Source organism: Haliotis rufescens, unplaced genomic scaffold (assembly GCF_023055435.1).
Source record: "Haliotis rufescens isolate VD_foot unplaced genomic scaffold, xgHalRufe1.0.p SCAF_8, whole genome shotgun sequence".
In the NCBI taxonomy this organism is placed as follows: Eukaryota; Metazoa; Mollusca; class Gastropoda; order Lepetellida; family Haliotidae; genus Haliotis; species Haliotis rufescens.
In genome coordinates this window covers 22,770,048-22,885,884 of record NW_025964372.1, presented here as the reverse complement: position 1 = coordinate 22,885,884, position 115,837 = coordinate 22,770,048, and the positions used below count along the sequence as shown (strand labels likewise).

General features: G+C 41.2%; 7 protein-coding genes across 9 annotated transcripts; 1 reads left to right on the top strand and 6 right to left on the bottom strand.

The window, feature by feature from the left end:
* Positions 1-4,717: 4,717 nt before the first annotated feature.
* Positions 4,718-27,120, bottom strand: LOC124139315 (sushi, von Willebrand factor type A, EGF and pentraxin domain-containing protein 1-like). Of its 3 annotated transcripts, XM_046506301.2 has the most exons (25): positions 27,046-27,120; positions 26,353-26,410; positions 25,092-25,163; positions 24,160-24,267; positions 23,382-23,456; positions 22,848-23,021; positions 22,271-22,444; positions 20,896-21,116; positions 20,351-20,505; positions 19,561-19,733; positions 18,971-19,189; positions 17,858-18,031; positions 17,237-17,413; positions 16,210-16,427; positions 15,104-15,264; positions 14,391-14,560; positions 12,783-13,001; positions 12,026-12,202; positions 11,024-11,241; positions 10,183-10,343; positions 9,472-9,641; positions 8,895-9,113; positions 7,758-8,026; positions 6,600-6,758; positions 4,718-4,977 (listed from the first exon to the last, which is right to left on the bottom strand). In XM_046506301.2, the coding sequence occupies exons 1-25, from the start codon at positions 27,058-27,060 to the stop codon at positions 4,801-4,803; spliced, it is 4,113 nt and encodes a 1,370-aa protein (XP_046362257.2). In that variant the 5' UTR covers positions 27,061-27,120; the 3' UTR covers positions 4,718-4,800. The 3 variants fall into 3 exon arrangements, with proteins under 3 accessions (XP_046362257.2, XP_046362259.2, XP_046362258.2); XM_046506302.2 differs by lacking the exons at positions 4,718-4,977; positions 6,600-6,758 and having other exon boundaries at positions 7,993-8,117; XM_046506303.2 differs by lacking the exons at positions 18,971-19,189; positions 19,561-19,733; positions 20,351-20,505; positions 20,896-21,116.
* An 8,420-nt stretch (positions 27,121-35,540) lies between these two features.
* Positions 35,541-39,289, bottom strand: LOC124139359. Its single transcript, XM_046506362.2, has 6 exons — positions 39,204-39,289; positions 38,849-38,918; positions 37,438-37,562; positions 36,743-36,907; positions 36,288-36,334; positions 35,541-35,694 (listed from the first exon to the last, which is right to left on the bottom strand). The coding sequence occupies exons 2-6, from the start codon at positions 38,902-38,904 to the stop codon at positions 35,626-35,628; spliced, it is 462 nt and encodes a 153-aa protein (XP_046362318.2). The 5' UTR covers positions 38,905-38,918; positions 39,204-39,289; the 3' UTR covers positions 35,541-35,625.
* Positions 39,290-41,889: 2,600 nt separating this feature from the next.
* On the bottom strand, positions 41,890-46,018 carry LOC124139318. The gene is made up of 6 exons (XM_046506309.2): positions 45,931-46,018; positions 45,577-45,646; positions 44,223-44,347; positions 43,619-43,783; positions 43,164-43,210; positions 41,890-42,050 (listed from the first exon to the last, which is right to left on the bottom strand). Exons 2-6 carry the CDS (start codon positions 45,630-45,632, stop codon positions 41,982-41,984), a joined length of 462 nt encoding a protein of 153 aa, XP_046362265.1. The 5' UTR covers positions 45,633-45,646; positions 45,931-46,018; the 3' UTR covers positions 41,890-41,981.
* A 937-nt stretch (positions 46,019-46,955) lies between these two features.
* On the bottom strand, positions 46,956-56,857 carry LOC124139317. The gene is made up of 10 exons (XM_046506308.2): positions 56,772-56,857; positions 56,459-56,528; positions 55,065-55,189; positions 54,414-54,578; positions 52,468-52,514; positions 51,818-51,882; positions 50,095-50,219; positions 49,487-49,651; positions 47,699-47,745; positions 46,956-47,116 (listed from the first exon to the last, which is right to left on the bottom strand). Exons 2-10 carry the CDS (start codon positions 56,512-56,514, stop codon positions 47,048-47,050), a joined length of 864 nt encoding a protein of 287 aa, XP_046362264.2. The 5' UTR covers positions 56,515-56,528; positions 56,772-56,857; the 3' UTR covers positions 46,956-47,047.
* Positions 56,858-59,274: 2,417 nt separating this feature from the next.
* On the bottom strand, positions 59,275-66,160 carry LOC124139360. Its single transcript, XM_046506363.2, has 6 exons — positions 66,073-66,160; positions 65,695-65,764; positions 61,699-61,823; positions 61,084-61,248; positions 60,554-60,600; positions 59,275-59,435 (listed from the first exon to the last, which is right to left on the bottom strand). Exons 2-6 carry the CDS (start codon positions 65,748-65,750, stop codon positions 59,367-59,369), a joined length of 462 nt encoding a protein of 153 aa, XP_046362319.2. The 5' UTR covers positions 65,751-65,764; positions 66,073-66,160; the 3' UTR covers positions 59,275-59,366.
* Positions 66,161-71,834: 5,674 nt separating this feature from the next.
* Positions 71,835-75,746, bottom strand: LOC124139361. Its single transcript, XM_046506364.2, has 4 exons — positions 75,433-75,746; positions 74,233-74,314; positions 73,507-73,680; positions 71,835-72,347 (listed from the first exon to the last, which is right to left on the bottom strand). The coding sequence occupies exons 1-4, from the start codon at positions 75,718-75,720 to the stop codon at positions 72,127-72,129; spliced, it is 765 nt and encodes a 254-aa protein (XP_046362320.2). The 5' UTR covers positions 75,721-75,746; the 3' UTR covers positions 71,835-72,126.
* A 7,814-nt stretch (positions 75,747-83,560) lies between these two features.
* On the top strand, positions 83,561-109,125 carry LOC124139319 (protein GPR107-like). The gene is made up of 15 exons (XM_046506310.2): positions 83,561-83,690; positions 84,517-84,636; positions 87,753-87,806; positions 88,956-89,053; positions 89,635-89,986; positions 95,929-96,033; positions 96,780-96,907; positions 98,358-98,433; positions 99,329-99,402; positions 100,737-100,854; positions 101,209-101,339; positions 102,011-102,104; positions 102,707-102,754; positions 102,902-103,062; positions 104,461-109,125. The coding sequence occupies exons 1-15, from the start codon at positions 83,586-83,588 to the stop codon at positions 104,576-104,578; spliced, it is 1,782 nt and encodes a 593-aa protein (XP_046362266.1). The 5' UTR covers positions 83,561-83,585; the 3' UTR covers positions 104,579-109,125.
* The last annotated feature ends 6,712 nt before the right edge of the window (positions 109,126-115,837 follow it).

Below are 115,837 nucleotides of genomic sequence, written 5' to 3'. Positions count from 1 at the left end.
TTGTGTATTGTGCCATTCTATGCAATCCGAAATACGTCTTTGACGGAATACTGTTTTAATCTACAACTCTGGGAACAATAAAAACGTTTTTAAAAAAATTGTGCGTCCATGCGTGCGTGCGTGCGTGCGTGCGTTTGTATAAATATCACCAAATACACACTATAAATCTCAGTAAATTGAATTGATCATAACACGACAGCTCTATTTCCAACATGCTGCCATGGATATTAGATGTAATTGATATTAGATTTACAAATCATTGATGTAGACTGTACTCTCGATTAACGTATGATAATCTAAAGCGAATCTTCAACTCTTATTCGATATGTTATCTGAAATGTCAGCAATGAGTAAACGCTTTATATTTTTTCGTTCAATGACGTAACAATCTGCAATTTTATTTGTGTAGGCTAGTAGACGGTCGGTCATTTTCTGCGGCTGTAAATGTCGTCTGGACAGGTGCGCGTGATTTGAATTCGCTTGTTCATTCGTCACCACTCGCCCCTTTCCGTAACCTGCAAGAAGACTTGTCCCCTCATCGATGAATGTCATGTGCGAAAATATGACAAACTAATTAGACTGCACGTCTCTCACAAAGTACTGGGGTCTAAGAATCCCACAGGAACAGTTTTTGACTTTACATATCTCTTGCATAATCCCAGCATACAGTTAAATGTGTTCAAACATGCTGTATAATACTGTACTGGAAATCATATTTACGTGTTTGGGGAAAATATACGTGAATCTTTACGCAACGAGTTCCGTTAGCGCTTAGACGGAGCCCAGTTGCGAAAAATGGCCACGAGAGGGGCACGAGTCGCTATTCGGCTTGTCCCGGAATAACACGGTTTGGTCACGAATGCTCGCTTGTTGTGACGTGTAGACGTCATGTCAAACAGCTGCTCTAATGTTGTGGTTGTCTGATGGATACACGTGTTTTCAGTTTCCAAACAACAATATCCGCTTTGAACAAGAAAGATCTGGTACACCACGATTGGGAAGATTTGCACGGCGACCCAGAGTGAATGAGACGGTTTACCACTTCAACACTTGGTATGTTGACATGTGTTTTTCATATCTCATACATTAGAATCTCGCATGGTTCGGTTTATAACAGTAAGTTACATTTTGATCATCCATTTCTGAATGACAAAATGTTTTCAGTGTAAATGTGATTTTCATATTTTTTTATGTTTTAAATAGATTTCATTGTTTTGTTTTTTAAGTCACTGCATGCATTATCTAAATTATCAAATACTTCGATCAGTGACATACGTATTTAGTTATAATTACTTTGAATTCTCAGTAAGAAATATAATTTGTAAAAAAAACATCTTGCCTGAGAGCAAAATGAATGCATACTTGTGGTTCTTTTCACAATTTTAAATTGTATATGTTCCCTCGAAGCTGTAGTTTAGCTAGGCCGAAAGGAAAGACATAGCTGAAAACCGTCTATATTAAAGATTTTGCTAGTTATGTTTTCGAATTTCAATACCAAGAATATATTTTTCATTTTACCATTGACCTACACTCATTATCTATTTCAAACTTTTCCTTTGAAGAATCGGATGAAATGAGAAACTGTACTGGAAATAAACTATCACGTATGTTCTTGAATGTATACAAGTGCAAACATAGAAATACGACTTTAAGTGTATTTACACCTAACACAATATGAAAGAAAAAGTTGTATGACTGGCCATACAAGTATATTTTGAGCAAATATCTAAAGTGGGTAGCCAAGTGCGAAATACAAGCTGAGGCGAGGATGTATGTTTACTATGGTCATAGTGAAGCAAACTTGTTCAGGGGTTTTAGAACATGAACCGTATATACATTGAAGACTACTTAAATCGAAGTAATTCATATTTTTGTAATTTTCTCATTCACTTAATCTACACAGTACTGACACGTAACATAATAATAATAATAATATTGCCTTCTTTCACCTGTACAAGTTATTTTTTCCCTGTACAGTTATGACGAACTGAAAGGGACCACTATTTTTAGTTCGTCAGTTCAGTTATAAGTAGTTATACAGCAAATGGCCTGGACACAAAACATTTGGTCATATCCGTATTAAAAAAGAGCCCACTCTACGATTCTTGAGCTTTCAAATTCAAGTATTAAAATTGTCTCGTTTCAAGCTTTTTATAAGTTTGATTTAAACCATTAACACCACATAACACAGGAAGCGGTCTGTGATTGCACAACGAAGCAATGCTTGTATGACATAAGGCGGCCGAGTTACGAGTGATCGAAAACAGGTTCGTTGAATAGATTTGCTGCCCATGAAAACGTTTCAACGATTTTGATTGAATGTACGCGTGCTTACTCTTTGTTGGTGGTACGTAAGTATAATCTTGTTAATAAGAAATAATTATGTCGGATATTGAGCGATGTCAATTTGAGTATTGATTAGCCATGTCACACATTGTGACAATTACCCCGAAGTTGTTTTTTTATCACTAACGAAAGAGCACAGACGCTGAAAACTACATAGACGTAACCAGGGTTTCTTCAAGATATACATTCCAGACGTATTCGTATTGTAACAATCTTTGACAGTCTGCGTATGAACTAATCACGACTACTTCCGGCAATTTAGTTTTAACGTCAAAACACCAACAATGTCATCGGAATTTTTTATCGGCAAATATAAATCACGGACAATTTTCAATGAATGTACTTGGACATAAATGTCATGTCTAACACCGTTACGATATGTACTTTGCAATGAATTATTGGGTCATTTAGATTACTTGTCTTGCCACAGTCGGGTGCTTCCATATTGGGATAATGTAGAAAAGTAGGCAACTTACAATACCAGCCGTCTCTTAATATTTATACGCGACCCTGAGGTCAAACTCCAAAACGAGGTTATCTCCGCAAGCTGTTAAAATGACATCGGAGCATCGTTGTGTCCTCGAATGTGTTTCCGATGCGAGCTGCGATAAATCTTGAATTTATTGACTTTAGATGCTGTTGGAAAGACGATCAACTCCAGTTTGCTTGTTATACAAATTTGGTTACACTGAAGAAATAACGCTGTAACACTTATACAATGTATACGTTTTTGAAACCGCGACGTCACAATGCGGCACTGAGCGATCAACGAAGCTGACGGCGAGGCACAATGAGGTTGAGAACACTCCTGACGTGAAATCATTTATGCGTTCGTGTTTTCGAAGTGTGAATTTGAAACAGTTTAACAAAATGAAATGTCAATGTTCGGACGTAAGCAAACTATTTGTTTGGCAAAGTATGCCGCCAACTATGGGGCTATCTTAGATTTACGACAAACTTGATCTTAGGGCTACGATAGTTTCGAAAATCTAGGTCTTGGATACTTCAGTCATCCATTCAAAAACAGGGGGTTTCTATAGCGATAGTTGGTTCCAAAGGGGCAGTCGAACCCTAAGACGCCCTCACAACCCAAACCTACATACTCTTCATTTTATACAAGTTTCCCAAGCTCTTCAAAATCCTTTGATTGTCATGTATTATGGGACAGCCTCGTGGTTAAAGCACTCTGGCATATAGCTGGAATATTGTCAAGTGACGCATGGTTACATAATGGTACGCATGCTATTTACATCCCGTAAAGATCCGGAGTAGAATAGGTCTTCAGCAACCCATGCTTGTCGTAAGAGGCGACTAACGGGGTCGGGTGGTCAGGGTCGCCGACTTAGTTAATGCATGTCATATCCCAATTGCGTGGATCAATGCTCATGATTTCAGTCACTGGATTGTCTGGTCCAGACAAGATCATAGCTGGAATATTGCCGAGTGCGGCGTACAACCAAAACATCCCAGGGCTCCATATACCTTTCATCAAGATGGTTAACTAGGGGCGGGGGCGTTGCCAGTGAGAGATGATATTTGTAGAACACATGGATCAATTAAATTTAGTTGGGCTTGAGGCGATATGGTCAAAATCATATGTGAAAACAGAAACTATGCAAAAGGTTTTTCTTCTATACTGCTGACAAAGCCAAGACGTTTAAGCCATTAATTTATCACTTGTGGCAACGGTATTGATTTGAATATAAGCACCATTACTGTTGGCGATATTGAGAAGAGAGACGACAAAACACCTCGGGAACATGTAGACCTGTTGCATATGCAGGTACAGTGCACAGGATCCGTTTAACAGCGACCATTGTCCATTTTTTGTCAAGTTAATTGAAAGTTTACTTCTGCTCAAAAACAGATTATACCGTTTAACGCCACTCAAATTTTCCAGCTACCCTATGACAGCTGTCTAAAGTTGATATTATGAGCATAGATCCACGCAATTGGGATACGGTGTATTGCATCAACCAAGTCAGCGAGCCCGACCTCCCGAGCCCGTTAGTCGTCTCTTACGACAAGCATAGTCATCTTTCACGGCAAGCATGGGTTGCTTAGGACCTATTCTAACACGGATCTCAGTAATTTGTAATACAATTGTTAATTACATGCGTTGGTCGTTTCATCGTTCTTTCACATGTGGTATTCAGAAGCACGGGTTTTAGGTGAATTTGGATGGATCCGATCCAAACTTGTGTTCATGATTACACTATGGACATACTATTGAGGTTTGGGGGCACTGGATTTATACATTAAAGTCTTGAAACGCTTTAGTTAGTGAAAAATTGCCTGCTATAAATATGAACTTTGTTGCAAGGATATTTCCAAAACACCCCTATAAAGTAGGTAAAGTATTAAACAAAGATTTGTCACGACATTTTATTTTCACATCGTACATGTATTAAGATGCTTGCGTTACAGTACGCTGCGATGACCAAACCCCAATGTTCAACAGTTGACCTTTGTAGCGCTGCTTGCTTTTGGTGAGTAAATTCGTTTCATGCGGATCCTTCCAGGCATATAGCAACCTCCGCAGTAACCGCCACACGAAAGCTTGTAATAATCCTTCGATCCACTGTGAGAGTAGTATCCAGAGCCGTATGGCCCTGTTCCATAGACTTCCGTCTGCAATGTATAATTTATTAATTTATAGCAAGGACATTATGTGAATGTTGGCAATAATTCTACAAGATCACGGTTGTCGGCAAGTAATGTAGGAACTAGATTTGAAGGGGGGGGGGGGGGGGGGGGGAACTCCCCTGTAAACTAGGACAGAACCTTATGTATTGTTAGCTGCAATCTGTCAGAATCATTTGTTTATTTTCGTTTGTGGAGGGAAAAGAAATATACTAGCCACATCAAGAAACTGCACGGAGAAAATATAGATATAAAGGCAACACCGTCAATATATGAAAGATATGTTTAAAAACAGCAATTATTGGAGACATTCAAACGCTCATGCACGTGCCATGCGATATGACGTCATTGATGGGGGCCTATGGACGTGCAATGTGTTACTGCACGTGCATCCTGTGCAGCTGTACACAGCATGTGCAACTCAAAATTCGCTGTCACTTTGGAAAGCATGATCTGTGGTCATTCAAAAAAATTCTCAGGCGCAGACACAAGCATATCACAAGCAAATCATGCCAAGATTGACATCTGCACAGCGTCATGAAGCCATTGGAATGATCCGAGCGGGAATGAGGCAACAGGTGGCAACAAATTTCCAATGCCATCGTAACACGATATCGACATTGGTGAGGCGTTATCAGAACACAAATGATGTTGCCGACCACCCACGTTCAGGACGTCCCCGAGTAACGACGCCAAGACAGATGGATTCGAGCGACACATCTCCGACACAGGTTCCAAACGGCAGTAACGACGTCCCAGACAATTCCTGGCCTGCGCAGTATCCACCCCGACACCGTCAGGAATCGTTTAGGTCAGTACAGGAATCGTTTAGGTCAGTACGGGATTCGACCACGACGCCCTGCCATACGTCCCATCCTGACACACCGTCATCGAGTCAACCGTCTAAGATGGTGTCGAAATCATGTTCGCAAACCTCGAATATGGTGGAGAAATGTTGTCTTTACAGATGAATCGAGGTTCAACATTTCCCACAGTGACGGGCGCCAACGTGTCTACCGGCGTTTGGGAGAACGTTATGCACGCAACTGTATTGTTGAGAGGAATCGTTTTGGAGGTGGCTCCGTGGTGATTTGGGTCGGGATAACAGCACGGCACCGAACCCCTTTGGTGGTCGTTCAGGGCAATCTTACCGGTGTTGGCTACAGAGATCAGATTCTGAGGGATGTGGTCATTCCTTTCCTGCAACGTCATGGCCCGGGATTGACATTTCAACAGGACAACGCTCGTCCTCACACGGCTAGGGTCGCAATGGATTTCCTTCACCATAACAATGTCATGTTACTGCCATGGCCTGCAATTTCTCCAGATCTCTCCCCAATAGAGCATGTGTGGGATGAAATGGAGCACCGTCTGCGTCGTCCACATTCTCCAGAATATGTCCGTGACCTGGCACAGGATTTTGGTGCTTACAGTCTGTGGCTACAGAGTTGCGGGCCGTTTCCGAAATGGATTTTTAAAATACCACAGTAACCCTATTAAGTGCAATCCCACGAAAAGTAAGACGATCGGGTTCCGAAAAAACATGTCTTCAAATATGTGTGGATATGTGTGGTACTTTTTTTAAATTAAGTTAAATGAATGCTACTCACAGATTTTATTCCAAGTCCAGTGCCTCTGAAGTCCACAACAGTAACTCCTTTCTTCTTGCATTTGTTTAGTTTAGAGTGGCAGGCGTACGCTACTCCAAAATGCTGGACGGTGCCGGTTGATCTGGCAAATTTCAAGTCGCTTCTGATGACTTGCATTGTCTGAAAATTATCAATCGAGACATGGTTACAGGTATCAACGGGGCCGTTTTTGGCAGAGAAGCTTGTTGCCTTGCTCGGCAATATTGCAGGCAGTCTGAACCAGAGAATCTAGTGACTGACATCATTCAAGTGCGTGCAGGTAATGTATTCGTACATTTGAAAAATCGAATATTGAAGATGCTGGTGCAGTTATGTTTGTTTAAAGCCGCACTCAGCAATATTCCAGTTAGTAAATAAGCAGGTCTGGACCAGACGATGTGATATCATGAGCATCGATCCATGCAAGTACAGTTGCACTAAATCTAAGGTAGGTCGACAGGGTGGCAATGTACGAGAAATAGAAAGTCGTTTTGAAGTAATCCCGTCATTAATTTGTCCGTGTAAAGCGAACAGCGTGTCAGACAAATTGACAGGAATGCCCTATTGAGAAACGTTGTGGGAAAAAGTTCTGTAAATATATAAACGGTAGAGACTGACTGAGATGTTATATATATATATATATAACAATGTGTTCGCAGCCTTTATGATGGTTGTGGTTTTACGGTATGGGTCTGAACTCGCGAGAGAACATGATTATTTTACGTATTTACCGAAAGTGGCACAAAGTAAACCGCACTAAAACAACGTGCTTGGTAAATTAGAATCTTGTATGCAGTTTTAAAATATACTTATATTTTCGGGATATAGTTAAAGACTGTCAAAAATTGTTATTAGCCTGTCTGGTATATGGAAATTTGTCGCCAAAAACATGGTTTACTTCAAGATGTTGGTTAATCTGTTGTAGCGTTCGTTTGACGGTATTTCAGCCATCTTTCCCGTTGCATTCGACACTGAAAGCCTTTATGACAGAAGTTTTCAAAGAATGAAAGTAGCCACATTTCGTCAAAGTGCAAGGCAATGGAGCAACTATGAGTGACGGGTTTAGGGTCTGTCGGGAGGGGAATGGAAGACATTTTATCTTGCATGCATTTCGGATACCTAAGGCGACAGGGTACTCACCGATACGTAGATCCGAACCTTGGAGAATGTAGTGACTCCGGACTTGTTAGGTTTAGGAAGAGGCACGTCTCTGCCGGTGCATTTTGTGTTTCGCGTGGCAGGATAGTTGGCATAGTTTCTTTTTACTAGCGTAATGTAATGCACGGGACTGCGGGACTTCATATTATAGCAGTAAACCTTCAAACTGGCGCCCTTGAGCAGCGTGGGGTATATCCAGTATTCTCCATCTTTTTTAGCATTGCACTTCTTGACACTGGCGCAAGTGTTGGCTGAAACGAGTGCCAGTCAAGTGGTTCAGGTGAAGGTCGACAAGAAGTCGACACATGGGAGGACAATTTTACGGGAGTTCTATATGCTGGCCTGTAAAATCGATTTTAAAATAAATCAGAAGTATAGTTGGCTGGATGACCATCCAGTCATTGATATGAGCATCCATCCACGCAATTGGGATACGATGACATGCATTAACTAAGTCAGCGAGCCTGACCACCCGATCCCGTTAGTCGCCTCGTACGACAAGTATGGTTGCTGAAGACCCTTTCAAAAAAACGGATCGCCAAGAGTCTAGTCGAGCTCGGCAACTAAGATTAATTCTATCCAATTCTTTCCCGGAGAGACTGTCAACGCAATACATTTTAGCTGGGTGGTATGGTGGCAACGCTCATGGAATAAATGGGACAACTTTATTATCCATAAGAAATCTGCTAAAAGCAGAGTCCACTGTACGATTCTGACCAAACGTGTTTATGATCCATTATCTAATAGTGACGATACCGCAGGTATCTGAAAAGATGGGCGCATTCTGCGCTCCTGATGGTACTGTCACAAAGACATGCAGATGCAAGTGAATTGTTCACCTGAAAAACACGATAGCATGCGGTACAAGGCATATGCAATTGCACCGATGCTTTGTTTTTTATTCGTTCATTGTTTAAAACTGCACTCGGCAGTATTCCAGCTATTTGACGGGCTGAAGAGCTATTCTACCCCTGATTTTCACGGGTCATGAATGCGATTCACGTCATCGGAACGACATGAAGTAAGCTAGCCCGACAAGCTAATCTTACGACAAATGTATTCTTACCTAGCATTCCACAGGGATTAAACTCAAACAGAGCCAGGTATTCAAATACTCACGTTCACAACTAAAGTAGACCTTCGTCCAGGTGCTGTCGGCTAAACAATTTATTGATGGGGTGCGTGTAGCTTGGAATCCTCTGTGGCATGTGTATACAGCCTTAGCGCCAACAGCGAGGGAGGTATATTTGACGGTTGATCTTTTAAGAGTTGGAGGAGGGCCGCATACATCGGTGGCCAGTTTTAGAAGTATCAACATAGTATCCGCTGTTGCGTATTCTGTATAAATAATTGGGAAGAGAAGTTACGATAGTATTTTAAGCATTATAATATTGTCAAATGTTATCAAAAAATATATTTTTAAAAAATTATATACTTAAATCGGATGGCCAAATGGAACTTTTCACCGAGAAAAAAGGCAATAGTTTATCTTTGTAACAACTTACACCTTAAAAGTTAGCCAATGTATATTTAAGAAAAATAACAAATGTCAGGTATGGACTTCAGCAATGTCCAACGAGACATTAATCTCGTGACCACAGTATACGTTGCATTTAGTTGCCTGTAGTTTTTCAAGGCAAGTAGAAAGTTATGCAGCGAGACCAACCATAAGTTTCCAGTTAGATGGACTGCTTACTGATAGACGGGTCACGTGTAGACTTGTGCGAGTACTGAATTCTCGGAAAACTGGACCCCCTGTCATAAGGACATGAGGCTGATGAAGAGTCTTTAACCACAAGCCATCCCCAATCATTGTTGCAACCGCCCCAGGATCGATTGATGTACCACCGCCTATATGTTTGAAACCTGGATGGAAGACATTTAAATTAAAGAAAAGTTTGCAAGATGAAATCTTATACATTACCAGTAATTATTTCACTCGTCAGCATCAAATCAACCAAGACAGATTGTTCTGAGGGGAGGGAGGCACCAAAATGTGTTTCACATATTTTATCCCTTTCGGGAATAAAACCCAGTTCTTTGGCGTGACGAGCGAACGCTTTAAGTGCTTGGCTAACAGACCGCCTAAATGTTACGGCCAGTTGTCCGTCTTAGCGTTTGCTCGAGTTACTTCTGGAGTAACACCCACGACACTGCATTCCCCGTGTTCAAGATCCCACAAAGTAAATACATCAGGATCGAATTGATTGTCAAGCATGCCAGTGTAGATACATTATGCTTTGCAAGTCTGGAGCAGAGAATCCAGTGATTGGCATGCGCATCGATCCACCCCCTTGGGATATAAAGATAAGCATGCGGGGGTCGCCCCACTGAAGCATGGGTTGCTTCAGATCATTTTTAACGCGGTATCGTGAAGGTCAATTCAGTCAGGCAATAAAATTCTTACCCGGATAAGGAAAAGAAGTTCGTACGGCTTTTCTTTCCCAAATCTGTCCACGACGATGCCACGAGTCGTGGTTTTGAAAACCAGTTGGTAGAGGACGAACCAACACCATTGAATACCAATGTCTTCTTCAACCTCCCAGATTTCATGATCAAGACGCGGATCTAAGAATAATCAATATCTTATCCATTTAAAATCGAAATTTATTGCCGAGCGCTTGTAAAAAGTCAACGACAATCTTTAATAAATAGAAGAGTGACAATCTGTACCATAAGCAATCGGTTGTATAAGATCATGCCATCATTAGCTTGTGTTCATTTAGTATGCGAGTCATGCGAACACCGATATGACTACGTTTGTTGATTGTTTAACGCCGCACTCGGCAATATTCCAGCTATATGACGGCTGTCTGTAAATAATCCAGTCGGGACTAGACAATCCAGTGATTTACATCATGAACATCGATCCACGCAATTGGGATACGATGAGATGCATCAAAGTCAGCGATCCCGTAAGTCGCCTCTTAAAAGTATGGGTTGCTCAAGATCCATGCTACCTTGGATCTTCATGGTCTATGTATTTATGGTCATTAAACTTGAGAGTAGTATCTTTTACGAACATATTGGACAGGTTAGCAAAAAAAGGTTTATGAATATAAAGAGGATATGGTTAAGCGATGTAAAATTTAAAGGAGAAAAAAAAAACAAGCGACGATAACTACGATGAAAGATTTTTTTGGTTCAGAACTTGGTATTATGCTCGTTTAGTTGATAGGGACTAAAGGGAAACTGGCAACCGTTTAAGCGTTCCCAACTGGAGGGAATGTTCAGCGGACTGAAATTACCTGCTTGACTCCAATTTTTGACCAGTTGTTGACAAGGACACTTCTGAAGTGTTTTGTGCAGGGTAGAGCTGCATTTCCTGTGAGGCATCCGGCTGGCAACGACTTTGAAATCGGGGCATCGTAGAATATCTTTTTGTTACTCCACGTATATACCGAAGACACTCTGTTTCCAGATACTATCCTCATAGCGAGTATAGAGTTCCCCATGTATACGAAATCTGAAGTAGAAATCCATTGCACATCTTCAATTCTGGGTAGCACAATATTAAGACATTGATGCAATGTCTCACGAAAGCTACTCGTGTATTTACCGTAGAGAATGTAGTGTCAAGGCTTAAACTGTGGCAGTTAATAGAAATGCTGTACTAGAGATTTGGGTTGAAATCTGTTTCAGTGTTTTTCATACACCGACAATGGTAGTTGAATGTACGGTTCGATTTGTTTGTTGTTTAACGCCGCACTCAGCAATATTCCAGCCATATGACGGCTGTCTGTAAATAATCGAGTCTGGTCCAGACAATCCAGTGAATGACATCATGAGCATCGATCCACGCAATTGGATCCGATGACATGCATGAACCACGTCAGCGAGCCTGACCACCCGATCCCGTTAGTCGCCTCTTACAAGCATAGTCGCCTTTTACGGCAGGCATGGGTTGCTGAAGACCTATTCTACCCCGGATCTTGACGGGTCTGTATTGTTCGAAGTGTGGCTTCAACTGTTCTGAGAATGCATAACCAGCATTTTAGAACATTTACACATACGACAGACGCTGTGCATAATGAAAGCATAATGAAAGCGGATATTGCACGTTAGTGATTTCAGTGCATTTAGCAGTAAATATGAACTTCATGTCAATGACATGGTTGCTCCTTAATATAAAAACGTTTGAGGTCCTGTCAAATGTGACCAATTCAAACATGCGGTTTGGAAATGTTTCAGAGTATATATATTTATATCAAAATGACAGTAGAATCATTTTGAACCAACAAAGTACTCACAAGAGCATCTTAATTTGCTTGCAGCCCATTTCCCGTTTGCTTGACAGGCAATAGTGGTAGAGCCAGATCTTTTTCTGTATCCCTGGTTGCATGTGTACGTGGCAATGGATGAGAAAGTCGTCGTCGTAACAGCTACTGTAGCGTAGGTTATTGCTGGTGGTTTCCCGCAATCCTTTTCTTTTAAAAACAAAAACAGCCATAAAAAAGGTGAATAATTAAGGATCCTTTACGTAAGTCAAGGTTGAGTACATTTAAGGACCACGACATCTAAATGACCAAATATGGACCATGTTTATCTCTTGCCTTACATTAAGATACTAGCTTCCGATTTTGTTAAAGTAGGCAATTACTTTCCTTGTAGCGCCTGAGAAATAATCTTAAGACCTTAGGTAAGTTGCTTATCTGGCACAAGTATCGTGGAGCTGAAGTGAACCTAGGTTCATCGGAAAGCATTGGGTAAAGGGAAGTAACTTTTTTGTATGTCGTCTGCTAGGCAATGGCAGAGTCAACGGGTTTTTAATCCCGTAAACTTCCTCGGGTCATGTGACATGTTGTAGCGTCTCGGACTATGCATCTGTGTACACAGATCGGTACACGACACCATATACCTATCTGATATCCATATGTGAAGTGACGAAATCAATGAAAACATAAGCATTAGGGCAACCCTGTCAATGACTTGGCCGACTGCTTGTAAACGGCAGTTCTAGTCGCGCAATCCAGTGCGGAGACTCGATGTCTGGCTTTGTGGACTTACTCTTGCAGGAAAATGCGGGGGCTTCTCTCTTCCCGTCCGAAAGACAGCGGGCGGTGGCTTTTCCGATAAGGTTGTAGCCAGCATTACAGGTGTAGGTGGCAACGGTGTTCACAGCTAGCGAGGGAAAGGCGACCTGAGAGTTGGGTACAGCGGGAGGGGGGCCACAGACGTCAGTAGCCAGCTTTAGGAGGATTAGCATGGTGTCAGCCGTGGCATAGCCTAAAACCAATGTCATTTAATTACATATTCACAAAATAAAGATTTAGTGGATAAAGGGACCCGTGAAGATCCGGGTTAGGATAGTCTTCAGCAAAACATGCTCGCCGTAAATGGCGACTGCTTGTCTTAAGCAGTTGACGAACGACATATCCCGTTTAAGCTCGCCAACTTGGTTGATCGATGCTTAATTATTACACATACATAATATATATATATTATGTAATTGTTTGGTTCAGACTCGACAATTTTGAAACTGCCATCATACAGCTGGAATATTTGCTGAGCGAGGCGTTAAATACTGGATAAACGCTGAAATGCGATAACGTCTTGCATTTATTCTCTACAATCGTTTCGTTTGCAATTTCAAACACCACGACGCCAACATTGACGTCACTTCCGAGACGAATATTTGCGGCCAATACATCCCGTTTTGACTTGATAATCGTGAATGGAAGATTAAGCAAGGCAGGTACATTGTTTTAAAGCGCCGCACTCGGCAATATTCCAGCTGTAAATTTAGTCTGGACCGGACAATCCCGTGATTGACATGTGCATCGATCTACGCTATTGGGATACGATGACGTGCATCAACGAAGTGAGCGAGCCTGACCACCTGATTCTGTTAATCGCCTTGTACGGCAAGCATGTATTGCCGACGGGATCTTCACGGGTAGAGTGCATTACAATGTTTCAACTGACAAGATGGGAGGACTTGCACAGAGGATTGAATTTAATTGGGCAAGTAAATGCGGGAGTAGTTCGATGATTCATAGTGTAGCAAAAGTCCGTCTTAGCACAAACGGGCATACCTAAAACAATTGTCAACACGTTGTGTAATGGTTCACACACACACACATATATATATATATATATATATATATATGATATAATTTAAAGCACATCGGGACATGCGGAATCATAAAATATGATTGAGCACATTTAACCGTCTGGGGGGGTATAGGTTTAGATGCAAGACATGTAAAATCAAATTTCCGAGGGATTCTTTGACGAAGAAATTGAAATCATACGCGCATTCCGATTGATTTGTAGTATTTTCCCACATGATATTCATCAAGGGGGTGGGGTGGGGGGAGCAGTCTTCTTGCAGGTTACGGAAAGGGGCGAGTAGTGACGAATGGCATAACGAGGCGACCCGACCATCTTCATGACCTCAATGCCGATTGACAGGCAGGGTAACAAGTATCTTTTCTTTCGGTATGGAACTACCGACCTCCAGGCAGATGCCTTAACTGAACCAGGGAGGCAATGTGGCACGGCGAGAACGCCTTCCTATATATAATACTTGGAATGGACCGTCATGTAAACTTGACGGTATGTCAAAATATATATATATATATTTCAATTTGTATAAAACGAGTAGGTACGTACCCGTTGCTCTTTCATGGTACTTGTAGTTTGAATAACGTATCCTCGGAAAACTCTTTCCTTTATCGTAGGGGCAACCAGCACCAGCTGAATCTTTTACAACAAGCCATCCGTCGTCTGTACTGCATGTGCGCGATGCTCTGTTGATGTACCAGTTCCTATAGGATGAGGGCCTGCAAGTAATAGTGAAATAGAAAGTGAAAAGCGACATCAAGTCTGCCAACAGTGAGGTTATGTTGGGTTTAACGTCACGTCCAAGATTATTGCACTTACATAGCGGCGTGCGTGTGGCAGCTTGAACTAGACCGGACTGATGCCGATTTATAGTGCTAGCTCACCGAGATACCATATCTCAGTTTAACATGAATATCCCCACTCAGTCAGTATACCGACCGAGCCGACCAGTCCGTGTTTTAACTCATTAATGCCGAGCTCCCAGACAGGGTAACAAGTACCATCTTTTAACGCATGTTCATATGACGCGGCCCGGGATCGAACCCCTTGACCTTCCGCTCTACCACAAGAAAACGGAGGCGGTCTGCCTATCAGTAGGTAGTCTCAATACTAGAAATTGAGTTTTGTCCAACTGAAGCCTAGGGCGAGGCTGCCATGTTCCTATTGTGTTTCATCGTAGCGACAGGTCCGTTAACGTCAATATATTAATCTCAAATTAGGCAGCAATAGTAAAGTACACTACAATTACAAGAGATACTTACCCAAGGATCTTGAAATAGTTCATTGAATATCTGTATGGAAGATTTTTCCAAGTGGATGTCATCAATTTGGATCTGGAGAACCAAGAGAGGTAGTTCGTTCCTTTTGCGTTGAAGTCCAACGTCCTTACTGCCTTTCTATTTTTGAGGAGGACGACGCGCACCTGTAAGAAAAAAAATGAACCACGTCTTGTAAAACTTCCAAGTTCATCCCCTTTCAAAATAAGAGTTGGGGCTAATCCCGTTTCGAACAGCATTTAAGTAAGTCACCATTGTATTCACAAGTCATTTGTCAATACGAGCCGTGAAGCTCCGTGGTAAAACAAGCCAAAGGTCTTCAGCAACCCATGCTTGCAGCAAAAGGCGACTTATGCTTGTCGTAGGAGGCGACTAACGGGATCGGGTGGTCAGGCTCGCAGACTTGGTCGGTGCATGTCATCATATCTCAATTGCATAGATCGATCCTCATGTCAATCACTGGATTGTCTGATCCAGGCTATTGACCGGCGTCATATAGACGAAATATTGCCGATTGCGGCGTTAAACACTTGTTAATATTGTCTTGTCGCTAATTGGCTGAAACAATGCCGATGCAACATTAAATTGTAACTCACTGTTGGTCGGATGGTATAGACTGAAGTGATGGCCTTTCATGTTCAAGATCTGTACATTGGTACGGTTGTAACAAACCTGACGGAACGTCCGGTTACAGGTTTCTGGCGTGCGAAGGGACGCAACTCTGCACGCCCTAGGGTCGTCCACGTGTACCGAGCGACCAATAGCCAGTGAATCGAGACAATTGAGCCAAGACATTCCTGCCCAGATCGGCGTGGGTTGAAACTGGATCGTCTCGACAACTTGTTTGACAATTATCGACCGATCAGGTATCGTTATCTTCTGGCAAGGTTGATAGTTATAACAAGTAATAAGTCATTCGGTTGTAGAGCTACCCAATAGAAAGCGATACCGAAAAATGATAGTTATACTTTGTTGATTAGCGCCTGTAAATAGATTTACACATTACATCCGGGAAATTTGAAATAGTTATGCACCAATGCATCTCACGTTTCAAAGACAAATACTGGGCACAATGCATTCTGTCAGATTACCCTCTGTAAGCCGATCTTTGACCAATAGTTAAGCAGCGTGCTCCTGAAATGCGTCTTACAGGGGAGACGTGTATCGGGCCCTAGGCAACCGGGCTGCAGAGACGCGGGCACAGGGAAGTCCAGCTTGATAGACGGATTTTTCCAAGTGTTGGCAGAGTTGACGCCGTTACCAGGAATAATCCTCATACCCAAAACATACCCGTTTATGTAGGCAAATTCTGTAAAGGAAAAATTGTATATGAAGGTAGCAATTTTAGCTGTAGAGGTATGACAAGTTGACTATTTAGACAAAGTGCAGTAACTTTTGCCGATAAAAAGCATCTGCTTTCAAGGCGAGGGTGAAAGCGAGCGACAGGAATGTTCATGAAGCTTTCGAAATGCATTGTATCGCAAATAGTTGGGCAAATTAAGTTTTTATTTAATCAAAGTTGGATATTTATTCCATTTTAGCTGGTCAAGTAATACCTGTACATTTAATAACCGGGAAAATTAGGGGTGGATCTTCAGCAACCCATGCTTGTCGTAAAATGCGTCGGATGGGATTGGGTAGTCGGGCTCGCCGACTTGACTGAGGCATGTCATATCCCATCGATGACGTCACTGGATTGTTTCAGCCAGACTAATTTACAGACAACTGTCATATTGCCGAGTGAGGCGTTAGACAGATTGGGGTTAGTCTTCAGCAACTATGCTTCTAAGACCAAGGAAAGATTACACTGTTCCAGTGAAATACTATCTTCCCATAAATATGGAAAGTAGATTTATACATTCAGAAATTGAAATTTGAAGCAAAGGGAGATTATGCAGATACATATTAGCAAAACCTAAAGTAGAAAAAGGATCGGAAAGTATCGAGGTGAACACTTGGAAAGAGCTTCAGTGCCTTGTTGTAGGCTAAATACGAGATTGCTAGTCTTAAGGAATTTTAACAATGGGGCAGCCCCAGCAACTGTTTCTAGAAGGCATTGTCGCTCTTATGCCGAGGCAACTGAAACTTCAACATATAAACAGAAATGTGCGGCCTCACTGGAGCACTTTAAGTTGTTAGTAGACCATCTGGTGCTTGACAAGCAGACGACTTTGAGATAACCCGATCTTCTTGTGAATCCTTGGTTGCAGGTGTATGTGGCGGTAGAACCGAAGGTGGTAGTTGGTGCCGACACTGTAGCATCCGTGACGGCAGTGGGTGTACCACAATTTTTGACTGAAAATATTAAATGACTCGAATTATTAAGGTTAGTTTAATATGTAAAGGCAAGACATATCATTAAACAGGTCATTTTATATAGACTTTTGAGGTCGAGATCAAATTTTATTTAGGCGTTTGAGCCTCGTTTTACCTCAATGTTTAAGATGATCCGTGTGGTTATGACTGAAAATGTGCAACGTGTCATAGGCAAGTTTGATGCCAGGACTGTAACGATGCTTTGGAATAGTGAAATATAGTTCATACTTATTACAAATTCTAGTGAGTATTGTTTGACGTCGATTCCAGACAATCCTGTAAGTTATGGTCCCTATGCTCCTCATTTCACTTGTAACATTGCAATGACGTCATTGAAGTAAGCGATACCAACTGTAGTGGCGTCTTAGATTTTCATTTGTACCGTAAGGTGGGAAAGGCTTTGCTGACGTTGGAGATACATACTGGTACATTTGAAGTTTGTTGTAGCCCAAGTACCGCCAGCCTTGCAGAGGATTGTGCGTGTGCCGCTTGCGGTATAGCCAGGTTTGCATGTGTAGGTAGCTATCCGGCCGACGGTGGTTGCAGGTGAAGAAGACACAGCATTGGGCAAGGCTTTAGGTGCACCGCAATCGTGTACTGAAATATTGCATTGTCATGATAGTCCTGGGGTGTAACGTAGTGAGGAGGTAGTGTTCAGTTTTTGCGCAAAAGTTAATGAGAAATGACGAAAATCCCAGACTGAAGGGATCTTGCCAGTAAAAATATTAAAATCGCATTGTAATTTTTTGTCAGTTTTGCTTTAAAGTTCAGAAAGAGCAATGGATTCCGGGTTGAAACTATGCCAAGGGTGATAATGAAATATAAAGTTTTAACCATTTTAAACCAATGTGGACATAATTGTTATCCTCAACCAAATATTATAGACGACCGAGAGCAACAACAGTTGGAGGGAGCAAAGTCCGGACTGATGCAGGTCTTAAAGTTGTCTGGTGCCGACAAACAAATAATCGTGGGGTTTAAGTTATCTAGGTGCCCAAGGTATCCGTGTCCCAATAGTCGATTGGAAATACACGAGGTTGTGAAAAGGTTTAACGCCGCACTCGCCGTTTTCCAGCTTTATAACGGGCCTTGTTCAAGTAATCAAGTCTGTTGCCAATCAAGTGAATGACATGAGCATCGACCCACAGAATTGGGATATGAAGGCATATCAACCAAGCGAGCCTGACCACCCGATCCCGTTAGTCGCCTCTTACGAGAAGCATATGTAGTGTGGTCTGGCAGCAGGGTTAAGAAAAAACTGCCGCCGTGAAGTAGCGACACAGGCAAACTAAGCAAAGTTGCCGACGAGTTGTACGCCTTTGTGGAATCGCGAGATGTACATGTAGCAGTAAAATTGTGAAGATTCACATGAATTGAATACTGATGTTCTAAATCATCGCTCCTTATCCAGCTGATGGAGAGTTGATCAGATTTAAGAGGGAGCAAAAGGAATTGTCTTCGGGTCAGCTCTGGATGGCTCAATCTTAAATTCTGTCAAGCCTGCAAATCATGCGTCAGTGTTAATTGTGAACTTACATGTACAGGTAAACTTGAGCGATGTCCACGTTCCATCTGGTTGGCAGGTTATCACGGGTGAGTTTTTGGGAGCCCAAAATTTGAGGCATGAATAGGTTGCCTTGGCACCAATAGCTATTGAAGAATATGCTACCGTTGCTCCTTTCAGAGTGGGTGGTGAGCCACAGACATCGGAGGCCAGTTTAACGTAGACTGCCATAGCATCAGCAACCCTATAACCTGATAACATTAGAGATCACATTGTTGGAACGAATATGTGCAAGGTTATTAATACAAATAGTTTAACCAAGGGGTTCGATACCCAACATATTTGTCACAAGTATTTTGGACAGGAAAGCCCGAAAATTGGTCGAGTAGGTGGCCTAAAGCAAAGGGCAGCGAATCTGACCACACCCATCTCAGTCGCCTTTTATCACTGTTGTAAAAGGTAGTGAGAACTACTAACGACACTTGCAGTGGGCGGATACTTGAAATTGGCTTCACACATTGTAACTAGAAATGAACTAGAAGGAAACTTTTAACGCCACAGCTACCCTACCGTCAATGTGTACAGATGGGCAAGTATGAGCCGAAATGAGAACAGTACGTACTGGACGTTTTCGAGTAGTATTTGTCCGAGCTGGAGAACCGTATCACTGGGAAGCTCTTGATCTTGTCAAATCTACATGGCCCAAATTTGGCAGTGTCCTTGACGACCAGCCACCCATAATTCCAAGAACAACGACCCCACCTTTTGTTGATGTACCAGTTTCTGTATCCATACCTGCAACATGTTAAATACAACAATGAAACCCGAGGCACGTTGGTCGTTTTGTTCCTTCGGTATTTAAGGGGGCTTGTTGGGCGAGCGATGCTTATCCGAATGGGGACGGAGCAGCTCGGTCGCAACATTGCCATTACAGCAAGAGGAATGTGTCGGAAAGCCCAGACTTACTGCGTTGGAAAATGAGTCGTTTGAACTTTTCACAGGGCAAACTTGGTTTATAACGTATATTTTCCCGTCCGATATAGCAAGCTCTAGCTGACGTAGCATTGATGCAGCAGAAACAGAGGAACAGTCTGTCCATAGACGGGTAACAGCGGCCCGACACTTAAAAAACGCCTTTCAGAAAAGACGGAGGCCGCTTGCAAGTGTGGATACATATGACGTGGCACTGTATCACTATCTAGAAAAGCAGTCAGTTCAAAAACTGAGCCTTAGAAGAGATAGTAACGGTAAATGTTTTAAAACAAAATAAAAACAGCATGGCAAGAGTAAAGGAGGTAAATGACGTTATAAAATGGGGCGACTCGAAATTGGCAGGAATGCACGTTCAAGCCATGAGGTTATCATGTTACGTCGCAGCTCAACCCAACAAAGCGAAGGAAACTTCTACTTACATGCTTATGCCGAAGTTGTTGTATGTTTGTGTTTTCATTCGAGACCATGTAGATGATAAAATTCTGGACTTCTTAAACCAGTTCCAGCGACTTGTGCCCCGGCCATCAAATCTGATATAGCGACTTTTTCCATTCTTGGACAAGATAACAAAAACCTGAAAGGCGACCATTTCATTGTGTATTATCAAAAGTGTGTGTGTGTGTGTGTGTGTGTGTGTGTGGGTGGGTGGGTGGGGGGGGGGGGGTCTTGCCGTCGCCATACAAAAAGACATGTTGATAGTTACAGTAATGACGAAGAATGACGCGATCCCGTTAGTAACGTCTTACAAGCATGTGTTATAAGAAACACCGATCCCCAACCCCCCAAAAAGTCCCTTGAAGTGGTCATTACCCACAAATGACGATGCACTCCGTTTCTAACAAAGCATATACCACACCCACAATAAACCGTGTACGGGGGGGGGGGGGGGAGGAAGAGAGAGAGAGGAATTGTTTTGCAACTGTTTTTAAAGTTCATGCTTGGTGTATACAACGGAAACACATACCTCTTGAATGCCAGCTTTTTCCCAGCTCTTGACGATGCTACTTTTAAAGTGGGTTGAACAGGCCTTGGATTTCTGCATGACGAAGCATCCCGGCTGGATGGAGGTGGACAAAAGTGGGCTATCGTGGGCGATGGCGTCGTCTTTCCATGTGGCGACACTGCTGACGCCGTTTCGGGGAGCAATACGGAGCACCAGCATCAGATTATTCCGGTACACGAAATCTACAAGAAAAGAAACTATACCCATGAAGATTCCGGGGTAGAACAGGTCTTCAGCAACCCATGCTTGTCGTAAGAGGCGACTAACGGGATCGGGTGGTCAGGCTCGGTGACTTGGTGGATGCACGTCATCGATCCCATTGCGTGGATCGATGTTTACGATACGAGTGGATTGTCTGGTGTCAAACAAACACCTTCAGATACTGTTCGTTAAGGAAATGACATTAGGTCACGTTTTGTGTACCCTTCCAGATGTCACCCTTTAGGACATCAGTTTGACGTCATAGCAATAGAGAGGAAATGACAATTGTGCACCGAGGAGTTTCAAAATTCTCTTGACCGGGTTTCATTCCGGTCTAGGTGTAAACCAATTGGAATCATTTATATATGCATTGAAAATATATTATTTTGGCATATTGCCGCAAAAGCCCGTCTTTTCAACTTCCTCAAATATTTACTCTTGCATTTGTTGGGAAAGGCAAGTAGCGGGAAAGATATATGGATATTTGCGCCATTAGAAAAGTTCTAAATGTTTATACCACTACCATGACCTCTTTAGAAGAGTGCAAGTCATCTAAAGCAAAAACTTGTGAATGGTATCTATTTAAACTGCCCCGGGAACGTTAGTTTTCTCTCGTCTTGTCAAGCATTTCCATAATCATGCAAAATTCCATGTAGTTTTGGTTTCCAGTGAAGACCAGATGGAAAACATTTTGAACGCAAATCTAGATAAGTATATTAGATTGCAAAGATTCATTCTTCACAGGAAACTTACATGTCACGCATGCACAAAGCGAGACATCGTGGAACAAAGGCTTTAACTAAACACTGAATTTAAGACGGTATTTTTAGGGATTCATTCCAGACTAGCATGTGTAATATGTCATTTCTCAAACTTATCCCATCGAGAAGTGGATGGGCCAAGACAGTTCCCACATCAAAAGCTCCATTACGTGGCGGGGGATAATGTACCCATTGACAATTTCTGTGCTAAATGTAATAGTGGTCTGACCGACGCCTGCCATTTGTGCCACCATTTTAAATCAAACCTGTAAAATTATCTTCGTTAAATTGGTTTAATGACATTCTAATTTTAAGAATTTCTTGTAAATAATGATAAAGGAGCAGCAGTAGTTATGGCTTGCCGCAGCACTTACGTGTACAAATGCGACCCATGGCCGTCCAGGTACCATCCTTCTTGCATCTGGAGAAGGGCGAGCTGCGAAGTCTGAAGCCAACGTTACATGTGTAGGTTGCTGTTGCGCCGAATGTCGTGACAGGGGCGCTTACAGTTGCACGAGCAACCACTGGAGGCGAGCCACAGTTTTTAACTATGAAACAAAAAACACGTGATTGAAGACAACATGGTTAGACAATCTTGATTGGTTAATAAAATCTTCAACCTATCTAACAATGACGACATCACATGTTTAAATTACAAATACGGATATCTGGCTAATTGTGAATCATAATTTCACGCTGCACAAAGGAATATATCAGCTATTTAATTAGTGAGAGACCTAAGCATCGATGTACACAATTGGGATACGATGGCATGCTTCAACAAAGTCAGCGACCATCGTCCTGTTGGTCGCCTTTTACGACAAGCATGGGTTGCTGAAGGACTGTTCTAGCCTGGATCTTCACAGGTGTAGCAGGTATTGCGGACACTTCCAAACAGGGCACACTGAATGTAAGACCCAGTGGTACAAATGTCTTTCTGCATGTACTTACTGATGCAGGTCGAGGCGTGGGCAGACCATTTCCCATTTTTCTGGCAGTGACTGAGACCATGTCCAGCGAGCTTGTAGCCAGGGATGCAGGCGCAGGTTGCTACGTCAGCAAGTTTACCATGCGTTGCCCTGCAGACGCCATTTGCCAAGCGTGGGGGGGCGCCACAGTTCCCCACTTAAAAAAATGCAAACATTCCATAAACAGACTTGTAATAAACGTCAGCTAATTACAAGTGTCAGCAATATTTTACTATAACGATGGCTCTAAATATACATTTGCCCAGAACCAAAGAGTAATTTGTGTTGTGGCAAAAATATTTTAATATGGCATGACATTACAGTAATCTCATGAATCGGGATATGTTTAATATGTTTAGCTAGATTAATTTACGGAACAGTTTGGCCAACGGGAAACATGGAACGATTGGTATAAACCTCATGCTAAAAAATGTACACTGGCGTGTACCAGACCAGGAGGCAATGCGAACCAATTCCTTGGACAGGTTTAGGCACCACATTTGCATGATATACTTACGGTACAAGTCGAGTGCCGATTTCCCCGAGGGGAAGAAAGCGATTGCCAGTTTGGAGGATGGAACATAGTCCGATTCTGAAAGGAAAATGGTCAGACGTGGAGAAATGTAAAGGGGTAGGGCTGATATGAGGGCGTAATACATGTACAAATATGGAAGTGACAAAATCCCCTTGGACTCAGTTAGGAAAGATGGAATGCCAGAGTACTAATAAACTGGGGTTACGCCTTGATCACGATGCGTTAAGGTTCTCGAATGACAGATTAACTGGGTTACAGTTGAAGTAGAAAGACGTCCTTATGTCTAAGGAACATTTACATCAGGTATCTAAATCCTACGATTTATATTTTGGCCCAATAGGCCAGGTTTCAGTATTTGTACTTTCCCTTGATGTTTATCTATATAGTTAGGGGATTAGGAGTCGAGAAGACGATACTTTTTGGCCCAATGCCTGCAACACATTTCAGTAAACATTTATCAATTGGAATTTGCAATATTCCAGGTTACCTCCCTTCTTTATGGATATCAGTGCACGGTAAAGGCCGTTTCACATTAAGTCATTGCTGTGTCGAGAAATACGAGTCCAGAATGTTAAACACAAAAACCAAAGTGCTATCGATTCCAAGACAAATGGATTTGTGAACAGATTGACGATAGTGGCATTAAAAATGGATAATATCGGATGGATATGATGGAACCGGTGAAGGTTTAGGGGCCGAGATTAAGGGTCGGTGAGACCCGACCTTTCCAATTGAATCTGACCAAGGAAAATACACTTACTACAAAGGCCGCAGCTGTGTGGACACGACACCATGTAGGTCGGAGTGTTGCAAAACTTGGCTTTTGTGACTGCCGGACAATCGGTCTCATCTTGTCTGAAGCATTGTACTGAAAGGGAATATAAATGCCGTAACAATAAGTAAATTCAAGTACGCTATTTCACAAGTCCGCTGTAGATCAGTTATGAATCGAAACATGGACGTAGAGGACAGTTTGTTTAAACGCCGCACACAGCGATATTTCGACTATATGACGGCGGTAAATAATCGAGTCTGTATCAGACAATCCAGTGATTGACATCATGAGCATCGATCGACGCAATTGGGATACCATGACATGCACCGACCAAGTCAGCGAGGCTGACCACCCGATCCCGTTAGTCGCCTTTTACGGCAAGCATGGGTTTCTGAAGACCTGTTCTACCCCGGATCCTAAGAACAAAGACTGGAAGGTTTGTTATTTCGGTTCTATTGAGACGAAGAATTTGCTAATTTGTAATATGTAGAAAGATTTCCGCCAAATGTACCTACTCCATAATATGTCCATCCATCAATGTAGTTGATGTTTAGCTACAATTTTTTTTTAACCATGTTTAAAATATATAAAAATTAAATAAAAAAAAAAGTTGATTATCTGCAAGCTCCAAGTGTTATGTTTAAATGGACCGAACTGAAAACTGTACAAGATAATTAGCATGGGCCGATGGCTTACATCTGCACTGAATAAACTGAAAATTAGAAGTGAATATATTATAATTAAAATCACTCGTCTGGTCCGAGCCGCGGTCAGCAATATTAAACCTATAATGAAGGCGGCCGTTGAATCATCTCGTTTGGACCAGACAATCTACACATTGACATGCCAGTCAGTCCGACCGCTTGATCCACACGTCGCCAGTGAAAGTTCCTTGGGAACCACCACGGAATACTCACCGAATGATGGAACGCAAACGCAGTTGGCCGTGTATAAGACCAGTGGGCTTGGACAGCTCTTCGAGCATGATTCTGCAAGAAATACGATATATTGTAAATGTAAATGGGTGGGCTTTGCTCATTAACTTTGCATTTATATCTCAAAAACATGGATCGTTCACAACAGGGTCTCTTCGGGTAACTTTAGGTGAACGAACAAGTGAGAACATGGTCACTCGAGTGAAATTAGCGGGTCACAATGACATGATCTATCATTTAATTTTTAATACGACATAAGCTTATCCATTTGTACCCGATGTTTCAGATATGACGCGCATTTGCCGTTTGTGAAAACGATGCACTCAGCAATAGCTATAATTAACTGGGTTGTGTGGCGGCAACGCTCATCGTATAAATGGGACAACTTTCTTATCCATAAGAAATCTGCTAAAAGCAGAGTCGATTGTACGATTCTGACCAAACGTGTTTATGATCCATTATCTAAAAGTGACGATACCGCTGGTATCTGAAAAGATGGGCGCATTGTGCCCTCCTGATGGTACTGTCACAAAGACATGCAGAGGCAAGTGAATTGTTCACCTGAAGAACACGGTAGCATGCGGTACAAGGCATATGCAATTGCACTGATGCTTTGTTGTTTGTTCAAATCGCTGTAGCCACCGATGCTACTTTCTGGATTTTGTTTGTTGTTTAACGCCACACTCATCAGTATTCCAGCTATATGACGGCGGTGTGTAAATGGGAAATTCTGGGCAAGACAATCCAGTGATTGACATCATGAGCATCGATCCACGCAATTGGGACACAACGACATGCATCAACCAAGTCAGCGAGCCTGACCACCCAATCCCGTTAGTCGCCTCTTACAAGTATGGTTGCTTAAGACCAAGTCTACCCCGGATCTTCACGGGTCCGTTACATTACGGAGCGTTAGCGTGGAAACAAGGGGAGAGGGCGTTAAGACTTTAAAATCGGTCGTAAAATACTTGAAGCGGAGGCTACATGACCGAGGTAGATACACGCACGTTTTTAAACGTGAAACGGGTACAAGGACGCATTTCACGTGCAAGGCGGGACCGATTTGGTATTTGGAATGCACAATGAGTATGACCTCGCGTTCTTCCGACGTTTCACAAGACCTATTTTCACATGGCGTTTTCATGCTGGCGATTTTGGGCGCCATCAGCAACATTTAATCTATCTCATCTGCCTGTATACAAGTAGACAGTACGAGGTGGCTATTAGTGATTATTGTACTTACTTCCTGCCGTCCATCTGCATAGAACAAGCACTACCAGACAGAACACCAAACTGGTTGACTGAAAATATACCAACAAACAATTTAAGAACCAAGAAAGGAGTTTCAAAGTTGAAGGTCTCGCATACAGTCGATACGAGATCGCTGCCTGTAAATGCAAGCGACAAGACGCTTTCAATAGCTCACATGAGCTAGCATGTATGTTTTACGCCGCTTTAAGCAATATTCCAGCATTATAACGGCAGGGGACACCGGAAATGGGCTTCACACATTGTAACAATGTCAGGATTCGAACCAGGGTCTTTGGCGTGACGAGCGCACGCTTTAACCACTAGGCTACCCGACCGCCCCAATAGCCACTATGCTAAAAGCATAGTCGGTTGTGACCATGACTATGTATTTATGAATCGCCAAATATTATACCAGGTGGGCCCCGTCACAAACACATGCAAATCCAATACAAGACGATTGTTCACATGAAACAAAGTAAACTTGTCACATACACATACAAGTAAACGAACAAATATGGAACGCCGCATCGACTTCGTTTTATCCATATAGCAACGAGGCCATCAAAACATTTCATAAACAACTTTAATATTAACAAAGTGAAGAGGGATAAAGCACAGTCAGTTAATGTTTTCCCACCCAATATAAAGTCCTGCGTTCTCAATCCAACTCTAAGAAGATACTCACACGAACTGAAGACATCGCGAGTGCTCGCCTCAGTATAGCTCATGTCAAACTGGTGGGGAGAGCTTATGCTTTTATACCCTGTCACCATACTTGCGTATTCACTCGAGACCAACCCGTTCTCGACTTCAGTTCCAGCATACCATGTTCTGTGACAGGAGTGCTGTCCGATGTGCACTACGATTTCAGCATATTCTGTTACAGTAATAGGTATTCCATACAGTCATTATTTTTCAGACATGACAACCCTACAGGCAGGCATTCATTGACGCGTGCCACTAGTAGTGACGTAAACGAGTTTGTTTGCACACATATTTCCAAAGTGTTTGTTAATTGTTTATTGTTGATTCATGTCATCGTACGCCGATTGGGTAGATTGATGCTCATGATGTCAATCACTGGATTGTGTCTGGTCCATAATCGAATATTTACAGACCGCAGTCATATAGCTGGAATATACGGCGTACGACGTTAAACAACAAACAAACAAATAATAAAATCGGCGTTGGGAACGTTACTCATATGATCAACCACCCGTGTGAAAAACATCCTCGACTTACGATCTGTTCCCATCGCCCAAACGCAACCAACGCGCACGTGAAGATCGTACCGGTTACGCCACGGACTAATGAATTGCTTCTTGTGATGTAACCGAACACTTTCTTTGTCTATCACTCATATGCGATTGAATATTTCTTTGAAACCCCGTGGATACTGCTTTAGGTCTTGACATTTGACGTAACAGAGTATATGATGAGTATGTATGATTTAAGACGACACAACACTCAATGTTTAACAGCTTGTGAATAAAATATATTTTAAACTATACCTGTAACTTTAAAATTGTCACCCTTTCGGAATAGCAAAAGTAATTTCAAATAACAGGTAATCATGTATCTATTTTCTATTTATTTAGTGTGTTAGGTTCCCTGATGACGGCCCTGTACCTAAAGTCTTTCTGCAGATTGTTCATTAATGGGTGGGAAACAGATGGTCAAGTCGTCTTAGGCGCCGCAATTCTCTGTGCAGAGTTGCGTCCCTTGGGCACGCCAGAAACCTATGATTGTGGGTTCGAATCTCGGTTCGCCCCGATTATGTTCCGCACCATACCCGTGCTCTTGCGTTTCACCTATGTGGTAAACGTCTGAGATCTGCACCACGTCTGGCTTTCCTCCCCCTTCAAGCTCACATTGTGATATAAATGGAATACTGTTCGAAGCGGTGTTAAAACCAACTCGCTCAAATTGTAGTGGTATTAGGTTTGCTAACGAGGGCCCCTACACGGGATTTCTACAGAATGTGTGTTTGTTTGTTTGTTGTTTAACGCCGCACTCAGATATATTCCAGCTATATGACGGCGGTCTGTAAAAAATCGAGTCTGGTCCAGACAATCCAGTGATTGACATCATGAGCATCGATCCTCGCAATGTGGGGTCGACGACATGCATCAACCAAGTCAGCGAGCCTGACCACCCAATCCCGTTAGTCGCTTTTTTACGACAAGTATAGTCACCTTTTACGGAAAGCATGGGTTGCTGAAGATCTATTCTACTCCGGACCTTCACGGGTCCTACAGAATGTTCATTGATTTGAACTATACTTTTAACAAATTCATACAATTCCGAATTAACTATTTTCTTCACACATATCATGGTAAACTCGCTGGTAATTTTCCCTTTTTAAGTGTTGACGTACAACAGTTTTAAATTGAAAGTAAACTGAGAGTGGCATTTATCTTGGACCAAACTACGTAAAAATCTACCTAGTCTTTATTATGTACATACGTAATTGAGTGAATGAGTGTATCGAACCCGGCCCTTCGCTAACGAGCGAACGCTACCCCACCGCCAACTTGGGAGGATAACCGAGAGTTTCCTTGCTAAGCTAAGCAGCCAATGTGACCACTGGGTGTTCATTCGGCCAACGTTATCACCGAATGTATGATCTTTGTTTAAGGCCGATTTGAAAACATTTCATTTATATTACGGGGCGCTTGACTAAATATACTCATTCAATATACTCACTCACTCACTCACTCACTCACTCACTCACTCACTCACTCACTCGTGAAGATCAGGAAAAAGAAAAGATCTTCAGCAACCCATGCTTGCTGTAAAAGGTGACTAATGGGATCGGGTGGTCGACTCGCGGACCAAATTTCGTGGATCGATGCTCATGATATTAATCACTTGATTGTCTGGTCCAGACTCGATTTGTTTACAGACCGCCGTCATATAGCTGGAATATTGCTGAGTGCGGCGTTGAAAATTTGAGAGTTAGCTATTCGACGAAGTAGACACAATTTATGGATAATAACTACTTTAATTACTGTAAAGGCGACGTTTTGGTATAGATCCTTATACCGTTGTCAAGCAAGTCTTGACAACGGTATAAGGATCTATACCGAAACGTCGAGGAGGTAAAGAAATAGATTTGAATCGTTTCATAAAGCTGACATTTGATATTTGACGTTGACATCGCGTATTGGCTCAAATTTCGTCTGTGTTCATTGCACTTATATAGCGATGTACGTGCGTGCGTGCGTGCGTGCGTGCGTGCGTGCGTGCGTGCGTGCGTGCGTGTGGCTGCTTGTACTAGTCCGGACTGAGGCCGATTTATAGTGCTAGCCCACTGAGATACCATGTTGTAGTTTAACATGAATACCCTACTCAGACCAATATGTATGACTCCAAGCCGACCAGACCTTGCTTTAGCCCCTTAATGCCGAGCGCCAGACAGGGTAACAACAAGTATAATCTTTTAACGTCTGTTCATATGACGCGACCGGGGATAGAACCCCGACCCTTCCGCTCTCCGGGTGGACGCTTTCCCATTAGACCATAGAATCGTATAAGGATAAAAGAATTCTTTTCTTTCGCGGTTAAACGGAGAAATATTACAAAACTTAGAATTGGAATCGTATGCCTGAAATGAGAGATGGATTTCTGCCCAGGAGATCACTGGCATCGAATAGAAGTTTTGGTGCGTTGTTATATGATCTGAGGTCAATCCAATAAGAGTTTGTATTTTAACTTTATCATTTATTGTTTCGTCATATTTCCAACACATGCCATTGATGTTTCTATATGGAACTTTTTTTAATAACAACGTTCACATGACAGATGTGACTTTCGTTGGAGAAGGTATTTGTCATTGAATTACAGACTATTTCATTCAGTGAAACGACATTAAGGCGAGAGTCTATCCTCAAAGGTCTGAGCCCAGTCTTTGTCTACACTTTGTAAACTGCCGGGCACATAATACACATAATAATTGGGATTTGACCACAACATACAAACGTTATCCAAACGTTACTAGGTCGCAGATACAGTGTAAGGTCCAAAACTTTGAAATGGGTACCAAAAACATCACCATCAAATAACTTTCTTGTTTGTTTATCTGTAGTTACAATGAAACATGGGTGTATACTTTCTTTTGCGTGACAGTGCATTACGTGCAATGTGTGTGACATTGTCTTTTGGTCTTGACTTTGTATTACGTGCATTTCTGGTGTCCCCCGCCGTGATATTGCTGGAATATTGCTAAAAGCGGCGTAAAACCTCACTCACTCACTTGTATTACGTGCAATGTGTGAGACATTGTTTCTTGTTCTTGACAGTGCATTACGTGCAATGTGTGAGACATTGTCTCTTGGTCTTGACTTTGTATTACGGGCAATGTGTGAGACGCTGTGTGAGACATTGTCTCTTGGTCTTGACAGTGCATAACGTGCAATGTGTAAAATGTTGTGTGAGACATTGTCTCTTGGTCTTGACTTTGTATTACGGGCAATGTGTGAGACGTTGTTTCTTGGTCTTGACTTTGTATTACGTGCAATGTGTGAGACATTGTCTCTTGGTCTTGACTTTGTATTACGTGCAATGTGTGAGACGTTGTTTCTTGGTCTTGACTTTGTATTACGTGCAATGTGTGAGACATTGTCTCTTGGTCTTGACTTTGTATTACGTGCAATGTGTGAGACATTGTCTCTTGGTCTTGACTTTGTATTACGTGCAATGTGTGAGACATTGTCTCTTGGTCTTGACTTTGTATTACGTGCAATGTGTATGACATTGTCTCTTGGTCTTGACTTTGTATTACGTGCAATGCGTGAGACATTGTTTCTCGGTCTTGACTTTGTATTCCGTGCAATGCGTGAGACATTTTCTCTTGGTTGTGTGGGCAATAGTTAATAACTGTCTGTTATTGCGGACTGAACCGTCCCATTCCCAGCCTAGTCCTCAGTAATTGTAGACTGAACCGTCCCATTCCCAGCCCAGTCCTCGGTGACTATGGACTGAACCGTCCCATTCCCTGGCTAGTTCTTCGTTATTGTGGACTGAACCGTTCCATTCCTAGCCTAGTCCCCTTGTTATTGCGGACTGAACCGTACCACACCAAGCCTGGGCCTCAGTTATTGTGGACTGAACCGTCCCATTTCCAGCCTAGTCCCATCGTTATTGTGGACTGAACCGCCCCATTTCTAGCCTGGTCCCCTTGTTATTGCGGACTGCACCGTCCCATACCAAGCCTAGTCCTCAGTGATTGCGCACTGAACCGTCCCATTCCCGGCCTAGTCCTCAGTTATTGTGGACTGAACCGTCCCATTTCCAGCCTAGTCCCATTGTTATTGTGGACTGGACCGTCCCACACCAAGCCTAGTCCTCAGTGATTGCGGATATAACCGTCCCATTCCCAGCCTAGTCTTTAGTGATTGTGGACTGATTCATCCCACGCCAAGCCTAGTTCCTCGTTATTTGTTGCTAGTCCCATTGTTATTGTGGACTGAACCGTCCCACACCAAGCCTAGTCCTCAGTGATTGTGGACTGATTCATCCCACGCCAAGCCTAGTCCTCAGTGATTGTGGATTGAACCGTCCCACACCAAGCCTAGTCATTAGTGATTGCGGACTGAACCGTCCCATTCCCAGCCTATTCCCCTGGATATTGTTGACTGAATCGTCCCACACCAAGTCCAGTCCTCGGTGATTCTGGATTGAACCGTCCCATTCCCAACCTAGTCCCCTTGTTTTTGTGAACTGAACCGTCCCATTCCCTGCCTAGTCCCCCATTATTGCGGACTGAACCATCCCGTCCCATTTCCAGCCTATTCCCCTGGATATTGTTGACTGAACTGTCCCACACCAAGTCCAGTCCTCAGTGATTTTAGATTGAACCGTCCCATTCCCAGCCTTGTCCACTTGTTATTGTTGACTGAACCATCCCAATCCCAGCCTAGTCCTCTTGTTATTGTTGACTGCACCGTCCCAATCCCAGCCTAGTCCCCCGGTATTACCGACTGAACTGTCCCATTCCCAGCTTAGTCCCCCATTATTGCGGACTGAACCATCCCGTCCCATTCCCAGACTATTCTCCTGGATATTGTTGACTGAACCGTCCCACACCAAGTCCAGTCCTCAGTGATTCTAGATTGAACCATCCCATTCCCAGCCTAGTCCCCTTGTTTTTGTTAACTGAACAGTCCCATTCTTAGCCTAGTCCTCTTGTTATTGTTGACTGAACCGTCCCAATCCCAGCCTAGTCCCCCGGTATTACCGACTGAACCGTCCCATTCCCATCCTAGTCCCCCATTATTGTGGACTGAACCATCCCCTTCCCAGCCTAGTCCCCCGGTATTATGGACTGAATCGTCCCATTCCAAGCCTAGTCAACCATTATTGCGGACTGAACCGTCCCCTTCCCAGCCTAGTTCTTCGTTATTGTGGACTGGACCGTCCCATTCCCAGCCTAGTCCCCAATTATTATGGACTGAACTGTCCCATTCCCAGCCTAGTTCTTCGTTATTGTGGACTGAACCATCCCATTCCCAGTCCCCCATTATTGTGGACTGAACCATCCCATTCCCATCCTACATGTAGTTCCCCATTATTGCGGACTGAGCCGTCCCATTCCCAGCCTAGTTCCTCGTTATTTGTTGCTAGTCCCATTGTTATTGTTGACTAAACCGTCCCATTCCAAACCTAGTTCTCCTTTAATGCGGACTGAACCGTCCCATTCCCAGCCTTGTTCTTCGATATTGTGGACTGAACCGTCCCATTCCCAGCCTAGTCCCATTGTTATTGTTGACTGAACCGTCCCATTCCCAGCCTAGTTCTTCGTTATTGTGGACTGAACCGTCCCATTCCCAGCCTAGTCCCATTGTTATTGTTGACTGAACCGTCCCATTCCCAGCCTAGTTCTTCGTTATTGTGGACTGAACTATCTCATTCCAAACCTAGTCCCATTGTTACCGTTGACTGAACCATCCCATTCCAAGCCTAGTGGGGCGGTCGGGTAGCCTAGTGGTTAAAGCGTTCGCTCGTAACGCCGAAGACCCGGGTTCGAACCCCGACATGGGTACAATGTGTGAAGCCCGTGTCGCCGTGATATTGCTGGAATATTGTTAAAAGCGGCGTAAAACCAAACTCACTCACTCACTCACTCACTTCAAGTCTGGTTCTTCGTTATTGTGGACTGAACTGTCCCATTCCCAGCCTTGTCCTCCGTTAATGCGGACTGAACCGTCCCATTCCCAGCCTAGTCCTCCGTTAATACAGACTGAACTGTGCCATTACCAGCCCATCATACGTTAATCTGAACTATTCCAAATAATCATCCCGGGTTAGGCAATTTCCAGAATTATTTAATAGTGTCCCTTTGTAGTAATGTCCGGAATGCGAGGTGTCAGGGATACAGGGGTTTCGCTGTAATTGTATTTTACGTTCTGGGTAAAACATCGAGAAGAACCAAGTAGCACACAAGCGACCGTGAGCCAGATCATTATGACGCTGAATTTAAGCTTATTAACATTGAAATATTAATGAAACTTAAAGAATTGTATGTGTATGAGTGAACAATGAAATTGAGTTAAAATTTTGTAATAATGTCATCATTGCAATGGGTCATTACAATGGGCGACGCTATCTATCCTATTTGATAGGGCGCTCCTTATGTGTGTAATCACACAGATGTTAAACTAACTTTAAAAAAAAAATGCTTTCACGACATGATAAGAAACTCATCAGTAACTGGCTGTGAGTGCCATCGTACCCCAAATGCGTGGGAATATCAATCCTGTCTTTGTCTAGTCCAGAATCGATTTACGGGCCGCCATCATATTGCTGTAAAATTGCTGAGTGCGGTGGTAAACAACAAGCAAACAAACAAGATACTAAACAACACGTACCACAGGCCTTATAGCATTCGCCTTAATTACTGTGTGAATGTCGTGACAAACCTATCACTTTCCAAACTTACCCAGCTGGCTGCACAAGGTCACATGCTTTAAAAAGTCAAGCATTATCATTAGAAGGTTATATTCTGACATTATTTGATAACATCGTCATTGCGTTGTATAATGAAATGTGAGTCAAGTTTCAAATGTGTGTTAAGGCGTGTGCAGCGAAGTGATTACAATGTCGAGTTGTGTGCTGTCAGAGTCCCGTCAATGTCCTGTTGTCTCCGTTAATGTGCTGTCAGAGTCCCGTCAATGTCCTGTTGTCTCAGTTAGTGTGCTGCCAGAGTCCCGTCAATGTCCTATTGTCTCCGTTAGTGTGCTGTCAGAGTCCCGTCAATGTCCTATTGTCTCCGTTAATGTGTTGTCAGAGTCCCGTCAATGTCCTGTTGTCCCCGTTAATGTGCTGTCAGAGTCCCGTCAATGTCCTGTTGTCTCCGTTAATGTGCTTTCAGAGTCCCATCAATGTACTGTTGTCTCCGTTAATGTGCTGTCAAAGTCCCGTCAATGTCCTATTGTCTCCGTTAGTGTGCTGTCAGAGTCCCGTCAATATCCTGTTGCCAATGCGCTGTCAATGCCACGTTGGTACCCCGTCATGCCCTGTCAATGACCCGTCTTTGTCCATTTAATCTACTGTCGGTGTCTTGCTTGTATCCCGCCAATGCCCCTTTAGTGCTCCTCCAGTCTCCCCTGTGTAGCTGAGCTGTGTCAGCGTCCCGGTATAGTCTAGTTAGTGCCCCAGTCTTTGTCCCGTCGGTGGCCAGTTGTGTCTAAGCTGTGTCTCGTCAGTGTCCGTCAATGTTCCGTCAGTGTCCGGTCAGTGTCTCGTCTATGTCCCGTCAATGTGCCGTCAGTGTGCGGTCAGTGTCACCTCTGTGTCCCGTCAATGTTCCGTCAGTGTTCCGTCAGTGTCCGATCAGTGTCCCGTCAGTGTCTTGTCCGTGGTCAGTCAGTGTCCAGTTGTGTCTAAGCTGTTTCTCGTCAGTGTCCGTTAATGTCAAGCGGTTTCGTCAGTTTCTCATCAGTGTCCAGCTGTTTTGTCAGTGTCCCGTCAATGTGCTCTTAGTTTCACGTCAGTGTCCCGTCAGTGTTGCTTCAGTGTCCGGTCAGTGTCTCCTCTGTGTCCCGTTCAGTCAACATTCGGTTTCTTCCGGGATAAAACTATCACGCATGTAAATGCTTGCAACGGATAGGACACAAGAACGACGAATAATGCAGTATGACGCCAGGATATTGCTCATGGATGTCTCAAAGAGTAAACTTCTTTTTTATGTGTTTAATTGTTTTTATTGCAACGATTGTCCTTCCATCACGACAGCGCTGCGTGCTGCCAGCTCTGGTCACGTGACCTACTTGGTGGCCGGGGATGGAGCGAAAGTGGCGTCAGGGTGATGAAGGTGATCAAGTGACGTCAGTGTCTGCTCGGACATACAAAACATAATGGATTACATACAAAAACAGGTAATATAAAAACGAGTTAAAGACATGTGATACTGAGTTTTCAGAAACAAAGTCGTCCATGGCGCCGCAATTCGCCGTGCAGAGTTGCGTCCCTTTGATACGCCAGAAACATATGATGGTGGGTTCGAAATCCATTTCCTCCCGATCTTGGTTCTAGGTTTGTCAGCACCATACCAGTGCTCGTGGGTTTCACCAAAATGGTAAACGTCTAAGACCTGCATCACGTCGGGCTTTCCTCTCACATTAAGCTGACACACCGTGAAATAACTGGAATAAGGTTCAAAGCGGCGGAAACCCTAACTCACTCAGAATCAAAATTGTACAAAATTTATCACTAAAGCTAATGCTAAAAATATCTCTTGGTCGCCTACCTTGAAGCCACATTAACTCTAAAATATTGTTTATGATGTAATTTTATGGCCTTGACACCGCAATCGGAGTTATTATTTTCCCCCGTTTAACTAATTTAAAAGATAACTATATTTTCGAGTGTTCACGGTGTTTGGTTTTATCCACTGAAAATGTTCCAATAGAACGAATCACTACTTACAACTGTCCACCAGTGAACAAACTCCAACTCGCTCACAATTCCATTTTCTGAAACAATAGAACACCAGTGAGGTGATTGGGGTCTAAAGGTTGCGTTACAGATCATATAGCGACGTGAATACCCCACACAGACACAGTATACTGACTCCAGTGCGACCTGTCCTTGTTTTAGCCCCTTAATGACGAGCCCTATGCAGGGAAACAACAAGTGCCGTCTTCTTCACGTCGTTTGGTATGACATGGCCGGGGATCGAACCACCGACCTTCCGCTGTAGAGGTAGACGCTCGACGTCATCATTCAATCAGTTGATGTTACTTCTATAATTTGACAGGAGGGCCCGCTGGACCTAGCAAGGGGCATTATACCGTGGATCATAGCCTTTAACGGTATCAGAATCCCATTATTCAAATCCAAAGATTATAGTTAAATACGATAAAGGAATAAGTTTAACCCACCGTTTGCATCCCACAACTTGAACAGCTGCTCGTAATCATACTCTGTCAGAACTCCGTTCTTGTCACTGTCGTAGATGTCGTACAGCGCATGCGTGAGAACAAACATGGCGGGTAACTGGTGAGTGGTATACGTAGTATATTCCTCACGCGATACTACACCGTCGACTGTAAGTATATAATGGTAAGTTTAGAGACGAGCGAATAACAGCAACAAATGGCAAGTTTACCCTAGGAAGAGGTATTATACAAGCACCCCCTGGGGATTCCGGGTAAGGATACATAGGCCCCGAACAACTTATGCTGGTCGTAAAGGGCGACTAAATGGATCAGGTGGTCAGACGTGGTGACTGGGTTGATTGCGTGGACTGATGTGCATGATGCCAGACACTAGATTGTTAACAGAGTCCCGTCACATAGCTGGATTATTGCTGAGTGCGACAAAAAAAACACAATATTATTCAGGTATTTAGCCACACACACACACACACACACACACACACACACACACACACACACACACTCTCTCTCTCTCTCTCTCTCTCTCTCTCTCACACACACACACACACACACACACACACACACACACCTTGAATTTGTCAATTCTATAAAATAAGGAAACTATCAAAGTCATCAAAACACATACACACACACACACACACACACACACACAATCACGCACACACGAGTACACGTACAGTTAGAGTCGTAGCCATTGAAGGACAGCACGAGTTCAGAATGGGACATTTCCTTGTCCTTATCAATGTCATTGGCAGTGAAGAGATTCTGGGCAGTGATGTCATAGGGCCTCAGGTCGATAGTTCTGGAAAATATTATAACAATTCCAATATGACGCAAATGTTTAGAAACTGTCATGAAAGTTATCAAATTCACATATTATGCACTCAATAAAAACACCCACCCAATAAACTCACCAATTCCTCTCACTAATCCCCTAAATTCACCCATCCCATCCACCCCCAAATAGACTCACCCACCCACCCAATAAACTCAATCAGCCTACACACTATGTCACCAAATAAACTCACCCACCCACCCAATAAACACAACCTACACACTAACTCACCTAATAAACTCACCCTCCCACCCAGTCAAGTCATCCATCCCTCTCACTCTCTCGATAAAGCTCACTAATATCAATAATTTTAGAAATGGGTTAAGGTAAGTAAACTATGTACTAAGGTAACTTCTCTGCCAATCGCAAACTGTTCCAATCTCATTAAAGTCAGATCTTAGTTCTCTCTATCGCTAAACAAATATCTGAGGACATCCAATTACGGGTCACGGCGGAACGACCTTTCATCCAACCAATCAAAGCGTCGCTTACCAGATCATGAAAGTGACAGTCGGAATGTGTTTTCAAATCATGCAACCTCGAAAACGTTAACACGGGGTATTCCGAACGACAGTTACTGTTAGGCGTTACACGGTACTTGGAAAGCACTGTCATACAATCTCAACCATATATTAGACATTCCGGAATGTTCGTTTCTTCAGCTTTCAACATTTTAATGGAGAACTGTGTCAACATATTTTTCAAGCTAAGTCTGAAATGGAAGTCGCCAGGTTGAACCGAATGTTTGTCATTTCAGTGGTCGGTCAAAGTTCGCGAAAGGTCGTTCTGACGTGACCCGTAATGATATGTCCTCAGATCGTTGTTTAGCGGCAACGAGAACTTAGATCTGATTTTAATGAGATTGGTATCTTAAAAACTTCAAAACACAACAATTATAACCAACTAATCAACATACACTGCCGAGCAAAAGAAAGTATACACACTAAAATTGCATTCAAGCAAAGCATTACAACCGTTATGAAAACATTACTAGACTTATCTGTTGTGAGAAACTCATTGCCATGGCGGGTGTAATATCGCCTATGATACCCGTATTAAATACACCACCATCGAATAAACATTTCTGTTAGTTTCAGTTTTAGCCACCATCAAACCTGGATGTATACTTTATTCTGTCCGGCACTCTTTATTTGAAAAGGATTTTCTTTTAATATTATTTTGTTCGTTCTGCCCACCTGACATTTAGGCAAAAATCATCAACCCCAAAAAGAAGGAAAAACCGTTTTACTTACTGAGCCGAAGACAAACTGGCTCCCACGAACAAACAGATAACAGTCAGACAGTTCATTGTGCAAGATCACGCTGGAAAATAAATATTATTTAAACTGAAAAATAATTGCTTGAGGTCACCTCATTACCGTTTCATTTCCTTTTCTTGGTGTTAATAAAAGTGATATGTGTGAACGATATACTTCCTCGTGACCTTTTTCTATTTTCATGTATATTTCATAATCGTTGTGTTAAACCATTTTATATTTTACAGTAAAGTTTAATTTTAATTCCGTTTTTTGGCCATACGATGTTCATTTCTTTTTATGGAATTACAATTCTAATCCAGTGAATCGCCTTTCAAAACAATGTACTCACCTTGGCCAGATGGTTTTCTGCAAGGAGTGATACTTCAGTCACGAGTATTTATATAGACATTCTCCTCGGATAGGCCGATTGATAAGAACAAAGGTCGTCAATAGGACTTATCTTAGATAAAAACCAGAGCGACAGGAACTAAACTAAAACGTCTTTGCCATTTCATTACATGTACCCATGCTCACAATTATTGTCACCTCTATTCTATGATTCATACGTGTAGGGGTGACAATATATATAAATACGAGGGCTGGTTGAAGAGTTCTAACCCTAACTGTGGAAGACCCGTACCAAGTCGATGGTTTTCATTTATTTTTCCACATAGTCCCCTTCCACGTTTACACACTTTTGCCAGCGATGCTGCAAGGCCTAGATGCCGGTCAAGAAGAAATTTTCTTCAGCCACCCTTAAAAAGTCATTCACAGCGGAAATGACGTCATCATTACTAGGAAAATGGCGACCGGCTAGTTCCTTTTTCATTTTGGGAAACAGGTGGAAGTCTGACGGGGCCAAATCGGGTGAGTAAGGGGGATGGTCAATGAGTTTGAAGCCACAATCATGGATCGCTGACATGGCAACCACCGATTTGTGAGCATTCCCCGTCGCTTAGCTTTGACAGCTTCACGCAACTGTCGCAGTAGGTCAGCATAATACATTCCATTGATAGTCTGGCCTTTTTCAAGATAGTCAATCAGCAGAATACCCTTGGAATCCCAAAAGACTGAAGCCATCACCTTTCCAGCAGAAGGAACCGACTTGGCTTTTGGGGGGGCTGGTGAATCCGGATGCTTCCATTGTTTAGACTGAATTTTGGTTTCTGGTTGAAAGTGATGAATCCAGATCTCATCCACGGTTACAAATCGGGCCAAAAATTCATCGGGATCTGCTTCAAAACGGCATAAGTTGTCACGGGACGTCAGGAATCTGACACGTTTCTGATCCGCTGTCAAGAGCTTTGGCACCCATCTTGCAGAAACTTTTGTCATTCCCAACTCGTTGGTGATAATGTGCTCAACCCTCTCATGAGAGATGCCCACAACACTGGCAATATGTCGAGTGGTTAATCGTCGATCAGCCATCACCATGTCATGCACCCGGGTAATGTTTTCCGGAATGGTTGCTGTTGAAGGCCTTCCTGGACGCGGGTCATCGTCAAGGCTCTCTCTGCCACGCTTGAATTCCGCAGCCCACTTCTTTACAGTGGAAAAGGAAGGGGTATCATCCCCTAAAGTTGAGACCATGTCAGCATGTATCTGTGTTGGAGCTAGCCCTTTCAGTTGCAGGTACTTGATGACTGCCCTATAGCCAGTTTTATAGCCATTATAGCCATCTCTTTTGATTTCAATGGGTGGGTTCACAAGATGGTCTGGTACAAAGACAATAATAACACTACAGTTGCAGTTCTTATGTCTATGATTCGTTTAATGATTGTACTTGTTGGTGGCAAAATTTGTTACAATCCGATTGAGATTGAGCCACTTAGGCTTAGAACTTTTCTGCCAGCCCTCGTACATGGGACATACATGACAATATAAAACACGGGACATACATACATACATACATACATACATACATACATACATACATACATACATACATACATACATACATACATACATACATACATACATACATACATACATACATACATACATACATTTTACGGAACGCTCCAAAATCAATGTGTGTGTGCGTGCGGGCGTGCGGGCGTGTGGGCGTGTGGGCTTGCGTGCGTACTACGAAATATAGTACATTTGTATATAAAGATTGTGCAGTGCAGAATACACGCACGCATGCACGCACGCACGCACGCACGCACATTAACTGGTAAGAGGAAATCAGGACTTTTGTGGACAAGAGGGGAGCAGTATAAATACAAAACTGCTGACATATCATTCGGAAAGCAATGTATTGCTTTTGTTTGTTTATTTGCTGTTTAACGCCGCTCTCAGCAATAATGCAGCTATATGACGGCGGTCTGTAAATAATCGAGGCTGGGCCAGACAATCCAGTGATTGACATCATGAGCATCGACCCACGTTTTGGGCATTTTCGCAATTTCAACCTATTGGTACTAGAGTAAAAAGTATAAGTGCCCGTTTATGAGAACGCGATATTCGGCCACCATCGGCAATCTTGTGTCTAAAAAATAAAACTATACGTTCACAGAGACAGTTTGACACATATAAAATATCTCGCATTGTCAAATAATTGTATATTTCGCTCAGTAGTGAGAATGCGAAACGTGATGTTTAATCTCACCTATTCGATTTCATATAAAAAATTCATTATACGTGTAGGCATGGAGAAAGATGCATTCACAGTAAAACCACCAATTTTCAAATTATCTCGCTCTCGCTTTGTCTTTTAACCAACATTCGAAATGGAATACTTCGAAGTTGTCCAGTCTATATAGGTGTCGATGTCCCTTCAGTGACCAGTCAGTGTCTTGTTTGTCAGTCACAACTTTCAACAATTCAAACAAGACAGAGAATAGCTGTGGAAAGTTAGGCTGCTTACAAAGTAAGCATTTAGTCAACATTCGGTATATCCCGGGACTATCAAGCATGTAAATGCTTGCAACGGACAGGACACAAGAACGACGAATAATGCAGCATAACACCAGGTCATCCACACACTGGGTCACAGGGCAGGATATTGCCCATGGATGTCTCAAAGAGTAAACTTCTATTTTATGTGTTTAATTGTTTTTATTACAACGATTGTCCTTCCATCACGACAACACTGCGTGTTGCCAGCTCTGGTCACTTGGTGGACCTACTTGGTGGCCGGGGATGGAGCGAAAGTGGCGTCCGGGTGATGAAGGTGATCAAGTGACGTCAGTGTCTGCTCGGAAATACAAAACAGAAGGGATTACATACAAAAACAGGTAATATAAAAAACAATCTCATTAAAATTAGATCTTAGTTTTTGCTACCGCCAAACAAAGATCTCAGGACATCCCATTACCGCTCACGTCAGAACGACCTTTCGCGAACTTTAACCGACCAATGACTGACAAGAAATCGACATTAGCCAATCAGAAGGCAGCTTTCTCGAGCTTTACGACACAAGTTTCAAACTGGCAACTGCGCTTCGAAACATATTTTGACGTATTCTTGATTAGAAAATTTAGAACTGACAAAAAGAACATTCTGGAATGGCTTATAGATGGGCTTGATTGTATGGATATAATCATAAAACCCGTAACTGTCGTTCGGATTACCCTCAGTTAAATATTTCGAGGCTGCATGATTAGAAAACACCTTACGTCGTCAATTTCATGATCTGGTAAGCGACGCTCTGATTGGTTGGATGAAAGGTTGTTTTGACGTGACCCGTAATGTGATGTCCTCAGATCTTTGTTTAACGATAGCGAGAACTAAGATCTGATTTTAATGAGATTGTATAAAAACAAGTTTAAGACATGTGACACATGAGTTTTCAGAAACAAAGGCAACAACAAAGTCGTCCATGACGCTGCAATTCGCCGTGCAGAGTTGCGTCCCTTTGACAGGCCAGAAACATATGATGATGTGTTCGAAATCCAATTCGCTCCGATCTTGGTTCTAGGTTTGTCAGCACCATACCAGTGCTCGTGGGTTTCACCAAAGTGGTAAACGTCTAAGACCTGCATCACGTCGGGCTTTCCTCTCACATTAAGCTGTTACGGCGCGAAAAAACTGGAATAAGGTTCAAAGTGGCGTAAACCCCAACTCACTCAGAATCAAAATTGTACAAAATTTAGCACTAAAGCTTATGCTAAAAATATCTCTTTGTCGCCTACCTTGAAGCCTCATTAACTCTATAATATTGTTTATAATGGAATTTTATAGCCTTGACACCGCAATCAGAATTATTATTTTACCCGCTTAACTAAGGATAACTATATTTTCGAGTGTGCATGGTGTTTGGGTTTTATCCACTGAAAATGTTCCAATAGAACGAATCACTACTTACAACTGTCCACCAGTGAACAAACTCCAACTCGCTCACAATTCCATTTTCTGAAATAATCGAACACCAGTGAAGTGAATGGAGTCTAAAGGTTGCGTTACAGATAATATAGCGACGTGAATACCCCACACAGACACAGTATACTGACTCCAAGCCGGCCTGTTCTTTTTTTAGCCCCTTAAAGACAAGCCCTATGCGGGGAAACAACAAGTACCGTCTTCTTAACGTCGTTTGGTATAACACGGCCGGGGATCGAACCACCGACCTTCCGCAGTAAAGGTAGACGCTCGACGTCATCAATCAATCAGTTAATGTTACTTCTATAATTTGACAGAAGGGCAGGCTGGACCTAGCAAGGGGCATTTTACCGTAGATCATAGCCTTTAACGGTAACAGAATCCCATTATTCAAATCCAAAGATTATAGTTAAATACGATAAAGGAATAAGTTTCACCCACCGTTTGCATCCCACAACTTGAACAGCTGCTCGTAATCATACTCTGTCAGAACTCCGTTCTTGTCACTGTCGTAGATGTCGTACAGCGCATGCGTGAGAACAAACATGGCGGGGTTCTGGTGAGTGATATACGTAGTATATTCCTCACGCGATACTACACCGTCAACTGTAAGTATAAAATGGTGAGTTTAGAGGCGAGCGAATAACAGCAACAAATGACAAGTTTACACGAGCTGGTCAGCATTGCTTTCCATTGAGGAAGTGGTATCATACAAGCATCCCCTGGGCATTCCGGGTAAGGATACATAGGCCCCGAACAACTTATGCTGGTCGTAAAGGGCTATAAAATGGATCAGGTGGTCAGACGTGGTGACTTGGTTGATTGCGTGGACTGATGTGCTTGATGCCAGACACTAGATTGTTTACAGAGTCCCGTCACATAGCTGGATTATTGCTGAGTGCGACATTTAACAACAAACAAACAAATATTGTTCAGGTATTTAGCCCCTCCTTGAATTTGTCAATTCTATAAAATGAGGAAACTATCAAAGTCATCAAAACACACACACACGCACACAATCACACACACACACACACACACGTACAGTTAGAGTCGAAGCCATTGAAGGACAGGACGAGTTCCAAATGGGACATTTCCTGGTCCTTATCAAGGTCATTGGCAGTGAAGAGATTCTGGGCAGTGATGTCATAGGGCCTCAGGTCGATAGTTCTGGAAAATATTATAACAATTCCAATATGACGCAAATGTTTAGAAACTGTCATGAAAGTTATCGGAATTTACATATAATGCCCTCAATAAAAACACCCACCCAATAAACACACCCATTCCTCTCACTAATCCCCTAAATTCACCCATCCCATCCACCCCCAAATAGACTCACCCACCCACCCAATAAACTCAATCAGCCTACACACTATGTCACCAAATAAACTCACCCACCCACCCAATAAACTCAACCTACACACTAACTCACCCAATAAACTCACCCTCCCACCCAGTCAAGTCATCCATCCCCCTCACTCACTCGATAAAGCTCACTAATATCATTAATTTTAGAAATGGGTTAAGGTAAGTAAACTATGTACTAAGGTAACTTCCCTGCCAATCGCAAACTGTTTCAATCTCATTAAAGTCAGATCTTAGTACTCTCTATCGCTAAACAAATATCTGAGGACATCCCGTTACGGATCACGTCAGAACGACCTTTCATCCAACCAATCAAAGCGTCTCTTACCAGATCATGAAAGTGACAGTCGGAATGTGTTTTCAAATCATGCAACCTCGAAAACGTTAACACGGGGTATTCCGAACTACAGTTACTGCACGTACGAATGATTCCGTCAAAATTATCATCTCTCGCTTCCGTGGGACAGACATTTGAACGGAGGAGGCGTTGCACAGTACATGGGAAGCACTGCCATACAATCTCAACTACTATATTAGACATTCCGGAATGTTCGTTTGCTCGGTCTTCAAAATTTTTATCGCGAACTGTGTCAACATATTTTTCAAGCGTAGTCTGAGAACTTAGATCTGATTTACATGATTGGTACCTTAAAAACTTCAAAACACAACAATTATAACTAACTTATCAACATAATCTGCCGAGCAAAAGAAAGAATGCACATAAAAATTGCATTCAAGCAAAACATGAACAATCGTTATGAAAACATTACTAGACTTATCTGTTATGAGAAACTCATTGCCATGGTGGGTGTAATATCGCCTATGATACCCGTATTAAATACACCACCATCGAATAAACATTTCTGTTAGTTTCAGTTTTAGCCACCATCAAACCTGAGTGTATACTTTATTCTGTCCGGCACTCTTTATTTGAAAAGGAATTTTTTAATATTATTTTGTTCGTTCTACCCACCTGACATTTAGGCAAAAATCATCAACCCAATAAAGAAGGAAAAACCCTTTTCACTTACTGCGCCGAGGACAAACTGGCTCCCACGAACAAACAGATAACAGTCAGACAGTTCATAGTGCAAGATCACGCTGGAAAATAAATAATATTAAAACTGAAAAATAATTGCTTGAGGTCACTTCCTTACCGTTTCATTTCCTTTTCTTGGTGTTAATAAAAGTGATGTGTGTGAACGATATACTTCCTCGTGACTTTTTTCCATTTTCATGTATATTCCATAATCGTTGTGTTAAACTATTTTATATTTTACAGTAAAGTTCAATTTTAGTTCCGGTTTTGGCCATTCGATGTTCATTTCTTTTTATGGAATTACAATTCTAATCCAGTGAATTGCCTTTCAAAACAATGTACTCACCTTGGCCAGATGGTTTTCCGCAAGGAGTGATACTTCAGTCACGAGTATTTATATACTAGACATCTCCTCAGATAGGCCGATTGATAAGAAGAAAGGTCGTCAATGTGTCTTATCTTACATAATAACCAGAGCGACAGGAACTAAACTGAACGTCTTTGCCATTCCATTACATGTACCCATGCTCACAATTATTGTCACTCTATTCTATGATTCATATGTGTAGGGGTTATAATATATATAAATATATGGGACATACATGACAATATATACATACATGGGACATACATGACAATATATACAAACATGGGACATACATGAGATAAAAACATACATGGGACATACGTGACAATATATACATACATGGGACATACATGACAATATATACATACATGGGACATTTCGCAATTTCGACCTGTTGGTACTAGAGTAAAAAGTATAAGTGCCCGTTAAAGAGAACGCGATATTCGGCCACCATTCGGCAATCTTGTGTCTTTAGTACGTTCACAGAGACAGTTTGAGACACATAAAATATCTTGCATTGTCAAATAATTGTATATTTCGCTCAGTAGTGAGAATGAGAGACGTGATGTTTAATCTCACCTGTTCGATTCTATAAAACAAAATTCGTTAAACGTGTAGGCATGGGGAAAGATGCATTCACAGTAAAACCACCAATTTTCAAATTATCTCGCTCTCGCTTTGTCTTTTAACCAACATTCGAAATGGAATACTTCGAAGTTGTCCATTCTATATAGGTGTCGATGTCCCTTCAGTGACCAGTCAGTGTCTTGTTTGTCAGTCACAACTTTCCACAATTCAAACCAGACAGAGAATAGCTGTGGAAAGTTAGGCTGCTTACAAAGACAGCATTTAGTCAACATTCGGTATATCCCGGGAGTATCACGCATGTAAATGCTTGCAACGGACAGGACACAAGAACGACGAATAATGCAGCATAACACCAGGTCACCCACACACTGGGTCACACGGCAGGATATTGCCCATGGATGTCTCAAAGAGTAAACTTCTTTTTTATGTGTTTAATTGTTTTTATTACAACGATTGTCCTTCCATCACAACAACACTGCGTGTTGCCAGCTCTGGTCACTTGGTGGACCTACTTGGTGGCCGGGGATGGAGCGAAAGTGGCGTCCGGGTGATGAAGGGGATCAAGTGACGTCAGTGTCTGCTCGGACATACAAAACAGAAGGGATTACATACAAAAACAGGTAATATAAATACGAGTTAAAGACATGTGATACTAAGGTTTCAGAAACAAAGTCGTCATGGCGCCGCAATTCGCCGTGCAGAGTTGTGTCCCTTTGACAGGCCAGAACTTATGATGGTGGGTTCGAAATCCAGTTCGCTCCGATCTTGGTTCTAGGTTTGTCAGCACCATACCAGTGCTCGTGGGTTTCACCAAAATGGTAAACGTCTAAGACCTGCATCACGTCGGGCTTTCCTCTCACATTAAGCTGACACGCCGCGAAAAATCTGGAATAAGGTTCAAAGCGGCGTAAACCCCAACTCACTCAGAATCAAAATTGTACAAAATTTAGCACTAAAGCTTATGCTAAAAATATCTCTTGGCGCTACCTTGAAGCCTCATTAACTCTAAAATATTGTTCATGGTCTTGTTATGGCCTCGACACCGCAATCGGAATTAATATTTTCTCCCGCTTAACTAAGGATAACTATATTTTCGAGTGTGCATGGTGTTTGGGTTTTATCCATTGAAAATGTTCCAAAAGAACGAATTACTACTTACAACTGTCCACCAGTGAACAAACTCCAACTCGCTCACAATTCCATTTTCTGAAACAATCGAACACCAGTGAGGTGAATGGAGGTGGCTTAATGCAGAGCATATAGCGACGTCTTTGTGTGTGTGTGTGTGTGTGTGTGTGTGTGTGTGTGTGTGTGTGTGTGTGTGTGTGTGTGTGTGTGTGTGTGTGTGTGTGTGTGTGTGTGTCTGTGTGTCTGTGTGTGTGTCTGTGTCTGTGTCTGTGTGTGTGTAATTATGTGTGGGTAACTGTGTGTGGGTAACTTTGTGTAGCTGTAAGTGTGTGTGTGTGTGTGTGTGTGAAAGTGTGTGTGTATGTGTGGAAGCGCGTGTGTATGTGTTTACGTGTGTGTGTGTAAGTGTGTGTGTGTATGTGGGTAAGTGTGTGTGTAAGTGTATGTGTGTACGTATGTGTGTGTGTGCGCGCGCGGATGTGTGTAAATATATGTGTGTATATGTGTAAGTGTGCGTGTGTAAATGTGTGCGCGTGCGTATGTGATTGTGTGTGTAAGTATGTAAGTATGTGTGTAAGTGTGTGTGTATGTGTATGTTCCAGCCTGTGTGTATGTGTGAGTGTGTGTGTTAAGTGTGTCTGTGTGTGTAAATGTGTTTGTGTCCGTGTGTTAGTGTTAGTGTTAGTGTTAGTGTGTATGAGTAAGTGCGTGTGTGTGTGTGTGTGTCTGTCTGCTTGTACTAGTCCGGACTGATGCTTGTACTAGTCCGGACTGATGCCGATTTATAGTGCTATCCCACTGAGATACTATGCCGTAGTTTAACATGAATACTCCACACAGACACAGTATGATTTCAAGCCGACCTGTCCTTGTTTTAGCCCCTTAATGACGAGCCCCAGGCAGGGAAACAACATGTACCGTCTTTTAAATGTTGTCTGGTATGATCTTCCGCTGTAGAGATAGACGCTCGACGCACTACACCACGGAGACGGTCCGAACGCTAGTGTCATATACATTTGAACATTACTCTGGTCTATGATCTATTAATAAGGAAACGACCATTTGTGATAAGGGCTCTTTTTGCACTCTGGAAATGTCTAATTTTGATGTTATGGGTAACTCTTGCAGTCTGTTTTTCATTATTACCAGGGATGTTGCTGGAGATAAATTCCTGAGTACATTTTTATGATAGGTGTAAACTTTGATGGGACATTCTTCTATCATTTTTATCATAGCTAAAATGGAAAATATCTGGAGGCCATGTTGGATGATAATCAGTCAGGTCATAGAAAATGAACCGATTTGAACACCTGCACGTTTTGGACTTCACACATCGTGAATTACACACCTTGTCTTTTGTCTATCTGGATTTGACTGTGGAGAATACTGTTCGAATCAACAGCATTACACCGTATGTCACTTTAAATTGGATATGTGTGGACGTCTTACAAATTACACCCAATATACAATTTATTCTGAAACTATGTGCATGTATATAGAACGTGTGTTCCACAGTCAGTATTAAAGGGCGGATAATGCTCGGTTAAAATGACAGTCTATGACGTCATCAATCAATAAGTTAATGATAGCCTTTGTTACACAGCTAAACGTACACAAAACTGGTTCCACTGTTGGTTCGCGCAGCAAGCTGTGCGCTGTTTCTTCTTTAATTTGACAGGAGGGCAGGCTGGACCTAGCAAGGGGCATTATACCGTAGCCATACCTTTACCGTAGATCATATCCTTTAACGGTATCAGAATCCCATTATTCAAATCCAAAGATTATAGTTAAATACGATAAAGGAATAAGTTTAACCTACCGTTTCCATCCCACAACTTGAACAGCTGCTCGTAATCATACTCTGTCAGAACTCCGTTCTTGTCACTGTCGTAGATGTCGTACAGCGCATGCGTGAGAACAAACATGGCGGGGTTCTGGTGAGTGGTATACGTAGTGTATTCCTCACGTGATACTACACCGTCAACTGTAAGTATAATGGTGAGTTTAGTGACGAGCGAATAACAGCAACAAATGACAAGTTTACCCGAGCTGGTCAGCATTGCTTTCCAATGAGGAAGTGGTATTATACAAGCATCCCCTGGGGATTCCGGGTAAGGATACAAAGGCCACGAACAACTTATGCTGGTCGTAAGGGCGACTAAATGGATCAGGTGGTCAGACGTGGTGACTTGGTTGATTGCGTGGACTGATGTGCATGATGCCAGTCACTAGATTGTTAACAGATCGCCGTAACAAAGCTAGAATATTGCTGAGTGCGACGTTTAACAACAAACAAACCAATATTATTCAGGTATTTAGGCCCCCTGGAATTTGTCAATTCTATAAAATGAGAAAACTATCAATGTCATCAAAACACGCACGCACGCACGCACGCACGCACGCACGCACGCACACACACACACGTACAGTTAGAGTCGTAGCCACTGAAGGACAGGACGAGTTCAGAATGGGACAATTCATGGTCCTTATCAACGTCACTGGCAGTGAAGGGATTCCGGGCAGTGATGTCATAGGGCCTCAGGTCGATAGTTCTGGAAAACATTATAACAATTCCAATATGACGCAAATGTTTAGAAACTGTCATAAAAGTTGTCGAATTCACATATAATACACTCAATAAAAACACCCATCCAATAAACTCACCCATTCCTCTCACTAACCCCCTAAATTCACCCATCCCTTCTACCCCCAAATAGACTCAACCACCCGACTCTCTCACTCACCCACCCAATAAACTCAATCAGCCTACACACTATGTCACCAAATAAACTCACCCACCCACCTAATAAACTCATTCAGCCTACTCACTAACTCACCAGTCAGTGTCTTCTTTGTCAGTCACACCATTACATACATACATACATACATACATACATACATACATACATACATACATACATACATACATACATACATACATACATACATATATACATACATCATACATACATACATACATACCATATATATAACACTATTTACGGAACGCTCCAAAATCCATGTGTGTGTGCGTGAGCGCGTGCGGGCATGTGGGCGTGCGGGATTGCGGGCGTACGTACGAAATATAGTACATTTGTAAATAAAGATTGTGCAGTGCAGAATACACGCACGCACGCACGCACCCACCCACGCACCCACGCACCCACGCACCCACGCACCCACGCACGCACATTAGCTGGTAAGAGGAAATCAGGACTTTTGTGGACAAGAGGGGAGCAGTATTAATACAAAACTGCTGACATATCATTCGGAAAGCAATGTATTGCTTTTGTTTGTTTATTTGTTGTTTAACGCCGCTCTCAACAATTATGCAGCTATATGACGGCGGTCTGTAAATAATCGAGTCTAGGCCAGACAATCCAGTGATTGACATCATGAGCATCGACCCACGTTTTGAGCTTTTTCGCAATTTCGACCTGTTCGTACTAGAGTAAAAAGTATAAGTGCCCGTTCAAGAGAACGCGATATTCGGCCACCATCGGCAATCTTGTGTCTAAAAAATAAAACTGTACGTTCACAGAGACAGTTTGACACATATAAAATATCTCGCATTGTCAAATAATTGTATATTTCGCTCAGTAGTGAGAATGCGAAACGTGATGTTTAATCTCACCTGTTCGATTCTATAAAAAAAATTCGTTAAACGTGTAGGCATGGAGAAAGATGCATTCACAGTAAAACCACCAATTTTCAAATTATCTCGCTCTCGCCTTGTCTTTTAACCAACATTCGAAATGGAATACTTCGAAGTTGTCCATTCTATATAGGTGTCGATGTCCCTTCAGTGACCAGTCAGTGTCTTGTTTGTCAGTCACAACTTTCCACGATTCAAACCAGACAGAGAATAGCTGTGGAAAGTTAGGCTGCTTACAAAGACAGCATTTAGTCAACATTCGGTATATCCCGGGAGTATCACGCATGTAAATGCTTGCAACGGACAGGACACAAGAACGACGAATAATGCAGCATAACACCAGGTCACCCACACACTGGGTCACACGGCAGGATATTGCCCATGGATGTCTCAAAGAGTAAACTTCTATTTTATGTGTTTAATTGTTTTTATTACAACGATTGTCCTTCCATCACGACAACACTGCGTGATGCCAGCTCTGGTCACGTGACCTACTTGGTGGCCGGGGATGGAGCGAAAGTGGCGTCCGGGTGATGAAGGGGATCAAGTGACGTCAGTGTCTGCTCGGACATACAAAACAGAAGGGATTACATACAAAAACAGGTAATATAAATACGAGTTAAAGACATGTGATACTAAGGTTTCAGAAACAAAGTCGTCCATGGCGCCGCAATTCGCCGTGCAGAGTTGTGTCCCTATGACAGGCCAGAACTTATGATGATTGGTTCGAAATCCAGTTCGCGCCGATCTTGGTTCTAGGTTTGTCAGCACCATACCAGTGCTCGTGGGTTTCACCAAAATGGTAAACGTCTAAGACCTGCATCACGTCGGGCTTTCCTCTCACATTAAGCTGACACACCGTGAAATAACTGGAATAAGGTTCAAAGCGGCGTAAACCCCAACTCACTCAGAATCAAAATTGTACAAACTTTAGCACTAAAGCTAATGCTAAAAATATCTCTTGGCGCTACCTTGAAGCCTCATTAACTCTAAAATATTGTTAATGATGGAATTTTATGGCCTCGACACCGAATTTAGAATTAATATTTTCTCCCGCTTAACTAAGGACAACTATATTTTCGAGTGTGCATGGTGTTTGGGTTTTATCCACTGAAAATGTTCCAAAAGAACGAATTACTACTTACAACTGTCCACCAGTGAACAAACTCCAACTCGCTCACAATTCCATTTTCTGAAACAATCGAACACCAGTGAGGTGAATGGAGGTGGCTTAATGCAGAGCATGAAGCGATGTATTGCGAGTGTGTGTGTGTGTGTGTGTGTGTGTGTGTGTGTGTGTGTGTGTGTGTGTGTGTGTGTGTGTGTGTGTGTGTGTGTGTGTGTGTGTGTGTGTGTGTGTGTGTGTGTGTGTGTGTGTAACTAAGTGTGTGTAACTAAGTGTGTGTAACTAAGTGTGTGTGAAAGTGTGAAAGTGTGTGTGTATGTGTGGAAGCGCGTGTGTATGTGTTTACGTCTGTGTGTTTAGTGTGTGTGTATGTGGGTAAGTGTGTGGGTAAGTGTATGTGTGTAAGTGTATGTGTGTACGTATGTGTGTGCGTGCGCGCGGATGTGTGTAAATATATGTGTGTATATGTGTAAGTGTGCGTGTGTAAATGTGTGCGCGTGCGTATGTGATTGTTAGTGTAAGTATGTAAGTATGTGTGTAAGTGTGTGTGTGTATGTGTATGTTCCAGCCTGTGTGTATGTGTGAGTGTGTGTGTTAAGTGTATCTGTGTGTGTAAATGTGTTTGTGTCCGTGTGTTTGTATGTGTGTGTAAGTGTGTGTTAAATGTGTCTGTGTGTGTAAATGTGTTTGTGTCCGTGTGTTAGTGTGTTAGGGTGTGTGTGTGCGTGTGTCTGTATGTGTAAGTGCCTGTGTGTATGTGTGTAAGTGTGTGTGTGCGTATGTATGTGAGTGTGTTTCTCTCTGTGTGTGTGTGCGCGTGCGTGCGTGCGTGCGTGCGTGTGTGCGTGTGTGCGTGTGTCTGTCTGTCTGTCTGTCTGCTAGTACTAGTCCGGACTGATGCTTGTACTAGTCCGGACTGATGCCGATTTATAGTGCTATCCCACTGAGATACTATGCCGTAGTTTAACATGAATACTCCACACAGACACAGTATGATTCCAAGCCGACCTGTCCTTGTTTTAGCCCCTTAATGACGAGCCCCAGGCAGGGAAACAACATGTACCGTCTTTTAAATGTTGTCTGGTATGATCTTCCGCTGTAGAGGTAGACGCTCGACGCACTACACCACGGAGACGGTCCGAACGCTAGTGTCATATACATTTGAACATTACTCTGGTCTATGATCTATTAATAAGGAAACGACCATTTGTGATAAGGGCTCTTTTTGCACTCTGGAAATGTCTAATTTTGATGTTATGGGTAACTCTTGCGGTCTGTTTTTTTATTATTACCAGGGATGTTGCTGGAGATAAATTCCTGAGTACATTTTTATGATAGGTGTAAACATTGATGGGACATTCTTCTATCATTTTTATCATAGCTAAAATGGAAAATATCTGGAGGCCATGTTGGATGATGATCAGTCAGGTCATAGAAAATGAACCGATTTGAACACCTGCACGTTTTGGACTTCACACATCGTGAATTACATACCTTGTCTTTTGTCTATCTGGATTTGACTGTGGAGAATACTGTTCGAATCAACAGCATTACACCGTATGTCACTTTAAATTGGATATGTGTGGACGTCTTACAAATTACACCCAATATACAATTTATTCTGAAACTATGTGCATGTATATAGAACGTGTGTTCCACAGTCAGTATTAAAGGGCGGATAATGCTCGGTTAAAATGACAGTCTATGACGTCATCAATCAATAAGTTAATGATAGCCTTCATTACACAGCTAAACGTACACAAAACTGGTTCCACTGTTGGTTCGCGCAGCAAGCTGTGCGCTGTTTCTTCTTTAATTTGACAGGAGGGCAGGCTGGACCTAGCAAGGGGCATTATACCGTAGCCATACCTTTACCGTAGATCATATCCTTTAACGGTATCAGAATCCCATTATTCAAATCCAAAGATTATAGTTGAATACGATAAAGGAATAAGTTTCACCCACCGTTTCCATCCCACAACTTGAACAGCTGCTCGTAATCATACTCTGTCAGAACTCCGTTCTTGTCACTGTCGTAGATGTCGTACAGCGCATGCGTGAGAACAAACATGGCGGGGTTCTGGTGAGTGGTATACGTAGTATATTCCTCACGTGATACTACACCGTCAACTGTAAGTATAATGGTGAGTTTAGTGACGAGCGAATAACAGCAACAAATGACAAGTTTACCCGAGCTGGTCAGCATTGCTGTCCAATGAGGAAGTGGTATTATACAAGCATCCCCTGGGGATTCCGGGTAAGGATACAAAGGCCACGAACAACTTATGCTGGTCGTAAGGGCGACTAAATGGATCAGGTGGTCAGACGTGGTGACTTGGTTGATTGCGTGGACTGATGTGCATGATGCCAGTCACTAGATTGTTAACAGATCGCCGTTACAAAGCTGGAATATTGCTGAGTGCGACTTTAACAACAAACAAACCAATATTATTTAGGTATTTAGGCCCCCTTGAATTTGTCAATTCTATAAAATGAGAAAACTATCAATGTCATCAAAACACACACGCACGCAAGCAAGCACGCACGCACACACACACACACACACACACACACACACACACACACACACAGACACACATACACACACACACGTACAGTTAGAGTCGTAGCCACTGAAGGACAGGACGAGTTCAGAATGGGACAATTCATGGTCCTTATCAACGTCACTGGCAGTGAAAGGATTCCGGACAGTGATGTCAAAGGGCCTCAGGTCGATAGTTCTGGAAAACATTATAACAATTCCAATATGACGCAAATGTTTAGAAACTGTCATAAAAGTTGTCGAATTCACATATAATACACTCAATAAAAACACCCATCCAATAAACTCACCCATTCCTCTCACTAACCCCCTAAATTCACCCATCCCTTCTACCCCCAAATAGACTCACCCACCCCACTCTCTCACCCACCCACCCAATAAACTCAATCAGCCTACACACTATGTCACCAAATAAACTCACCCACCCACCCAATAAACTCAACCTACACACTAACTCACCTAATAAACTCACCCACCCACCCAGTTAAGTCATCCATCCCTCTCACTCCTTCGATAAAGCTCACTAATATCAATAATTTTAGAAATGGGTTAAGGTAAGTAAACTATGTACTAAGGTAACTTCCCTGCCAATCGCAAACTGTTCCAATCTCATTAAAGTCAGATCTTAGTTCTCTCTATCGCTAAACAAATATCTGAGGACATTCCATTACGCGTAAAATCAGAACGACCTTTCATCCAACCAATCAAAGCGTCTCTTACCAGATCATGAAAGTGACAGTCGGAATGTGTTTTCAAATCATGCAACCTCGAAAACGTTAACACGGGGTATTTCGAACTACAGTTACGGCCCGAAGAGTTGATTCCGTCAAAATTATCGTCTATCTCTCGCTTCCGTGGGATAAACATTTGAACGGAGGAAGCGTTACACAGTACGTGGAAAGCACTGCCCTACAATCTCAACCATATATTAGACAATCCGGAATGTTCGTTTGATCAGTTTTCAAACTTTTAATCGAGAACTGTGTCGACATATTTTTCAAGCGTAGTCTGAAATAGAAGTCGCCAGGTTGAACCGAGTGCTGTAGAGCTCGAGAAAGCTACTTTCTTAAAAACTTCAAAACACAACAATTATAACCAACCAATCAACATAAACTGCCAAGCAAAAGAAAGTATACACATAAATATTGCATTCAAGCAAAACATGACAATCGTTATGAAAACATTACTAGACTTATCTGTTGTGAGAAACTCATTGCCATGGCGGGTGTAATATCGCCTATGATGCCCGTATTAAATACACCACCATCGAATAAACATTTCTGTTAGTTTCAGTTTTAGCCACCATCAAACCTGGATGAATACTTATTTTGTCCGGCACTCTTTATTTGAAAAGGAATTTTTTTAAATATTATTTTGTTTGTTCTGCCCACCTGACATTTAGGCAAAAATCGTCAACCCAAAACAATGAAAAACCCTTTACACTTACTGCGCCGAGGACAAACTGGCTCCCACGAATAAACAGATAACAGTCAGACAGTTCATTGTTCAAGATCACGCTGGAAAATGAATAATATTTAAACTGAAATATAATTGCTTGAGGTCCCTTCATTACCATTTCATTTCCTTTTTTTGGTGTTAATAAACGTGATATGTGTAAACGATATACTTCCTCTTGATTTTTTTCTATTTTCATGTATATTCCATAATCGTTGTGTTAAACCATTTTATACGAAGTTCATTTCTTTTTATGGAATTACAATTCTAATCCAGTGAATCGCCTTTCAAAACAATGTACTCACTTTGGCCAGATGGTTTTCTGCAAGGAGTGATACTTCAGTCACGAGTATTTATATAGACATTCTCCTCGGATAGGCCGATTGATAAGAAGAAAGGTCGTCAATGGGACTTATCTTACATAATATCCAGAGCGACAGGAACTAAACTGAACGTCTTTGCCATTCCATTACATGTACCCATGCTCACAATTATTGTCACCTCTATTCTATGATTCATATGTGTAGGGGTGACAATATATATAAATACGAGGGCTGGCTGAAAAGTTCTAAGCCTAACTGTGAAAGACCCGTACCAAGTCGATGGTTTTCATTTACTTCTCCACATAGTCTCCTTCCATGTTTACACACTTTTGCCAGCCATGCTGCAAGGCCTGGATGCCGGTCAAGAAGAAATTTTATTCAGCCACCCTTAAAAAGTCATTCACAGCGGAAATGACGTCATCATTACTAGGAAAATGGCGACCGGCTAGTTCCTTTTTCATTTTGGGAAACAGGTGGAAGTCTGACGGGGCCAAATCGGGTGAGTAAGGGGGATGGTCAATGAGTTTGAAGCCACAATTATGGATCGCTGACATGGCAACCACCCATTTGTGAACAGGAGCATTGCCTTGGTGGAACAGGACTTCTTTTAGTGAGCATTCCCCGTCGCTTAGCTTTGATAGCTTCACGCAACTGTCTCAGTAGGTCAGCAGGGGGGGGGGGGGGGGGGGGGGGGGTGGTGAATCCGGATGCTTCCATTGTTTAGACTGAATTTTGGTTTCTGGTTGAAAGTGATGAATCCAGATCTCATCCATGGTTACAAATCGGGCCAAAATCATCGGGATCTGCTTCAAAACGGCATAAATTGTCACGGGACGTCAGGAATCTGACACGTTTCTGATCCGCTGTCAAGAGCTTTGGCACCCATCTTGCAGAAACTTTTGTCATTCCCAACTCGTTGGTGATAATGTGCTCAACCCTCTCATGAGAGATGCCCACAACACTGGCAATATGTCGAGTGGTCAATCGTGGATCAACCATCACCATGTCATGCACCCGGGTAATGTTTTCCGGAATGGTTGCTGTTGAAGGCCTTCCTGGACGCGGGTCATCGTCAAGGCTCTCTCTGCCACGCTTGAATTCCGCAGCCCACTTCTGTACAGTGAAAAAGGAAGGGGTATCATCCCCTAAAGTTGAGACCATGTCAGCATGTATCTGTGTTTGAGTTAGCCCTTTCAGTTGCAGGTACTTGATGACTGCCCTATAGCCAGTTTTGTCCATTTTTGGTGATTTCAATGGGTAGGTTCACAAGATGGTATGATACAAAGGCAATAATAACATCACAGTTGCAGTTCTTACATACATACATGCATGCATGCATGCATGCATCCATGCATCCATCCATCCATCCATCCATCCATCCATCCATCCATCCATCCATCCATCCATACATACATCCATCCATACATCCATCCATACATACATACATACATACATACATACATACATACATACATACCTCGTATAACACTATTTACGGAACGCTCCAAAATCCATGTGTGTGTGCGTGAGGGCGTGCGGGCGTGCGGGCGTGTGGGTGTTTGGGCTTGCGTGCGTACGTACGAAATATAGTACATTTGTAAATAAAGATTGTGCAGTGCAGAATACACGCACGCACGCAAGCACGCACGCACGCACATTAACTTAGAGGGGAGCAGTATAAATACTAAACTGCTGACATATCATTCGGAAAGCAATGTATTGCTTTTGTTTGTTTATTTGCTGTTTAACGCCGCTCTCAGCAATTATGCAGTTATATGACGGCGGTCTGTAAATAATCGAGTCTGGGCCAGACAATCCAGTGATTGACATCATGAGCATCGACCCACGTTTTGAGCATTTTCGCAATATCGACCTATTGGTACTAGAGTATAAAGTCGAAGTGCCCGTTAAAGAGAACGCGATATTCGGCCACCATTCGGCAATCTTGTGTCTTTAGTACGTTCACAGAGACAGTTTGACACATATAAAATATCTCGCATTGTCAAATAATTGTATATTTTGCACAGTAGTGAGAACGCGAGACGTGATATTTAATCTCACCTATTCGATTCTATATAAAAAATTCGTTATACGTGTAGGCATGGAGAAAGATGCATTCACAGTAAAACCACCAATTTTCAAATTATCTCGCTCTCGCCTTGTCTTTTAACCAACATTCGAAATGGAATACTTCGAAGTTGTTCAGTCTATATAGGTGTCGATGTCCCTTCAGTGACCAGTCAGTGTCTTGTTTGTCAGTCACAACTTTCCACAATTCAAACAAGACAGAGAATATCTGTGGAAAGTTAGGCTGCTTACAAAGACAGCATTTAGTCAACATTCGGTTTATCCCGGGAGTATCAAGCATGTAAATGCTTTCAACGGACAGGACACAAGAACGACGAATAATGCAGCATAACACCAGGTCATCCACACACTGGGTCACAGGGCAGGATATTGCTCATGGATGTCTCAAAGAGTAAACTTCTATTTTATGTGTTTAATTGTTTTTATTACAACGATTGTCCTTCCATCACGACAACACTGCGTGTTGCCAGCTCTGGTCACTTGGTGGACCTACTTGGTGGCCGGGGATGGAGCGAAAGTGGCGTCAGGGTGATGAAGGTGATCAAGTGACGTCAGTGTCTGCTCGGACATACAAAACAGAAGGGATTACATACAAAAACAGGTAATATAAAAACCAATCTCATTAAAATCTGATCTTAGTTTTTGCTACCGCCAAACAAAGATCTCAGGACATCCCATTACCGGTCACGTCAGAACGACCTTTCGCGATTTTTGACCGACTTATGAAATGACTGACAAGAAATCGACATTAGCCAATCAGAAGGCAGCTTTCTCGAGCTTTACGACACAAGTTTCAAACTGGCGACTACGCTTCGAAACATATTTTGACGTATTCTCGATTAAAAAACTTAAAACTGACAAAAGAACATTCTTGAATGGCTTATAGATGGCCTAGATTGTATGGATATAATCATAAAACCCGTAACTGTCGTTCGAATTACCCTCAGTTAAATATTCCGAGGTTGCATGAATAGAAAACACCTTCCGTCGTCACTTTCATGATCTGGTAAGCGACGCTCTGATTGGTTGGATGAAAGGTTGTTCTGACGTGACCCGTAATGTGATGTCCTCAGATCTTTGTTTAACGATAGCGAGAACTAAGATCTGATTTTAATGAGATTGTATAAAAACGAGTTGAAGACATGTGACACATGAGTTTTCAGAAACAAAGGCAACAACAAAGTCGTCCATGACGCTGCAATTTGCCGTGCAGAGTTGCGTCCCTTTGACAGGCCAGAAACATATTATGGTGTGTTCGAAATCCAGTTCGCTCCGATCTTGGTTCTAGGTTTGTCAGCACCATACCAGTGCTCGTGGGTTTCACCAAAGTGGCAAACGTCTAAGACCTGCATCACTTCGGGCTTTCCTCCCACATTAAGCTGACACGCCGCGAAAAATACTGGAATAAGGTTCAAAGCGGCGTAAACCCCAACTCACTCAGAATCAAAATTGTACAAACTTTAGCACTAAAGCTAATGCTAAAAATATCTCTTGGTCGCCTGCCTTGAAGCCTCATTAACTCTAAAATATTGTCAATGATGGAATTTTACGGCCTTGACACCGCAATCAGAATTATTATTTTACCCGCTTAACTAAGGATAACTATATTTTCGAGTGTGCATGGTGTTTGGGTTTTATCCACTGAAAATGTTCCAACAGAACGAATCACTACTTACAACTGTCCACCAGTGAACAAACTCCAACTCGCTCACAATTCCATTTTCTGAAACAATAGAACACCAGTGAAGTGAATGGGGTCTAAAGGTTGCGTTAAAGATCATATAGCGACGTAAATACCCCACACAGACACAGCATACTGACTCCAAGCCGACCTGTCTTTGTTTTAGCCCCTTAATGACGAGCCCAGCAGGGAAACAACAAGTACCGTCTTCCTAACGTCGTTTGGTATGACACGGCCGGGGATCGAACCACCGATCTTCCGCTGTAGAGGTAGACGCTCGACGTCATCAATCAATCAGTTAATGATAGCCTTCATTACACAGCTAAAGCTACACAAAACTGGTTCCACTGTTGGTTCGCGCAGCAAGCTGTGCGCTGTTTCTTCTATAATTTGACAGGAGGGCGGGCAGGCTGGACCTAGCAAGAGGCATTATACCGTAGATCATAGCCTTTATCGGTATCAGAATCCCATTATTCAAATCCAAAGATTATAGTTAAATACGATAAAGGAATAAGTTTCACCCACCGTTTCCATCCCACAACTTGTACAGCTGCTCGTAATCATACTCTGTCAGAACTCCGTTCTTGTCACTGTCGTAGATGTCGTACAGCGCATGCGTGAGAACAAACATGGCGGGATTCTGGTGAGTGGTATACGTAGTATATTCCTCACGTGATACTACACCGTCAACTGTAAGTATAATGGTGAGTTTAGAGACGAGCGAATAACAGCAACAAATGGCAAGTTTACCCGAGCTGGTCAGCATTGCTTTCCAATGAGGAAGTGGTATTATTTAATATACAAGCATCCCCTGGGGATTCCGGGTTAAGATATACAACTCTCGAACAACTTATGCTGGTTGTACAGGGCGACTAAACGGATCAGGTGGTCAGACGGGGTGACTTAGTTGATTGCGTGGACTGATGTGCATGGTCCCAATCACTGGATTGTCTGGTCCAGACTCGATTGTTAACAGACCGCCGTCACATAGCTTGAATATTGCATATTGCGCCGTTTACAACAAACAAGCCAATATTATTCGGGCATTTAGACCCCTGAATTTGTGAATTAGAAAAACAATGAGAAAACGTTTAAAATTATCAAAAACACAAACAAACACAAATACAAACACATACGTACAGTTAGCATCGTAGCCATTGAAGGACAGGACCAGTTCAGAATGGGACATTTCCTGGTCCTTATCAACGTCATTGACAGTGAAGAGATTCTGGGCAGTGATGTCATAGGGCCTCAAGTCGATAGTTCTGGAAAACATTATAACAATTCCAATATGACGCAAATGTTTAGAAACTGTCATGAAAGTTATCGGAATTCACATATAATGCCCTCAATAAAACATCTACCCACCCACCCCACTCACTAACCTCCTAAATTCACCCATCCCATCCACCCCCAAATAGACTCACCCACCCCGCTCACTAACCCCCTAAATTCACCCCTCCCATCCATCCAACTCACTCACTCACCCACCCTCCCACCTAACAAACTTAATCAGCCTATTCACTTACTTACCCACCCAATAAACTCATCAAACCCACTCACTCACCCACCCTCCCACCTACACAATACATTCAATCAGCCTATTCACTCACTAACCCACCCAATAAACTCAATCAGCCTACTCACTCACTCACCCAACCAATAAACTCACCCACCCCACTCACTCACCCACCCACCCAATACACTCAATCAGCCTATTCACTCACTCACCAACCCAATAAAATTATTCAGCCTACTCACTCACTAACCCACCCAATAAACTCACCCATCCCACTCACTCACGTGCACCCACCCACCTAATATACTCAATCAGCCTATTCACTCACTAACCCACCCAAGAAACACAATCAGCCTACCCAATCACTCACCCACCCAAAGAAACCAATCAGCCTACTCACTCACTAACCCATCCAATAAACTCAATCAGCCTACTCACTAACCCATCCAATAAGCTCAATCAACCTACTCACTCACTAACCCATCAAATAAACTCAATCAGTCTACTCACTAACTAACCCACCCAATAAACTCAATCAGCCTACCCAATCACTAACCCATCCAATAAACTCAATCAGCCTACTCACTCACTAACCAACCCAATAAACTCAATCAGCCTACCCACTCACTAACCCGTACAATAAACTCAATCGGCCATCTCACTCACTAACCCACCCAATAAACTCAATCAACCTACTCACTCACTAACCCATCCGATAAACTCAATCAGCCTTCTCACTCACTAACCCACCCAATAAACTCAATCTGCCTACTCACTCACAAACCCACCCAATAAACTCAATCAACCTACTCACTCACTCACCCACCCACCCAATAAACTCAAATAAACCTACTCACGCACTAACCCACCCAATACACTCAACCAGCCTACTCACTAGCTAACCCATCCAATAAACTCAATCAGCCTACTCACTCACTAACCCACCCAATAATTTCAATCAGCCTACACACTAACCCACCTTATAAACTCAATCGGCCTTCTCACTCACTAACCCTGCCAATAAACTCAATCAGCCTACTCACTCACTAACCCACCAAATAAACTCAATCAACCTACTCACTCACTAACCCATCCAATAAACTCAATCAGCCTACTCACTAACCCACCAAATAAACTCAATCAACCTACACACTCACTAACCCATCCAATAAACTCAATCAGCCTACTCACTCACTAACCAACCCAATAAACTCAATCAACCTACTCCCTCACTAACCCATCCAATAAACTCAATCTGCCTACTCACTCACTAACCCACCCAATAAACTCAATCTGCCTACTCACTCATTAACCCACCCAATAAACTCAACCAGCCTACTCACTCACTAACCCACCCAATAAACTCAATGAACCTACTCACTCACTAACCCACCCAATAAACTCAATCAACCTACTCACGCACTAACCCAACCAATAAATTCAATCAGCCTACACACTAACCCACCAAATAAACTCAATCAGCCTGTTCACTCACTAACCCTGCCAATAAACTCAATCAGCCTACTCACTCACTAACCCACGTAATAAACTCAACCAGCCTACAACTCAACTGAAATTATGCCAAAAACAATTGACGTTATGTTAAAGGCTGTTGGGGATACTTAAAACACTTTAAACACTAGCAGACTGAGACTATGTTAAACACAACTGAGATTATGTAAAACACAACTGAGATTATGTTGAACACAACTGAGATCATGTTAAAACGCTACTGAGTTTATATTAAACACTACTGAGATTATGTTAAACACAACTGTGTTTATGTTAAACACTACTGAGATTATGTTAAACACTACTGAGATTATGTTAAACACTACTGAGATTATGTTAAACACAACTGAGATTATGTTAAACACTACTGAGATTATGTTAAACACTACTGAGATTATGTTAAACACTACTGAGATTGTGTTAAAACTACTGAGATTATGTTAAACACAACTGTGATTATGTTAAACACTACTGAGATTATGTTAAACACAACTGAGATTATGTTAAACACTACTGAGATTATGTTAAACACAACTGAGATTTTGTTAAACACTACTGAGATTATGTTAAACACAACTGAGATTATGTTAAACACTACTGAGATTATGTTAAACACAACTGAGATTATGTTAAACACTACTGAGATTATGTTAAACACAACTGTGATTATGTTAAACACCACTGAGTTTATATTAAACACTACTGAGATTATGTTAAACACAACTGTGATTATGTTAAACACTACTGAGATTATGTTAAACACTACTGAGTTTATGTTAAACACAACTGAGATTGTGTTAAACACAACTGTGATTATGTTAAACACTACTGAGATTATGTTAAACACTACTGAGATTATGTTTAACACTACTGAGATTATGTTAAACTCTACTCAGACCATGTGTTACACTACTGAAGTTGTGTTTTATTACTGCTAAGGTTATGTTAAACACTACTGAGGCCATGTGTAACGCTACTGAAGTTTTGTTTTATCACTGCTTGGATTATGTCAGGACACTGCTGAGATTATGTTAACACAACTGAGATTATGTTAAACACTACTGAGATTATGTTAAACACTACTGAGATTATGTCAGGACACTGCTGATATTATGTTGAAACATAGCTGAGACACTGTTGCAATACGCGTACAACAATTACAATTGTATTGTCATGAGTGAGTGAGTGAGTGAGTATGGTTTTACGCTGCTTTTAGCAATATTACAGCAATATCACGGCGGGGGACACCAGAAATGGGCTTCACACATTGTACCCACGTCGGGAAACGAACACGGGTCTTCGGCGTGACGAGCGAACGCTTTAACCATTAGGCTACCCGACCGCCCCGTATTGTCAGCAAGGCTACCCTGTATCTTTTCACATGACGACAAATACCTGTCAAGTTCAGCAGACGTTTAGGGGAGTTGAGTGTTTAGAATGTATCTAAAAAACGTCAAAACAATTATAACAAATCGCGAGAGGAATAGAAACCATAAACTGCCCAGCAAAAGAAAGTATTCACTTAAAAATTGAATTCGAACCAAAAATTACACGTTATCAAAACGTTACTGGACTTCTCTGGTATGAGAATCTCATGGATATGATGGATGTAGTATCGCCTACGATGTCCATATTAAATGCAACCCGTGAAGATCTGAGGTAGAATAGGTCTTCAGGAACCCATGCTTGCGGAAACAGGCGACTATGCATGTCGTATGAGGCGACTAACGGGATCGGGTGGTCAGGCTCACTGACTTGGTTGATGCATGTCATCGTATCCCAACTGCGTAGATCGAAGCTCATGATATCAATCACTGGATTGTCTGGACCAAACTCGATTGTTTACAGACCGCCGTCATATAGCTGGATTATTGCTGAGTGCGGCGTTAAACAACAAACATACAAAACATATCAAATACACGACCTTCGAATAAACATATCTATTATTTCAAGTCTAGCCACCATCAACCCTGGGTGTGTACTTTTCTTTGCAAGGCAGTTTTTATTTTAAAAGGGATTTTTCATTTTTATTTTTTTAGACCTATCGACCTGACATTTAGACACAAATGATCAATCCGAATAGAAGGAAAAACCGTTTTACTTACTGAGCCGAGGACAAACTGGCTCCCACGAACAAACAGATAACAGTCAGACAGTTCATTGTGCAAGATCACGCTGGAAAATAAATAATATTAAAACTGAAAAATAATTGCTTGGGGTCATCTCATTGTTATTTCATTTCAATTACTGGATGTTAATAAAAGTGATGTATGTGAACGATATTCTTTTTTCTAATTTAAGGATTATGTAATCAGAGAATAGAAAATATTATATATTTTCGATATTCGTTTGTAAAACCATTTCAGGTATATTTTACAGTTAAGTTCAATTTTAATTCAGGTTTTTGCCATTGAAGGTTCATTTCTTTTTATGGACTTATATTTTTTAATCCAGTGAATCGCCTTTCAAAACAATGTACTCACCTTGGCCAGATGGTTTTCTGCAAGGAGTGATACTTCAGCCACGAGTATTTATATAGACATTCTCCTCGGATAGGCCGATTGATAAGAAGAAAGGTCGTCAATAGGACTTATCTTAGATAAAAACCAGAGCGACAGGAACTAAACTGAACGTCTATACCATTCAATTACATGTACCCATGCTCACAATTATTGTCACCTCTATTGTATGATTCATATATGTAGGTTTTACAATATATATGCATACATGGAACTTTCAAAATCTTTATTTTAGGGAGTGGTGGATAAAATTTAAAAAAAGCCATGGCAAATGTTATGTAAATTATGCTTATAATGTGTGGTTCAGTTTTGTTACATGTCTCCTCAATTTTTCATCATCTTATTACAAGTCCGCTAGCACACGAATCTGTTTGACAAGTTGTTTCATTAATATTGTATGCGAGAAAATCAAATGGATTTGGCATAAGCTTTTACGAGGTTGTCTACATACATTTCATTACATTGTGATATATGTATGTGTGCGTGTGTGCGGGCGTTCGTGCGTGTGTGCGGGCGTTCGTGCGTGCCTCCGTACGAAATATAGTACATTTGTGAATAAAGATTGTACATGATATATGTACAGTGCAGAATACACGCACGCACGCACGCACGCACGCACGCACGCACGCACGCACGCACGCACGCACGCACGCACGCACGCACGCACGCACGCACGAACATTAACTGGTAAGAGGGAATCACGACTTTTGGGGACAAGAGGGGAGCACTATAAATACAAAAGTGCTGGCATATCATTCGGAAAGCATTTTATTGCTGTTTTTGTTTAGAAACATGTTACCAGATGATTTAGTTGAATAAAAAGTATACGTCAACGGGGAGAAATGCGCACCCTGCGTCCGCGTATGTTTGTTTGTTTGTTTATTTGTTGCTTAACGCCGCACTCCCGAATATTCCAGCTGTATGACGGCGGTCTGTAAATAATCGACTCTGGACCAGACAATCCAGTGATTGACATCATGAGCATCGGTCCACGCCCGCGTATGTAACTGAGAAGAGTTGGAGCGAATGTTTCGTTTTGAGCATTGTTTGATCATTGTTAATTTCACTCAGTAGGGAGAATGCGAAGCGTGATGTTTAATCTCACCTATTTGATTCGGTAAGTTTATTCTTTTTTTTTCAACAGTTATACGTGTAGGCATTGGGAAAGATGCATTCACAGTAAAACCAGCAATTTTCAAATTATCTCGCTCTCGCCTTGTCTTTTAACCAACATTCGAAATGGAATACTTCGAAGTTGTCCAGTCTTTATAGACATTTAGAGGTTGGATGTGAAAATGACAAGGAGGGTTATTATGGATAATAGTTTCTATTTTATATACACCTGGAAATCAGTTATGCACCACCCACCATCCACCATCCACCCACCATCCACCCACCACCGCCCGTTTTCTTTCGACCATATATGTCTAACAATATGGTATCACTCGCGTCCAGTCTGAAATGTGATGAAGGTAATGATAAATGCCATCTGGAAGATGAGGCTCTTGACAAACGATTGAGAGGGTATGGTTTTACGCCGCTTTTGGCACTATTCTAGCAATATCACGGCGGTGAACACCAAAAATGGGCTTCACACATTGTGCCCACTTCACACATGGGGTGGGGGGGACCTCGAAGTGATGCAGATCTCAGACGTTTACCACTTCGGTGAAACCCACGAGCATGGGTATGGTGCTGACAAACCTAGAAACATAATCGGGACGAACCGGGTTTCGAACCAACAATCATAGGTTTCTGGCGTGCACAAGGGACGCAACTCTGCACAGCGAATCGCGGCGCCTTAGACGACTGGGCCACCCGTGCCCCCTTCCTCCCACATTAAGTTGACAGACACACCGTGATATAACTGGAACACTGTTCAAAGCAGCGTTAAACCCAATTCACTCACTAACTCTAAATGATATAAATTATATACGTTAATGTTTTCACGGTTCAAGTGTTGCACACGGTGAGTGTATATTAAGGTAAAGTGAACGAAGTTCAGTAATCACGTCAGTCGAGCGCAGGTCCGTTTTTGACACCGCCCCTCAATCTTAATCCCTAAAATAAACACAAGTAAAACAACAGGAAACTTCAAAGTGCACCGCGTTTCCTTCGTGCGAATACTTTCAAAGTGATGCGGAGACTTAATTCCAGTTACCGTATCGACATAATAAGCGCCCAGGGCGCTCTCAAAATTAGAAATAGGGGGCTCTTAGAATATATATTTTTGAGTTCAGAGAGCGTAAATTTCGTGGTTTATGCCGAAATGTTTATAAACGACAGATATATTTTTCCAGAAATTAATTGCCCATAATTAAGGGTGCATATAACAAACGTATTATGCACGAATAAATAGCCTTGTGTACATTTATCAATCAGAAGGGGTGCTAATTGGAATTGTTCACTAGCCAGTATATTAGCAAATATCGCCGTGGGCGCTTATTAGAGCGGGGCGCTTATTACGTCGAATACGGTATGTCACGGCGTGTCAGCTTAGTATGGGAGCTAAGCCCGTGATGCAGGTCTCTGGTGTTTGTCACGTTTCTAAAATCCACGACCATGGGTATGGTGCTGAGAGAGTGAATATGGTTTTACGCCGCTTTATTCCAGCAATATCACGGCGGGGGACACCAGAAATGGGCTTCACACATTGTACGGGAATCGAACCCGGGTCTTCGGTGTGACGAGCGAACGCTTTAACCACTAGGCTACACGACCGAACCTGACAATCCTTGAAACAATATCAGGAAATCTTGAGTGAAAATAGCATTGACAATTGTAGTGCCCGCTAGTGTATTAGATAGTGAATTCCTGATCAAGATATTCTCAAGGCACACCTTGGTGTGAAATGTCAACTGTTCTATAGTAGTCTATGGTCACTCCCTTCATCCGGGTCATCATATATAACAGTCTATGGTCACGCCTTTCATCCGGGTCATGCACATGCGGTTTTGCACAAACGGATTCAGCATTTGTGAGAGAAAGATATTTATATAACTATTAGATTTTTAAAGCAATGTATGTTGTGTGACTTTCTTATACCAAACAGCTGAGCTGAGAAAAGTCGCTATTTACATGTAAAACCCACGTGGTCGAGAGACAGGTGGTGACATTCATTCCTACGCCACACCTGTGTCATGCGTGTTGATATCTTTTGGGTTGGATTTGATTGGATAACTCGGTTGGGTCAATTCATGGAATTCCTACGCTATATGTGTGTTAATTGATAAGCTAGTGTGGGTTTTTATTTGAGTGGACAACACTGATCTCGGGCGGGTCAATTCATAAAATGGTTTTTGGAACTTCTTTGTTCATTCATAAATACTAAACAGGGTATCAAAGTCAGTAAGTGAGTTGTGTTTTATGCCGCTTTGAGCAAAATTTTATATCACGGACTGTCAACTTGACGTGGGAAGAAAGCCCGAAGTGATGCATGCCTTAGATGTTTACATCTTCGCGAGGCAAGGGCGTTAACTGACTGTAGAAGTCCAGTTTCCACACTTACCAAACTAGGCTTGAATTTAGGAGTTACGTTTTGGCTGGACTAACGGGTCTGTGCATGGTCTAATCAAAATCGAAAATCGAAATCGCCTTCCTGTTCGTAAACAACAAGGCGACTGCCGTACCGATTTCGGTCGACTGCAGCGTTTACAAAACACGTGTACCGTCAACGAGGCGCCGACAGATATGTTCGAAACATTTTCACGTGCTCAAGTGTTGTGCTACAATCCACATGCACTGGGTTTCTGTGACAGGAAATGTGAAATTTATGTTCGATTAACTTGATCAGATCGTCTTGACTGAGCGCCGCCATTATATTTGAAGCAAATGCAAGGGATATGAGAGGTGGAATCTGATTGGTCAATAGGAGGGACACATAAGGGACATAACTCGTAAAAGCCACTGGTGGCACTATGATCGTGCCACGAAATTCCAGCCTTGTTCGGGAACTGGACTTTTATAGTCAGGTAACTCCCTTGCCACTGGAAGATGAGACGTTTACCACTTGGGTGAAACCTACGAGCATGGACATTGTCTACCCCTGACCATATCCATATTCGTCGGTTTCATCCAAGCGTTGGGGGCACGGGTGGCCCAGTCGCCTAAAGCGCCGCGATTCACTGTGCAGAGTTGCGTCCGTTGGGCATGCCAGAAACATATGATAGTGGGTTCGAATCCCGGTTCCCCGATTATTTTTCAAGGTTTGTCAGTACCATACCCGTGCTATTGGGTTTCACCGACACATCACTTTGGGCTTTTACCTCCTACATTAATCTGACACGACGTGATATAAATGGTATACTGTTAAAAGTGGCGTTAAATCCAACTCACTCACCCACTCACTCATCCAAGCAGTAAACCACGCCATTGGTCATATCAAACTAGTCCGCAGTTTATTTAGCACGAGTAGTTCTCTGGTTATGTAATATTTTCGGATATCACAACTGGTGTGTCTAGATTTTACTAGTCTCGGACTAGCAGACCAGTGACCGTGTTTATCACTGATGGTGCTGACAAACCCAGAAACGTAATCAGGGCGAATCAGGGATTCGAACCCACTATTTCTGGCCTGCCCAAGGGACGCAACTCTGCCCAGCGGAATCCCAGTGACAGGTGATCGACATTTACACCTATAGATATAGTTGTATCACCCATACAGTCATCTGTGAAATGATCATAAACTGCCTGGTAAAATGAAGTATACACTTGAAAGTTGGATTTGACCAAAAAGTTACAAACGGTATCAAACTTAACTTGGCTGAAAACGTTTGTTGCATTTTTAATAACCATCAAACATGGGTGTATTCTTTCGTTTAGCCGGCAGTTCAGTTATCTTGATATGTATTTTTTTAAAACAAATATACAGTACTAATAACGACGTTGATATGAGAACACTTTACTATTACCTTACTATAACGTTAATGTTCTGCAGTGTTTGGCAATCTTCCGCAGTGTTCGGCGTTCAGGAGATTGCTGGTGAGGACGACTAAACAGATAATTTGTTTAACTCTCCTGAGATTATGTTAAACACTACTGAGATTATGTTAATCACAACTGAGATTATGTTAAACACTAGTGAGATTATGTTAAACACAACTGAGATTATGTTAAACACAACTGGATTATGTTAAACACAACAGAAATTATGTTAAACACTACTGGTGTTATGTTAAACACTGCTGAGATTATGTTAAACAATACTGAGATTATGTTAAACACAACTGAGATTATATTAAACACAACTGAGATTATGTTAAACATAACTGAGATTATGTTAAACATAACTGAGGTTATGTTAAACACAACTGAGATTATGTTAAACACTGCTGAGATTATGTTAAACACAACTGAGGTTATGTTAAACACTACTGAGATTATGTTCATTATTACTGAGATCATGTTAAACACAGCTGAGATTATGTTAAACCGGCTGACCTCAGTAGTGTTTAACATAATCTCAGTAATTCTACCCCGGGTCTTCACGGGTTTATCACTGGAATATTGCTGACTGTAGCATTGCACAACATTCACTCTCTCCCACGATCTGTAGTGTGGATAAATATTGTGTTTTAATTTGATTAGGATGTTTCAAATGATCAACATATTGAAAAAAAATATGAGTGACAAACAGGTAACATATTGTCGACATAGATGTATTTACTATGTAGTATTAAAACAAGATGTAGCTAATCAATGGATCAATTTAATTTTTATTATCACCAGTGGTATGAGTACATGTTTAAATATGGTGTCAGCAGATTTTAGAGGTACGTCGAGTTCAAAAATCACAAGAGTAAAACAAACAACTCCTCACATAAAAGTTGTTGTATATGATATGTATATCTGTGTAGACATGTGTCTCACCCAAGCGATATCTCCTGTGCGAGCCAGTTTTGGACGATAAAAACATGTTAACTGAAAAACAAAACCGGTTTTGAATAACTTGAATTGATCTATTTCCAATCTGGACCATACCTAACCCCTTTGAAGGTGGCTATAGAATATACATGCTATTCATACAGTATATGTCAAGTCGCACAACACGTGATTGACGTAAGTTGTGCATAACCTAGATCTCCAGCCTAAAGCACCCGCCACGATGCAATTCTCCTTGTTGCGGATTGTGATTGGTTGACTGAGGGTCCAGTCACCATATTCCAACGGCCGACCGTTGCTCCACAGCCAAGTCCCATCCTCTTCGTTGCCTGCTACAAACACATTGACGTTGCTGTTTTCTGTAATGCAAAATGAATGGTATAGTACAGTAAAACTGGGTTAACTCAGTACTCAGGACATCCAATGTTTGTTGACTAATCCTTCGTAAGAGGCAGGATTTGAAATGTTAGGAAAAAATTAACAAACTCTCTCTTAAATGTGTTCTACAGGTAAAAATCAATTATCAAGGGAATTTCCAGTTTCTAATTTAGTTGTATCCATGTTTGTGTCAGAGTATAAGTATATAAAGATTAATAGTTGGGAATCCAGCATCAAGAGTAGATGCTCTCTCTCTCTCTCTCTCTCTCTCTCTCTCTCTCTCTCTCTCTCTCTCTCTCTCTCTCTCTCTCTCTCTCTCTCTCTCTCTCTCTCTCTCTTCTCTCTCTCTCTCTCTCTCTCTCTCTCCGTTTGTGTTGGGGTTTTGCAAAATACTCTGCAGGTATTGTAACGTAACACTGCATTCGATCTGTTTAATTATCCGAAGGTCGAGACAAGCGAAGTGAAGATTATATATGGCCAAAGTGTTCATATTGATTCTGCAGATAACGTATAGTTACATTGCCTTCGTCGATGTGTTGACTTATGCGAAGGTCGTGACAAGCGAAGATATATATGGCCAAAATATCCATAAAGATTCGTAAATATGCATAGCATTATACCACGTGGTGCTATCCGTAGTTTGAAAGAAACGGTGCTCTAGCTGAAGGCACAGGTGTTGGGTGGTATCTGGTTCGTGTGCAGAACGATTGTTCTCCTACAAACTGAGTGAGTATTGTTTTATAGTGTTTTATATTCACGTCGGAAGACACTAGAAATGGGCTTCGTACATTGTACCCATGTGGGGAATCGAACCCGGGCCCTCGGCGTGACGAGCGAACGCTCTACCAACTTGGCTACCCCATCGCCCCTCCAATAATGAACCACACCAGTCACTTTATATTGTAGCACATATCCGTGCTTAATTAATGCTCATGTGTACATTATGTAGGAATATCATGTAATGACGGGCCCTTAACAGATCCAATGCAGCTGTGGGGAAAACAGAGCCAAACCAACTAACGAGGATACAAGAATGGAGACATGACACACTGGAAAATCAATGATGTTAAAATGCCACTGAAAGATATAATGTAATGGGTCTCTAACTGCTCTGTGCGTGTCAATAAAAAGTCAACAAACCAGTTATTCCAATGTAGACTTTGAAAAGCTTATTCTTTTCCTCGGTGTCCAGTGTTGACAGGTGCCATCCCTGCGCAGCGCAAATCTCTGTCGCCAAGCTTCTGTTGTTCTTAAGAGGGATCAAACGAAGACAGTACCTTGTGCGTCCTTGAACAAGGCAAGGGTCCCAGTCCTCTGTCAAAACAACGATTTGTATTCTGAGAATCATCAAAGCATATTTTGGAAAACAAGTAACATGTAAGGATTTTTTATTACGGGGACTACATAATTGTGTTGTTTGTGTTTCAGTAGCATAGATAATGTTTATTATTTAATCCGATTTCTTAAAAGATTGATGAAATATCGAAAATGAAAGGCCAACTATTTCCAAATGACAGTTTAAGGCACAGGCGAACCCAGGGAGTGGTGAGTGGGGTGGGGTTGGGTGGGGTGGGGTTGTGATCCCTCACCTCGTCTGTTCATCGTTTATTATCAACTGGTCTATATGTTTTCCTTTTTCACTCACTTTTAAATAAATTATATTATATGCCTTGGGGGGTAAGGATTAGTAAGGGGTAGGTATGTAGGTTTTAAATTATTTTATGATTGGTAACCGATGGTAAATTAACAGTGAACATTTAGCATTGGCAGACATTTCTAATGGGTCGATACGTAGACCCAATATTACTGTTAACCTATGGTGAACGGATAAAGGCGTACGACAACCGCAGCTATAAGCACCCATACCACAGATAGGGACATTGGTCCTACTGACTCGGCACCGCGTCTGCGGAGGACAGGAATGCCCTGCACATTGACCCGCGACCTTCTGAAAACAGGAAAACTGCACGTAAACAGATGAACATGAACCAGAGGAACAAGTCAATTGTGACAGGGGAACACGTCAGTCTACGACTTCACGTGTAACAGAGAAACATATGACAGAGGAACAGTTCATTCGTAGCAGAGGAACACGTCATGCGTAACAGAGAAACATATGACAGAGGAACAGGTCATTCGTAACAGAGGAACATGTCATACGTAACAGAGAAACATATGACAGAGGAACACGTCATTCGTAACAGAGGAACATGTGACAGAGGAACACGTCATTCGTAACAGAGGAACATGTCATACGTAACAGAGAAACATATGACAGAGGAACACGTCATTCGTAACAGAGGAACATGTGACAGAGGAACACGTCATTCGTAACAGAGGAACATGTCATACGTAACAGAGAAACATATGACAGAGGAACACGTCATTCGTAACAGAGGAACATGTCATACGTAACAGAGAAACATATGACAGAGGAACACGTCATTCGTAACAGAGGAACATGTGACAGAGGAACATGTCATTCGTAACAGAGGAACATGTCATACGTAACAGAGAAACATATGACAGAGGAACAGGTCATTCGTAACAGAGGAACACGTCATGCGTAACAGAGAAACATATGACAGAGGAACGCGTCATTCGTAGCAGAGGAACACGTCATTCGTAACAGAGAAACATATGACAGAGGAACGCGTCATTCGTAACAGAGGAACACGTCATTCGTAGCAGAGGAACACGTCATTCGTAACAGATCTAGAGAAACATATGACAGAGGAACGCGTCATTCGTAGCAGAGGAACACGTCATTCGTAACAGGGAAACATATGACAGTGGAACACGTCATTCGTAGCAGGGGAACATATGACAGAGGAACACTTCATGCGTAACAGAGAATTATATATTATATTAAAAAATATTAAGTTATGCAATATTTTTTTGTCCTTAGCAAGAATCTCTCACGACAACCATCCATCCCGGGTTTCATCTGATAGCCAACATACCCCCATCCCCGTTCTCATTCCAAAACACACATCCATCACCCATCTGACATTTGAGCAAGACAACAAAGAGTTTGATACAGAAGTATGACCATTGTCAGCTTACCTGTAACCAGTTCTTGATGTCATCGTAGACGTAGTCGTCATATATCACCACTTCCGTTTCGTTTGTCGACTTCGCGTATAAGGAGCACACCCTGTCGCTCCGTCGCAGATCAAAGGCTTGACACACTTTGAAGCTGAGACAGTCGCTAGCGCACCTGTACACGTCTGACCCGCGGTACTGATAGAACAGGGAAGCACCCCCTGCAACCCTCCCCGCCATATCACCAGGATGACAATACCCTCCCACAAGGCTCACGAAACTGAACCCTAATACAAGCACGTTAAGCATCGCGCAGTATAGCCCTTTCCAACAGCTTCTAAACAGGCAGTGTTTTGAAATGACATGATAAACTATTATCTTTTCTTCTTAACTATTGATGTATGTACGGTAATTAAGCGCGGAAAGGAAAATATTGATTGACTAAATACAGATGCAACCTCATTACGTATTATATATTATGTATGACTGTATCGAACATGATAGATTATTTTACTGTAATACCGAATAGGAAGTCAATGCAACTGTAGTTAGCCCTCTGGTTAAAGCGTTCGCTCGTCGATTCTCCACATGGGTAAATCGTGTGAAGCCGGTTCCTGGAATATTACTAAAAACAGTGTATAACCATACTCACTCCAGCTGTATGGTCGTCTTCTTAAGGCATTTAATTACAGGTCTTCAGCAACCCATGCTTGCCGTAAAAGGCGACTATGCTTGTCGTAAAAGGCGACTAACGGGATCGGGTGGTCAGGCTCGCTGACTTGGTTGATGCATGTCATCGATCCCAATTGCGTGGATCGATGCTCGTGATGTCAATCGCTGGATTGTCTGGTCCAGACTCGATTACTTACAGACCGCCGTCATATGGCTGGAATATTGCTGAGTGCGGCGTTAAACAACAAACCAACAACAACAACAAGCATTTAATTACTGCGTTATGTGCTTTAAACTTCTGGGCAATTCGTCAAATAAAATATGTGTAGGGGTTGGTGTAAATATTTGCGAATGTTGACTGCGAGACACGAGTATAAAGATAATATACACTTGCTTAACGTAATTTAAACAGAAAACCAATGAGGGTCGAGTTACGTTAACTCCTGTATTTCCATTTCACCGGGGACGGTGGGGTAGCCTAGTGGTTAAAGCGTTCGCTCGTCACACTGAAGACCCGGGTTCGATTCCCGACATGGGTACAATGTGTGAAGCCCATTTCTGGTGTCCCCCGCCGTAATATTGCTGGAATATTGCTAAAAGCTGCGTAAAATCAAACTCACTCACTCACTCACTCAATTCTATTGAAGTTCATTAGGTTTTATCAGATTTTTATTTTTCATCCAAAGACACTAATATTAGACTTTGCTTTTTGTTTCAACCACAAGGATCAAACCAAGGTCTTTGGCCAGCTAAGGTGATACCAGTTCCATCTTCGCCATGAATAATAAAGTATGAATAAGTGACATTCAGTCTGCTCCCTCAACAATACTAGACCAATGCTCAAAGCCCATAGAAACTTCTTTCGTCCTGGAAGTTCAGCAAATAATAGTCCACATATCAGTATATTTGTATCATCAACTAAAGATAATGCCACAAGACAAGTTTGAGCTAGTTGACACAAAGGTTTTGTCACAGTTCAGAGTGTGTGAGTGAGTTGTGTTAAACGCACGCGTAAAAGTACTGATACTTAACAGGCTTGACCTAGCATATGTCAATTGTTTGATAGGCATTGACAAAGTAGACCAAAATATTATAGATAACAACTTCTCAATAAATATATAATAGCGACGTTTCGGTAGAGATCATTATACCGTTATCAAGCAAGACGAAATAATGAACATGGTGTAGAATTTGTTACAGTGGGTGAAGGATTAACGACTGAGGAAGCCAATAAACAAACCAATTACCCAGGATTAAATAGTAGGAGGGATGGTTGGAAATGCTTGATCAGTTCATAGTAGCATACGCACACGCACATGCACACGCACGCGCGCACACATCACACAAACCCGACCACAGACACCACACACACACACACACACACACACACACACACACACACACACACACACACACACACACACACACACACACACCACATACAAAGCACACACCACATACAAAGCACACATACTTTCAAGTTCATGGAACCGTCTCTGCATTGGTTGTAAGTTTTATGGTCTCGGGGTTCTTTATTTGTTATTCGAATCTTTGTTCGCCCCGATTATTTCTAGGTTTGCCAGCACAATACCCACCAAAGTGGCAAACATCTAAGACCTGCAGTACTTTGTGCTTTCCTCCCACACCAAGCTGACACACCTTGATATAACTGGAATACTGTTCAAAGTGGCGTTAAACCATACTCACATACTCTGTTGTGTTAATTTCATGATCAATGCATCGCGTTAAAGCAAAAGTATTTGCATGCAATAAAGGTTTACGAGAATGCATTTGTGTAAAGATCTTTAGGTTTATCCCTGAAATCGATATTATGTACAAACACTTCATAATACCATGAAGATTGGCGATTGCAAAACTAGTTACTATTGTAATTTATTAGTTCCAATCGTATGCGTTCAAAATGCGTTAATGTCATACTTAATGCGACTTCGTTCATAGACATCGTCGTGGTTGTCGAATCAGTTATATGGACAATCAATAGGCAAATAACTCCAGGAGCATACAGTCTTATCAATAGATCACAACATGCAATCAACAGTCTTTCAACAAACATAATTGGAGACAAAAGCATGAATTGTTTAAATCTTTTAGTCGATAGTATATGTACAGATTCAATAAGGAACTCAATGACTCTGTTTTTTTTAGCCTGAAATTGGTTCGCCATATAGCATGTATAGAATATTGTTAAGATCGGAACCACATTTATAGATATGATTTTCTAGCAGATTTGCCTTGAATAAGTCGGCTTTTTAGAATACTGCATGCATGCACAATGGTAGTATGTTAAGACGCGACTATGCTTGTCTCAAGAGGCGACTAACGCGATCGGGTGGTCAGGCTTGCTGACTTGCATGTCATCATATCCAAATGCTTACATCGATGCTCATGATGTCAATCACTGGATTCTCCAGTCCAGGCAAGATTATTTACAGACTGCCGTCATATAGCTGTAATATTGCTGAGTGCGGCGTTACACAACAAACAAACACTGCTGATTGAAGCCGAGTCCACATACACTATAGCTGCTATAGGAAGGTTTCCGCAGAGCGGTTGTTCCAAACCTGCTCCGAAAGTTATAATGAGTAAAAGTGTTATTTGTTGGGGATCAAGACTTGAAGCTAATCTGGAGCATTGTCTGTAAATAATCGAATAAGGACCAGATAATCCAGTCATTGACATCATGAGCATCGATCCACGCAATTGTTGATTAATGAAAGTCACATCAGGCACCTGGGCTGAGTAACGGTGAATAAATATCACGTACTTTGTCTTCTAGCTAAGTTAAATCACTGTTGACCTCTTCATTTATAGGGGGCTGTCGGGTAGCCTAGTGGTTAAAGTGTTCTGTCGTCACGCCGAAGACCCGGGTTCGATTCCCGACATGGGTACAATGTGTGAAGCCATTTTCTGGTGTCCCCCGCCGTGATATTGCTGGTATATTGCTAAAAGCTGCGTAAAACCATACTCACTCACGCACTCTTCATTTGTAGCGTCTGCACTTAATGACATAACACCGACAAACATGAAGATCCGGGGTTGAATAGGTCTTCAGCAACCCATGCTTGCCGTGAAAGGCGACTATGCTTGTCGGAACGACTAACAGGAGGCGACTAACAGGATCGGGAGGTCAGGCTCGCCAACTTGGTTGATGCATGCCATCTTATCCCAATTGCGTGGATCGATGCTCATGATGTCAATCACTGGAATTTCTGCTCCAGATTATTTCCAGACCGCCGTCAGCTGGAATATTGCTGAGTGCGGCGTTAAACAATAAACAAACAAACAAACAAACACTCATCCACAACAATACCAAATGGTCGGTCCCGTAACTCTTTTAACTAAACTGTGTCAAAAGCTTTCGATGTGACACAATACCATACAGACAGGTTTGTGATTAGAAATACTAAATAGTCATGTAATGTTCGTGAACATTACCTCAAAGGAGGTATTGTTAGAGCCAAAATTACTGACAGTTTATTTTCGTTGCCAGTTTTCGTACCCGAATAATATATGTAATTGTGTAGGAATCTGTTAATAATAAACACAATACTAATACTGTTTGGTTGAACTTCATTTCGTATGGCTAAAAAACAACAACATATAAATACTAAATGTCTAGGAAAGTCTAGATGAAACTGATTCACTAAACCAAGTCTAGTTTCCTTGAAAACAGCAGAAGAGGAAAGGTGGGGGTTTGGAAGAACAATCTATTTTCTTCCCAGCAGCATCCGACAAACTATTTATTTAACGAACACCATAACAATCTATTCATTTTCACTTTTAATACAAAACTATTGACGTTTGGGTATTTTCGACAAAACAAACCATTTATTTTTTCCACCACTGCCATCAAATTATTTATTTTGGACACAGTTCAGAATAAACTATCCCCCTCTACCCCCAACCCTATAATTCTCTCTCATATTTATTTATTTCAAAAACATAACGAGATGAGTACTCAAAATGACAAACACATATTCAACTGATATTGTATGAATTACGGCAATAAATCACTGGATTTAGATTAATAATTAAATGGAAAACATTACTAGGAGAAAAAAACTTGAAATGAAAAGATTCCCGATGAGATTCACAGCGGACCGTTTATATACACGATATCGTGCAAATAGTGGACCATGCAATGCCGTGCAATATATACACGTCTGGAAAAAACTCCCTTCTCCGCCGTGAGACGCGAACGCTGATTGGTCTATTAATTTCCTACACAACAAACCTGGTTCCCGGTCTCAGTTGCGCTACGCTACATTGTGTATTACTCCCCAACACGTTAACTCTACACCATAGTGCGGGTATCATTTCTAAAAAGATATATCAAAGATAATAAAAATTCTTTACTTGTTGATAAAATCGTAATTTCTTCTGTAAACATCTGTGAAGATATAAACACAGGTATCACAGTTAGTTAAAAGTTTTGCAGTCGTTCAGACATGTTGTGAACATAGAGATCATAAATATTTTGAGTAAACATACTTTACCTAATGAGATACTAGTTTTACGAACCAGAATATTTATAGTTTAGTTTTGTTGAATCCATTAAAATCAAAACATAATTTCCCCTATTAAAATACTACGAACCTTCTGGTAAAACAAAATTTACGAACTTTCTCTAAAAGAGCAAGCAATCTGAAGCAAGCATTTATTTTCCGCGTCGCGATTTACATTCAAAGTATATCACGCTTTGTAGCGGAATATATGTAATGTTATTGCAAAGAATTATGGTATGTTGTTTGTAGAGCTGTTATTGTGCAATCCCCATCCTTTCAGAGAAATGTTCTAAAGGAAATGGGATTTTATTTACAAATACCAATACATTTTCCTGCATAAAAGCCTATAACATAAGAAATGAAATGTGTTAATATATTTGTGGTAGCAATGTGTTCGCACAATAGTATTTTGATTAAACTTCACGTTTTTTATGTACAGATATTAATCTTTAATGTGTTCCAGGATAATGAAAGTATCATTTAAAAAATGAGTTTCGTCCAGTTTCAATGCCTACATAAAGATTCCTATGTAGTTATGCCGAATTAAAATCAAATGTACACCAAGAAATGTGCATTTAACATTCGAAAGATAATATAAATCGTTAATGAATGCTCCATGGATAAGTTCAGGATACTTTTGCTATAACTCCTAGATACACATCAGAAGAGAATCTGTCTATACAACTTGCGATCTTGGTGAAATCCATGATGAATAATACAATGTAATGTTTGTATGTAAGAATTATTGATTGTTTAGAAACAATTGTTTACGAACAATTGTTCAGAATTTTAAATGTAAACAAGATATTTTTAAAATAAGGCAGTCAATCAGTTCGATATTGTTAAAGCTGTGGCTATTTATACTGATAAGGGAGTTAACTCCCTTGGAAAGTGTTTACGTGCGCTTCAGTCGTGTACCTTACTGATGCAATCGGGGTTGTCAAAGCAAGCTGAAACATTTTGTATTGCATACTGTCTGTCTGAAAGTATCATGTCAATTTGCTGCATGACTTGCCAATCCATTCAATAATTGGAATCCATTTTTAAAAATTAGTAATTTTCCAAACCCATGCTCAAAGTTCAAACGCGCATATAGAGGATATAATGAAATTCCCACAAGCGATAAGATATGTATACATGTATATGCTTCTGCTGTGTTCGTAATGTACAATGTATTGATAAATAATGAACGTATCGTCGTAGAGAGATATGTTCTTTAATATTTGGTATCATTTAAATCGCTACAAAGTATATTAAATTACATGGCATAAGTATTATTTATGTTTTTTGAATTAATTGTTTTCATATATAGTAAAAATGTCGCAAAAGCATTACTTAATTTGGAAGATAGAAGTTTCAATGTTAGAGTTCGTTTCATAATTGGCAGAAATTTCCGTTCTAAATTTGAAAGTTGAACGCATATTCAGTTTGGTTGTTACGCAATGATGTGAATTTTGTTTCATATGTTTACGATCGAAAGGTGCTGAAGATGACCGCACTTCTGTTGCGTAAAACCTTTTTTTGCGTTGACCCAAACGTCCAAAATCCCTTAGATTACATTTTGCTAATCTTGACAAGATGTTATTTGTTGAAAACAGCGTGCACGTTTCCATGCATGTGCGCTACTAGATATTTTGCTCAAGTATAATGTCACTGCGAGTATATTACGCATAACTTCCTCGATGGTATATACTGTTCACAATGAAGTAGATCATTATTGTTATAGGGCGGATCAAGATGGAGAAAGTCGACAAATACGTATTATGTGGTACCGAGTTGCATCATAATGTAAACAGAGTATAAATTGATTCAAGCTAACTAAACTGAAATAAATACTTAATGTGTCATCGTACATTTAATATAAATCTATAGTTCCGCTTAAACCCAGGAAACACTATAAAGTAACCTGTGAATACGTATAGTGTGTGACAAAAACATTTTTGAGTTTTGAAATCCACACAAATTCAGAGTTTTTGGATCAACAAGCCAAATTTTGATAATTTTGATACGATAATGTAAATCAAGAACGTTTGGAATTTCAAAAGAAACATCAGCATGAATTAAAATGTTGATACTAAATACTTCAAACAATCAAACTAATGTAAGCGATTCTTGGATTAGATACATGTATACATGTATGTATCTACGTATGAAATATAACTATAATTGCATTGAATATGTGTATAATGTCAAATATACCCAATAAATAAGATGTGTAAATGATTAAATATGTATTTGTATATAAATAGATATACTAGTAGATGATTGCTTTTAATATTTATTATATTCGATTTTATCAACGAGTATCATTAAAAACCAGTGTTGTTGGTTCTAACATCGATGTGTTGATCTGTGTAGATACTAGGCCTATAAACCGCAACATATATATATATATATAGCGAGTTGATATTATGTTCGTAATCGCTGCTGATAGATCGAATAATATAACCCGTGATACCATAACGTTTGAGTATCGTGTGCTGTTATTCCCACGATATCGTACATATTATGGTAAATGTTTCATTATTTACACTATATATCGTGCATATTATGGTTAAAGTTCTGTTATTTACACGATGTCGTGCATATTGTGATAAATTGTCTGTTATTTACACGATATCGTGCATATTATGGTAAATGTTTCATTATTTACACGATATATCGTGCATATTATTGTTAAAGTTCTGTTATTTACACGATGTCGTGCATATTGTGATAAATTGTCTGTTATTTACACGATATCGTGCATATTGTGATAAATTGTCTGTTATTTACACGATATCGTGCATATTGTGATAAATTGTCTGTTATTTACACGATATCGTGTACATTGTGTAATATGTACTCTTTATGTACACGATATGTTCATTTTACAATTTTTGTAAGCGACTTTCTGATTGGCCAATGGAGAAATTTATCAGCCAGTTGAATGATTTGTAACGAATCAACCAGACCGGAAACGTCATATGTTCCAACATGGAGCATAAGACGAAGATATTCAGACTCGAAATGAAAAAGCTGCTAGTTTTCGTCATCTCATTGAGTTTGTGTTACGGGAAAATACTGAAATACGATCTTGTGGTAATAGTTTACATTTTCTGAAGCATGTCTATTCTATTAAATGCAGTTTCGGGGTGAAAATTCAACCGAACGGATTGTAAACAGTTTGACTTGTGCCCGTGGCGATGTGTTATCTGCAAATTATTAGATTATATTTATACACACTGGTCATTTCAGGTTCACTTATTGCATCGAAACGTGAAAATGACCTGCGACATTTCTTATTATGTTGTTTGCATAATACAAATAGTTGGCCGTAACCCTACATTTTCAGACAAGTGTCACTCACTAGCCTTAGACTACAAGGCCAAGTCACTTGTTGCAAACACGTCCACAAAACATAACCAAATGACGTCACCATAGAAACATTTTGTTTTGCTATCATCACGATGCGCGTATTGTAAAAGCATTTCCTTGTATCTGTTGCTTGGTATTTTTATTTTCTCCTGGATGTATAAACAGAAGCAGAAGGGAGGATGTATCATAAACATGATAAAGTTATGTGATTATAGTTATGACTGATCTTCTGGCTCTCCATTGGTCACTGACAACAGGACCAATAAACAAGTAGAGGCATTATAGTTTAGTTTTATATTTTTGCTTTGAACGAAATTTTATAAAACCCTGAATTTATGAAAACAAGGAATTCTTTAAGTCCCAGTTTTGTACAGAATTAAACAATTCTGATGTTTTTACCAATTTTTCTACCAAGGGCATTTAGTTTGGAATCCTAGAAAAATCTTTAATCATGGTAATACGGTACAAACCAGTGGACATCCTCAAGTTTCCAGGACATGTAGTGGGTTGAATGTGATACATGTAATACAATTAGATGGCCCTTTTTCAGAATGATGACCGAAAACAGTTCACGCTCAGCACATTTGGTTTTCTGCAAAAGGGAACACTGGATGTGAAGATCACAGGGTTCTCCTACAAGTTCCCATCTGGAATTTCACCCAAGACTCCTGTGAGATACTGTTGTTTTTTCTATCTTCATACATAAGATTTCTACAATATTTGGTCACTTTCTAGACTGCCATTATATATACCACACAAGAGGCTGTCTGATACCATATGATTTTTGAGTTGTAACATATATGGTATGACAGGCACCAGTGCAGTAATCTAAACCCTAAAATTGAACCATTTTAGATCCTAATTAATGCATATTTTGTCTATTCTCATGATCACAGTGGCGCATAAGTCATAAGTGACACCATCTGACTTACTGCTCAAACCTCGTGTGACTCTCCACAAAAGGTTTCCGCCATATCTGTGGATTATCAAGGCAATGATGAGAATGAAAGCCAGATAAAATCAAAGAATATTTATTAACACTCTCCATAAAGTTTGGACACAGACATGGTGAATTTGACTGAAGCATGTTTCACTTATCAAAGAATTGCAATCAGGAAAGTAGTCTGTCTTTATCTGACCTTGGAATAATGCACCGTTTAGTGCCTCATCATGGCCCTGAAATTCAATCTCTCATGTTTGATGACAGTTATCTGAAATGGGTTTCAAAAGACTAACACCCACTGGTGTAAAGAAAAAAATGTCTGATATCAAATGTTGTTAGTGACTGTGCAGCCATCATGGCCATGGTAACCAACTCTCCTTTTCATAAGAATTCAACTTATTTTTGATAAATGTGAAAAAGACAAAAGCCATGTCTCATACAACATGTACAAAAATCAAGTAAACATTTGATGCAAGTATGTTTTATTTATCATGTTTATCTTTAATATCTTTACCCTTGGTTATTCTTAGTGCTGTCATAACACCATGACAGAATAACTATAGTAATTAAAAAGATTCAGGTGTTCATTAGCTTCTTTTGAGTAGTGTACTGTAAATTGTGGAATTAATGCGTCTAAAAAAGAATACGACTGCTGGCCCCTAGCCAAAAATGTGACTCAATATAAATGCGACACCCCCTCCTCTCAAGCATAAGTGGATTTATATCTAAATAATATGTCCTCTGTCAGGTTTACAGGAGAATCCTCACCTTAATCCAACCTTACATTAATCCAATCACACCCCAAATAGCACCGCTTATTAGGGCTGAGTATATTACTTCGGCTCAAACCACACATGCGAGCTGGCTCGTGTCAGCCTTTGACGCAGTCGCAAAAGAACAAAGACACTCTGTTGCGTGGGTGGTGTCTGTCTGGACTTGCAGGTGTGATAAGTGATGATATAAGTGAGTAGAACTCTTGTCTTGACCCCAGCAGTGACAATTCACAGGATGTAATTAGTGTTTGAATGACATTGTTTATATACTTGTTACAAGTGCTGCTCAATAAACAGTGATGTGGAATACATAGTTGTTTGTTTTCAGCGTATGTCTAAGTTGGTATAAATACGATGTTTAATAATGCAAGCAAAAACTCAAAATCTTAAACAAAACTGCAAAAAATCAAATATCTTCACCCCTAAACTCAAAAAACCCCAAATAGACACAACACTAACTAACCAAATAAATAAACAAACCGACCCAAACATAGCTAAAACAACCACACTTTCATACATACACGAAAATTGGCCAAATTGGTGTCACATATACACTGACGGATCTTCAGACCCGATCTCCAAACACACAGGTTTCGGAGTCCATACCACACAACCAGTTATATCCACACAATCTTACCGACTCCCAAACAACCAATCTATATTCACGGCCGAACTTATGGGCATGGCCTCAGCCCTGCATAACCAACAATCAAAAAACCACAAAAAAATCCTAATTCTCACTGACTCGCTTAGTGGACTACAAGCCCTCCAAAACAAAAATACCAAAAAACGACCTAAATTAATAAACCAAATACTTAAAAGCTCCAACGACCTAACAAAAGCAGGCAAACAAATAACCTTCTTGTGGATCCCCGCCCACGTAGGAATTTACGGCAACGAAAGCGCCGATAAAGCAGCTAAATTATCTCTCAAAATCCCAGAAATAAGCCTAAACCTACCCATCTCAAAATCAGAAATTAAAAGTGTAAACAAACAAAAAATAACCAAAAAATGGCATAATCAATATCAAAACTCAAATAGCCAAATCAAAAAAGTGCTCAGAAAACCACTAGCCAAACCTAAAATCCTTCACCCCTCTAAAAAAATTGACAGATTAATTACAAAACTCCAAACAGGACACACGAACCTAAATAACCACCTAAAACAACTTAAAAGACACACCACAGGCAACTGCCCCCACTGCAAACAACCCGAAACCACAGAACACGCACTCATCCACTGCACCCACTACCAAACACACAGAACCACACTACAAACCAACCTCAATCTAAATAAGGTTCCTACTCTAGATGAAATACTAAACCCTCAAAATAAACTAGAAAACTTCAAGGCCCTAGGCGTATTCCTAATCAAAACAGGCCTAATTAAGCGCATCTAAAAACTAATTAATCTACCAACCCAAAATCCAATAAACATACAAATACCCACCTCACCCAGCTCCCTTAGTTCCCTCCTCCATCCACCTCGGCATTTATTCCAAATTTTAAAATTTCAAAAATCGATATAAGCAACCCCTAAAAGCCCCCCTCTTGGGTTGCACACACCACTTTCACCCTCCTCGGAATACACTAAATGGTCCGGCCAGGCCCGTGTGCGAAATACGCTGCAGTCGGAAAGCGCACGTTAAATCTTCTATATCAGTCAGTCAGTCATGCAAGCAAAGATCACTCGCATTTTTCGCATTTTATTCACGCTCGCTTTAATTTCAAGGTTTACAGTATATGTCTTTTTACTTTAGCTGTGATGCCATACATAACATGGCATTTTTACACTTTCTGTGTCGGTGAGGTTGAGGAGGTGTATTTGAAATGGGTATTCTATCTTCTAAAGATCTAACCAAAACATATTGTCGAAAATTGAGTCTTTTGAACAAATGGCTTGAGAACTTACAGATACCATCAGAAACTAGTATTTTACAGTTGAATTCATCACTTATACGTCACAGGTTAGTTTACACCACATTCTTCAATCAGTTGTGAATAGATATGTCCGCTTTGTTGTGTAATAGTTACTATGACGTGGTGTGATGTTTTTTCTGATCTATTACAGGTATTTGGTTTTACTCTGGACAAGAGCAAAACAAAGGAGGTCTCGTCCTACATTGTAAGTACAAGGGGATTATTAGGATGTATTGTTATATGGGTTCTGCAAATGTTATCTAGCCAGTTATTATTTAATGATTAAGACTATCATATCTATGGGGCTTTCAGACAGGTGTTCTTGACGCTGAACTTTGGAGCCAGGTCTGAAGCAATATCTGTTATTATGGTAACAATAACTTTTCTAAATCAGCTTTCATTTATTTAGGTGACACTAATAACACAATCACTAACAGGACCATTTAAAATTGATCAATATATTTTTTTAGCAATCAGCATGATCAGAAGGAAGCGGTCAGGCAAATACTACTTTAATTTCTTATTGTGACTTTAGGCTCTAAATCATGTGCTTGATAAAAAACGTAAAATTTAAGAAAGTTTCGTCAAAAGCTTGCAGTTGAGAACACTATGATCTAACCCATTTGCCCTCTGAAGACATCGATGCATGGCTATTTATTCAAGTCGGTGAATGGCTAGATATTTATTCAAGTCTATGAATGGCTGCAGATTTGTACATTTGTGTGAATGGCTACAGATTTATTCAAGTCTACGAATAGCTACAGATTTATTCAAGTCTACGAATAGCTACAGATTTATTCAAGTCTACGAACATAATGAATAGCTACAGATTTATACATTTGTGTGAATGGCTACAGATTTATTCAAGTCTACGAATAGCTACAGATTTATTCAAGTCTACGAACGTGACAAATAGCTACAGATTTATTCATATGTGTGAATGGCTATAGATTTATTCAAGTCTACAAATAGCTACAGATTTATTCAAGTCTACGAACATGACAAATAGCTACAGATTTATACATTTGTGTGAATGGCTATAGATTTATTCAAGTCTACGAATAGCTACAGATTTATTCATATGTGTGAATGGCTATAGATTCATTCAAGTCTACGAATAGCTACAGATTTATTCAAGTCTACGAACATGACAAATAGCTACAGATTTATTCATATGTGTGAATGCCTACAGATTTATTCAAGTATGTGAATAGCTACAGATTTATTCAAGTGTATGAATAGCTACAGAATTATTCGCGTCTATGAATAGCTACAGATTTATTCAAGTCTGTGAATGGCTCCAGGTTGATTCAAGTCTATGAATAGCTCCAGATTTATTCTGTGTCTGTTTCAGGAGAACATGGAAGACAGTTGTATACTAAACAAATCTCAGGCTCCAGCAGACAAGTCAGTGTCCATGGTCTTCTTCATTATAGATCAAGTGCACAAAGAGTAAGTCTTGTACCAGTGCTCCAGATCAACTGCATATTTGAATAAAATATGCATAGTCAAACATGATTGTGGGTTTGAATCCCAGTTCGCCCCGATTATGTTTCTGTTTTGTTCAGCACCATACTCATGTTCGTGGGTTTCACCAAAGTGGTAAACGTCTGAAACCTGCATCGCTTCGGGCTTCTTCCCACATTAAGCTGACAGGCCGCGATATAACTTGAATACTGTTAAAAGCGGCATTAAACCCAACCCATGCTTGCAGTAAAAGGCGACCATGCTTGTCGTAAGAGGCGACTAACAGGATTGGGTGGTCAGGCTCGTTGACTTGGTTGATGCATGTCATCGTATCTCAAATGCATGGATCGATGCTCATGATGTCTATCACTGGATTGTCTGATCCAGACTCGATTATTTACAGACCGCCGTCTTATAGCTGGAATATTGCTGAGTGTGGCGTTAAACGACAAATAAACAAACAAAACAAAATGTTAAATTCGGAAGGTATCCTTAAACATGTGCCGCACTGTACACTTGAAAACAAAAATATTTCTTGCCCTGTACCCGTGTACCTCCTCCTCCAGGCTGATCGTGAAGCACAGGCAGGGGGACAAGGTCTCCAGCCTCCTCCTCATCACAGAGACTGACCGAGACACCTACCTTGACAACAACAACCTCCACCGCAGAGACACATCAGCCGTCAAGAATTCCCAAATCGTCAATTCCCTCTCCGACAAGTCTCTTCTCCACAGGCAGAAGCGCCGGGCTGCCGGGGATGCACCAACTACAGCATCAGCAACAACATCAGCACCATCAGCAGCTACATCAGCACCATCAAATTCCAATCACACTGCAGGAAAAAGTACTTTGAAACTGGCCCCCAATGACACTCTGGTTTTCAAAATGAACGAAACTGACGGAGTGTTGACTGGACATGTAAGTATGTATGCCGTCAGCCAGGCTTTGTCATCCTTAGTTTATTCCACCTGGGTCGGTGGGGTAGCCTAGCGGAAAGAGCATTCACTCGTCACCAGAAGGCTCAGGTTAGATTGCCCACATGGATGCAATAGGAATCCTATTTCTGATCATTGCTGATGTCCTATGCTGTGATATTGCTGGAATATTGCTTAAAGCGGCATAAAATCATTCTCACTCACTAAGTCCACATCAATATCAACACACTGTTGCTATACTAATGTAACATCAGTACAACTTTCAGACTATTGCAATAGTATTCAGGTTTTACATTGACTTACAAAACGGGGGTTCCGGGAGACCCCTAATAATTAATTTCAAGGGTCCTGTAAAGTCAGGAAATGGTGTTGTTTACCTGGAGTACTGTACTGTCACATTCTTATTTTTTTTATGTATTTTAATTACAGGACCTGTGTATGTCTTGTTTAGAATTTTGTAAACTGAATATTATTATACTTCCCTTGGGACACAATATCTTTTTCTATTCTATACATTTGTGCATACTGGATGCACATTTCTGCACCATGTAAATTTTTTACTTTTCCTGCATTACTCCTTAATGCATTTACTGCTCATCTTGCGACAACAAGAAGACAGTGCAACGGCGATGGTCTTTGGTGAAGAAATAAAGATGTTGTCGGACCACCGCCGCTGTCGTGTGACGTTGATGACATGAAAGGTCACCTCCTTCACATCACTGCCTGTTGCACTACAGCAAGGACGTGTCTCAGCGGAGCCCTTCTAATTGGATTAGTTTAGACCTTCAGTTTTTGGCTATAATTCTAAAATTGATCTGCAAAGAGGGATGTTTTCATTTCATATTACTTTCACCATGTTGTGTAGTTTTATGTGGATTATTTAGGTGTTAAAAGACTCTGTCTTTTTTCCCGCCACTTGTTTGTTGTCCGCCATTTTGAATTTGTGTTACAATTGTTTGCCTGCCAATGTAGTCAAATTGTTTACTCTTCTCAGCTACATATGTGTAACATATTCATGTATTTTTAAATACTAGTAGCTCTGGCGTTACATTGAGTTGCGTATATCAATATTGTATACACATTCAACTCGTAAAAAACATTTTGCGATAGAATATTGTTCAATTCTTCGGCACCTTTCCAGTCCCGTTTCTTCAACAATTCTTTGATTGCATAACTTATGCTTGCGCCCTGCACTAATTAGCGTGGAATAAAATCTTCCAAAGGCCCCCATCCACGTTGTTTGGCTTGCACGCAGATTTGCATGCCAAGTTCTAAAAGTAAATTGTGTGTAAATCTCTCTCCAGCGAGTTTTACAATATAAAGGCAGGTTACTCACAAACATATTTTGCAGGAATCCCGTCGTGTGGCGAGAAAGATGTCACAATCACACACCTGTATCCTGCGCCCATGCCAATTCTATGTATCAGACGCCTGCGTCACTTACAACCATGGCACACGGCTTAGCACCTACTCCGGCACCTAACGTCTACAGTGCACCTATTGCGCGTCATACAAGTAGCAGACCGTCTCATATCAGTGCCTTCCCCTGGTAACGGGTTGGATAAAAAGGACACCATATGGTCGGATCCTACATCGATTCCGGCCGACACTATGCTGACAGGTATGTCTAGGTCATTGGATGAAAATTTCTCCAAGCTCACACTTGCGCCGTCATTTAAGCCACCCAAGTTTAGGAAAGATGAGTTTCCTATCTATGAATTTGCGGTAGCAGACCAGGCTCATACTTTTAATGACATACAGAGGATGACAGGCTCTACAAGGCCAACCACTCTTAAGGTTCAGGATACCAGATTTGCGTTTATTGAAACGGAAATCAGATGGGTATTAATACCTTTGTCAGCACTAGCATCGTCAACACGTGCGGTAGAGCAGGATCTATCAGAGGACAACCCTAACCGATTAGATCATCTCCAAACTATAGTGGATTTCCCACAGCGTCAGATTGACAACATGAGGAATCACCTAAAAGCTGCCCTGGCGGAGATTACTGTCACATGCAGACTTGGCTATTTAGTGCTATCTACCTGGGACTCTGAGTTCAAGCATTTAAACTATTAAAAGCCAACATAGACATACTGTTGGTAAAGGGACCTGCAGAGATTGTACGCACCCCAGCGTTAACACCAGGCTTCTATTCTCACATCTTCCTGGTACCCAAGAAAGACTCAGACAAGATGAGAATGATTCACGATCTCTCCATGTTAAATGAATGTTACCTGAAGCGGCCACCTTACTTCCATCTCACCATGTTGAGACTGCTCAGAACCAGCATAAAGGCGTTCGATTCCTTGATCAGTCTCGACCTGCAGGATGCCTACCTGCATATACCTATCCATCCCTCCAACCGCAGGTTCCTCAGGTTCCAGTTCAATGGGGTTCACTACCAATGGGTAGTGCTCCCATTTGGCATTTCAGTTGCGCCATGGCTATTTACACAAGTACCGGGCAATGAAGCCAATAACAGCGTATCTACACCTGGGGAACATGTGGATCGAGTCGTACATAGACGACTGTCTCCTGTGTCAACACACGCAGACGTTAGCAGCCACCGGGACTTCACCAGACGACAGATAAACTGAGATGGCTAATCAACAAGGCGAAGTTGGTTCCAGTTCATAGGAGGTCTGTTCCAGACAGACCAGGATCTCCTACCAGTACCAAGGGACAGATAGCACAAAATCCTACGCCTCTTGTCACCTGCGCTACACCAACCACACACACTTCGCCAATGGCAAGTGTTGCTAGGGTTACTCACCTCAGCACAGGACTAAACCAGCAGAGGCCGCTTACAACTGTGTCCAATTCAACAATTCCTGAACCCTTACATCAGGCATCAGGATCCACTCAAGCCCATCACTCTACTGGCTCAACTAAGGCCTTACCTCAACTGGTGGACAGTAGAGTCGAATGTCTTAGGAGGAGTCTCTTTATCTGGGTTATCCCCGAGTCTACACCTGTTCGTAGACACCTCCCTTCAGGGGTTCTCACCTGCAAGGCCAGACAGCCTCAGGCCATGGTCCGGCGCTCATTGAAAGTGGCACGTAAACAACTTGGAGTTGGAAGCATTAATTCTGTCCATATCCCATTGGCAGAATCAGCTACAGTCCTCCTAACTCACAATATCCACAGGCAACAACACTGTGGTGTGGTGCCTGCGCAATCAGGGAGACAAGGATTCTTGCTCTGACTTTGGTTGCGGCCTGGTGGCTGGCGAGAGGGTGGTTCATCGAGGTCAGAACTCTAGCAGAAGACAATCCACTACCCCTCCTACAGTAGTCCAAGCTACTCATCCACCCTCACAGCAAATTGCCTCACCCAACGCCAGACAGGTTTCGTCTGCACGCTTGGTTCGTCTTATAAAGGCATTAAGTGCAAAGTGTTATTCGACGCAGGCAGCAAGAGCTATAGCTTTAGCTCATCGTCCCTCTACCAGAAGACTATACGAAGACAAGTAGGGATCATTTGAGACTTTTTGCAAGGAAAAAATCAAAACCCTACTACTGCGTCACCACAATTCCTAGCTGAATACCTCCTACATCTGCGTACCCATAGACACTTGAAAGGTAGCACCATTACTACGTATTTGTTTGCACTTAACTCAGTGTTGGCTGTTACGGAAAATCGTAAGATTACTAAGGTCCTGGAACTACAGGCCCTACTACGCTCATTCAGGCTTGAGAGTCAGAAGACCAAGTTCCGCCCACCTGCTTGGGATTTGAACGTGTTACTTTGAGGTTTGTAAGGGCCCCCCTTTGAGCCCCTCTTTGCATCCTCATTTTATGACCTCACCAAGAAAACAATATTTCTCTTGGCATTAGCCAAGGCGGCACGGGTGAGCAAGCTACATGCGATCGACGTCACCTGGTAATGCACGGAGTGGTACATCTCAGGTTGTGCTGGGATTTTATAGCGACGTCTATTGTGGGAGCCGAAGATGAGGGTGAACTTCTCCTGTGCCCGGTGTGTCCACCGCTCCAAGACTAGGCATGTTTCGAGGAAGCAGTTATTTATATCCGTGTCTCCTACCTCCACGACCGAAGTTAGTCGCAACACCATATCCCTATGGTTTCTCGCAGTCATCTTTCATGCTTACGAGATCACCAAACTGTATCCCTCAAGAGCGAATAACCCTCATGAGATCTGGGCACTAGCCTCTACCATGGCTTTACACAGCAACTGTTCTGTTAGAACAGTCATTGAAGGATGTTTTTGGAGGTCCAACACAGTTTTCGCTAGTCATTATCTTCGCAATTTGGCTCTCGAGGATGTCAAAGGCAGTTTACTTCCCTGTGCTAGTCGCTGAGATTTCGGTAAGAAGAAGAATATGAGACAATCTTATTTGTCAGACCTCGGCTCTATGACATAGTAAGTAAAGAATTAGTTGGCTAGCTATTATTTTCTTTATTACTGAATATGTATAGGGAACAACTCTTTAATTCTTATGTTCAATCTGTTTGATATTTGAACAACCCTACCGTAATGGCGTTTTTCTGAACTTTTCCGCTTCACGGTTTATCGACCAACTTGTGTCATGTTTTCAGGGTGTGAATTATTGAGGTTTCTGAATTTCTGAAGGTTTACCCACCTCAAAACCGTCCGATACAGATGCATTAAGGAGTAATGCAGGATGAGTAAAACATTTAGTAAAATCTGAATATTTTTTACATTTGTATACTTGTCCTGTATTACTACGTTTAAGGACCCACCAGTCGCAGACTTGCCTCCCCGCTTTGGCTACAGAAACATCAAAAGTATGTTTTTTGAGCTCGGGCACAGGCAGTGATTGGTGATGTGAAGAAGATGACTTTTCATGTCATCCAGGTCACACGACAGCAGTGGTGGTCCATGTAAAAGTGGGACTTCAAAACAACATCTTTATTTCTTCACCCAAGACCATCGCAGTTGCGCTGTCTTCTTGTTGTCGTAAGGTAAGCAGTGAATGCATTACGGAGTAATGCAAGATAAGTATACAAATGTAAAAAATATTTCGATTTTACTAAAATTCTGGTATTGCAAAAGTGTGTCTTACAACTTAGATTTTCTTGCACTATTTGACATGATGACAGAATCTTAATACATCTACCCAGTCCCAGATGAAGCAGATTTGTGGATAAGCATGATAGGATTAAGTGAGGTAACTCTGATTTATATTTGTCATCTATAATAATATGTACCTTTTCTGAATGGATACGTCCCTTTCTTACATTTGACTCACCGGCTGGCTGGCTGATGCAGCCAGTGGAACCTCAAACATTGATCTTCTACCCAGTGCGCATAGTACGACATAAAAACATGTCTTTTCTTTCCTCCACGACGACTCGTAGTTTGAATACAGCATCGTAAGCATGGCGTTTTCGTTTTGAACTCATGATGAGAATGCCAGTCAAGCACCCACAACTTGAAAATGTTTGTGTAAACAACATGACAATACCATACGGCCCGTTATTATCAGTGCTCATTTCCTTGTGTACTGTGTTGCTTTTTAAACAACAGGAAGCAATCACAGTGGTCACTGTTTGTGACGTCACAGGAAACAGCTGATCACGTTTTTGCAAATGGCGAACAGAATAACTCTCCGATACAGTTGTTTATTTGCCTCTTTCAATAAAGGTAGACACTTGTTCACTATAAATTTGTGATATTGAAGCTTGTTTCTATCATTAATATGAAGAACTGTAAAATTTGATTGGCCAGCTTTTCCTGGCATTTGAATTGAACTGAAAATCCTACTGTGGTGGCAAATGGGTCCAGGGTATTTATCCTCATAGAATAGAGATATAATACCCTGGATAATCGAGGATGAAACTGAAACTTCATGATGTTATATTGGTCCAGGATATGACTGGAATTTGACCAGCATGAATTTATATATATATATATATATAAATTCTTTCTTTTTTGCAGTTTCTTGTAGCTATCAAGACCAAGCAGGAGGAGGGGCTATATAACCTGTTCTTCCATAATTGCTACAACTATGACCATAAGGCCAAGTCCATGGTCAACCTCTCTGTAAGTCCCATAAGTACCTGTAGGGGGTGTCAGATCATTGCATTGTCCAGCCCATGTGGTGATTCCAGGTTAGATTTGGGCCCCAGCAACCTGTATTTGCCATCAGAACAACTGAATGGATTTGCTTGTCAGACTTGTAACACGTGTCATCGTACCTGATGACATTGATCGTTGCTCATAATACCAAACATTTGATCTGGTCAAGACTCGGCTATTTACAGGTTGCTGTCCTATTGCTGGAATATTGCTGAGTCAGGTGTTAAAACAAGAAACTAACTTAACCAGTACATATGACATACATGTGGTACATGCATGTTGGACCCGTGAAGAACTGGTGTAGAATAGGTCTTCAGCAACCCATGCATGCCGTAAAAGGCGACTATGCTTGTCATAAGAGGCGACTAACGGGATCGGGTGGTTAGGTTCGCTGACTTAGTTAATGCATGTCATCGTGTTGCAATTGCGTGTATCGATGGTCATGATGTCAGTCACTGTCAGACTCGATTATTTGCAGACCGCCGTCATATGGCTGGAATATTGCTGACTGTGGCATTAAACAACAACTTGCATGTTGTAACAATAACCTAGTAAAACCATATCAGTGTAATTATTTTCATTGTAATTATGATATGCATGTTACAAAGTCATAATCACAAGATATGCATGATATGTCATAATACATAGTCTTAAACTATGTAAATTATTCACAATGAGGTCATCACACATGATGTTGCTTCCATCCACAGCTGGAGATTACAGAGGACAACAACGGCAACTTCCTGTCTGCAGGACAGATGCCCGAGCCAGCTCTCTACTTCACCTTCAGCCTCATCTTCTTCATCGCTGCATGTTTGTGGCTCGGCGTGATAAAAAAGTCAGTGTATGTTTGTTCTCCTCTCTGCTGTCTTCTCCCACCGACTTGTTGTCAATTGAAGGTTATCTCCATCACCGTAGAAGCTTGTGATATCCAGGCAGTACTTTCATGTAGATTCCAGTGAGGTTCTGATATCAGATGGCCCATTGGCCCGTGGCCAGTTAAGATTACAAAGGGCTTGCTGAAATGTAAAGTAGAAGGCCCATCTGGCTAGTCAAAATTCCACCCCTTCTCATGTCTGTTTATTTTTTTTTATTGGACACTTTCTCATGAATCATGTAATTTTGATGAGAAAATATTTAGCAGATAGGAGGTCTTGTGAATGGTTACCTCAAAGAAAGATATATGACGATTATCTCGGTTGAATGACAAACAGCCGCCATTTTGTAATGTTGTGTGAAACATCTGTTGTAGAATTGTACACATGGCCTTTGAAGCTGAACTTATTGCTGATCAGTGAGATCATCAAAAAAAAAAAGTATTATTAGCTTTGGAAAACAAGATGGCAGCTACCATGAAACATTTCCTATTTTGGGTTTCGATCTGGAATGCATATTTAGAGTTCACTTTCAATGGAATGGAGTATATGATTTGGAGACACTTTACTTGGAGGTTAGGATTCACAGAGTACATTGGCACAGTAGAGAATATGGATACGGTAACTTCAGATAACTGTTGTAATTTCCAAGAATATTCCAGTCAGATTTGCTTGCACTACAAGTTCAGGAATTTGTCTAGACCAGATCAGAGGCCGATTTTCAACCCCAAGTATTCATCAAATTACCAGATGACAGTACAATTTCACAATTTTGATTACAAAAATCCGAGGATTCCCATCTCAGTCACCTCTTCAAAGCATTTGACATACTGCTGACTTAGGGCCAAATAGCTGCCTCTAAGCAGGTCTAGATAAAAACCTGCATGCTTGCCAATTAAGGTGGCAATTGGCTCAGCAGCCTCTGTGACCTGGTGTCGTGGATCTTGATTTGCCTGGTCCATACTTGATTATTTACGGGCCTTTGTGATATTGCTGAACTAACATTCACCCACTCCCACTTGATATGACTTTGGTGACTGTGATGCAGCACCTATTTTACCTCCTCTATGGCCTTGTGACTCATTGTGTGACCAGACCCATGAAGATTCCGGGGAAGAATAGGTCTTCAGCAACCCATGCTTGCCGTAAAAGGTGACTATGCTTGTCGTAAAAGGCGACTAACGGGATCGGGTGGTCAGGCTCGCTGACTTGGTTGATGCATGTCATCGATCCCAATTGCGTGGATCAATGCTCATGATATTAATCACTGGATTGTATGGTCCAGACTCGATTATTTTCAGACCGCCGTCATATAGCTGGAATATTGCTGAGTGTGGCGTTAAACAACAAACCAAACTAAAATCCTCTGTGACCTGGTGACTCATTGTGTGACCATGTGTATCTTGTGTACAGGAGCGAGGTGTACAAGATCCACTTCCTCATGCTGGCTGTCGTCTTTGTGAAAAGTCTCTCCAGCGCCTTCCATGGGGTAGGTGTAGGCCTCCATTCTTTCCCACCCCAGTTTGTAAGCCCATGTTCTGTAGCATTACTGCAGACTTTACATATACAGAGATGCTGACCATTACAATTTTGGTGATTACTTTGAACCAAATTCCTCCAATACGATTAAAGGAAATAGATTCCTGAATGTTCTGATGTCAAAATATATAATATTTTGTTGAAAAAAACAAACTTGCTCACTCATTTTAATTTTTTTTCATCCTTCTGTTTTTTGAGAAGGTAATATAATACCTTCATCTTGATTGGGACACTGCTTAATATGATCCAAAGATCCGGGTTAGAATAGGCTTCCAACAACCCATGTTTGTCGTAAGAGGCGATCGGGTGGTCAGGCTCGCTGACTTGGTTGATGCATGTCATCGTATCCCAACTGTGTAGATCAATGCTCATGAAGTCAATCACTGGATTGTCAGAACATGCAGAAGAAAAGTTTTGAACATATACTGCCCTGATTAGATTATTGTTTGACATTCTTAAAGCATCATGCAACTTAGAATCATACAAAGTAATGAACACATTTAATGCGTCACTCTTGGGTAAATAATGAACTACAATATTTACATATTTTCTAGCGTATTCGCACTCTTTGTTTTCTCAAAAAGAAGCAGCTTAGAGGGGAGTGTGCCTTATGCACGCTGCCATAAGATTTCAATTATTTTTCCTCCTGTGGATAAACCATAACACAAGCGTGTCTGCCGTAAACCGACACACAGAATAAAATACTGATACCTCCCCTTGAAGGGGGTGCTCATTATGTTTGGGTGCACACTATAGTGAAGAAAATATATACCTGTTTGTCTGCTGTCCTCCTTGTTATGAATTATTGTTTCTTTTTCCAAAACTGGTTTGTTTTTATAATTCAGGTGAACAGCTATTTCATTGAGGTGACGGGAATCCACGAAGAAACCTGGGCCATCCTATACTATATTGTGTACTTGTGAGTAGGACAATTCCACTCTTTCACCCTCCTTATGCCGCCTCTGTGGTCTAGTGGATAGAGCGCCTACCCGTGTAATATGCAAAGATGTTTAAAGATGGCTTTAGTTGTTACCCTGCCTGATGCTTGGCATTAAGGGGATAAAACAAGGACTGGTCAGCTAGGTTTCAGTAGATTGAGTCTGAGTGGGGTATCCAGGACTGTGCAGCCCCACTTAGTATGCAGTCCTTGGTCACTTAAGTGTTTTCCCAGTAAGGGTTAGATGACCATTAATGGGCTATACAGAGGGGCCTACCTTTAGAATGTCACTGTAATCATTATGATTTTAACCTAAATAATATGGTATAAGGATGATGAAGTCAACTATTACAAAAAAAGATAAAGCATATCTTTTGTAGTTTACTCGTCACATTTTGTGTAATTTGCTCGTAGATTAACCTGACACCCTGTCTGGAAGTACACTGTATTAATATTACATTCAATAATATTTGGTAATTTCGAATTTCTATCAAATAACATTTGAGAGAGTGTGTAAAAATATGTGAATATTTCGAATACGCACTTGGTGCTACTAAAAATAGCCATGATGTCACACACAGTGGTGGATGACGATAGAATTTTGAGATGAGAAACAGACGACCTAACTTCCCTGCTTGGGTCATCACTGAGAAATAAGTAAATTACTGAATATCACTCTTATTACATCCAACCTCACCATGCTCACCATGCTTACAACATTGTATTGTCCTCAAGAAACTTCAGATGAAAAGAATAAACTATGTGTGTTTACTTGTTTGTGATTTTCATGAGTGAGTGAGTTGAGTTTAACGCCGCTTTTAACAGTATTCCAGTTATATCGCAGCGTGTCAGCCTTATGTGGGAGGAAAGCCTGACGTGATGCAGGTCTCAGACGTTTACCGCATCAGTGAAACCCACGAGCACGGGTATGGTGCTGACAAACCTAGAAACATAATCAGGGCGAACCAGGATTCGAACCCACAATCATAGGTTTCTGTCATGCCCAAGGGACGTGACTCTGCACAGCACATTGCGGCTCCTTAGACAACTGGGCCACCCCTTTTCTTGATGAAATAACATAGTTCTACCAAACATTCATGCTTCATTTGAATCGCCAGTTAATGTAATCATGTCCCGTGAACATATTGTAAAAAAAGAATTATAATGCCTCATGCGTGGCATTTAAGAAAAAATATACAAATCTAGTAATTAATGCCATATCCTTATTTCATTCCTTAAAATGTTTCTCTGGTATACAGTGTTTGGTGCTAACAGATATATACTGAAAGACTGATAATGATGTTTGTCATATCCAGATTCCGGGGAGCGTTGATGTTTGTAACCATCCTCCTGATTGGTGCAGGCTGGGCTTTCATCAAGCACATGCTGAGTCATAAGGAGAAGAAACTCTTCCTTATTGTCCTACCACTGCAGGTAAGGGGTTAAACCTTCCAGCTCACATAAATTGATGCATCAAACACTGTTGCAGGCACTGCATGTAAAGGGTTAAACCTTCCAGCTCACATAAATTGATGCATCAAACACTGTTGCAGGCACTGCAGGTAAGGGGTTAAACCTTCTAGCTCACATAAATTGATGCATCGAACAGTCTTGCCAACACTGCAGGTAAAGGGTTAAACCTTCTAGCTCACATAAATAGATGCATCAAACAGTGTTCAGTCTAATTGCAACTACTGCAGGTAAGGGATTCAACCTTCCAGTTCACATAAACCTATGATCCTTTGATCAGTGATCCCACACTGTATAGCTGTGTCGTTGTGTTGCCAGGTGCTGGACCAGGTTGCGTGGGTGATCGTCGAGGAGAGTGAAGAAGGACAGGTGTTGTACACCACGTGGAAGGAAATCTTCATCCTCTTTGACCTTCTGTGTTGTGGAGCAATCCTCTTCCCAGTTGTCTGGTTAGTTCAATTTATGAAAACATCATTTCCATTTGTGTGTGGTCTCAGATGCTGCAAGTAACTGAGTAGAGTTGCCTCCCTTAGGCATGGCCCTGGTTATGTTTCTTGGGGTGCATCACATTGATAGATGTCTAAGACCTGGATACATGTAACGTTTCAAGGCATAACAAGTTGTCTTGTATTGTCAAAAAAAAAAACATCTGCTGGGATGTAGCTGTATGGTCAGTTGAAGCAAGATGATGTCATTGTCTCATTGTTAAGAACATTATTGTATGACATCATCAATTGTTCATAAGAGTGCTGTAAGACGTTGCCAGTGACTCTGGCTTTGCATCATTCCTTCATTTGGGACAGATAATCCGTGGTTCCTAGTTAGTTATTCTTAAACTATAGCAAGGAGCACAGGTGGCCCAGTCATTAGCAATTTGCTGTGCAGAGTTTCATCCGTTGGGTGTGCCAGTAACCTTTGATTGTGGGTTCCACTCCCAGTTTGCATGATTATGTTTGTCAGCATCATACCCGTGCTCGTGGGTTTAACCAAAGTGGTAAACGTCTGAGACCTGCATCACTTCAGGCTTTCCTCCCACATTAAGCTGACACGCTGTGATATAACTAGCATACTGTTCAAACTGGCATTAAGCCCAACTCACTCACTCCACTATCCTCTCCAGGTCTATCCGGCATCTCCAGGAAGCTTCACGCACAGATGGCAAGGCAGCTATGAATCTCAACAAACTTAAACTATTTAGACAGTTTTATATACTGGTAAGTAGTCCGAAATACTGTTCACAGCGACATGGAACCAGATTCACCCCTCAGTGGCAGCTGGGGGCCATGTTGTCCTGCTCCCTGACTGTGGAATATATGTATTTTATGAAAACAAAACCAGTCAAGATTTATAGAAATTGTTTGATAGGCATTTAGAAGTTGACGGATAACAAAGTAGCTACAATTTATGGATAACAACTTCTATATTTTGGTGACGTTTTGGTATTCTTATTTCGGTGTCTACTAAGATTTATATAAAAGCAAGTCTTCTAGCAAGCTCTTAAATCAGCACCAGGAAAACTATTTGTTATAATTAAAGAGGAGAGAAATATGTTTTGTAATGAAAGATTTCATAAACTTTGTTAGTCCGAGGGCCCTTACACTCAGGGGTGGGGTAGCCCTGAGGAGATCTGTCATGCTTCTGCAACCTGATTCGGGGGCACGGGTTGCCCAGTCATCTAAGGCGCCACAATTCGCTTTGTACTCACAAACTGGTAACTAAGACAATTTCCTAATCAACTAACCTGGTAAGTCAGTCCACATTGATTTGCTGTTTATTTCTATTTACTGACAAGAATTTCATTTTTTCTCTCTTCCAGATTGTGTGTTTCATCTATTTTACGAGAATAATAGTTTATTTGCTGAAGGTAAGTTTGCCTTTTACCCTCCGTCACTCTGTCTGTCTGTCCGTCCGTCACACCGTCTGTCTGTCGTAGCAATTCTTAAATATTTAACATCGCCTATTACTACCGAAGGGTAACTCGTAAAGTTGTAGTACATGTACCTGTTTGCAGATCACTCTGCCCTTCAAGCTGGAATGGTTGACCGAACTGTTCAAGGAACTGGCCACGTTGATCTTCTTCGTGGTGACTGGGTACAAGTTCCGCCCCGCCTCTGACAACCCCTACCTCCAGGTCCCTCAAGAAAGTGATGACGAGATCGAGATGGAGGAGGTGTAAGTTGCCATGGTTATATATTTTTCATCTTAAAATTGTTAAGTTCACTATGATCATCCAGGGTTTTACCAGTCACAATATTTTGCAAGCTGTACAAATACAAATTAGGATTGGATGCAAATAATTTACATTTGTACTCCTGTTGGATCACAGAAAGTTAGAACTATTCCAAATTGTAGATTGCATGTTACACAGTACCATCTTCCCCACACTCCAGCGCAGTGGTGTCTTAGCACAACTCCACTGCCACAGGCTTATTTGCATATTGTAACCGAAAGAGTTTTTTAAATCTCATGACCGTCTGCGTGGTCTAGTGGTAGAGCGTCCGCCCGGAGAGCGGAAGGTCCGGGGTTTGATCCCCGGCCTCGTCATACCAAAAGACGTTAAAAGATGGTACTTGTTGTTACCCTGTCTGGCGCTCGGCATTAAGGGGCTAAAACAAGGACTGGTCGGCTCGGAGTCAGTATACTGAAATTTTGTAAGTAAGATTCATGTATCCAACAATTGCGTAATATGAACCTAATTCAACAAGAAATATGCAGTTATATCTAACATGTCTAAAACACATGTGTTGGCGTGGAATGGTGTTACATGTTTTCGTTAGGCTAAAAATAATAATAGTCTTGGTTCTCAGGCACCACCTGCATCATCATAAAGTCTACCACACAGTTTGTGTTTATTTCCATTTTCAAAAAAAATATAAAAATCCTAATACTTAAGCACAAAGCACCATCAAGCATCATCATTATTATTAATAACAGTTTCAGTTTCAGTCTCAGTTTTAACTTGCATATTTAATATGATACTTGAATATCTAGACTCTGCGGAAACCTTTTATTTATTGTAGCTTGAACCGACTAGGTCTATGAATATTGAACACTGCGGTGTATGAAGTGAAGATAAAGTAAATTTGAGTACAAGAATCAGTACCCTTTTGTTATACCCACACATATCATGTGACCGGACTTTTCTTTTATTTGTAAACAAACAGGCTTATTCTGAAATCAGAACAGATTAGTCATATGCAAGTAGTTTGGGGGCTTCCCTCTGGCAGAGGTACTATACAGGGCGCATGGAACTCTGGGTAGGAAAGTGCATCTTCTCGAGGCAAGGGAGTTAACAGACTATAAAAGGCCAGTTTCGATCCCTGCCTAACTAGGCTGGAATTTCAGAGCTATATTTTGGCTTGACTAACGAGTCGGTGCATATTCCAAATAAAATTGCATAATGAAAAAGACATCTGGTTCGGGATTTTGGGTTAGAATAGGTCCCCAGCAACCTGTGCTGTTGTATGTATCAGGTGATCAGGCTTGGTGTAATGGTTGATAGCGTGCCTTGTACCCCTATGGCATGGATTGTTACCCACAACGTTAAACAACAAACAAACGTTTTTGTAGGCTGACTCAGACAGGACTGATGGACAGTGTGGTGAAGGTGAACCAGAGATATGAGGAGAAGACGGAGAGTACAGAGCCGCTCATTAAACAGAGGGAAAGTAGCCACGAGTACGACTGAAGATAGAACAAGCCTGATGAACACAACAGAGACATGGGAACACACGGAACCAGGGAACACAAGGAAGCAGGGTTCTAAGATGATTATTGATGTCATATTTGAAAAGTCTGTCAGCCAGGTCGTTAACCTGGGGCTCAGTCAGACTGTATGGTGGAAAATATTTTCTTGATGCACAGGTTCTGACATCAGTATAAACTCATTCCATGAAAGTAAATTTGTTCCATTCAGACAAAACTCTGAGTTTTTACATCATACAAGAAAAAACTGTCTTATTAAATCAGTTGTCATTATTTTGTAAACCTGGAAAGCACCTTGACTGAGCGTGGTAGAAGGCCATGAAATCCCACTCCACTGGGTACAGTGGGTACAGCCTCATTGTCCAGTGTATTAAGTCTCCATTCTCTTATCATAACATAAGTACCCTGGATGAATTCGCTATCATACGTTTGTTTTGAAACTATTCGATTGACACAACAACAAAAATAGACATCCAATCAAATTATTCTGAAATTTTTACGATTGAAACAAGCGACAAAATCACACAGGTTTCAATGTCGCCTCAAATACAACCGAAACATCTTGGATACGGAACCCTATTACTTAGGAAATCGTCTTTCCAGCTTCAACTTTGTGACGTGTTCTAATTTGCAAGGTCGTGATATTGTAAATGTAGATCTAACCAAACTGGCAAATGAAGAAGCATGTTAATTGGTTGTTGAATTTCATTTCATGAGCAAGAGAAATACTGTGCTGAGTTTGTGATAAGAGAGATGTCACTTCCAAAACAAAGCGATGGTGGTGAATGGGTCCAGGGTAGTTATCATAATAGAATGGAGATAACATACCCTGTATTATAGAGGATGGACATGGTAGAAATCTTTATACCTTTTAGGGAGAAGAATATTTACCTATAACTATAGGAGTCAGTGAATGAAGTGTAGATATCCTATTTGTTGCTGCCTTTTTCAAAACACAGACTCAGGTCAAAGAAGGAGAAATTGCCCAAAAAAATGTTGTTGTTTTTAAAAACTCTTGGAGTATGATTCGCAGGGGAAATGAAAAAAGGATTAATTTTTTTTAATTTTTTTTTAAAAATAATTTTCTTTGCTGACAGATTTTATAAATTCTAAATATATATATTATTATTGTATCATCGCTATATGGCTGCAATATTGCTGATGTGATGTCAAATTTTAACTATTCAAATAACAATATACATATTTAGTGTTGATGTAGATATTTTTTGCAAATGTGCTAAATGAATAAAAACCTTGTTAAAGTCATTTATTTCACATTTGTAAAGTGGCATTCTGAGGCTACAGCAATCAGGACCGTATGCTGTTATGTTGGATGTTGCATGTTGTTAGAAAGTCAGTACCAGTGTGCTCAATGGCTGTGTGTTGATGTATTATTGAGTAAACTTGAAACTGACAACTGGTTGTGCCTGATCAGACTGACAGCTTGGCTGCTGTGATGGTGGGTAGACTGTTTTTCTGCTTTGTGCATTTTGATGTAGGTTCCTGCCACACTTCAAAGAACAAATATCTTTCAGAATAGATTTAAGTGTTATATATACTGAACAAAAAGGTAAGGGATTGTGAAAATTTTGGGGGATATTTTTATGAATGTGTGTGCTGTGTCTTCATTTCAAAATAATATCCCTAAAAATATCCATGATCCCTAACTTTTCTTGTTCAGTATATTTCAGGGAGGGGTCATGAAAGATGAGACACTTTCAGTTGGAATTTTTTTTTAAAACTTTTGACTTTTTAGACTATTGCAATAATAACTATTTTAGGCAAAAGATTTAGTAAAAAGAAATTTGCTTGATTGATACTAACAAATTATGTCATATTTCGCTGTTATATGTGTAATGATGAAATTTCTAGTTAGGGTGTCATGCTGTAGTCCATCAGATCAATCTTGCCACTGAAACTCCCATGCTCACTCACTCACTCATCCCTACCCTTTGTCCCACACTAAGTAATACTAAGATCAAAATGCTGACACAGCTATATATTTTGTCAAGGAGAAGGTTGTGGTGCAGGGATTTGTATGCAATAAGTGCAGACTATGTAGCTTTCACTGACAATCGTGTATTTGTGCACATATTTATGGTAGTAATTCATGTCATGTATTACATTAAATGTAAAGATTAAGTATCCTAATATTTATTGTTCGTTGATTATCTCATTGATATCAGTATTAAACTCTGTTGTACACTCTCATCATGTGTGTGTTAAATTCTTATGCGAGTGTTTGCATATGTTTGACTAGTATCTATGGCAAGTCAGTGGCTGATTGTCAGATGTTATATTGCCACATGGTTTCACCCTATCTTATTGTGGGTACCTGTCAATCTTTACGGTGGCCGAGCCATCAAAGGCAACGCAGTTTGCAGTGCAAAGTTGCTTCCTTTGGGCATAAAAGAAACCTATGTTCGTGGGTTCACATACCATTTCGCCAAGATTGTTTCTTGGTTTGTCAGCACCATACCCGTGCTCGTGGGTTTCACCAAAGTGGTAAACGTCTGAGACCTGCATCACTTCTGGCTTTCCTCTCACATCAGCTGACACGCTGTGATATAACTGGAATACTGTTCTAATCAGCGTTAAACCCAACTCACTCACTCACCCTTAAAGTCAACTTTATATGATGGGTGTTGATATCTTAACAAACTGTGACTTATTTGATACTTATGTTTGTGGAATGCTATACCATGCAATGCCTCCTCATTCTGAGATTCAGCCATAGCTCCTAGTCTTACATATCACAGTACACATGTAATTGATACTTTCTGCTCTGTACAGTCAAAGTCAACTGTATATCACTGTATATGATATTTTAGTCTTTGTAAATAGGAAATTATATTTCATGGGTAAAAGTTATTATTTTGTATAAATCTATATTGTATCATGCTTGTGTATGTAGGTACCATTCCAGTGTCCAACACTAAGTCCATGTGATTTACCTGTTTTACCTGTGTTTTACCTGTATAGCAAACCCATCAGTTACCTGTTCTGCCTCCCACCATGTTGCTGCAGACTTGATGACAATACTCACTCACTCATTCTTTTGAGGACTCGGTGTCCCAGTCGTGGCATCGGATTTCACTGTGCAGAGTTGCGTCCCTTAGGCGTGCCAGACCTTAGAATCCTGGCTTTGTCCTGATTGCTTCTAGGTTTATCTGCTACCAAATCTGTGTTCGTGGGTTCCCCAGAATGTATAAGACCTGCATTGCTATGGGCTTTCCTCCCACATCATGCTGACATGCCACAATATAACTGAAATACTGTTCAAAGCAGTGCTAAACCAAACTCACTGTTTTGTGGTTGCTGAGGCCCTAATACTCTAAGGAACAAGACCCTTAAACTGGGGTGTGTGGTCGCCCTGTGGAGATAGGTCATGCTTGTGTCATCCAACTCTAAGCTTGGTGGGCGGTGGGGTAGTCTAGTGGTTAAAGTGTTCACTCATCACAACGAATAGGTACAATGTGTGAAGCCCATTTCTGGTATCCCTTGTAGTCAAATGGTTGGATGTTAGTGAAGTCCTATACATGTAATTGGCTTCCAAGCAGCATTTCCAGGAAGGGCATTCACCAATGTGGTAAATGCCTTTGACACGTACCATGTTGTAACTTACATATCGTTCATATCAGCATTGAACCCAATTTACTGCTGTTTCAACCGTTTCTTGGTTTTCAAAGTGTCTCATCTTCCCTGGTGTAGGTTGCAAGAGTAATGTGATATACTTCTCCATTTTTGATAGGGATAATCGAATGTGTCATTCTATCTAAATACACATTTGGCCTATTATGAGAGTCAGTTTTGTGAATCATGGAGAGATCAAAACATCCCCATCAAAAGTGAAGTGGTATATAATATAACATGAAATGATACGACACAGTGAATCACTAGGATCATGTAATGTTATACGTTTTACCTTACCTGACAACACACAGTGCTATTGCATTTATCCTGAAATGTTCATATCATTGAAATGAAACGGAGTCAATCACAAGGGTCATGTAATATTATGTAACATTGTTATTAAATTAAACAGCAGTCAATCACAAGGGTCATGTAATATTATGTAACATTGTTATTAAATGAAACAGTCAATCACAAGGGTTATGTCATATTATGTAACATTGTTATTAAATGAAACAGCAGTCAATCACCTGTGTCATGATATATTAAGTAACATTGTTATTAAATGTAACCACAGTCACTCACAAGGCCAATGTAAGCAAATGTAATTTCTCTTTCAATGCTTTATGTGGCTAGTTTGTTTTTTCTTTCTGGAGTTCAGTAGTTGGTTTTTGGTTTTTGATTGGGATATTTTTGGAATTCATAATGTTGATGTATTTGATGTTTGTATGGGGTCATCTGTCTTTAAAACCTTCTTCAGCATGCATTGTATGATTGTGGAGTGTTTAAAAAATGCATCTGTTTTGTACAGAAAGACTGTTCTCGGTGTCGTCTTTAATTTGCATGTATGTAAATAAGTCTTCATTCAATTAATAAATATATATATTGTAAATGTCATAGTTCTTTAGTTGTCTCCTCGACAGAATCTGGGGCATGGGTGGCCCAGTCGTCTAAGGCATAGCAATTCGCTGTGCAGACTAGCCTCCCTTAAACATGCCCAAAACATGATTGTGGCATAGAAACCCAGCTTGCCCTGATTATGTTTCTAGGTTTGTCAGCACCTTACTCATGCTCATGGTTTCACCCAAGTTGTAAATGTCTAAAACCTGCATCACTTCGGGCTTTCCTTCCACATCAAGCTAACATGCTGTGATAAAACTGAAAATGTGTTCAATGCAGTGTTGAGCCAAACATGTTTTCTCGTCCAAATCAGCAGTCAGTACAGATGACAGATTGTTTTTCGGTGCCACATTATCTTGAATAACCCTTGTGCATGGATCAGCTGGTCATGGGTTTATATCCCAGTTTTTCACTGCTGCAACTGCTTGCACAGTTGTGAAGGTCTATGATATTATTATGGGATATCTCCCTCGACTGACATGCATGATGTAACAGAAGTTGAAAGTGATGTAGACCCAAGTCGCTCATCACATGATCGACTCCATGGTCCGGATAAAAGAACATCTGCCTGGAGAGCAGGTCAGGGTTCGATCCCTGTCCCCATCATACCAACAGACGTTAAAAAATTGCACTTTTTACCTGTCTGACGCTCGGCATTAAGTGCATTAGGACATGTTGGCTCTGAATTAGTATAGTGTATCACAGTAAGGTATTCGTGTTAAACTGCAGCATGGTATCTCAGTGAGATAGCACTTTCAAACCGGTATTAGTTCAGACTAGTAGAAGCAAACACACAAGCACACGCACACGTCACTATATACTTGCAATAATCTTGAACGCAACAGTACAAACATAAAACCTCACTTCATTTCACTTATCTGAAGTTTGTGAAATTATGGGTTAGAATTTGTCCCCAGCAGCCAGTCCTTGTAAAAGGCGACTAAATTGATCGAGTGGTCAAGCTTGGCACTCACTGGTTTGTCTGGTCCAGATATGTTTACTAGTACCCGAGTGTGGTGTTGAAACAACAAACAAAACAAACATACCATAACATCTGCACTTATCGTATTTGAATAAGATGATCAAGGTCAATCCTAATAGTTTCCAAGTAAGGGATACTTTGTTTAGAAAGTAGTATAACCTGGTAACTTAATTACTGGCCATGCATGACCTGAACAGCCATTTCCAGGTCCATTTTCCAATAATTGGGGGAAGAGGTCGTCTTAGGTGCAGCAATTTGCTATGCGTCCTTTTGGAGTGCCTGAATCCTTTGATCCTGGGTTCAAGTCTCCGATTCGCCCTGGTTTGTCTTGGTTCGTCAGCACCATACACATTTGTGGGTTTCACTAGCAACATATCTTAGTCGAAAGAGGTGACCAAACAGATTGGGTGGTCAAGCTCTGTGACTTGATTGTGTGACATCGTACCCCAAATGCCTGGATCGTTGGTCACAATGTCAATCATTGGATTGTCTTGTCTACTGTTGTATAACTGGAATATTGCTGTGTTGTGTCGTTAAACAACAACACAATCTGTGACCTGGGCCCACTTGCACAACGCGATTGTAGCGCTGCAACTTTTATAAGCCTAAAGTTAAAGTATGGGAGTTACGATCATATTAGCGCTACAATCGCTTTGTGAAACTGGGCCCTGGGTTATCCTACCAGAATGTAGGTCATCCATATTCACCACTACTTTGTCCGGTAGACTAGAAACTATATGAGGCAGCCATAGTTAGGTGGAATATTGGTGTCTGCACACTCACTAATGTCATGCAGATGTGCCCATCCTAAACTTGTGAAAATCATTCAAATGCTGTTAGGTGGCATGGGTGGCCCAGTCATCAGGCAAGCAACGTTTAACTCAACTCACTCACTCACTCAAATGCTGTTAGAATTATTTTAAGAGTTTTTGACAAATTGCTGGCAAATTCTTTCAAGAATTTGTGTCCTTTTATCAGTTTTTGGCAGCATGATCCATAAACATGAATGGTACAATTTTGAAAAAGAAACATTGGTCTGATGAATGATGACTGGGCACACAGGAAACCAGCCTGTCAGAGAGGTATTTAATCTGAATCTGTAAAGTGAGAGTCTTAAGTGAGTGAGTGAGTTTGGTTTTACGCCGCTTTTAGTAATATTCCAGCAATATCAAGGCGGGGACACCAGAAATGGGCTTCACACATTGTACCCAGATAATCTTAAGACTATATAGACTTAAGGCCACTTCATGCAAAAGACGTAAAAAATGTTATTCAGTTATAAAAAGTAAGGATACAATTAACGTTTTCTTAAATCATATTTAAAAGCTCTTTTAAAGCCATTGTAATGGTGTAGTTTTGCATCCGTTATGGGTTGGCTTCTCACAACCTCATGCTTATTGTAAGAGATAATATAAAAGGCGTCTTCTTAATTAAATATAATGCTTTTCCCTGTCAATGAATTATAGCCTATTATCTTCAATGGTTGTTTAACGCAGCATTCCACAATATTCAACCCGTGAAGATCCGGGGTAAAATAGGTCTTCTGCAACCCATGCTTGCTGTAAAACGGCGACTAACAGGATCTGGTGGCCAGGCTCGCGGTCTTGGTTGATGCATGTCATCGATCCCAATTGCGTGGATCGATGCTCATGGTCCAGACTCGATTATTTACAGACCGCCGTCATATAGCTGGAATATTGCTGAGTGCGGCGTTAAACAACAAACAAACAAACAATATTCCAGCTATATGACGATGGTATAGAAGTCACTGAGCCTGACCAACCAATCCAGTAAGTTGCCTCATATTTAATTATAGTTTGCTGGGACATTATTTAAACCCAGATTCCAACAGCTTCTTCATAGATGTGATTCGGCTGAAATAATCTTTAAATAAAATTTAAAGTGAATTCCTTTAATCATTAAGATTTACCCAAGTGTCATCTTCCTTCATAGTTTTTTCCTAGTCCTTCAACTGTTTCTGACCGCCTCTGTGGTTGAGTGGATGGAGTGTCTGTGGACGTTAAAGGTTGGTACTAGGTTACCCTGCCTGTTTCTTGGCATTAAGGTGATAAAACAAGGACTGGTCTGCTTTGCGGGTACAGTGTTTAAGTGGGGTATCATGATAACTGGCTTTAGTCCCAAGTACAAACAGACACATGCACACGTACATGGCTATATAAGTGCAATAACCTTGAATGTAAAATTAAACACCATTTCACCTCACCAGTTTCCATTTCACAAAGTGGCAGTTTTCAGACCCAAAGAAACAATACCAGTACGTACCCGTGAAGGTCAAGGGTAGAATAGGTCTTCAGCAACCTATACTTGTTGTAAGAGGCGACTAACGTGATTTTGATGTCAGACTCGCTGACTAGGTTGAACCATGTCATCATATCCCAATTGCATGGATCGATGCTCATGATGTCAAACACTGGACTGTCTGGTCCAGATTCTATTATTTACAGAACGCTGTCATATAGATGTGATGTTGCTGAGTGCAGCGTTAAACAACAAACAAACAAACCAGTATGTATGTTTGCCTGTGTGCACAATGAACGTGTTTGAAATATTACTCTCAAATCAACCTTGAACATCTACAGTTCGCCCCTTTTTCCTTCTTGGCCATGGTCTCGTGGTAGAGCATCCGCCCAGAGAGCGGAAGGTCCAGGGTTCGATCCCTGGCCGTTTCATACCAAAAGACGTTAATAGATGGTACTTGTTGTTACCCTGTCTGGCGCTCGGCATTAAGGGGCTAAAACAAGGACTGGTCGGCTCGGAGTCAGTATACTGTGTCTGTGTGGGGTATTCATGTAAAACTGCGGCATGGTATTTCAGTTGGCTAGCACTATAAATCGGCATCAGTCCGGACTAGTACAAGCAGCCACACACACACACACACACACACACACGTACATGCACGTCGCTATATAAGTGCAATAATCTTGGTCTGATGTTAAACCCCATATCACCTCACCTCTTGACTGAAAAACAAGAACAACATAGTAATTGGTCTTCATGATAAACACAAATAACACAGTGTCACAGAGAAAGGGATTTATTGAAATACTTTTCACATTATTGCAAACAAAACTGATTAAATTCGGTTTGGCACTGGGTGATAGTTATCGCCTAAATCAGAATAAAATGTATAAAGTCCATTTGTAAAAACAAATATATCAATAACATCCTTGAACCATCTATGCACAAGCAAAACAAAATAGTTTAGATAATTAAAGCAAAAGGTTCTTAAAAGAGGTATATTATCATAGAAATGACCCAATATAAAAGAGAACTTCTGAAAAAGATTATTGAATTTCATCAAATTGAGCATTTGTGGCAATGCGAAGGTCATCTAGAAGACATGTCCGTATAGTAATAACAAATAATTTGCAACACAGAAATTCATCCAGTCAAATGCATAGCCGATCAGAGTCATAGTGAGATGGAAAAACCAAAGTCCTGTCATTTACAATGGTAACAAGTAGCATAACTGCCCAAAGCTATTTTTCATAAATAAATAACACCATGAAAACTGATGTGGTTGCTTAGAATCAAACACTTGCAGTTCACAATCCACCCAACCACTCGACAACACAGTGAAGAATGAGTCATGGTTGCTAATACAAACAGTTGTGTAAAGTGTAAAATAAAATATTGTCCCAGTTACCAGACATTCCAAGCGTGTCCCAATTCTACAAGTATGTGAGTGAATTGGATTTTAATGCCTCATTTAACAGTATTCCAGTTATATCATGGAGTGTCAGCTTGAAGTGGGAGGAACGCTCCAAGTGAATAAGATCTTCAATATTTACCACATTCGTGAAACACACACGCACAGGTATGGTGCTGATAATCCTAGAAGCATTATTCGGGCGAACCGGGATTCGAACCCACAATCACAGATTTCTGGACTGACCAAAAGACACAACAAATGGTGGCGCCTTAGACGACTGGGCCACCAATGGACCCTACCCCAATCTACGAATGGTGCAAAGACACTTCCATCGTGAAAGACTTTGAGAATACTAACGAGCTATGAAATGACATATCACCTGTCCTGCGAGAATGAATGTGGTAAAGGCATTACAGCATTCATTCACAGGGAACAAATAATCTGAAATTCTGAATTTCAAATAGGTTATTCTTTTATATTATTCATTGTCATGTTAACCCTACAGATAAGCGTCACAGAATCAGCTTATGCATAGTGCCGACCTGAAACCATTTAACCAATCAGCGCATTCTCTCCTCCATTGTTGAAAAGCTTGTTACCTACTTCTCCTCAGGGTTTTATGAGATTTAGAATCCTGAATGGAAGTGTTTCATCCCACACATAATACAGCTGTAGGTCAGTGGTCATTTGTGATGAACGAACCCATGTATTTTACACCTTCACAGTTGTTGGCAGCTATGCAAATCATAGTTACAGTACCATACAATACACTTGATATGATGAGCTAGCTTCCTGTTGTTGGAAGAAAAATGTAAACATACACAATGACACTTAACAACCAACAAAGACACGGAAATCTGAAATGTAAGGTGAAATAGTAAACATATTGTGGTCAATGTATTAAACGTCCTCCAATGTTTCGGAAACAAACTATTATTGATCACTGCCTCTCCTTCATAAACTCGTATTACGCCATGATTTATTATTTTTCATCCTCTCCCACCTCACAACCAAAAACCCCTCACATAATATTATTGTCCCAAAGTGCCACAGAGAAGAAAATCACTTCAAGTGTTGGCTTATTATATATTTGATGAAATCATAAAAAAATGTTCAACATTCAGCAATCGGCCTGGCTGTAAAAACTTGCATATGGTAACAATGGCATTCTGTTTCTAATGAACCTGTCATTCCAAAAATGTCTCCGTGTTGGGAATATCGTTTGATGAGAATACAAGATGTGAACCACATCAGAAAGCAGTTTCTGTACACAACTGCCTTCAAATGGTTTGTTTAATAACTTAAAATGTAAAATTAGACTCGCTGCCTCACATTTTTTTAAAATGTGGATGAGAATCTAATCATTAATCAACCCACCTAACTGTACATGGAGAGCTGTTTTCAAACTGCCAGCAAGTTTTGATCGGATGCAAACTACAGAAAGTAAAAAGCCCTAAGATAACACAAAGTGATTTCCTTCTCATCTGAATTATCATTTCTATATAAGGAGCACTAGAGTGTTTATCCTTATTAAAACAAAGTGAACACGCTAGTCTCTAAAAGATTCCTTATTCCCCCTGGACGCTGAATACCCTGAATACAGATACATTGTCTTGTGTGCAATAGTAGTGGACATAAAATTACTTAGCCATGATCCTGGTCAGTTCAATGCTATTATTGGGAGCTTCATAGACCAAACTAGAGACATAGACTGCAAGAATGTTTTTCAGAAATAGGACCATCAGTCATGTTTTGTTTTGTTTGTTGTTTAACGTCGCACTCAGCAATATTCAAGCTATAAGGCGTCGGTCTGTAGATAGTCAAGTTTGGACCAGACAATCCAGTGATTGACATCATGAGCATCAATCTACGAAAGTGAGATACAATGACATGTCAACCCAATCACCGCCACCCATCAGTCATGTAGCAACTGACACAGCAGACCGCCAGTAATGTCTCAGGCAGATTATTTATCCTCAAGCCTTCTATGTCCCATCTGCTCATAAATTGGCAACTTATTTCACATAATCATTGACTAAAGTCCTCAGCCCACC

Bases quoted from the DNA above. Each gene is read 5' to 3' on its own strand.
- LOC124139359 (XM_046506362.2), bottom strand. From the start codon at position 38,904: ATGAACTGTCTGACTGTTATCTGTTTGTTCGTGGGAGCCAGTTTGTCT. The intron at 36,908-37,437 runs GTACGTGTACTC...ATATACTTACAG, and splicing joins CAATGGCTACGACTCTAACT to TCGACGGTGTAGTATCGCGT. The intron at 36,335-36,742 runs GTGGGTTAAACT...CTATTGTTTCAG, and splicing joins CAAGTTGTGGGATGCAAACG to AAAATGGAATTGTGAGCGAG.
- LOC124139318 (XM_046506309.2), bottom strand. From the start codon at position 45,632: ATGAACTGTCTGACTGTTATCTGTTTGTTCGTGGGAGCCAGTTTGTCC. The intron at 43,211-43,618 runs GTGGGTGAAACT...CGATTATTTCAG, and splicing joins CAAGTTGTGGGATGCAAACG to AAAATGGAATTGTGAGCGAG. The intron at 42,051-43,163 runs GTAAGTAGTGAT...ATTTCCGAGCAG, and splicing joins TTGTTCACTGGTGGACAGTT to ACACTGACGTCACTTGATCA.
- LOC124139361 (XM_046506364.2), bottom strand. From the start codon at position 75,720: ATGCTTAACGTGCTTGTATTAGGGTTCAGTTTCGTGAGCCTTGTGGGA. The intron at 74,315-75,432 runs GTAAGCTGACAA...TCCTGTTTTCAG, and splicing joins ACATCAAGAACTGGTTACAG to AAGGTCGCGGGTCAATGTGC. The intron at 72,348-73,506 runs GTTTGTTGACTT...TTTGCATTACAG, and splicing joins AGTCTACATTGGAATAACTG to AAAACAGCAACGTCAATGTG.
- LOC124139315 (XM_046506301.2), bottom strand. The intron at 21,117-22,270 runs GTAAGTGCTGCG...CTTTTCTTGTAG, and splicing joins CATGGGTCGCATTTGTACAC to ATTTCGTGTACCGGAATAAT. The intron at 15,265-16,209 runs GTAATCTGACAG...TTTTTCTTACAG, and splicing joins CAAAGATCGGCTTACAGAGG to GTGCGCGTCGTCCTCCTCAA.
- LOC124139360 (XM_046506363.2), bottom strand. From the start codon at position 65,750: ATGAACTGTCTGACTGTTATCTGTTTGTTCGTGGGAGCCAGTTTGTCC. The intron at 60,601-61,083 runs GTGGGTGAAACT...CTATTGTTTCAG, and splicing joins CAAGTTGTGGGATGGAAACG to AAAATGGAATTGTGAGCGAG. The intron at 59,436-60,553 runs GTAAGTAGTGAT...ATGTCCGAGCAG, and splicing joins TTGTTCACTGGTGGACAGTT to ACACTGACGTCACTTGATCA.
- LOC124139319 (XM_046506310.2), top strand. From the start codon at position 83,586: ATGGAGCATAAGACGAAGATATTCAGACTCGAAATGAAAAAGCTGCTA. The intron at 84,637-87,752 runs GTGAGATACTGT...GATCTATTACAG, and splicing joins GAATTTCACCCAAGACTCCT to GTATTTGGTTTTACTCTGGA. The intron at 89,987-95,928 runs GTAAGTATGTAT...TCTTTTTTGCAG, and splicing joins ACGGAGTGTTGACTGGACAT to TTTCTTGTAGCTATCAAGAC.
- LOC124139317 (XM_046506308.2), bottom strand. From the start codon at position 56,514: ATGAACTGTCTGACTGTTATCTGTTTATTCGTGGGAGCCAGTTTGTCC. The intron at 51,883-52,467 runs GTAAGTAGTAAT...ATGTCCGAGCAG, and splicing joins TTGTTCACTGGTGGACAGTT to ACACTGACGTCACTTGATCC. The intron at 50,220-51,817 runs GTAGGTCACGTG...AATGTTTTCCAG, and splicing joins GCTCCATCCCCGGCCACCAA to AACTATCGACCTGAGGCCCT.